Source organism: Leopardus geoffroyi, chromosome C1 (assembly GCF_018350155.1).
Source record: "Leopardus geoffroyi isolate Oge1 chromosome C1, O.geoffroyi_Oge1_pat1.0, whole genome shotgun sequence".
Lineage (NCBI taxonomy): Eukaryota > Metazoa > Chordata > Mammalia > Carnivora > Felidae > Leopardus > Leopardus geoffroyi.
In genome coordinates this window covers 93,777,546-93,919,108 of record NC_059328.1, presented here as the reverse complement: position 1 = coordinate 93,919,108, position 141,563 = coordinate 93,777,546, and the positions used below count along the sequence as shown (strand labels likewise).

Genomic DNA, 141,563 nt, shown 5'->3' with positions numbered 1-141,563 from the left:
GTCCCTTGGCTGGGTGGGCAAAGGCAGAAGTTGTGACCAGGCTGGCTTCTTTGCCAGCTAGGAACCAATGGCCCGAGAATGGGGTGTGGTGGGGATCCTGTGGCTCTTCTCTCTGAGCTGCTTCCGGGGTCACAAAGTGGTGGTGCAGGAATCTCCCAAGCTGTCCAAAACCACAGTGCATGCTCTCAAACTCCCTACCTAACTCCGCTGCCCCCACGGCCACCTCCCTGCGAGGACACAGCTGGAGAGAAGGGTGAAAGGGGTTCTGAGCGAGGAAGGAGTTTGGATCACATTTAGGGAGAAGTTTCTGATATGAGGCTCAGATGCTGCTTCCTGCAAACTTTGAGCAATAAAGAAAATGAGCTCTGTTTAACTGAATCAAGTCAGATGCAGAGTTAGCCAGAAGCGGGGGGGGGGTGGGGGGGGGGAGCGGATTGGCAACATGACTTTGATAAGCAGATGACCTTCACCAGCCTTTGTAGTGAACTCAGGCGGGGTGCCTGGACAGAAAGAGCCCTGTCCTCTTGTCCACCGGGCCTCACATCGATGCAACAGGAAATGGCCAAGTGATGAGTAATGGTGTTTTGACCAACAGAAGAGGTGACCGTTGGCCTTGCCGTGGCCTAGCCTGGGACCCCTGGGTTGTAGAATCACAGACTGTCAGAGGGAAAGGGGAGCCAAAAGAGCAAGCCCTGCCACCTCCATCAAGAAACCGGGGCCCAGAGGTAACTTGCTAATTTCAGCCCTATTTCCAAGGGGTTTCCATACCCATGGTCCCGTGGGGAGAATACCTTCCAGGAAAGGAGCCAAGCCCAAGGAAGTGAGGCAGGATAGCCTGGGGAGCCGTGTGTGGGGAGTGGTCCCCAAGGCCCCAGCCAAGTTTCTGGGCCCCAGATGAGGAGTGAATCGCTGGTTCCCCCTGGAGGGGAGTAGTCAGTCACCCCGTATAAGTTTATTTTTATACATGTCTGATCTATTTCACATCCGCTCAGATATTTTGACACATATACAGGAAATGTAACTCTCCCCCATATGGCAGTGTTTGGTTGGCCAGACCTGGGGAAACTCAATAGGGTCACAGAGGAGCAGAGGGGAGTTGTAGCGTCAGGGAAGAATGCCAGAGGCCCGAGGCCACGGTGGGCACTTCGGGCCAGCAGGCAGGGGACAGGGGTCATGGTAAGGTCGATGCAGGAATCCCCCTGCCCGGGTACAGAGTCCCAGGCCCCACGCCTAGGGGTGCTGAGTGTGCTCGGGCTACTGCTTCTGGAGGGAAAGTAGCCCAGGGCACAGGGCTGTCGGAAAGACAAAGACAAGTCCAGCCTGAGGGGCAAAGACTGAGATGCCTCAGGCATCCGCAAAGGGGAGATCAACATGCCGCCATCAGGCGGGAGGAGATCCAGACACCCACAGCTCACGTGAAACAAAGGACGCTACTGGCCTCATTTTCCTCTTATGTAAACTGGGGTGGACACTGCCCAGCTGGAAGGCTGGGAAGATTGAAGGAAAGAAGGCATACCCTGTTCCGCCAAAGGCTCTGGGAAACGACACCTTGGCAAATTCCCCCAAACAGAAAAATGGGGAGGATACTAGTGTCTGGCTCACAGGGAGGATGAAATTTGGCGACGTGTGTGAATCACCAGGCATATGGCCCAGCTCCAGAGTTGGTCAGTGACTTGGTTCCTTTGCTCTATGCAACAGGTACCCTGCTCAGAGCCTAGAGAGGGAGAGAGAGCCCACTGGGTCTTTAAATGATGCTGACAGGCCTTTCGAGTGTGTAAACACAGGAAACTGGGGAAGAACCGGGGGCTCCCTCCCTCCCCAACATGGGTCAGAGAAACTCCTTCTCAGCTGTCCCAGAGAGAAAAGTAAACTCATGCAGTCCATCATTCCAAGAGGGACAGTGGGCTGGAATAACACACTGATTTCGTGGAGCTTCTCAGGGTTTTGTAGGTTGTTTTTTTTTTTTAAGTTTAAATTCATGGTTATTGCCCATGGTTACATGCCCACGGTTATTGTCCCACGGAGGCAGGTTGATGGATGGGCACCCTAACTCATGGAGTTGAGACAGGTACAGATGCCCTGCTCTCTCCCTATGATCCCTTGGTGCTGGCATCGGACGTAGCGCATAGGCAAGACTGGCCGTGAAACAAGCTCTCCTAAATAAAGCCATTTGGATCATTCTGGTTCTTAAAAACTGCATAGGTAGCTGGCCTCTACCGCTTGAGAGTTCTGCCTCTGTCTCCAGGGGGAATGGACTCTGCTGGTCTGGAACAGGTCACTGCCTTGGTCAACCACTGCCCCGGGGGGCTGGGTTGGGATTGCAAAGGACCAAGGAGGAGCCTCACGGTCCATGCTTGGTAAACGGAGTGTGACAGCCAAGAAGTTGCTAAACTGTACTCTTCCTCCATTCTCCTCTGGGACCCAAAGAATTAGACCTCTGAAAAGCCCAAAGCCTGGGGAGTGTCAGAGGGCGGAGGCTGCATTTGGCCTTACCTCACCCCGTTCCCCCACCCACCTCCCTGTAAATCCTGGCAACACAACAGGAAGGCCCTTTACCTAGCACATAAAAGTGCTTTGGGCTTTCAAAGCCCCGCTCTGGTGTTTACGGGGAGCCCGAGACTTTTATGGGCCATTTCCAGTCTCCTTCCCCCTGACCTACTGATGCATCTTGGTTTCTAGCTGTGGTGTAGGGAACTATCACAGTCCAGGTAAGTGACCATGGGGCCGAGAAGGAGGATGGGAGACCCCTGAGCCTGGAAGGCGAGGATGCCAGGTTGGCCACCCACACACCCTCTATGGGTTGGGCAGCCGGCAGGACCTCCCTGGGATTCACCCGTTTGTCCTTCAGATAGGGCACAAAATGAGGACTCACAAAGTTCTTATTTACCCACTGACTGGTTTGCAGCTACAGTAACTGTAAGTCAGTCTTGGAAGGGGCCCAGCAAATGGGAAGGGGCCCATTACCCTTCATTGCCCTTGAAGGGTAATGAGGGCCCTGTCTCAATAGGTATTCTGGAGGTGGCCCATTCTGGAGGTGGCCAGGCAGATGAACTGTCTTAGGCTAGGATTCAAACGATGGACCTTTAAGATCTTGTTTAGCCCCAAAAGACTGTGAAGCTAGAGACTTCTGAGGATTTGGGGGAAGCATTATTAAGCATCTCTCCAATGCAGAGCTAGGATTTCCCCAGGCCAACAGCATCAGGAAGAGCCCAGGAGAGGTTTTCCCCAGCTGTGCCTCTGATCCTGGCAGGTCCAGAGATCTTCTGGCTCTAAGTACCTGTTAGCCAGGAGGCGAGGGTGGGGCACGTGGGGAGGGAAGCTCCCAGCTTGGGAGCTGACAGAAGCCTGGTGGTGGGGAAGCAGTGGCGGGAAGGATCTCTGCCTTTTCCTACCTTCTCCCACCCCACCCCCACCCGAGAGACCTCAGCCAGGAAGTCTTCCTAGCCCTACAGGCTCCCAAGGCAGATACCCAAGACCCGCATTGGGGTCTGCCAGCTGTCCCCTCTCCCTGGCCCCATCCCACCCTTCCCGACCCTCTTCTATGTCCTTGCTCCATTTGGGGGAACTATTTTTGCTCTCCCTCCTCATTCTTCCCTTTTCATATTCCTCAGACTCTCCCCTGTTCTCACTCTCTGAACCATTCCATTTGGTTTGTGCCTTTTTTTCCCCTCCCCTTTGCCTTTTCTCTCTTTTTGTATGATCTAACCATCTTCTTCCCTCCTCTCCTAGACAAGATGGTCTCTTAAGGTCTCATTTAACAATGAAATCACATAATTCTAAGACCCAATAAATATACATCACACACATGTAAATGTTAGGTTCTCGCCTGTCTATTACTACATTGGAAACTGACAACCATTCTCTGAGGCTGGGCTTCTTCCCATTTTACAGGGGCAAAGCTGAGGCTAGCAGACAGGCGTGACTTGCTTAGAACCACAGACCTATTAGATGACAGACTTACGACGACCTCCAGCTGCCTTCAACAACAGCAATGACAACCAAGACTTCCTAGAGTGGCAGTGCATAGTGTAGTATAATACATAACCCAGCACAGGGGTGCCTGGGTGGCTTAGTCGGTTGGGTGTCCGACTTCAGTTCAGGTCATGATCTCACAGCTCGTGAGTTTGAGCCCTGCGTCAGGCTCTGTGCTGACAGCTCAGAGCCTGGAGGCTGCTTCCGATTCTGTGTCTCCCTCTCTCTCTCTCTCCCCTCCTCCGCTCATGCTCCGTCTCTCTCATTGTCTCAAAAATAAATAAACGTTAAAAAAAAAATTTTTTTTTTAGGGGTGCCTGGGTGGCTCAGTCGGTTAAGCGTCCGACTTCGGCTCAGGTCACCATCTCGCGGTCCGTGAGTTCGAGCCCCGCGTGGGGTTCTGGGCTGACGGCTCAGAGCCTGGAGGCTGCTTCAGATTCTGTGTCTCCCTCTCTCTCTCTCTCCCCTCCTCAGCTCATGCTCCGTCTCTCTCATTGTCTCAAAAATAAATAAACATTTTTAAAAAAATGTTTTTTAGGGGCTCAGTCGGTTAAGCGTCCGACTTCAGCTCAGGTCACGATTTTGCGGTCTGGGAGTTCGAGCCCCGCGTCGGGCTCTGGGCTGATGGCTCACAGCCTGGAGCCTGCTTCCGATTCTGTGTCTCCCTCTCTCTCTCTGCCCCTCCGCCGTTCATGCTCTGTCTCTCTCTGTCTCAAAAATAAATAAACGTTAAAAAAAAAATTAAAAAAAAATTTTTTTTAATCTATAACAATGCATTCCAGACACAGTACAGGGTAGTGTGCAGGACAGTGCCAGATGCTGTTCTTAGTGTTTGTTATTCTAAGCACACACAGCTTCACAACAATCCTATGGGGTAGGTATACGCTACCCCCATTTTACAGATGATGAGACAGACCTACCCACAGTCACACAACCAATAAGTGGCAGAGCAAGATCCAACCCCAGGCACTCGCCTCCAGCCTCTGCCTGCACCGGCACTGGGTTCTCCCTCTCCCCCATGCTCTATGGCAGGTGGTCCCATCATTGGGAAATTCAGGGAAGTGGAGGCACGGCCTGTGGCTCAGACAGAGGCCTGTGGGTCTTGCCCACGAGAGAGGAAAGTGTCCAGAGCGTGGGTCTGGGTCTGTGTGTCCTGAGGAACTCCAAGGCCAAGTGTTGAGAAGGGATGTCAGAGGAAGGGGTCAGCTGAGACAAGCAGATCCTGTCTTGTTTCCAGACTAGAGAGAATAAAGGCCTCTATTCGGAGCCCCTGCCCTCCCCCTCCCCGGCTGGCTGCTCCCAGAAGGGCCTCTTGCCTCCTCCCCACTCCGGGAAGGCCCTGAAGAACTTGCCCTTCCTCCTGACCCTGCCCTGGGAACCACAGCTAAATCTTGCCCCACGATTGTCCAGCCGCACCCCGCTTGGGCCCATGGCCTCCCAGCCCCTGGGGACTTCTCGGCGGGTACCTGGTCTGGCTTTCCCCGCTGGCACAGGGAAGAATGTGCTTCTGTCATCCTATCCTCCCTCCCCGACCCTAGCCCAGTGCAGAATTGGATTAAGAACAAAAATATGAGCTGTGTTTGTTTTAATCAGCTTCAAGACATGGGGGCTTTTAAAGGGAAGGAGAGCAGGCCGGAGCTGGCCTCGGGGCAGGCAGGCCGGGCGGTGATGCCATCCCAGGGTCAGGAGCGCACCAAGCAGGAGTGCATCCGCAGGTCAGATCCTGGGGCAGATAAGGGCTGAGAGGAGGAGACCTGGGGGCCGAGGGCCGAGGGCCGGGGCTGAGGGAGGAAGAAAAAGATGGCAGGAGGGAGGGGAAACATAGGTTCCCACCCCCCCCCCCAGAGAGTGCTGGAGTGAGGTGGGAGAGGAGGGAAGGGGGAGGCCCCTGTGGAGAAGAGCAGCAGGGAGTAATTTTTTCCAGAGGAGGGGCTTCCTCAGGGTCTCTGGAATGAGGGATGATGGGAAGGAGGTGAGGGAGGGTCAGTGATGATCTCCACCACCCATTGCAGGAAGACCCCCCACCACAGTCTGCCACTGAGCCTGAGGAATGGTGTCTGGACTTGAACTCCATGCCCTGATGTGCCAGCACTAGGGGACACAGGTGCTAACCTTAAGTCAAACATGTGGAACCCAGTGGAAAACGGGAGGTGTCAGGGCCAGACTGAGGGAACAAAGGCCTGGTCTCTGGGCAGACGGCAGATTTGATGAAGACCTGGAGGCTGTGAGGTGTGGAGGAAGGGCTCTGAGGTGGGACCAGGAGCCTGGGTGCCCAGGGATCCTGGGATATTTAGCCTCTTCTTAAGAAGAAGCCCCTGTGACCATACAAACACTTGCTATATGAATGGCTATACTCACATTAGCTCTGTGAGCCAAGGAAAGGGGCCCAGAGAGGTTCAGGGACTGGTCCAAGATCACACAGCCAATGAGAGTAAAAGCTGGTATAGTTACCTAAGGTTCAGGATAACCGGCTGGCACTCTGACCCCTGTGGGTTGAACAGTCTCGACTTGTTCTGAGGTCGAAGCATCCAGATGGAAATAATGCTGTCTGATGTCAGACAGTTGAGGACAGAACTCTCAGAGGCCCTCCCCAGAACCCTCCTGCTCCCCAGCCACCAGGAGAAGGGTCTGGATGGGCCCTGCCCACACTCCAGTGCTTTGGGCCACCCTTGCCTAGAAGCAACTGTGAGGTGATGGCTGGAGTCTGGGCCAGCCTTTAGACCAGAGCATGGGCTCCTGGGGACAGATCTGGGTCTTCTAATCTGGGTTCACAGAAGGGACCTGGCCCATGATGATGCTATTGCCAGTTGGAGGTAAAGGAGAAAAACCAGTAGTGAATTCTTTATGCGGTTACATTCAGTTAGCTTCTAAGTTAGAAATGATATCATCCTTTTTTCTGATTTGAAATGCTCTTCCTTTCTTGTCACAAAACATAATGAAAGTAGGACTTCTAGAAAGTCTATTCTCAGTGAAATAAAAATTGTCAAACCTTTTCCTCTTTTCAGTTAAGAGCAATTTTTAACCAGCTGGTCCGTATAATCCCCAAGTTTGGGAACAGCTGTATTATTTATTTGGAGACGTTCTTACCTAGCCCGAGACACAGTCCAAAGCTCTGCATGCTACAAGTGCTTAATAAATGCAGCTCACAGGAATTCTCACAGTCTAGGTCAACAGGGCCATGGGTGGGGAGGTTTGGGGTCTAGAACCTCAGATGGCTGTGCAGGCCTGGGCAAATTACTGCATTTCAGCCTCAGTTTCCTCTTCTGCAAAGAGGAGGAGACAGGACCATCTGGCGACCCTGAGATGAATTTCGGTGGCAACATTCCACAAGCCAAGGAGGGGCAAGTCTGAACTCCTGGAAAACAGACAGGGCCGGTCCCAAGCACGGCACGTGCAGCTGTGGCCCAGGCAGAAGACTTGTGGGGGGACGACAAGGGGATGTACCTGTTCAGCTGGCCCGTGTGAGAGAATCTCCAGGATCAGCAACAGAGGGGCTGCTAGCCCCAAGAAAAGAGTATAATTGGACATTAGCCAGGACTCAGGCCCAAACCAAATGAACGGCCCCTTGCCCACTGTCCCGAGCCTCTGGCTGCATCTCCCCGCCCCTCCAGGCTGGGACCGGTCTCAGAGCCTCCCCTCTACCATGAGTCATGCCACCTTCTATAGGTCAAGTCCATCTGATCCGGTGCAGCAAACCTCAGCTTAGCCCCTGCTCTGATGCCAAGTGCGGGGGGCACACGCATTATCCGGGAAAACGACGCACACAGTAGTGTTCCCTCATTTTGATTTAGGATGTAAGTGTCCATGCGGATCGACTAGTAGTCAAGTCTGCTAAGAGGCAATTGGACTAAATAAAATATGACCAGTCTCTGCCCTTGAGGACCAGCTTTTGAAAAACACCCCTACCGACCTGAAAGGAATACACAGGAGAGAGGAAACCCATTCCACCCCCAGGGAGCATTCTGGCTAACGGAGAAGGTGAGTGTTCTGCACAGACCCAGTAACAAGGTAAAACCAGAGGCAGAAGGCATGGGCTGTTGGCCATCGAAGGGGCCGGACGAAGATGTCTCTCTGAGTGCTGGAGCTAGGTTAGAATCGGGAGGGGAAGGGCCGAGGCCGCTCTGCTCCTCCCTGAAGCAGGGCCCTCACACCAACCCGGGGAGGAAGGGCCTGGCCTGTCTGGGACAGACACTGTCTCCAGGGTGTGGGTGACATTTTCCAGCTTGGGTCTGGAAAGAAGCGTCTTGGCCAGGGTCCCTGGGTGCAGGGGAGAGGGCATGACTGCCTCCACAAAGTGTGGAAAGGACAGGGAGCTGTGGGGGGATGGGGGGGCAGTTCTGCCCCTCGGGCAGCTCAGCTCTGCACAGTCTCAGCCCCATTCCCCAGACACCAGGGGGCACCCGCTGCTGACGCCATGGCATTGGGTTTCCCCTGGGCTGGCTCAGGCTACTGTCACCAGGCCTGCCGGGAAATTGCTGCTGACACTGGGAAAGGGCCCGGGGAGTGGGGGACCTGGTCTGCGCAGTCAGCGAGCTCTGAGCAGACACGAGATGGGCTGGAGCAGGGGGACAGCTGTGGGCTGAGGGGGTTCTAGCAGCACGGAGCTGGGCCCTGCGTCTCCATCCTGGTTCTGCTCCTCTTAACCTGTCCCCAGGGAGGCTGGGGAGCTTTGGAGCTCGTGGCCAACCTGGCTGCATGGGGTGAGAAAGGGAGAGGAAGAGGCAAGGACAAGAGGGTCACAGGACCGCCTCCACTTCCCCCCCTCCCCAAGGTTGTACAAACTGGCGCCTCAGCATCCCTCCAGGAAGAAAGCCACAGCTGTCCCACTCTCACCGGACCCATGCCTGCTGCCTCAAGGTATCCCCCTACCAGCTTTAATCTGGATGGGGATCATGTCCCCCTCCTCGTGGGTTGTCCCCTGTGCTGCTGTCCCACTGGGTCCTAGACAGCCTGCTCTGCACCCTCCCCCCCCCCCGTGCCATCCCTCTCTCTCTCCCTCCCCTGCTACCTCTCTCTTCTCTGCTGTTTATTAAAATAAAAACATGCATTAGCTCCCAGGTACTCCTAAGTATTTCAAAGACCTGGGCAGAAACTGAGGAGGGCTGGGGGTAAGCGGCAGGAGGGAGCCTCAGACTGGGAGTTGAGGTCCCCCAACTGTTACTGCCCCTCCGGGTTCTCCACCACAAAGTGTGTGGTTGTTGGGGACGGAATGACCAGGGACACACAGCACTCTGGGCTCTCAGGGGCAATACTTACAGGAGGCCGGGCCCAATCCCCACCTGCAAAGAAACATCCGTGGACTTCTCTCCCCTTTGAACTGCACCGTCCCCCACCCCACCGGAGATGAAAGCGCTCCGTCCTCGACCGTGATACCCCCCCGTAGCTTTGGTCCTGGACTGCCCCGGCCTGGCCTAGCCGCAGCCCCAGGAGGGAGGAAGCAGAGGATGCAGAGTAGAAGTAGGCCCAGTGGAAGTTCAGGAAGGGGCAAGTCTGTTGGGAGAAAGCCACCAGGATGCCAGGGTAAGTGTGGGGACAGAGATGGGGCTGGGGGGAGGGTGGTGAGCATCCACTGTGAATACAGGGACCCCCAGGAGGCAACGGACAGTTGATGGTACCAGTCCGGCAGCCTGAGGCACTTGATCTCATGACCCCCGACTGGGCAGGCCTCTCCCCAGGAACTTCACAAGGGCAGGGATGGACCATTCACAGAGATGATCCATCCATCCACGTATCCACCAACAGGTGTAGGTTCATGCATACCCACCACAGACCCGACACTGTGACAAACGTGCAGAAGGCCCCAAAGGCCTACTTCTTCCTCGGTCTAGGAGACTCAGGAAGGCACTTCAGAACGGGGTGGGGTTGTTGGGGTAGGGAGACACCACTAACTTGTTGGTTCCCAAATTTGGTATGAATAGACTGTCAAATTATAATGTTCTTACTTTTCGTTTAATCACAAAAGAAAAGGATTTTAACATTTGTTTTGAAAGAAGTAAAGAGGATAGAATGAGAAACAGTCCTTCTCAATATCAACTAGAGATAAAGATTCAGCTAGGGGTAGCTTTGGGGGGAAACGACTGAAAGGGACACCAGGTGGCCTGGGAGGCACGGGTCAAGTGCAAGTCCCAGATCCGGGCAGCCATCACAGAGCTATGGTACACAGAGATGTTCACCGAGCTGTCCATCTGGGAGTAGTGCACGTGACCATGTAAGTCACCCCTAAATGAAGAAAGTAAATAAGGCACAAGTCAGACATTGAGCCCAAGGAAGCTTGTGCACTTGGGGCCACACTTCACAAATTCAAATTCCAGCTCTAACCCTTGGTATCTTTGTGACTTTGAACAAACTAGCCTCTCCGTACCTCGGTTTCCTCATCTCTGAAATGGGAATCATGATTACACTGACCTCAAAGAGTTCCTGTGAAGATTTAATGAGTTAATGCGTGTGAAACCCATCAAATGGTATTTGCCCTGTAGTAATTACTCAGTGGTATTTGTTATTATTCCAAGAAAGTGCAGCTGCCAACTTTATGCTGAAATATAAAAATAGATTGGACAACTTTGCATCAAGGAAAGAAAACATAGTGACATTTTATAGGGTGAATCACATTCTATGATATTGCTCTCTTACACAAACTTATTAGAGGCTCTCTATATGATTACTCATTCATTATTCAACAAATATTTACTGAATGTCACTAGCTTCTGAGACTGTTCCAGAGAGTGGGAATAAAGCAGTGAATCAGACAAAGTCTCTGCCCTCATGAATTTACATTCTCCCGTGGGAGATAGTCAGTAAACAAATAAGCAAATAAATGTATAATGTTAACAGAGAATACCAGTCAGGATAAATCCCCCCAAAATCTACATGTAGATGTACCACATTCAAACTGCAGGAAATCAGTACAAAGAGCAAATCTTGAAAGAAGCCAGAAGGAAAAATGTGTTTTGCCTATGAAGAACAACAGTAAGAGTACATTGGACTTGTCTTCAGACGTCATGCAAGCAAGATCAAAGCGGAATGCAATATTTAAAATGTTGAAATTAAAAAAAAAAAAAAACCCACCTAGAATTCCCGAGCAAGTGAAATTATCCTTCCGAAGTGAAAGAGAAATAAAGACTTTCTCAGACAAGCCATGTCAACAGTGGTAAGTGCTGTGAGGAAAAATAAAGCAGGGTAGGGGCGCCTGGCTGGCCCAGTGGGTAGAGCATCCGACTCTTGATCTTGGGGTCATGAGTTTGAGGCCCATGTTGGATGTAGAGATTACTTAATGAAAAAATAAATAAATAAATAAAGCAGGGTGAAGGGTTAGAGAATGGTGGGGGGAGATGCTCTCTTGGGGAGGCCAGGAGACCTCTCCAAGGGGGTGCCATTTCTGTGGAGACCTGAATGAAGTGAAGGTTTGAAGCAGGAGCCATGTGAGGATCAGGGAGAGAGAGCCTCTGGCACAGGGCACTGTAGGGGCAAAGGCCCTGAGGTGGGAGGGAGTGTTGGTGCAACACGAGGAAGCCATCACGGCAGGAGCATGGCCAGCCCAGGGCAGAGGGTGTGAAGAAGGAAAGGCACAGGGCCCATGTCATGGAAGGAGTCTGGAGTTTGTTCTGCGTGCCATGAGAAGCCATTGAAGAAATTTGAACTGAGAGGTGACACAACCTGATTTATATCTTCAAAAGCTCACTCTTGGCTTTGGCGTGTAGAGAACAGAGAGGAGCTGTAAAGCATTGTCCAGGCCAGAGATGGCGGGGCACGGACCAGGACAGTGTCAGAAGGCGGGAGGGGTGGGGTGTGACTGGATTCTGGATATTTTTGGAAGGTGGAGCCAATCAAACAATGAATGGACTGGATAAAGGGGCCAAGTGGAGATTTTGGCCTTAGCAACTGGAGAGTAGCACTGCCTGTGGCAGACATGGGGGACTTGGAACAGAAGCAGGTCTGGGGGCGGGGGGGTGGGGGTGGCAATCAAGAGTCCTGCCCTGTTCGGCCATGTTAAGTTTAAGATGTCTCTGAGGCCCGCAACTGGGCAGAACAACTGGACAGCTAGATGCACAAGTCTAGACCTCAAGGGAGCAGGCAGAGCTGAAAATATCATTTGGGAATTGTCATCAGCCGGGAGTGTAGCTCAAATGCCCTGCTGGTTCTCATGCTTGGGGTTTTCTCATAAGCATTACAAAAATTCCCTGTAGCTCTGCTAAGGAAAGTGCAAACAGTCTTTCTAGGGTCGTCTCATTAAAGTGGGGATGTTCTGGGCAACATCAGAGGTGGCGAGACCAGCACCCCTTGTCTCCAGCAACTCTGTGGGTCCTCTCGCTGAGGCCTGAAGAACATGGCTCAGTGGAAAAGATGTCTGTGGTGGAGCTCTCTCGAAGGTGTGGTCCGAAACTAGCTGAGAGGGAGGCTTTAGGCCAATGGCCAGGGGACAATTTCTCCAGGGCAGGCCCACTCAGTGCCCCGGGTGGAACCTGCGATAATCCTAGATGGTGCTTGGAAGAAAGAGTGAGACCATCATCACTCTCCAATTCCCTTTCATATCGGCTTACAATGTGCCCTCTAAGTAGCAGGGGTATCTGGTCACCAACAATGTGGCCAACGGAGCTCTGATGCCCTCTAACACTTGCTAACATTTCTGCTATAGGAAAGAAAGCAAACCTTGGATTCAAAGCCTTCTATAGGCAACAATGGAATCTAGCCACAATGGAATCACACCGCTATGCTTCTGTTTTATTTGTTTTTATGGCTACTCCCTGTTTATAACAAGTGCTACCAGTGTTCCATTTATGATACGGATGTAAAATTTCCTTTTAAAAGATACTCTCATGTGTGCCTACGTACACATATGTGTGTAGTGAGTTAATTTAAAGAAAAATGCTAATGGCCCAAGTGGCATTCAAATGTGGCCAAAATCACGAAGGTGCTACTTACATAACTAAAGTCTGAAGAAAACACAGCTATGTAAGATGCAGAAATGGAAACAGCAGCCCTGAGCCTCATATTCATATACAAGGTTATAATCACCCAAGTCACCCCAAGATCAAGGGTGAGAACATTTTCCTTTCCCTCCATAGTCCCTGCAGGCCAGAAGTGGATAAGAGTCCCTCTTCCGTGTGGCTTTTGGTATTCTGCCACGAATGGATTTCGCCAAAGGGGAAAATTCTCTAAACATACAATTTCACCATCTCAAGGCCATAAAATGATGTTGTTATCAATGAGAGCTCCCCCAAGTGCTGCAAATTCATGAAATGGCCTTTGAATCAGCAAAGATTATGACATGCCCTTTAAGTAATGGCTGCATCTGATCATACTTCTAACCCATGGAGACAGAAGTTCTGGACAATCACTTCTGTAAACAGTGCACTCTTGAAATTAAGAAGTGGGTCTGGGCACGATTCAGGGCCTTCCAGAGCCTGGCCCCGAGCAGACCTAAGGGCTCTCTGTGCCGTGTCAGATGATAGCAAATGTGTGGGGTCCACAGACCCAGGCAGAGAACAAGCTCAGAACGTGGATAGAAGATGCTCAGAAGCCAGTCCTGCTGACCTCTTGGGACCCTGTGGAAGCCGCCACGCCCCTTTCCTGGAGCCTTTTTGGTCCAGTGATATTATCCCGTAAGTAGGAAGCGTGGGTCCTGGGTTCTCAGTACCTCCAGCTGCGGCTGGGCTGAGGGAGGCACAGCTGTCTGGCCTGAGGCTGTGTCTCTTGTGAAGGAGAAACATCCGGCCAATTCCATCAAGAATGTCAGTCAAAATGCAGGGGAGTAATGGGTCAGTTCAGCCATCCTGTCCAACAGCACTTGCATTCAGAAAGCAGGCGCCTGGACGGTCCTCGGCCAGGGAGAGGCCCACCTCCTGAGGACCGTGGCCTGAGCAGCACCCTCGTCCCAACAGTCTGCTCCCACGTGGAGCCTCGGGCTGGTGGCCTACAGCCTGGGGGTGGCACAGGGACCCTCGGGTGTGACCCAGGATGTGGGGACCCAAAGACTCAGGGAAAGCTATGCAGAGGTGAAAGGGCAAACCTGTTTCCAGTCTCCTTATCAGGAACAGCCGAGTGAAGGGAAGTGGGCGGCCCTGGAGGTCAGGCTGGGGGCCATGGCGGGGGCAGGGCCGGGCCCAGGAGACCTGAGAGAGACCCGATGGGTGGGGGAGAAAGAGAAAGGCAGGACCAGGGAAGGACTGACTGCAAACCCTTTGCCAAGGGGAGGAGCAGCTAGGAGCATCCCGTTTTGCCTGGGGCTGAAGGGCTTCCTGTAATACAGGGCTTCCAGGTTTAAGACCAGATGGATGGTCACCCCAGGAGCAGCCCTGGCTGGGGGACTGTCAGAATCCCCCACACTGTCCCAGGCTCACCTCCCTCCCCCCCCCCCCCCCCCCCCCCCCCCCCCCCCCCCCCCGTCCCAACCACCTTTACTCATCCAATACTAAGGGATGCCTCCTCTATGCCAGGCCTGCTGCGAAGCACTGGGGGGCCATCAGTGAAAGGACAGACTTGCCCCCTGCTGTCCAGAACTTGTCTCTTATGCCTCTCTCAAAGCCCAGGCAGATGGCTCACACCCACCGCCACCACTGCCCAGTCGGCCCACAGCATCATGGCTCCAGGGCATGCTTCTGGGAAGCTCTTTTCTATCTACCCAACCCCCAGGGTGGGGACTACATCTAGTTCATGGCTCTACCTCCCACTGTGCCCGACACAGGCCCCTGTGCGGGACAGGTGCTTAATACATGTCTTTGGATGGAGCGGCTAAAGTACTGAGGACGGCTGGAAGTGGGAACACCTCAGCGACCTGTGAATGCCCGCAGCCCACCACCAGCCCACCCCACAAGCACACACACATGTGCACACGGGGCGCACTTAGTCTATGAGGACATTCTCCCCAACCCAGCACAGTGGGGCACCCACACTTCTCAGCTGGGGAGTGAGAGGGGGAAACACAGCAAGCCTGAGGGCAGACCCAGCCCAGGTTGGGGGAGGGTGGGCCCCGAGATGAAAGGCGGGAGGACCAAAGCTGGTTTTGCCCTTAGCTGAGAGGTGTTCCTCTTGGGCTCTGCCATCCTGTTCCCTTAGGGGTCCCACCTACAGGGAGCCCACAAGAGTCAACATGCCCCGTGTGTGTCCAGGGGCATCATGGGGAGGCAGAGCCCAAGAACCTATCCTTTTTGGGCCTTGGGCCTTGCGGCTGGAGAAGCCAGCAGGAACCCAGAGGGGAGGCTAGGCAGCTGGGGCTAGGACATCCAGGACTGCTGGGGGCGGGGGCGTGGGTGGTGGTGCTGGAAGAGGTTAGGAGTTCCAGCTACAACTCCAACAGACTCAGCTGCCCACCTAAGGAGTAGGGAATTGAATCACTGAAGTCACCATGGGACTGTAAGCCTCTTGCAGGAAGGGGCTGTATGCATTCATCTTAGTCTTCCCGATAGGGCAGTGTTTAGAGCAGGCTCTCCACACTTTCTCTGCACTGTGCCAAAAACAAGCCTGGCCCTGGAGAACAGGACCCCACGTTTCTGTTCTGCCCCCTGGTGGCAGTTTGTTGTATTGCAACTCACAGGATCCAACAAGCTCCCAGAAGTGGGGGTTCTGACTGCCGCTGAGCTCAGCCCCCTGAGATGGTCTTGGGGTATCATTAGGATAGGGTCCCTGGGTGTTCTGGGAACAGCTGGAACTCAGTCACTACCAACCAGCTGAGGAGTGGGAGAAAAGAACAGGATGTGGGAAGACAAGGCTGGAGAAAACAGCAGCCTGGGACCTGATGTGTGCTCTATCCACAGGCCACAGACAGGGACTGTACAGAAGGGACTTTGCAATTATTGTCACCGAAACTCAGGTGTCCAGGATTGGATTATGGCTTAATCACCGTCTTTGGTTCCTGATGCACTCTTATGCTTTCATTATTCAATTAGCTATTTTTTCATAACGCCCAAGAACCTATGAACCAGGCGTTTTCTTTCTTTTAAAGCAGCAGAGCTCCCCCGCCTTTTATCCCAAAGGAAATTTCACATAGAACCCCAGTACGTAAAAAGTGGAACTGCTCTGGTTGCAGCGGGGGTGGGGACTGGCCACTAACACCTTGGCTTCCCCCTTTCTCTGCCCAGCAGCCCCAAGTAGCCCCTTGGAATTCTGTAGACCGTGATCTATACTAACAACGTCCAGGAAGGCAGGAACCTGTCTCCTCCATCACTGTGCCCCACTGTACAGCAGGTATCCAATTTGGTGCCCCGTTTCAACACCAAGTGGGTGAAATGAATTGAATGAGATACATTTGTTCCAAAGGTTATCCAAGTCTGGTCTGGGGAGGCAGCACCAAAAAATGCCTCTGTACCCCAAAGTCTCCCCCATTCACCTATCACAGTGGCTACCGTTCCCCATTACCACACAGTCTAGCCCTGCATGTCCTCCAGAACCTAGAACAGATGCTACCTCCTCCATGAAGCCTTCCCAGGATGCTGAATGCTGAAGCCACTTCGTTACACCTCTCTCCTGCATTCTTCACATGCACTCAGCCTTCAGCTCGAGTTATGTGCACGCCAGTCTCATTTCCCCAGCAATGCAGATGCGGCACCTCTTTTGCGGCACCTCAGACTGCTAGTGGGGGGGAGGGGCAGAGAGAGAAGGAGACACAGAATGTGAAGCAGGCTCCAGGCTCCGAGCTGTCAGCACAGAGCCCGATGCGGGGCTCCAAACCACGAACCGCGAGATCATGACCTGAGCCGAAATCGGACACCCAACCGACTGAGCCACCCGGGCGCCCTGCAGATGCTGCACCTCTTAAGGGCCAGACACATTTGATTGCCTTCCGCACCCATCTCAGCGCCTTCACACAGTAATATTTAATAAATCTGCGGAAGAAGGAACGTCTCCTCATGCTCCTAAGGGTACCAGGTCTCCAGAAAGCCCTGTTAAAATTCTCCAGGAGGGGCACCTGGAATCAATTTGACCTACTGAGATATTAGCATGGAGTGCTTTATCCACTCCACAAACTGTCACCAAGCAGTGCGAGTAGAAGGGGATCTAGTATAGGGAAGTTTGGGTGGAAAAGAGGCATTTAGGGCCTCACTAGTGCCAGAGACGCGCACAGCGGATGTGTCCTTGGCCCCGAGAAGGATTCAGAGAGTTTGGCCAAGGAAGAGCTGGGGGTAGAGAAGAGGAGAGAAGGTCCCTGGTTCCCACACCAGAGTTTGCCTCCCCACGCCTGTCTCTGGGGCCTCGTAGGCTGGGACACAGGGGACTGGTTCCCTTTTTCTCCCGCAGAACATCTGGGGCTGCATCAGACATAACCGTCTGGTAAAGAAAATTGTTATGGAAATATGTAACCGTGAGACGTTATCAAAGGCGTCTTTAAAGTCCCTCTTCAACCCCCAGCCGGTGGAGGGGACTGGAAATTGGAAAACTGGGAGACAATCACAGGACCATCAAAGTGGCCGAAATTCAATCCAATCTGCAGGGTTGAGGATGGCTAGCAGACCCCTGCCCCAGCCCAGAAGGCTGCAAACCCACTGTTTAAAAACCAAATCAACAGCATCATCAGATCCGGGTCTGGAGCAAACAAACGGCGCCCACAAAGGCTTCCCTGGATTTCCCTTGCGTTGGGGAAATCTGAGAAGCGAGGCCCTGGGGAGGCTCCCAGCTTGCAGGGTTTTCTATCTTCTCCTCCCCACCCACCCCACCCCCAGTCTGGGCTCTGGCTCTTTGTCTCCATCCCTCTTGATATCTTTCTTCTTCACGTCTTTTTGTGCGTCTTTCTCCTCCCATCTGTCTCTCTTCTCTATATCTCTTTCCACATTTCTTTTTCTGATAGTGTTCTCTCTTCTCTCCACATTTTCCTCTCACCATCCATCTTTTTGTGACACTTCCACTTGTTTTTTGTGAATTTCCATCCCTTTCGTGTCTTTCAGCACCAGATCTGTCTCTTCTCTCTTTCCTTTTTTCTTTTTCTCTTTTTCTTTTTCTTTCTTTTCTTTCTCTTTCTTTCCTTTCTTTCTTCTCTCTTTCTTTCTCTTTCTTTTTTTTCTTTCTGTCTCTCTCTCTCCCTCTCTCCCCTTCCTTCCTTCCTTCCTTCCTTCCACAGCCACAACCTTGCTTCTTTGGCTTCTTTTTACTTTTTCTGCCCCTTTTTTCTGCTTATGAATTTCCTGCAATTTCAGACTATATATAAGATGAAATCCTCTTTAACTAGTTTGTTTAACAATGCGAGTCCTGGGTATCTCCCCCCAGCTCTGCAAACACAAATGGCCCTCCATGCATGCCCATCCCGGGACCCTTCTCCCAAAGTCCATCACCATGAACTGTCCATCCCTGCAATATAACTGTGCCAGCACACACAGGCACACCAAATAGACATGTGGTTTTACCTACGAGCTGGCTCTGCAGACATGGAAATTTATGTCTGGAGGGGTGGAATGCTACAGCACATAAAACTGATACACGCTGAGAACTTTCTTAATTTACAATTTTTTTTATGTGGGGTGAAAGAAAGAGACTGTAATTTTGCTACTAATAAAGTTCTCTATATTTATCATCAGGATGTGACAGTTTCTCTTCATTCACATTTCTCGCGGCCGTGACCTTAAAGGCTCTGTTGGATTGAAGGTTTGCGATTAGACAGGAGCCCAAGTCGCGCGCGTCTCACTGGAAACTCGGGAGTTTCACTCCTGCAAAATTTCCCAGTGACCACGAGAAGAAAGCTCCATTTTGAGTCACCCACCTTAGAAGAATCACTTCGGGAACGGAAAGGGAAACGCACACGTATGTTCATCGAAAGATGGAACTGAGAAAGGGCAGGAGAAAACGAAAGCAGAAGCCGGGCCTGACGCCGCGGGAGCCCCGGGAAGGCGCGGGAGCCCGCACCGCAGGGCGCGGACAACCGACGGAACACGACTATTCTCTGCCCGGCCGCTCACCGCGGGCGGCCCGGGAGCTGCAGCAGCGGGGTCGGAGCAGGCGACACCCGGCCGCCTGTCCGGCAGCCCGTCGGGCCATCTGTCAGTCGCAGACCCCAGGAGCCACGCTTTCGGCTAGCGCGTTTCCTGGGCCCGTCGCCTCCCGTTCGGCTCCGGGCTAGCCTGGCGGCACCGCGGACAAGCTGTGGGCTGCTGTCAAAGCACCAGGCCTCAAGTTCACGGGCACCGCGTCCGTTCGCCCGCGTGCGTGCCCCGGCCCCGCGCGGGCCCCGGTGCTGGAGTCCGAGGCCCCGGCTGGAGAGAAGACCTCGCCGGGCGGCCTCGGGCTCCACCTTCGGGACTCTCCGAGCCCCAAGGCCCCCCGGCCATCCATCCGGGAAGAAACCAAGCGCCTGTTCCCTTTGATCTGGTTTTATAGAGATTCGATGTTGACATTAAACTTTGAATGCTTTTATCTATTTCAATCTCTTATTCCCTTTTTGGGAGGGGACTCCTGGGCCCGAGCGGCAAACAATCTCCTCCCTCAAGCGAGCAGGACTCGCGGGCACCGGGATCGGCAGATCTGGAAGCTCGAGGGTGCGGGGGCGACGCTGGTCGCAGCACCCACCCACATGCACACGCAACTCGCCTGGCGTATCCCCCTTCCCCACCCGCTCGCCTGGCTACCCCCTTTCCCCCCTCGCGCGCCAGGCCGCTCTCCGCAAGGCCGGCGCGGGAGGCGGGTGCGCGGTGCAGGAGTGGCGGACAGACCAGGGCTCCGGGAGGCAGGCGCAAGGCGCGGAGCTGCACAGGAACTGGGCGCCGCCACCGCCGCGCCTGGGTCCTCCCTCCGCAGCCCCCATACCCATGCCGAGAGGCTGAATTACTTTCAGGTGTGGGCCACTTAATAAAATAAATCTTCTGGGGCAGGAGGCAAGTTTCCAGGGGCCCAACTCAAATCAGCAGACTTCACATTTAGAAAGAGGGGTTTCCCTAAAATCCCTTAGGGGTTTTGTGGAGCAGGGGGAAAGGGGGTTCAGGAGCAACAGGGTGTCTCTTCCCCGGGATGAGACTGTCCTGGCGGGGGAGCCGAGAGCCTCTTTGTCTTTTTTGGTCTCTCCTTGGGCTCTGGCTCTGTTCTCCGTAGTTCAGAATGGAATCAACCGCTTTGGGGACCAGATCACTAGGAAACCCACCAGAGCCCTCCAGCCCAGTCCGGAGACCCAGTGGAAACAGAAAGCTGTGTTTCCCTCCTCTCCCTCACTTCTTCTCTCTCTTTTTCTCCTTTGTCTCCATCATCCATTGCCCAACGTTCTCTTGATCTGAGATTTCCAAATCCAGTTTTGCAACACTCCAGGGAAACTCCAATTATCTCTGGGGCTTTGTGAAATGCTCAAGACGAAATAAGCTTCAATTAACTTTAATTATTTAACTGCAGGTTATGGACCTCTCGTTGGGCAGGAGAAAGCAGAGGACAATGTTGGTGAATCAGGCAAACCATCCCAGGGTGTCACAGCTCTCTGAAGGTGAGTAATGCCAGCTTCAGAAATTTCAGGGCTCGGGAAAGAATCCCGGACTCGGGCAAAGAAAATCAAGTCCCCGGGAGGTCAGGGCCTTAGTTTAGTAAGGTTTGGGGCCATGGAAGGCTCCCCACTCTCTTGCCAATCATCTCCAGCTAGGCGTTTGAAGGAGGAAGGGAGCGGGTTTCTCCCCCACTGCCCCATTCTACTTCCATATAAAATTCTTCACTACAATGCAATTTACACTGAACACAGCAGTTCCTTCACTGTTTGAATTCAGACCACAACAGAATTTTTTGCATGAACTCCCCGGGAATTTGGGCTGAATGTAAACATACTATCTGTCACGGTTCTGCTCTTGTACAAGAGTAACTCACCCAGAAGTCTTGGAGAGCCCCTCACTCCTCCTCACACCTCCAGATCCAGAAAACTGCCCTTCTCCTGAGCTCAGGGATGAGAGCCCCAAGAGGTGACCAGATGGCTGTGGCGGAGGGCAGCTCACTCTCGCGGCGTCTGACAGGAGCCCACATGTTTCCCGTACAGAGAACAAATCTGCCCCATTAAAGCGTTACTCCGTTGGGGAAAACACTGAGGCAATATTGGAAACATGCTGGGCCCACTGCGAGAGCCGGAAGGAGAGGCAGGTCTTCTATGGAAGGCAGTGAAGGCCAGTAGGCGAAACTAATCCCACTACGTCCACCCTCACTAGGCCAGGCAGATTGAGGGAGGGATTATTGACCAAAACATCTGCACGGGCGAGCCTGATGGGGCTGGTGGTACAGTTACAGAGAGCACATCAGGGGACAGACAGGGAAAGAAGGTGCTGGTGACTTGGGGGGCAGCTGAGGGAACCCAGCCCGGCTTCCTGGGCTTGGGGCCCAACTGGAGAGTCTACTTCCCAGAGCCTGAACTTTATGGCAAATAACTCCATGGTTGGAATAGCAACACTGCTGACCTAACTAGCTTATTAACAAATGGAAAATATATAAACACATAACAACTGCCTCTAAGAAAAAATGTATTAACCGCCCCCCCCATGTTATTTGCAAAATAAATAGCTGAGAACATATGGGTGAGGAGGGAAGTGGCTGTGTCCTAATTAGCTATATGCTCTTGGCAAAAGTTTCCTCTCTAGGCCACCCTTCCCTTATTTTAAAATGAAGATGACAGCCTAGATCAGCGGTGCTCAATCTTTAGACGGCATCGGTATCACCCAGAAAAAAAGTATTAAAGTTTTCTGGGCCCCACCCCCAAGACTTTCTGGCTTGGTAGGTCTGGGGTAGGGCCAGTGATCTGCCTTTCTAACAAGTTCCTTGATGCTGCCGCTGTTGCTGGCCTGAGGACCATCCTTTGAGAACCTTTGGACTAGATGATGTTTAGGTGATGCCCTTCCAGGTCTAGCATTCTATGCCCCTGTATTTCCCCCTCACCCCCTGAAGTGTTTGGAACCAAATATGAGAGGCTTGATGTTTCTATACTCAAGCTTGTAGCCCCTGTCATCAATACAGAATAAATCTTTCAACTGGCCAACATGGGCTGACCATCCTGCCCCCGAGGGATTCCTGACCCCTCAGTGCACGTATTCCAGTCTGAATTAACCCCAGCTGGCTGACTGCGGGGGCCTGAATCTCCAACAGTGGCTAACGCTGGTTTCCCTTTGTACCAAGCAAGGCTGGGCCTAATCCTAACTAAATCCCGAGCAGGCCTGTTGTGTAGAGGGCTGCCTTCAGAAGGATTGGCAGGAGCCCAGGGTACATCTCCAGGCCCCTCGATGTAGCCTAGTGTCTGCCAAACATTTGCCCCAACACACACACACGCACACGCACACACTTGGCCACACGCAGAACCCCCGGTCGTCAGGAGAACTAGTTTTACTTTGATGTACCTCTCGCTGCACATTTGTTTCAGCTCCTCTCCTGGAGCCACAGCCTTATTTATCTTCTTGGCATGGGTTCTTAGAATACTTCCATTCAGGCAGCAGCAAAATCACTCAGCTCCACTGTTTTATGAAGTTTATCAAACAGCAAAATATCCGGTCTCTTTGTCCAATGGATCTGGTGTGAATGTGCCTACAGAGCTGCTTTTCCCCAGACGTCCCGGGGTCTGTGTGTGGTTACGGATACCCTCCCCTGTATGCACCCCACCAAATCCAGGGCTTGCCTGCTTCGGCTGCAAGGCCCCCCACCCCGCCCCCCTGCAAAGCAGATGCAGGCTTTGAGGCTTCTCCCAAATCGGGAGACCCAGCTACACATACTCCACACATGCACACGCCATGTTCACACCCCGCTGACAGAGCCCGAGACTCCCACAGCAGACCGGCAACCCCTGATACCCCCACCGCAGAGCCCTGGCCTGGCGCAGCACCCCCACCCCCAAAGGCAAGAGCTGCTTCTGCGACCATCACTGTCCTCTCAATCCCAAGGTTTGGGACCTCTGTGGAGAGAGCCATCTTCCCTGCAGCTCAGGGCTCAGGCTCTGCCCACCCATTTAAAGGGACCAAGTGTTGGACAGTCTACACAGGTCGGCTCAGAACAGCTGCAGGCCTGGTCTTCTCCAGCGTTCCTCATCCAGCACCCAAAGCATCCTGCTTGTTTCCCAGGAATCATGCCAACCCCAGGGCTGGGCTCTCTAGCTCTCCGCCTCCACTCCCTCCGGAGGCTTCCCAGCCAGGCCCCATACTCCCTGAGGGGCAAGAGAGCCAGCTCTCAGCCCTGCTCTCACTCAGAACCTGGTATGCCCAGTGCTGGCACCAGAATGGCAGTGATCACAGGATTCCAGAGCCTGGCAAGTCCACTTGGAGCCTTCCTCCCTCTGCCCCAAAGTCCAGAGAGTAGCCCTGACTTCGCAGCTGGCAATGTATACTGAGTGAAGGACCCCTTTCTGGATGGACATCTGCCTCAGAGGTTCAAAATGTCCCCTGAAGGCATATCCCTGTGCCCTGTCTCTGCAGCGCCCATTCTCTGGGCTGCTGGTCATCCATACACCACAACCCACCCCCCCCACCATGGCAATCAGTCTGTCACTTCTTCCGAATAAATATCTCTTCCTTCCAACCATCCTTCATCATTCCCTCAGCCACACCCTAGGTTCAGGCTTTAGTCACGTCATCCAGGACCACTCTCTTATGCACTGACTGTGTCCCCTTCTTCCATATCCCCTGGCTACCTGGGGCAAGTGACTCTCTCTGTGCTCTAGTTTCCTTGTCTTTAAAATGGAGATAATGGCGGCGGGGGGCGGGGGGGCACCTGGGTAGCTCATCGGTTAAGCATCCTACTTCGACTCAGTCTGCTACAGTTTGCGATTTCGATCTTCGAGAGTTCAAGCCCCACATCAGGCTTGCTGCTGTCAGCATGGAGCCCGCTTCATATCCTCTGTCCCTCTCTCTCTCTCTCTGCCCTCCCTCGCTTGCATGCTCTCTCTCTCTCCCAAAAATAAATAAACATTAAAAAATTATATATATATATATATGTATATATATATATATATATATATATATATATATATATATATGCCTAGGCTCAGCCTTGGTCACTTGACCACTTGACCTAGGTAGGCTCAGCAACTACCCTCTTCTCCATCTGTCATATTTTGCTGGCCCTTCACATCTTCTCAGACCACAGCTCAGACATCTCCAAGGACTCTCTGCAAGGGGCAATGGCCCTCAGCTTTGGTCCCCACGGCTGTGCATCTGGGAGTCCAGCGATGGGTGCTGATATGCTCATGACCACCCGGCGGTTGTCTTCTCCACCTGGAGGGGACTTGGCATACACCATGCCTTCCTGCCTGTGTTTGTTCCTCAGCAACGGCGGCCTGTCTCACACTTAGCAAACATTCTCATTTCACTGGGCAATTGTTCACGTGTCCACATCTTGTCTCCCCAGGAGGAAACAAAGTCTAGTAAGAAGGATCCACCCAGAATTTGGAATGGGGACGCTAAAAATGCACCCCCACCCCAATTTCTGCCTAGCACCATCTCTGCCCCACCCAAGACTCAGATTCACTGAATGGCTGGGGCGAAAGCACAGCTCACATCCCCCAGGTCTGTCTGAAAAGACTCAAGGCGGCATGGTGCAAGCTGATCAGGCTGCCCGCCTGGAGGTCCATCCTGGTTCCATGTTTAGGAAGTATATGACACCCTGGACGACTTACTTCTCGGAGTTCTGTGTTATCATCTGTGAAGCAGAAATAATAACATCTACCTCCTGGGTGGGTTGTATGCCGTTTTAAAAAGTGGCGTGCCGGGGCGCCTGGGTGGCGCAGTCGGTTAAGCGTCCGACTTCAGCCAGGTCACGATCTCGCGGTCCGTGAGTTCGAGCCCCGCGTCGGGCTCTGGGCTGATGGCTCAGAGCCTGGAGCCTGTTTTGGATTCTGTGTCTCCCTCTCTCTCTGCCCCTCCCCCGTTCATGCTCTGTCTCTCTCTGTCCCAAAAATAAATAAACGCTGCAAAAAAAAAAAAAAAAAAAATTAAAAAAAAAAAAAAAAAGTGGCGTGCCTAGTTCAGGCTGAACTCAGAGTGGGCTCTCAACACAGCCCCGCTCCCGATCCCTGTCACTCAGTTCAAGGCCTAAGGCCAGGGTTCCCTTTGCTAAGCTGACAGCAATGCATATAGCGGACTGTAGTATCCTGCTCAGGGAAAAGGTGAGTCGGCTTCCTTCCTCCACCCACATGGGTGAAGAGCCCCCGTGGAGCCCCGAGATCAGCTCGCTGTACTAAGGGAGCCCCTAGGAGTTTGTGTGCTGCGACCGCTGAACACTCAGGGTACGGAAAAAAACAGGGCACACCTGTCCCCATTTCCGTACCTCCCCGGTCTTCCTCAAGACAGGCAGTGAGTGTGGCTCTCACCGGCCACCGGGCTTTGCCACTCACCTGCCAGCCTCCTCATCCTGCCCCTTCAGGGACTCTTCTGAACTCATCAGTACAGCCAGTCTTTCTGAGCCAACACTTGGCATTAGAGCCTCTGGAGTCAGGCGCCTTGAGTGTGAATAGCTGCAGTACTTTGCAGCAGTGGGATATGGGCAGATTTCTGAGCCCAGTCTGGGTAGCCGGTCTCCACAACGGCCCCATGCTTGTGAGATCCCCTCCCACACTAAATCGGAACCGAGAAGAACTGTGTGGCCGGCACAATATGGCCACAGTAATGGTGTGTAAGTTCAGAGGCCGGGTCATAAACGGCACTGCACCTTCCACCGTGGTCTCTTGGATCATTCGCTGCGGGGGAAGCCAGCCGCCCTGCCGTGAGGACACCCAAGCAGCCAGATGGAAAGGTCCACACGGGGAGGAACTGAGGCCTCCCATCAACAGCCAGCATCAACTATGTGAGCGAGCCGCCTTGGAAATCAACGCTCCAGCCCGCATCAAGCCTTCAGAGAACTGCAGCCCCCCAAGGCACACCACTCAGCCAAGCTGCTCCTGAATCCCTGGCCCACAGTCACTGACCATTGTTGCTTTAAGCCTACCAAGTGTTGGGATGATGGGTTACTCAGTACTGGATGACTGACTATGGGGATATTAACGCCAACTTTGTAACAAGGTAAAGACAAAATGAGATGTTGTTTGCTTGGTACATTGTAGGTGTTCTGTAACTGGGGGATATTATTATTATTATTATTATTATTATTATTATTATTATTACTATTACCTGGCCCACTACCTCTCCTGCCCTGGTGACCCCAGAGGAGGCCAGGCAGAGGCCCTTTTACCCTTGTCCACTTACTTTTCTCCCAGTCTCTCGTAAACTTCACTCTCTGCCCTCCTCCAGTGCAGGAGCAGGCAGCGGACTGGGGTGGATGTATATCTGTGGCAAGGTGGTGAGCGCCTTCTGGAACTCTGGGGTGCACCCCGCTCACAGGGCTGAGGGTGTTCGGTGGTGTGTGTTTGCATTTCCTTTGAAGGGCCCCAAATGTGATAATTACATACTTGTTAGCCCTATAAAACAACAAATCTGGAATCTACACTCTGGAACCAATGGATTTCCTGCTGGAATGAGTTCAAGAGGTGCCCCAGCCAGCATTCCCGGTAAGAGCCAAAACTCTGCTACGAAAGGCCTCCCAGATTGCCACACTTGGCCTGCATCACGCAGCCCCGCTGCCCCCTCCTCCAACCCTCCACCTCAGGGCGCCCAGCAAACAGATGCACTTGGTTCTTCTTCTTCTCCACTTTTTCTCTTCATGTTGTTTACTACCTGCCTGCTAGGTGTGGGTCCTTATGCCCCCTGAAAGTCAGGGGACCGCTGGGCCACGGGGCTTGCTCCTCCCCATCTCCCACTTGCAAATCCGGTGCTTGAAGCTGGGCTTGGCATGAATGGATGCCCGTGGAACCGTCCTGCCCTCCCCCTGGAGTCTCTCGATTCAGGTGGACGCCTCTGCCTTTGTCTCTCCTCCTCCCACTTCAGCAGGGACTCTTCCTGCCCTGGCCCCAGCAATTCAACAAATCCAAGTTCCCCAAACTTGGCTTCCTCTTTCCCCTCCTCTGAGCCGTTTTCTCTGGATGCCTTCTCTCCCTGCCCCCTCCATACCTCTTCCCCTCCTAAGCCCCACTCAGTTTTCTACCTGGAAGTGCTCCCTGACCAGCTGCCCCCAGCCCAAGGCCGGGACAGGTGCCTGTCTCACGGCCACCATGGCCCCTGTGATCTACACGCCCATCGCTCCGTGTCTCTCCTGCCAGCCCGGAAAAGCCGTGGGAGTAAGGGTTCTATTCCCTGACTCAGTCCTCACTGTGCAGCCTCAATGTCTGGCACATGGCAGGCATTCAATAAATGCTGGATGAGGGGTGCCCGGGTGGCTCAGTGGGTTAAGCGTCCGACTTTGGCTCAGGTCATGATCTCGTGGTTCATGAGTTCGAGCCCCATGTCGGGCTCTGTGCTTACAGCTCAGGGCCTGGACCCTGCTTCGGATTCTGTGTCTCCCTCCCTCTCTCTGCCCCTGCCCCTCTTCTCAAAAATAAATAAACATTAAAACAATTTTTAAATGCTGGATGAATACATGAATGCACGATATTAATTGATCAAAGTATTCGAACTGCCAAGAAGTCCAAACCTGCCTCCTTCTGTTTTACACCAAGAATGAGTTCATAGAAAACTCTCCCACAAAATCACTTCTCCTGGTCTGAGCTGGCCCTTGCCACAGAACTCATTTACCTTCACACAAAGGCAGTTAGGCAGACATCGGGCCACACCAGGCACTCAGGACACATCCCAGACCTAGCTCCGCCTCTCCGTTCACTGCCCCCATCCCGACCTGACCCCAGGGAGGCGGGCAGAGAGCAAAAGCAGGGAAATATAGGTTCAGGGTGGAGTCGGGCTCAAGAAACATCTGTATAAACACTGTTTTGTTCGTTCCGGTGAAGCTGGCCTACAAAATCCTATCCCTCTCCTTTTCCAGGAGACCAACGGAGGTACCGGCAGGTTAAGTGACTCTCCCAGCAAAACAGATCAAATGAACGGAAGAGAAAAAATAGTTCCGTAACTCCCCAGAAACTTCACCCCACAGCACAGACTACAGCCTGGATGGTCAGAATCACAGCCCAGGATTCTGGGTATATCCACAGCCCAAAGCTTCCCACCCCCTTCCTTCTTTCTTTTAAAAAATCATGGGTGAGGAGGAAGCACCGGATCTGAGGGTTTATTTACCATTCCTTAGCCTGACCTTCCAGGAAGAATGTCACTAATGAGAAACAATCTACTTAGGCTCCCAAACCCAGAATTTTCATAGGGATCAATTTAGGATTTCAGAGTCTAAACAAGACAAGGGTAATACCAACTATCTTCCCTTGGAAGAAAAAAATACAAAGCAACGGAGTTTTTCCTGTCTGGAAGGAAGTTTCATATGCGGCAGATCTGGGTTTACATCTTTCCTGCTGATCTGGCCCCTTTTGGATAGCCACTGGGGACAAAAGGAAGAGCGTTCGCCTTCATGTGGTGCAGGCTGAGGGTGGTCCAAAACCAAAGAAAGCAGTAGTTGGGACCGGCTCCCTAATTCAAGAACTGACCTTACAGGTGAGGCTGGAAGCTAGGAACTCTGCTCTCGAGACCAGATCCCGTTCTAATTCACATCCAAATGATGCTTGTGTCAGCTGTGGGGGAGACACTTCCATTCCAGCAAAGTGTGTGCCTCATGAAGGCGGGAGTCACGTCTGTATGGCAGGGCCAACAAATGCCCGTCACATAGTGAGTCCTCCTATTGAATGAATGAATGAATGAATGAAGGAAGGAAGGAAGGAAACAATTAGCTAATGTAAAACAGCTGCATAGACATAGCCAGTAAGCATCATTTTTATTTTACTTTTTTAATGTTTATTTATTTATTTGGAGGGTGGGGGACAGAGAGAGAGAGAGAGAGAATCCCAGGCAGGCCCCTTGCTGTCAGCGCAGAGCCCAACGCGGGGTTCAAACTCACGAACGGTGAGATCATGATCTGAGTCAAAATCAAGAGTCGGGTGCTTAACCGACTAGCCACCCAGGCGCCCCAAATGACTCATTTTGATTTCAAAAGCAGTTTTTCTCAGCAGGTGGAAAGTTTTAGTTTTGGGGTGGTGGTTTTTGTTGTTTTGAGTTTTTTCATGATAGGACCTAGAATGATCTGGATCATCCCATCAGCTCATCTCACTTAGTCCGTGGATAATACAGCAGGGACAAACACTATTGTAACGGAACTGGTTATTATTAAGCAGCACAAAGGGGAAACTCGCAAATTCTCTTAAACCTCTGCCCCACATCTGGCTGTGTCAGTGGGTCGTAAAAACCTCTCAGGTGTTAGCCGCTGTGTTTCATTTGGTATCAGCTTAGCAGAAAACACCCTCCACCTACTATCCCAGCCACCACAGCTGGGTGAGGCATGTCTCAATAAACTGCCACTAGGTGATCAGGAAGGCAGTAGTGTGGCTCCACCTTGGGCTAACTCTGTCCCTGATCCACTCTGGCCTCAACTTCCTTTTCAGGAAAAAGTCCCAACCTTCCTCCGGGAAAAGGAGGGTGTGCACTGAATCATTTCAGATTTGGCATGTTGGCTGAAGAAGGACTGATGGTCAGAGTCAGGTGGGAGACCGTGGATCTGGGCATAAGTTCTGGTTCTGCCACTAAGTGGCTGTGTCCACTCTGGGCAAATGGCTCCTTCTGTGGCCTCAGGCTCTTCTCTGTAAAATGGGGATAATAGTTGTGCCTACTTCACGGAGTTGTTGTGAGAATTAAACAAACCAGTGTCTACAGGATACGTCAGACAGTGCCTGGCATGCTGCAAGATATATTAGCTGTTGTTTTTATCTGTAAAATGAGGGCCCCTGTGGTACTCCAGGATCTCTCAGCCCTCCTAACAGAAAAACTAACCATCTCTAAGAGTGCCATTTTTTTGTGTTTTCTATGCACCTCTGCCCCATCAAACTCTTTCCAGACCTCATACAGATAAGCGTTTGCACTAGTGGTTTAAAAGGGGAACAGAAAAGCTGTACCCTGTCTTGCATGACCCTAGGAAAAAAGCCTCTCAGTAGGGCAACTCTATCTACGCACCCAATCTGAATGTCCACTGGGGCTTTCTGGTGCCTCAGTTCAACTGGCAGCATGGAAATTGGTTCTGTTCAGAGAGTGGAGAATGGCAGGAGGGGCTTCTGTGCTTGGGCTGAGGTGTGAGTCCCTAGGTCTCTGTGATCGGCCCCAGCCTGTAGCCCATGCAGCCTGGGGCCAGGAGTCTTCAGCCAATTCAGTGATGGAACTCAGAACCCTGGGCTGCTGTTTCTGGGTATTGTAATGGTAATAATGATCTCGTTAATTAACACAGTTCATCACGTCCATCAAAACAGAAGTGCTTCTCAAAAATCCTTCGTCCATCCTGCAAGCATGGCCCATTTTTATGACAAGACACCTGAGGCTGAGAAAGGTTACCACCTGAGGCAAAACACTTGGCATTTAAGCCAAGCTGCCTTGTTTAAATTGCTGGTGATATTTTTCTTGCGTCCTACTCGCATCGCTCACAATAAGCTGCTTGATGATTTGTTGAACAGAAGCAGTGTCCTGAGTTGATGCTGACATCCTCCTAAAAAGCCGACAGTATCCACAGCCCTAGCCCCATAACTATTGAAAACCTTATTAACGAGCAAAAGTGGTCAATGCAAATGGATTGCCCAGAGCTGCGATCCACTGGATCCTAGAGAATGGATCTTCCTGGTGAGGTCAGAGAGGAAGCTTAATTCTGAGCTGAGCCTCCCTCTTGGCTGGAAATACCAGCCCCAGGTGCTCCCATCCCACCGCCCCAGCCTGCAGTCTGTGATTAGGGGCCCTAATGGCCATAATGCCTCCAATGTGGTGTTTAAACCAATAAGGCTTCAGAGAAGTTACGGTATGTTTAATAATGGCTTAATGACTACTTGTGAGATGCAAGGCTTCTGGTTCCTGTTTGGCCTTGATTTACAGCCCAACTCTGGCTGAGGACAGCCAAGAAACCCCCTTTAAGCCCCCAGCGGAAGAGGGAGGTGTTCACACCAGACCTCTTGGATTCCTTTAAAAATTGAGAATTCAAATGAAATACAAATGATATTTGACTCCCCACCCCTCTCACTAGTCCCTGGAGGTACTGAAAAGAAAACGCAGTGTAACCCAGACTTAGGAACCCCTCAATCCACACAAGTGAGCAGGGTTCCAGGGTCCTCAGGACTTTCTTCCCAGGTCTTAGGGTGGGGGTTGTTTCTCTTCTCAGAAATTCTAAGCTGCTTCGCTAGTCCTATGCTTCCTTTTGGCTGGGAGGCTCAACTTCTAGGACATGCCACCCTACCCTCACCTCCCTGCAAAATGGCAGGCCGGGGGCAGCAGGGCTCTGAGGTCTGGGCTACCTACCATCAGCCTTTCCCCAGTGGATCCCCAGGCACTTCCAGATCATTTGAGAGGTATCCACTCCATGCCTCCTGTTCAAACCCCAAACCCTCTAGGTACACTCCTCCACCTGCTCCAAAGTCAACCTCTGCTGAACCCTGTCCCTTCTGGCCCTGTCTCCGCTTCTCAGACCCACCAGGAATACACAGAAAAGCTCTAAGGATTGACTCGATCCAGCCTCCAGAGTCAGATGAGGACACTAGTGACAGTTCAAGGTCCCAGAGCTAATTAATGATAGTGCCCAGGCCCAAGCTTCCCAGCCCCCTTTCCCGGAGTAGTGCTGTTTCCACACATCTCTCTCAAGGGCTCCCGTCCCCGTGAGGAACAAGGGATCCCCAAGAGAGGTGTTTTTGCTGGAGGCAACGTTTTTGCAGCTCCTAGCAAAGACTTGGGTTAAAAGTCCCAGCCCAGCCCCTCCCTCACCCCGCCCTGATCCCAGGTTTCTGTCAGGAGCCCAGGCCTAAAAGTGTTCGCTGGGAGCGGAGGCTCTCCCCCCAGGTGCCTCAAGCCCCTAGGGGCAAGAGCCTCCAGGCAGGGTATCAGGACCGGGGTTGCTGCTCTGAGCGAGGGACTCACCAAGATGTGCAGACAAAGCGGACCCTGCCGTCGAGAGAAGGTGGCTTCCTCCCTGTGCTCGAACTGCCTCCGAATACGGGGGCTGGGGTGAAGCAGGGGGCTCCCGGGCTCCGAGGGGTTAACCCGCGCGGGGCTGCACGTGACGTGGATGGTTCCAGCATTAAGTCAGAGGCGCGGCCCCCTCCCCTGTCCCCCGCCCCCCCGCGGCGCGCGCCGCTCCCGGGGGCTCCGCGCCCCCGAGCCCAGGTCCCTCCCCCTTGGCGGCCGCTCACAGGCCGCACGGGCAGCGCGAGGCCCGGAGCCCCGGCGGCCTGTGCGCCGGGAGCCGGCATGGACCCCGAGCGCTGCGCGCCTTTCGGCGTGGGGCCCGGGCCCGGCCCTTACGCGGCCTCGGGGGACGAGCCACCGGGCCCCCACGGGACCCCCGCCGGCGCGCCTCACCTGCACCCCGCGCCGCCCCGCGGCCCGCGCCTGACCCGTTTTCCGGCCTGCGGACCCCTGGAGCCCTACCTCCCAGAGCCGGCCAAGCCTCCCGCCAAGTACCTGCAGGACCTCGGGCCCGGCCCGGCGCTCAACGGCAGCCACTTCTACGAGGGCCCCGCGGAAGGTAACGCGCGGCGCGGGCGTAGCGCTCAGCCCCGACTCGCTCACCCACCCTTCCCCGGCCCTCCCGGGCCTCCCTGCTTCCCTCGCCCGCTCGCCCAGCTCTCCACTGTTTTGACCCTCTAGCCCGTCGTCGCCACGGGTCCCTCACAAGGCCCACCGGCGCTGGTCCAGGCCGGGCAAAGCCAGCGCGGTGCGGGAGGCAGAGCCGCTCAAGCCTCCGGTGGCGGGAAAGGGGAGGGGGAGGTCGCTCGAGGGTGGAGCTGCGACGGCCCCCGGCCCAGTCGGGCCCGAAGGCGACCGGAGGCGGGAAAGAGAAATCCTGCTTGGCCGGAGTTGGCCTGGAACTGCCACTGACCCAGAAGCCGGGACCGGGCCCAGGGCCTGGGCCCCGCACTGAGCCCGTGGTCCCGATGCGGGGAGAGAAGCTCGGTTTTTGGGTCTGGCGTCCGTTCAGGGTCCTGAGCTTGGGCCCTGACCTGGAGTGGCCAAGCAGGACACCAGGGGGCTGCGGCCTGGCCTCCACTGGCTTCTCCTCCCAGGCCCAGCCTCCGAAGGGAAGGCGCTGCCTGCGCGTTAGGCTTTGGGCGGCGCGGCCGCGGCTGTTCCCGGAGTGCCGGGGCCATTCTCGATACCGAATTAACTGTGTTCTTACTTCTCAGACCAACCTGGCCTCCCCGTCGTTAGGCACGGGGAGCGCCGCCCTTCTCGCAGTCTTGGCTTCCTCGCACTAGATCGCCACCGCTGGGGCCGTCGAGAGTAGCCCGTCGGGCCTGTCCCCTGGGCTCCTCGGGCCCCGGGCCGGTGCCCCATGCGCTGAGGCCAGATGGACGCAGAACGCGCCTGACCGCCGGGGCCTGCAACGCGGGCCCGCAGCCTCGCCGCCACCCGCGGCACCGACCTACCTGTAGGAGTCTGGGCGCCCGCCCATCTGCGCTGCGGCATCCTGCACCTTAGGCCCAGAGTTGAATCCTCTGAAGTCGGCCCCAATCCGCCTCCACCCCGCTGGCGCCTCGCGGGCCTCCACAGAGCGGTCAGGCAGCTCAGGCCTTCGCTCAGCCGGGGCAATGGGAATGTGTAGGGGAGGGCGGGGAGGTGTGTGGGGGTCAGCGGAGGAAATGAGCGAGTCCGCGGAGCTCCGTGTCTGTGCCCTTTGAAAGAGGCTCTCCTGATAAAAACCACAGTTGGGACTTAATGAGAAGCAGTTGGCCTGGCTCCTCTGATCCCAGCCAGACGGCGGCGGCCGCGCAGCTCCATGAGCACCGCCGGGGACAGGTACCCGGCCTGGCTGGGCGCGCGCGCGTCGGGCGAGACCCACCCCGCGGGCCCGCGTCCCTGCTGGGCGCACCGGGTCCCTCACGCACCGCGGGGAAGCCAGGACGGGCAAAGTGCGGAGAGCGCAGGAGCTGAATGAGCGACGGGGCGTGGAGGGACCGGCCCAGCGACGACGAGGGTGTCAACAACGAAATGCGTGGAAGTAAACCCGAAGAGTGTTAACAACAACCAAAAAGAGGGAACACTGAACAAAACAACGGAGGAGAGAGGCGAGAAGGAGAGGTCAACGAATGTCGGCAAGCAAGACAGAACGTTAGGAAATACACGGAGAGCGAACAGAAAAAGAAGAAAAAGCAAGCGGAGGATCCTAAGATCGAACGAAGCGGGTACATGGAGGAGGGAAAGGACAAAAAAGAGTAGAAGCAGGAAAAAAATGAAAGGAAAATAAAGGACATCCTAAAAGAGCAGCAAACAGCAAAATGAGATCAAGTGGGAGAAGAAAATTGACGATTCGAGTTGAGCGGACGACAGGCCAAACGAAAAACAGGCGCAGCGGGTGCGAGCCGAGCCTGGGACCTCGGCCGCCGCTCGCCTCCCGGGTGCCCAGGGCCAAAACTCGGCGGGCGCGGGCGGCTCGCGTCCCTGCGGGGGAGCGGGGCTGCTGGGGAGGGACAGCCGCGGGGGACTAGGGCCGCACGGTCTACGAGGTAGGAAGTGGTGGCAATGGGGGAACACACCTTATTTCCCGGCCTCTAAGTTGACGGGCTGCGAGCGTTTCCAGCTCAGTCCAGTGAGCGCGCAGCTGCGCCCCATCTGCGGCGCGATCTTTGCCGAGGCCGGGCAGTCGCGCGCTCCAGAGTCTGGCGCTTCTCTCCCGCTCTTTGCGGCACCCTTGGCGGAGAGCGCCCAGCCCTGCCCTAGACCCCGGCCGCGTACTGGCGGTGCCAGCCACCCTTGGAGTCCGGTGCGCGCGGCTGCTCACAGGGCCAAAGCAGTGCCCGGCCGTTCCTTCCTGCTCCGCCGGGGCCGCCCGGGCCGCCCCTGGCTCGGCTCTCTGACCTGGGAACCACCGCCTCGGAGGCCCCGAGCCGGGTAACTGGAGGGCCGCGCTCATCGGCCCGACTGCAGACCTCGAGGATTCCCAATCACTGGCCCTCGGCTGAGGCCCCTACGCCAAAGCTGGAAATTCTAGGGAGAGCGCCAAGGCCCCGCTAGAGTCCGGCGCACGGCGTTCTTGTCCATAACGGTTTCGGGTTATCAGCCGGAGCTTCGAGAGCCCAGGCCTTGGCGAGCTCTGCGGATCGCGTGGGAAACGGCGCGGGCGCCGGCTCGGAGGAAGGCTCCCACGGAAGCTGAAAGCCGGATGGTTGGCCGTGCGGCCTCAGGGGACGCTCTCTGAGAGGGCAGTGGGGCTCTCCCGGTTGGCGTCCCAAGCGGTACTGCTCCCGAGCTGCTGCCCTGGCTTTGAGACAGCCTCTAGCAGGGGCTCTGGCGGCCCCCGGGGTGGGGGAGAGCAGCGGGCGTGAGAGCAGAGTCAGGGACGCAGCACCGTCGCTGCCTCAGAGGTTTCCGTACGGGCTCCCGTCTTTCAGGCCCGACAGACTTCTGCTGTGGTGCTGTGGTCTTGCAGGCTGTGGACACCCTGGTGCTGAGCCCCAGGATGGATACCAGTCTCCACCATGAGCACTCCCCCTCAACCACATGGTGTCCCCACCAGGTGCAAGTGAATCCTATACACAGCCTGCACACACCTTGAAAGTGCTGGGCGCTGTGGGGTGCATGCACCCTTCTCTTTACAAGCTCAGATGCAAACTGCTGGCTTCCCTAACTACTCTGCCTTTCCTTCCTTTCCTCCACCGCTGCCCTTCATTGATCCCACCTGCACCAGAGCACTGGGCTTTGCTCTTCTATGAGGTGTGCCCCTGTTCCCCCAAAGAGGTAGGAATGCCTGCTTTTCCCTGGAGCCCTCCAGGCAGATGGAGGTTTCAGGGCAATGGCAACGGGGACGGGAGAAGTGCTCCCATCCCTTGGGAGGGCTGTAGAATGGGCAGGCATGGGAGGCCAGCAGAGGCCAGCAGGCTTGGCCCCCTCTTCTGGTGGCTATTCTGAAAAGTCCTGCTGCCCGTTGTCTCTCTTGCTCTGGCAGCTCAGAGCCCAGAGCTAGTCCCTTCCTCTGGGCAGATCCTGTTAGGACAGCCACCGAAGGCTCAAGAGCCGGATCAGCAGGCCTCAGAGCTTTGGGGAGCCCTCTACAGTGACATCGGTGCTCCCCTGACCCCCATCCCTGAGCCACTCTCAGCCTTTTTTGCCTGGAGTCCAGCAGTGCCTCCCTCAGAACCCAGGACTCCCAAGACTCTGCTTCTCAAAGCTGTTGTATGTGGGGTGCCCTCGAAAATTTTAGTCTCCCAGTCTCCCTGACCATTCAGTTATTTGGTTCCGTTCCCACGAGTCCTTATTCCTCAGCTGCTACCAGTGCACCTCCCTCTAGAACCAAAACATGTTGGCTAAGAATGGAAGTCAGTGGCTGGTGCCCTTTCTTCCCTATGCTCCACTTGAGTTGTGACCTGGCGCCTAGGCTGTTGCCGTGCACAGCCCCCGGGGGGCAGGCTCTCACAACATGGAGTTTACTGCCCAGCCTGGCTGGTCCAGGCAGGTCACCCACCACCTTCCAGCTGAGGGGGACCTTGCCCAACTTGTCCTCCGTAATGCAGCCAGGGAGCCAGAACCTGAAAATCCCATCTCTCTGGTCCCCTCCTGCCCTGGTGACAGCTGTGATCCCGACACCAAGTCCCAAGGAAGAAACTGCCTCTTGGTGCCAGCTTGCTGGGCCTGCTGGGGCCCAGGCCCCTGCCGGGGATGGGCCAGGGCCAGGGCAGGGCTGCGTGAGTCAGTGGGGCGTCTTTGTGGCGGGAGCTCCTGGGAGGACTGTCGAGGAGAGATTTCATGGCGGCGCTGCTGGGGGGCCTCTCCAGAGGAGAGGGCGGAGCATCAGCAGTGACCTATTTTTCATCATGCCCCAGGGTTGTGACAGAGCTCCAAGCTTCCTGAGGGCTAGCATGTCAGAGTGGGGCTGCTGGCAGCTGGGCCCAGCTGCAGCCAAGACCCCCCACCCCGCTGCTTGCTAATCAAGGGCAATGGGGGAGCCATCAGAAACTGCGCTGAGAAGGGAGGGGGCAGACAATAACCAGAATGATGGGGTTGGGGGCTGGATGCTGTTTTGACACTGGTCCGCTGTCTCTCCTTCTCTGAGCATAGCCTGTCTCCTGCCTCTCTAACGCTGCAGCTCGAGTCCTTGCCCAAACATCACAGTTTTCAGAGGCATGAGACACTCTTTTTGGAAGCATCTTTATCCCATCTTGCCCTTCATACCCCAGGGCCGGGGTTGTCCTGAGACTCGGGGTCCAGAGAATGAGGCACAGCCAGACCAGCCAACAGTGATCTGAGTGCCCCTGTCCATTGCCTGCCTGGACCTGGGACCCGATGCATGGGCGTGAGGACCTGGGAACCAAGGCCCACAGTCAGGGACAAGGAGGCACTTCCTGGCAGGGGCAGGAGATGTCGAACACCCCATCCTCGCCCCCTCCTCCCGCCCCTGCGCCTCTGTGCTGGGCCCTGCCACGGCGCCAATCCTGGCACCTCCACACCCTGTGGGATGCACCACCACAAAGCACTTCCCTGAAATGAACCCTCCTCCGGCCCCAGCAGATCCGCCCAGACCACAGAGCACATGGTTCCCTAGGGCCCCCTCCCCAGCTGGAGGCTCAGCAAGCAGGCCTCCGAATGCCAGGCTCCCATGGAGGGTGGCTGCTGGGACAAGGGAAGAGAAAGGAAGGGGGAGGCGGGGACTGAAGCGTCAACGTTCTTCCCCCTCCCCCAGTCCACCCACAAAACCTCCTGGTTCGGTTTCCATCCTCCTTTTTGTGTTTTCCATTGCAGCTGAGGAGAAGGCCTCCAAAGCTGCCAGCTTCCCCCAGCTGCCCTTGGACTGCCGAGGGGGCCCCAGGGACGGGCCCTCTAACTTGCAAGGCTCCCCAGGCCCTTGTCTGGCCAGCTTGCGTGTCCCTCTGTCCCCGGGACTCCCTGACTCCATGGAGTTGGCCAAGAACAAGAGCAAGAAACGCCGTAACCGCACGACCTTCAGCACATTCCAGCTGGAGGAGCTGGAGAAAGTCTTCCAGAAAACCCACTACCCTGATGTGTATGCCCGGGAGCAGCTGGCTCTGCGCACGGACCTAACCGAGGCCCGGGTACAGGTGAGGGCGCTCCGGACATGGGCCTCTCTGGCCGCCTCTACCACCCCGACCACGGGCCCGGCCACGGGAGAGGTGGGCACTAGTGCCACCCAGAGCTGCCTTTCCCAGGTGCCTGCCCCCAGCCTGCCTGCCCGCCCTGGGCTGCCCCTCCATGCCCAGCTCTGCTGCAGCCACAGGCTTGCAGTCCAAGTTGAGGCCTAGGCCTCATGGGAGTGGTAGCCTCTTGGAGCCCAAAGACCTGTCTGGGAGTCCTAGCTCTGCCATTTTCTAGCTGACCAGGTGACTGGGGGCATGCCATTGGATCGCTCAGCCCCACTCTCCCTACTTAGGGAGTCTTTGAGGACCACAGATGTGACAGCATTTTGGAAGCCACGAAATGCTGAACACACATCAGGGCTGCTCCTGAGGTAGCTGCTCAGAGTCGGAGGGTCCCCACTGGGCAGGGGGCGTCTCAGGCTCCATGATGCTCAAAGCCATCTTGAGCCGGCGACCGTCAGTCCTGCCAGCTCCCAGACCCTGGCCGGGACAGCCTGGCCAGGGACTCTTCCCCACCCCACAGACTCCCCAGCAGAGATCAGGTCCCATGGCTTCCCGGATGGGGCTGTGGCCAGCTTCAAGTGGGGGGGAGGGGGGCAGGGTGAGGAGATGGAGGGATGCTGGGAAGGGAACAGGGGAAAGGGAGAAGGGAAGCCCATGTCCAAGACATGTCAGAAGTGGGAAAGAACATGAAGGTGGACAGCAGGGGGTGGGAGTGGGAAAGGAGGCTTCAGTCGAAGCCTGGCCCAAGAGGAAGATGGTGGTTGTTGCCTTGTTTTGAACTGGCATGATGCATGACAGGCTCCCCGAAACGAAGCAGGAGGCACTGGGAGAGGAGTGGGACTCGGGCTTCTCGGGAGAGGTGAGGAGGTCACCTCTAGGCGGAGGACATTCTCTCTCCCACCACAGGGGAGACTCAATAGGGACAAAGCTCACGCCTAGCACACCCTGTATGGTGCCTCTCAGGACACTCTGTCTGAAGGTACTGGGGCAGGGGCCTGCTCTGGAAGAATGTGGGGGCCCGCAGGCCAGTCCACAGAGAGGCCAGCTGCCACCTGGCTGAGAAGGCCCTACAGCTGGATTCTGTGTAGGACCAGAGGGGCTTGGGCTGTTTCCCCTTCTCTGCTGGGTCCTCCTGCTTCCACTTTCCTCCCGAAACAGACTTTTAGGACAGTCCTCCCAGGGTTCCCCAGGCCCTGAGGCCGTCAGGATGAGAGACCAAACATTCACAAGAGCCCATGAGATTCCATGAGCCGGGGATGTCCAGGGCATTGAGTCTCGGGCGCCTCAGCGAGCCTCTAGGGTAGGGTCTGTATAGCTGTTGTTGTGGAACTGCCGTGGAGAAGTGGAGCGCACCCTTCTGCTCCTCTTCCAGGACTCTTCAGCCCTGAAGGGGTCGCATGGGTGGCCGCAGGCTCCCAGACCTAGTCCCAAAGAGTCCCGAGGGCTGAGGCCCTAGAGTAGGGCTCTTTTCTCTGACGGGAACGTGGCATCTACCCGTAGGCCCTGCCCCATGGACAGCAACAAACGACCACCCAGGACAATGCAGAAGGCACGGCTAGAGTGCAAGTGGACGTCTACAGTGGGGACTCTAGAGATAACGGCATGATGGGGAAGAGTTCCCAGTAAAGCAATCAGCTCACCAGCTCGACTCCTTCAGCTGCCTGCAGGGGAGGGAGAGTAGAGAAAGAGAGGCCGGGCAGCTGGGCGGCTGGGATGGTGTGTCCCTGACCTTGCCTCAGGTCTCCTCTGGGATCTCTGTATCTGGGGGTTAGGGGGCTGGGGGTATGCCGAGCTTTTGAACTGTCGTGGCTTCGCCCGCCTGCACGAATAGGAGTGTGAAGGGATCATGGGGGGAGTGTGAGGGGCTGGGGTGGGGTTGCATTCACACGTACACACACACACACACACACACACACACACACATACACACACAGCTTCTCTTGTTGTGGTTCCCAGCTAGATCCCTGAAAAGCAAGAGGATGGCTTGGTTTCGTTTTGATATTGCCGACATCTAGCCCGGGGCCCGATACACAAATGTTTAGTGATAGAAATACAAAATGTACGCACTGGTACACGTAAACGTAACGGTCACACGGCATATGCCCAACGGCAGCTTCGTCACAGATATGTACACAGATGTGCACAGCACACAGGCTCCCCTGACCTGCCAAGAGCTCGCAAATAAGCAGGAGACGCAGATTACAAAATGGATAATGGCAATAGGGTGTGGTAAGTACAAGAGAGATGCCAGAGCACCACACCACACAGGTCCAGGGGAGATGTACGCGGGTGTTTGTGGCAGAAGAGTGGCGGGGGGAGGGGATGGGCAGCCCCGGCAGGGGAAGCCCGAGTGAAGACAGGGAGTAGCAAGGTAGCAGACTGTCTCAAAGGCAAGCTGGGGTGGGAGGCAACTAGGAAGAACCAAGTGTTACTGCCCAGCCAGAGATGTGGCTGTGGAGAGGGGCCGGGCTCTGGGCTGAGGATGAGAGGTGGGCAGACGGAAAGAAGAGGCAGGGTGGGGCTAGAGCCTGGGCACCGGTACACCTCGGAAGTGCCCGGGCCTCTGAGGCCACACAGATCCCACAACACCCTGAGTGACACAACCCGGCTGGAGAACCAAGAGAGTGACTCAGCCTGGTGAGTGGGGGTGGGGGGTGGCCCAAGGGACCAGTAAGCCCCCTCTGAACTTGGGCCTGTTCTAGGCTCCATTCCAGGTTCTCCTGGCCCTGAGAACAACATGGATTTAGAAGTTCCCGCAGCTCAAGATCCCCCAGGCAGGAGCCAGCGCCCCACCCTGCAGGAGGACACACACCCTCAGCTCTCTCCCCAGCAGGCTCTGTTCCTTGGGGCTGCTTTGTCACTCTCTCCGCCTGGCCCCTCTGTCCCCCAGGTCTGGTTCCAGAACCGCAGAGCGAAGTGGCGGAAGCGAGAGCGATACGGGAAGATCCAGGAGGGACGGAACCCCTTCCCGTCTCCCTATGACATCTCTGTGTTGCCCCGAGCAGACAGCCACCCCCCGGTGAGACCCCTCTTCCCCTGAGGCAGGGCCTGGCCAAGTCCCGTGGGGGTAGCTCCGGGCCCCAGGGAGACCTGAAGCAGCATTAGGGTTTTGTGTGACCGTGGGTAAAGCACTTCTGCTCTGCAAAATGGGGCTCTTCTGTCTCGTGAGTGGGGCATGCAGAGCAGCTGGCACGAAGGAAGCACTGGAGAAAACCTCATCTGGAGGAGCCACGGCAGAGGTCTCCTGAGTATGCCATTTCGAGTGTTGGGGGTAGGAGGGAGCAGATTCTAGACCTGGGCCAAGTGGAGGTTTCCTGGTAGGTTTCTGGAGCCCCAGGAGCAAAGACAGAACCCTTAGGTGAGGGTGGCAGCCCCTGGGTTACTAACTCATGGGCCTCCTTCTCTTTTCAGCTGCAGAACTCCCTGTGGCCCAGTCCAGGGTCTGGGAGCCCCGCGGGACCCTGCCTCGTGTCTCCGGAGGGCATGCCCTCCCCGTGCATGTCTCCATACTCCCACACTCATGGGAATGTGGCCGGCTTCATGGGGGTGCCGGCCTCCCCCGGAGCCCATCCTGGCATCTACTCCATCCACGGCTTTTCCCCTGCCCTGGGGGCCCACAGCTTTGAGTCTTCCCCAGATGGCGACTATAAGTCTCCAAGCCTCATCTCGCTCAGGGTGAAATCCAAGGAGCCACCCAGCCTACTGAACTGGACCACGTGATCGGTTGCATGGACATACAGACTAAGCTGCCCATCCCCTTTTCTGTTCCCAGCTGCTCCCATCCCACCCCAGCCTGGATGTCAGAGAGGACACACCTCTGCCTCCAAACCCCAGATGGTTCTCGGAGGCCCAGGCAGAGCAGCTGGGATCCTCAGCCTCCCGCAGGGAATAAGCTAGAGTTTTTGTTTTTTTTTTTCTCTTAGAATAAGATGGAGCTGCCCAGGAGAAAGTGGGGTTCAAAGCAGGTAGGATTCTTCCTATTATACATTAGGTCCCTTCATCCAACTCTGGGCTGGAGGAAGACACTGCCCTGCTTCCTTCAGATGTTGTCCAAGTTTAACTGTCATCCCTCCAGCTGAAATGGCTGAATTGGCTCCTCATTCAGGGAACCCCGTAAAATAAAAGGAGGAGGATGCTGGTAGAACCAGAAGAAGCTCTTTGTGACTTAGGGGAAACCAGTCTTGCAGGACCATCTAGGGCCAGCCTTACTTCCCCCTCCCGCCACCAGGGGGCGAGCGCTCAGCGTCTGGAGCTCACGAGGGCCTAGAAGCCAGCAGTCCAGTTGGTGTAAACGGTGTAAACGGTGCCCGCAGCCTCTGCTCTAGCCATCCCTCATCCCTTGCTCTGGCCCTGTGCCCCTCCCCCAACATGCCATGGAGTCCTCTTCCCCTCCAAGGGGATGGAAATTTGGATTCTCTTCTATGGAATCAGGCCAGAGCAGGCTTCCTTGGTTTACTCATTGGATGTTGGTAAGAATAAAACAAATTTCCACAGATTTGAAGCCCTTGAGATCTCAACCCAGACTTTGGTTAAAAAAAAAAAAAAAAAAAAAAAAAAAAGGGCGTGCTGCCCAACATGATAATAAAGATGGCAAGTGTTTCCTAGACCAGGCGATTGTGCATCCTCAGGGTTTGGCACTCGGTTACGCTAGAGCTGGTCGGTGCCCAGGGTTCAGGCTCAGCCAGGCCCTCCTGAGGGGCCAGCAGGGATCCTGGGGGCTAGGGGAAGGTAGGCTGCAGCAGAGCCCCCAAGGCTGATACATGCCATGCCTGGCCCCGTCACCTACCCAGGACCTCTGTGGCTTCAGCTAGTGCGTGCGGGTGGTAGGAAGAGCCCCACTCTAGAGTCAAAAGGGAAAGGGGCAATCGGGGCCTGAGGGTCGGAAGGCCAGTGGGAAAGTGGAGATAAGCTTGTGGCTGAACTGGCAGCGGAAGGGAGGTGGAATGAAAGATGGGGGCCCACTGAGAGCTCTGAGCTCCCCTGGGCCAGAACCCCAGAGCAATGGGGGTGGGGCAGCCTCTTGCTCCCAGATGCCCCAGGAGCGAGTCTGAGCTGTGGGGCAGAGACGAAAGCCAGGACTCTTTCTTGTGGTTTCAGAGTATTAGCCATTCTATCCTTCACCCCCACTTTCTGCCTTATCTCCACAGCCGGGAAAGCAGGAAAAAAGCAGGCCTGGCCTCCCACCCTCCCAGTAAACACAACCACATTGCTCAGAGGAGCTCAGCCTCAGCCAGCAGCCCAGCCACCCCGCCCTGTGCCTCCTCTTCCAGGCACAGAGAAGCCCAAACACACAAAGACACCAGGGCTGTGCTTATTCCCAAAGAGGGAGCACGTCCCCCAGCAGGTCAGATTTTCCTGCCAAGACTGTCACTGTGACTAGGCTCAAGCATCGCCCAGAAGAAACGAGTCTTCCTTCCCCTCCCTTGAGGGCCTGGCTTCTGGTGATTTCTCTCTGTACTGACACTGGCTCTGAGGTCCAGGTGTGAGCCCTGAGAGCCCGAGCAGTAGGGAGAGGCAGCCCCGGCACCTCGGATGAACACAACCCCCTTCGTGCTGCTGGCCAATAGTGAACTGGGGCTCAAATCCAAATTTCTAACTCAGGGCTAAGAGCCCTGAACTAGAAGTTTCTTCACCCAAGGAGCGACCAGCAAGATTTCGAGTTCTGTTGTCAAAAAGTCAGAGATGCAGAAAGACTAGTTTGTGCTACAGATATTTATTGAAGGCCCACTCTGTGCCAGGCATCGTGCTGGGTGTCAGGGACAGAACGACGGTCAAGAAAAACACAATTCCCTCTCTCACACAGCTTGGGGGCGGTGGGGGGTGGGGGAGAGAGGAAATGATCTATGAAAGCAAAGGAAGCAGAAGTGGGAAAGAGACAGACTAGAGAAGACAGTAAAGCCAAGCCAGAGATCCATGCAGCAAGAGTGGGAGAGGCAGGCAGAGGCTGGGAGCGAACCGTGAGGGAGGGAGGCCCTGGTGGGGGAGGGCACAGGGAGGCCAGAGACCAGCTACTGGCTCTCATCCAGGGGCATCTGCCCACAGCTCATATTTTTCTGTCCAGTGACAGCTAAATGAAGAGAAAGCGAACTTTACAACCGCCCACTTCACACATAATGAATATGAATGGGCATCCCGGAGCCTGTTCCCTGGGATTATCTGTGAGCTGATGGTTTCTCCCACTGACTGGGCCATCCCAGCCAGCCTGTCCCCTGGCTGGGACACAGGCAGCCCTTCCACCTGCTTCCCATTAGCCGTCCTCCCGTCCTCCCCTCCTCCTCCACACCCTAGGCGTCTCACCCCTAAGACACAGTGCCCAGGTCTTCAGGCGCCCCTGCCCCCAGCCTCACTCCAAAGGTGACCTCAGCCCTCAGCCTAGGTCCCAGGTTTCCCCAAAGCCAGGTTGGGGCGATGCTCACCCCTTCTGGAAAAGAAAATGGTTAGTGGCCCCACCTGCAATCCCAAATTTAAGAGATGCTAGGCTCAGTGTCCCTTTGCTAGGGCTCCTCTGCCCCAGTGAGGCCCACCCAGAGAAGCCCTAAATCTTCATCCCGGCCAGGGCACAGACCCCAGGCCCAGAGTGGAGAGCCCTAGCTGCTAGCAGGCCCTTCAGTCCAGGTTTCTGGTCTCAGGCCGGCATGGGGAAATGCTTCTCATTAGAGGCATTCAATCTTCCTTCCCCACCTCCCCCAAGCATTTACACATCAACCTGAATTACAACCCTGAAGTGCAGACCTTCTGCAGCCCCAGACAGGAACAGAGCCCAGCATTGCCAGAACTGGGCATTTCCTGTCTCAGGCAGAGGGAGCACATACCTCCCTCCCGCCCCAGGCTCATCCCAGCCATTTCAGCAGGGGCAATGAGCATAAAGTACCTGCTCTCAGAGCCCAGATGCCCGAGCCCCCTCCCTTCCCCATCGACAATGGCAGGCATCCCACCCAGGCTCTTCTCCAGGAGGGCACCGGCTGGGACCAGTGGGACCCATGTGGCCCTGCAGACGGCCTCCTCGGTGCCGACCACATTACTGCTCTCACTTGCTGTTGTAGCCATCTGTCCATCAACTGAGAGCTTGTCAAGGAAAGTGAGAGTGTGGTACTCTGTTTAGCTGGATGCCCAGGGCACCCGGAATGGGGCCTGGTCCAGAAGAGGCCTTCAAAGGATGACGGCAGAGTTGCTAGGTGAGTGGCTGACTTTGAAAGCCGCCTCGATCTAGAGCAGTGAGCTCAGGATGAGGGATATAAGGAGGCCTAAGACATGGTTCTGGTCCTCGAAGGGGGTCTCCTTTCCAGGGGCCTCGGGAAATGGATGCAAATTCTCATCAGCTGGAGGGGGAAGGGCCATTAGCAGGACTAATAGCTGCCATTAGTTAGCAGTGCTCTTCCTCATCAGCCAGGTATGTAGGTCTCCGTTACCCATCGTCTTATTCGTGACCACCGTGCTATTTTTACACTGATTTTAATAGATAAGCCAACTGAGGCTTGGAGCTGGAGGAGCTCAAGGGCCTTTAGTGTGTAAATGGGAGAGCCTGCAGCCTGACGCTGACCGTGCCAAGTGCCAAATGAATGGCACAGCTACTGCATCCCCGAGCAGGCAGTTCAGTAGGGGACAGACGGGAAGCCGGCCTCCTGGGAGAGAAGCCTAGCGGGTCTGGTGGGGCAGCCACATGAGTCCTCTGGGGCCCAGGAGAGAAAGACATTTAATTAAGCTCAGGCTGAAAAGGAAAGTAGCAGCGACAGCCCCCAAATTACCTTGACGGGGGCACATGTGGGACATACCAGAGGCCGGGCCAAGGCCTCACTGACGTTTGCCCAGAATCTTCTTGCCAAGGACTGTATTTGAGCAAATACTAAGTACCGACTAAAGTGACTAAAAGAGCAAATGAATGCACTGGTGGTAGGTGCTTGGGAATAAAAATGATTCATTAGAGAAAGGGCACGGTGGAAGGGGTGGGGAACGGGGCATACACACTTTGCAAACGGAGCCCTGGGTTGGCATCCAGGCTCTGGCTCTCGTTATTTTGTGTCCTTGGGCAAGTTCTTTATCCTTTCTGTGCCAGTTTCTCATGTGCAAAATAAGCACTATAATGGTACTACTTTTCAGGGTTATTATAAGCAAGAAGCTATTACATACAAAGTGCTCAGAGTAGTGACTGGCACATAGTAAGCACTAAACATTTGCTCGCTCCTGTGTGGAAAATGAACTTTCAAGAAGCATCAATATTGGTCCTGGTACCTAACTGGCCCTCAGTAAGTGGTAACTCTTGATTAACAGGGGACAGTTCCCTCAGGTGATAAAGCCACGGGGTAACTCATCCCTCAGTGGATTGAAGGAGCACTGGACCTCGAGCCTGGTTGGCAATAATCAACATTTTATATAACTCAGCCATTTACAAAGGGTCTTCACATACCTTGCCCGTCTCAGGACCCATATGAGAAACGAAGCCAGAGATTGTGGGTGGCCACTTGCTCCAAAAGACATTTCTGTACAAAAGCTTGGATTGGAAAGGCCAATCTACCACTAGCACATTCTGCAGCTATGATAAGGCTCTTACTCTCCTAGGCCAGGCCCTGGGCCTACAGATGTGTGGATCCTCCCACGCACCCGGGCTTTATGGCCCTTGCAGCTTTGATATCCCATGTTCTTTTCTGCACAAATTTTTATATAGACATTTATAGACCTTTGCAACCCAAGAGGAAAAAATGGCAACTCTGGTTAAGGGAAGCTTCAGAAGAGAATGGGGAAGTCAAAAAAGGGGAAGGAAGCAAAGCTGTCAGACAAGCTGGCTCAGTGAGCCAGGCTGCCTGGTGGAGTATGAATGTGAAAATCTATCTTACCCAAACTAAAATCTCACGATGCATACTTCCTATTGGTCCTGGCATGAAACAGCAGAAAATGCATCACGCACACACGAATTGTGTCAAACTCCCTTGTCCTGGGCAAGTTGCTTAGGGGCAAAAAGTCAATCAGTCACAGGGAATTCCTACCTCAGAGGCTGTGTGACTTACAGAAAAAATACAGTGCTCGCTTCCCCTCTGCTGCTCCTAACCACGCTGGCACATCAGGCTTCTCTTGGAAGCCCAGCTTGGGGCCTGCACTGAGGCTCAGTCAAAACCCAGGCCAAGCAGGCAATGAACAGAAGAACCCACGAGAGGGAGATTTTCCCCAGAGTACATTTCCTATATAAGTCAAGAGACTTAAGATCCCGTACACATGGCCTAAAGGTAAGACAAGGGACCTTTTAAGTCATTCTGGAAAGGAAACAGTACTTTCATAAGCATCAGAAACAAAGCCTCAAGATCAAACTAGGTGGAAGCAGACGTGCCCAGGATCGCAAGGCCAGGTACAGGCTCCAGGGTCTGCAAACCGACACCTCCCAGAGATCGTCCTTGCCTCTTCCCCCAGTGAGGCGGGCTCCTGGGCCCTCGGACACACTCCTTCCCACTGTGAGGCTGACTCCAGATGGTCTGCTTCCCCAGGCTCTGGGCAAAGAAGTTTCCTCTCAGTCCCAAACACCTACCCTTGCGAGGGCCCAGAGCAGCTGACCTAGCCCCTCCCCCTCCCTAGCACTGAAACTGGTTTGGCTGAGGCCCCCTCAGGAGAGCGATCCGGAGATGCCTGGGGCTCCTACTGCAACTCTATCAAACACAGGGGTACAGGACAACTTATCACCTCAGCAGCCCAGAGCCCTGAGCTGGGCTGGAACAATCCTGGACTGACTCTGGATAAATGCCAACTCCCCCAGTACCTCCCCCTCAGGTGGCAAAGGCAGGCAGCCTGGCAGGGAACAAGCGGGTGACCTATCAATGCTGGCAGGAAAACCCATTTTCTAGACTTATAGATACTCAGGGACTGTATTTCCTGCAGACAAGGCAATGGGGGTCATTTTTGCTTCCTTTTAATGTAAACAGAATACACAAACACGTTAAAAACCCCAACGTGACACAAGAGAATACACAGAGATTTATATATAGGTATTTACAGACCCCTGCAAGCCAAGAGGAAAAATGGCACCTCTGGTTAAGGGCAGCTTCCGTTCCTACCCCCCAACCCTGTCCAAAACCAAAGTACTGAGGCAGCTGTAGGAGCCTCTGCAATTGCCTTGGGACAAAAGCAGGAGGCTGGAGTGACATCAGAAACTCCCCAAAGCAAAACCAAGATTCCCACTTTCTGACCGTGGCCTAATGCTAAGCCCTCCTCCTCGGCCGGCTGAGACTCCAAGGATGTGTGTGTCTCAGGAAGAGCCTCAGTGTGGCCCCTGCAACTCAGATGCAATGGCGTCCCAGCCCATCTAGGCTTTTCCCAGCCTTGGGCTGACTGAGAAATGAGCTGCAACCGACCACGTCCAAGAGAAGAGGGTGGGGATGAGTGAAGAAGAGAGGATCCCACGCAGAGAGCTCGCTGCTCTGAGCAGGATGCTGGGAATGAATGAAGGGCCAAATCTGACTCACCCACAAGCCCAGCGGGGGCCTAGGGAGGGCACAGTGGGGCTGTGCTGCCACCTGGAGGGAGGTGGGAGCACTGCGGCAATGAACTGGGACAGCCCCTGGGGCACCTCCAGATCACCCCTTCTTTCCTTTACAGTCAGTCCCCTGCCCAGGAGCCTCACTGCAGCAGCTCCTCCCAGGAAATGGGCTTGGAGAAGACCTCCCTTTCTAACCAGAGGTCGTAGTTCATCTGGAAGTCCTCAGGGAGGTCCACCCGCTGGCCCAGGACACTCTGCAGGCAGTTGTCCACAGGTAGGAAGTCCGGGTTGCTATGGGCTCGGTCATACCGCCGGGCGTTGAAGCGTTCGATATTGGCACGGAGGGCGCATTCCTCTGCCTGGAAGTCCCAGGGCCGTGCATCAAGATCTGAGACAAAGCAGGAAGACACGTTCAGGGGCCAAGCCCTCGTGGCAGCTCCCCCTGGGTTCACTAGAGCTTGGGGCCAGGCTGGCCCTGGCCTGAAATGTTGATTGTCAACTGGGAGCCAGAGACCTCCAATCTCTATTCTCAGGAAGACTGACAGGGCTTTTTCCTTAGACACAAAGGAAACTCAGGTAAAAAGAGAAAAGCCAGATCTACAGGGAAAGGGGCCACACTGCAGTTTAGGGGGACCCAGCCAGGGAGAGCCATGGAATGACATACTTCTCTGAAAGTTACACTCTCCTGGCTCTCTGAGATCAATGGCAGGAAACTGCAGATTCCCTCATTTGCTCATTCCCTCAGTTCCCTGACCAGGGACTGGGGGCCACGCTGGGTCTACACAAATTCAGGGCATCGGAGTACAGATGTGGTCACCTGGCCATGGGGCTTTGGGCTAGAATGGTATGGTGCGGCAGCACACTCAGAAAAGCCCGGGAAGAGCCCGCTCTGCCTGGAGGCTGAGCGAGCCCCCCAGATGGGAGGGACGCATACAGATACTGAACAGTGAGGCGTATGAGGGAGGCTTCCTGCCAGGGGCAAGAAAAGTGGGGGACAACGTGGTTAATGTGCCAAGATCCCTGTGTGTGACAGAGGCTGGGCTGGAGAGAAGCTGGATCAGATTATGAAGGAGGGGAAGGGAGGCTGGGCAAGCCTCACATGCTTTAAGAGTGTGGCTCAAATTCTAAGGGAAATCAGAAGCTGACAAAGGATTTCACTCGGGGAGTTAGCCCCACAGGATATGCTTTTTAAAAAGATCACTGGGGCAGGGCGTCTTGGTGGCTCAGTCAGTTGAACATCCGACTTCAGCTCAGGTCATGCATGACCTCACAATTTGTGAGTTCAGGCCCTGCATGGGGCTCTGTGCTGACAGCTCGAAGCCTGGAGCCTGCTTGAGATTCTGTGTCTCCGTTTCTCTCTGCCCCTCCCCAACTCTTGCTCTGTCTCTCTCTGCCTCTCAAAAATAAAGAAAAAAACATTTTAAAAGATCACTGGGGCACACTTTGAGGCACCGATGAAGAAACTGGGGGCAAGGAAGCCATCAGGCTCTGTGGGAATTTCAGTGGCCAGAACTAAGGCAGTTGTAGTGAGGAGAGAAAAGATGGGAGAGCGTCTTGTGAGAGTTTCTGGAAAAGGAACTAGTTCAGGGGGAGGAAGGAGGACTGGGGGATAATCACAGGCACCAAGTCAAGGCAGCTTCTCAAAGTCCTTCCTGGAGCTCCTATCCTGAGGCCACAAAAGCAGGAACTAGATTCTTCGGGGTTCTGGAAAGCTGTCACCCCTACCCCCCCCCCCCCACCCCCCTGGCCCGGCCCAGCCTGTGCCAGAGCCTTACCGTTGCCGTACGCCCAGTCGTCATTCAGCCGATGCCGCACCTTCTGGTAGATGGCGGACATGGTCTTCATGTTGCTCTTCCGCCACTGCCGTCCCAGATACTTGGTTTGCACCTTGAGCAGCTTCAGCACGTAGAGCTGCATCATGGCCTGTTTCACCTTCAAGGCCCGCTTCAAGATGGGGGCCGACTTGAACACCACTAGCATCTGGGAAGAGGCACGAGGACCAGGCTGAGGGCAGAGAAAAACTCCTGCACTACCACCTTCTAGGGTTAAGGGTAACCAACCATCCCAGTTTTCCCCAGACTGAGAGGGCTTCCCAGGCATGGACGCCCCACTGCCCAAATCACAGGTCAGTGTGAAATCTGAGGAAAGCCGTGAAGTCTCTCACTGTGAATGTTCCTATGTGCATGTACGTAAAATCTCCGAGGATTCATGGACCTCCCTACCTCAAAGGCGTCCTCAGACTCAAGGTTAAGGGAAACTCCTAGAACCCTGGTTGTGTTACTGATGGAGATTAAGAGAATGTAGTGAAATCCCTTCTCTAAGTGTCGATTCGTTTCAGGCCATGACCGAGCCTCTTCTAGCTTCTAGTTCAACTCAGCAAGGGGCCAGGCATCAGCCATTAACATGCAAGGATGTGGCTACAGGAAGAGTCCAGTGAGAAGGGTATAGGGCAGCAGCAAGCCTGCTCCACGGACGTCCTGGGAGGGGACAGCACGAAGTGTGGCCCTCTGCCTTGAGCTCCGAGTTGCGTGCCTGCTGACTGTACTAGCTCACCATCGTCCTCGAATGCTTCCATTTTGTCAGCTTGTTCAAGATCCGAAGCAGATTGATGCAAGAAAAGAGGTTCCTCCAGCAAAACTGGTTATTGTCACCTGCTTCCTGCAGGGAAAACCCAGGAATGCCTGTAACTCTCACAGCTGCAGGGTGCTCAGTGGTTTCCAAGGCCCTCACACCTCTCTCGGAACTGCCAGCTCTCTCCTTGTCTATAGCGGCAGCCCTCTCCTCTCCTCAGCCCAGGGTACTTCCACCCCAGAGCTTGGCAGGGATAAGGGAGTCCCCTAGAATTTTTCTGCAGGAAACACGGAGCATGATTTGAGGGGGCTGTGCCATCAGCCTCCACACCCGGGGCACCCACACCCAGGCTCCCTCAGAGCTGTGCCGTACAGAGATCCAGTGTGGGAGAGGGAAACCACTCGACCAGGTGAGCTCTGGGTCGGCAGCCCCTGAACACCACACTCCTGATGAACTACTCCCTGTATCCAAATCTTTCCACTCTGCGAGGTCCCTCCTCCGGCCCTTCTGTGCAATTACAGTGCTTTAAAAGCCAGCACCCAACGGGTGACCTCATCTGTGAGCCCCTCCATCTCTGTATCGGGGGAGGCAGGCCCTCCAACACCCCCCTCACGCCAAAGGAACAGCGTGACTCACCAGACTCTCAGCAGTCAGTTCCGGCAGCTCATGTACCACGCAGTGAGGGTAATCCAGGACAGAGATGCTGCAGGGAGAAAGAGAAGCCGGGCGACCACCGTGAGCAAAGCTAGGGGCTGGAGAGACAGCTGGGACGTGGCTGGCTCCCGGCCTTCCTCCTTACTTGTTGGGAGTGGAAGCAGGACCGCCTAGCCTGCACTTCCCTCATTTCCCCAGCTAGAGGATGATGAAATCCCCGTTTCAAGAGAACTTATACGGTCCCTCTATCACCAGAGACCAGCCTGTCATCTTATAAGGTTCAGAGAGACTGCTTTCCCAACAGCAACGAGTCTGGGGCTGGGGCAGAAGATTTCTCTAGGCAATTAATGCATGCCAAGCCCCTAAAGGAGACAGCGTCTGGCCCACAGCTCACTCTGCGGTGTACCGTCAAATACAGCTGGTACCAGGCGACGGGGACAGGGGTAGAGTCAGCAGATGGGTCCTTATGGTGCACATGGCAGAGCTCCGTAGAGAACAGAAGGCCCGGCCAGTGTCCTCGAAGAAGCACACAACAGTGAGGGCCCAGGATGAGAACCCTCCCACCCAGGCACAGACTGAGTCACCTGTCACGAGACTAGCTGGACTCAGACCTGACACACTGGCATTCTCCACAGCAGAGACCATGACTCGTCCATCTTTGTGTCCTGACGCCTGGCAGAGTGCTGGCTTGTAGGTGCTGAATGAGCTCAGGAGAGGCCAGCCGGGCCTCTGGCCATCCCTACCCCTTCCTGATCCCTCATCCTTATCACCTGTTCTTGGCGGTGATGTAGGACATGATGTTTTGATTGAAGAACTTTAGGATCAAAGGGATGCAATTGGCAAACACCAGGTGCTGGGCCATGTATTCAAACTGAAACCAACAGAAAAAAAATAAGCATGCCCTTTAGGACCTCACCCTCCTCCCTCCAGTGATAAAAGGCCTTAGTTGGAGGACTGGATCTTAAAACATTCATGCAGAGCTCAAGGGGGTTTGAAGGGCAAGGCCTCCTTCAGGGCTGGAGGAGGAGGGCTGCCTGAGGCCCTGGCCCAGCGAACAGAAAGGAAGGCCCCGCAGGTACCTGGTAGACGTGGTTCAACTTAAAATGCTTGAGCAGCAACAGCAGGACAGCAGAAATGGCCTTAACAATGACCTCTTTGTGGCGGTTCACATCCACCCCCAGCTTCATGCTCTGCAACACGGTGGTGCTGGAAACACAATTTCCGGGTGAGCCACCAGCATGGGCAGCGCTACCCTTTGGGCACTCGCAGGAGAGATGGGATTCCTGAGCCTTCCCCAGGCAAAGGCTTCCACCTCACCACCCACCCTGTGGACATCTCTGCGATCAGGGCCAGGGCTCCTCCCACCCACGTCAACAAGCAATCCAGCTCAGCACAATTTGCTTCCTGGGGGGCCTCAAACACGTTCTTAGCCTATTGCCCTGCTTTTCCTCCCAAAATGAACTTCTCCCTTTCAAGATCTTCCTACACTTTTGCCATGAGATGAACTTGGGTTCCTCAAAGTGTATTCTGGGGAATGCTAGCACACTGAGATGCTTCAGGCTATGGAGAAAAAAGGGCTTTGGAGTCAGATAAATGGAAGAAGCACTGAGTTAAATCGGTTTCTTAATTCAGGACTTCTCACTGTAAATCTAAGAGGAGATTTAATATTTGACTCTGGGACTCTTCTTCCAAGGACCGTCATGATGGCCTAGTGTTCTGGGACACTCCCTTTGGTAGTAGCCAATCCCTGCCTCCTCCCTCACGCAGCTATCACTGCCAGACTCAAGGGGCCCAGCCCCCAAGCCCCCAGGGAGCCGGGCTCAGAGCTGGCACGCAGGAAGGAGGTCAGATCAAAGCCCAGGTCCTTCTCAAAGCAGAAAATGATCTTGTTTTGTACTCTTACATGAAAGCGATGAGGTCAGTGCCTCAGGGAAAAAGAACCCCCAAGGATTTCACTATCAGCCAGAGATATCCGCAAATACTCCACATGCCAAATCACCAGCCAATAGGAAAGAATCCTACACCCAGCTCAGGTTCAGCTGCTGGCTGGTAAACGGTCCAGAAGCTAAACCTACAGGTCCTGGGTGTGTTGCTCAGACAGCTTTCGAGGGAAGGTTTCAGGAAATGTCGAACACAGCCTGATTCATTTTATAGAGGAGAAAACGACTTTTCCCTAGTTCACTCAGCGGCAAAGTCTACACTAGAATCCAGGCCGACCACACTAAGCCACTTCCCCAACCAGTAAAACCAAATATTTAATCCGATAGATACATTTTCTTTCTTCTGAGTCAGGAACACCCTAAACTTAACCTACAGAGAAGTTGAGCCAAAAAAAGAAAACAACCGAGCAAGAGTGGGACCGAGGAAAACGCTTCCCCTGGCTCCTCTACTTGGCGGCCCCTAGCCTGCTCCATTCACAGGAATACTACTCACGGCATCTCCTCAGGCAGGACGTCTGCTAAGATGTTGATTGAGTCTGTTTTGGCTTTCGAGGTGGGGGCGGCAGCCAGCAGGATCTTCAGCAGCGCGATCTGGGGAGCAGCAGACCAAAGCCTGAGAAGTGGTCCTTCGGGAGGTGTTCGGGTGGGCGGCAGGAGGGGCTGACACCGGCAGGGCATCCTCTCAAGGCCAGTGTAGCAGGGAGGGCGGTCCCATGGCAGGTACTGATGGGCACCGGAGGGGTCCCAGACCCAGAGCACTCACGAAGAGGAGGCGACACCTCAAGAGCAGGAGCACTCACCATGTACTGGGGCAGGCTGGGAAGCAAGCCTTGGTAAAGGGTTTCCGCGGGTACCTGCTCCACTTCCTCTTCTCCCTTGTAACACAACAGGTACAAATACGAAACCCAGTCCCGACTCTGCTCTCCTGAGCCAGCTTGCTAGCTGGCTGGAGGAGAATCTGTTAAGTATTGATGTAAATGATGATGTCGGTAACAATGGCAAACCTTGAAGAATACACGTGCTACACGTGCCAGGCACCATACTTGTAATAACTCACTTCAACTTTACTGCAGCTCTATGGAGGAGGGACTATCATCATTCCCATTCTACAGGGAAGGAAACTAAAGCACAGAGAGATTTGGTAACTTGCCTAAGTTGCCACCTACTGAGTGGTGGAGCCGGGAGTCAGAGGCAGGTGACTGTGCTCTTGACCCCCACCCTAGACATACGCCAGCCCTGGTGTGGGATCGAGACTGGGAGTTTTTTGAAGACGGGGCCTGGAGCAGCTCTGTAGTCTGGGACCAGCAGTGCCTGGGAGCTGCTGGCAGTCCAGTGGCTGAAGAAGGCCTCAGACTCACCCCCGAGAGAGGAGAGCGAAGGTACTCCTCCTCCATCTGCGCCTGTACCTCTGCAATCGACGTGTACTTGTGCTGGAGAGAAAGAGGGAACGCCTCTCAGTCTCTGGCCAGAGCCCCGCACCCTGGCAAAGACCCCAGGCAACTTTCCTCAAACCCGAGCTTCTCAAAGAGGGCTAAGTCACCACAAAGATCCCCAACTCAAATCCTGAAATATTTTCTAAGTGGGCACATACTTAAAACCAGTCTAAAAGCACACATTAGACACAAACTAAGGTAAAGGGGTTTTTTCGGATAGCTATAAAGACAGAAGAAAAAACTATTAAAGGGAGAATCAAGTACTTACTCAGGAGCAAGTACTCAAGTACTCAGAAGCTAGTACTCAAAAGCCTAGCCGCACAAGGCCCACTTCGTACTACAAATCTCAAACACACACTTCAAAAACATACCGACATTCACACGCCGACATGCTGTCAGGGAAGACATCCTTTCCCCACTCTTGATGCCTCCTCCCATGTGGAGAGACGTGTGCGTAAAAACTCCTGGCCTCCCTGCTTCTTCCCACACGCTCTTTCCTCACTTTACTGAGTGGCAGGTATGGGAGGAGGAATAGGACTTTCTGAGCCCAACCTCCTCCTCTCTTCTCTTTAGAAAAAAAAAAAAAGCCTGGGCTCTCTTCTGCTCCTCAACCAGGCTTAGCGTAGTTCCAGCCCTGCCTGGCCCTGGCTGCCTAATTCTGGAAGTAAAAGCATTGGGATGCATATCATTACCATGTTCTTATGGCTCACTCTCCAGTAGCTCTATCAGCAGTAAAGCTGGTGTTTTGTTCTCCATCTGCCCACTTCTCGATCTCGAATACTTTAGAACTAAGGCTAGGAAAACTCAGGCCCCTTAAAACTCCCAACTATCAAACATATCTTTTTTTTTTTTTTAAATGTTTATTTATTATTGAGAGACAGAGAGAGACAGAGCATGAGCATGGGAGGGGCAGAGAGAGGCGGAGACACAGAATCCGAAGCAGGCTCCAGACTGAGCTGTCAGCACAGAGCCTGATGCGGGGTTGAACTCACAAACTGCGAGATCATGACCTGAGTCGAAGTTGGACGCTTAACCGACTGAGCCACCCAGGCGCCCCTCAAGTATATCTTTAATAACGGCCCAGTTAAGTCCCCAACAAGAACTCAGCTAAAATAAGTAAAACTTACAAAGAGCTGTGTTAAAGGTATGGCTGTGGTCCACCCATTCCCCTGCCCCAGGCTCCTTCAGGCAGACAACCATCTCAAAAGGTTTATCCCAACAGGCTGCTCTCACTTTACTCACTTGGGACCAAAGTAGGCCAAAAGCTCAACCAAGGCCACCTACCTGTTTCAGAGTCTTGATGCTTTCGTGGATTGGCCTGGGCAGCCCCACCACTGTGTTCGTGTCACTGCAGAATAAAGAAAGCCCTGTGTTGAGCCCGGACATCAACTCGCCTTGATCCACAAACACCAGAGGCCAGGAGAGTGCACTCCCACTACCTTCCTTCAAAAGGAACTCAGATCACACTCACCTGCCTAGAGTGTAACCAATAAACTTGCTACGGCTGGACTCGAGGAACATCTCAATGTCTTTCTCTCTGCCAAAGAGAACAAAGTTTTTATTAAAAGTTATTTCAAGGTGTCATGGTTAATAAAACATAGAAGCTTCAGAAACTGCAAAGCCAGAAGAAAAGGTCTCCCACCCCCTTTTTTTTTTTTTTTAAGTTTTCATTTTTCAGAGATAGAGAGACAGAACATGAGCAGGGGAGGGGCAGAGAGAGAGAGGGAGGGAGACACAGAATCCGAAGCAGGCTCCAGACTCTGAGCTGTCAGCACAGAGTCCGATGTGGGGCTTGAACCCATGAACCAAAAGATCATGACTTGAGCCGAAGTCAGACACTTAACCGACTGAGCCACCCAGGCGCCCCCACTGTTTTTCTTTTTAGTAAAAAAAAGAAAAAAGAAAATCTTCACACTGTCTTAATGTCCTTCATAACGTTGTTGGGTCAATAACCTGAAAGTGTATTATGTGTATGTAACCAGTTTACCTGTAAAATTAAGGTGACACATCAAACTTAAAGCACATGTCATTCAGATACCAATAACAAGTTTGTCAAAAGAATTTCTCAAATATGTAAAGTTTTTACAACTGGATCTATACGCTTCTGATATTTTCATATGAGTCCTGTTCTCCTGCCTCAGACAAGCAGCACATGTCACGTTTTCTGAAGACTTGTGTTGTAATCCCATCCACAGATCACTGAAAACTGGGGTTTCAGATGGAAAAAGTGACTTCTGCATTGCCCTTTCACATACTCACCTATTTCTTAAGTTGGTGACTTTTTAAACAGAAACCACTCATATCCAGGTACCTTTCCACCTGATTTATGCATACATATCTCAAACACCTTACCTAGGATTCTAAAGCTCTTCCCTAATCTTTAATTTTTCTGTTAAAAACCACATACAACCCCAGGGTGAGTGGAGATGGGTTCAGTTAAGTGTCCTTGTTCTCATTTTTCCCTATTCCCCCTTCATTAGTATGGCTAACCAAGAGCTAATTCATATTACTCATTCAAGAGCCATACACGGGTCTCTCTGTCCAAGGCCGGCACCCTGAGGCCTCTGGCCAACAAAGGGTACTTTAAGAGAGCTTTATCCCAGAGCCAAGGTCAGCCTGGCCCTGCAGAGGACCTCATGTGGTGACTCAGGCCTGGGGCAGGCTTAGGGGTGGAAGGCCTCTGGTTTCAAGAGCCAGGAGTGTTCCAGGTGTCTGAGGCTCACCTGACCTTGGGAGCCCACGGAAGCCCCTTTGGGCAGGTAAGCCTGTCAGTCTGAGGGTGTTGCAGTGGGGGAGGCATCACTTCATCCCGCTCAAGGGGGAATGTCTCCCCCTCCAGGCTGTTGTCATCGTCATTCTCCTCTTCCTCTTCTCGAGAGTCATCAGCCTTGTAAGGATCCCGCTCGTTGAAGGCATCCAAGTTGTCCTGTTTTATCAGTGCCTGAAAACAGAGGGAAGGGGAATCAGAAAAGTGCCAAGCAAAGAACCATAAGAGAGCAAGGAGGCTAGACAAGCCATAACACACAAAGGTGGAAGGCAGAGTCAAGGGCAGTGGAAAAACCAGAGAGGAAGTCAAGGTTGGGCCCAGAGGACAAATCCTTTCTTGTCGCAGTGCCTCAAGAGTGCCATGTGGTGAGTGTCCACTCAGAGACATAGCGTCCCCCAGCCTGGAGGCCTTCATTTGGATTAGCTGCTCAGAGAGGACTTCCAACAACCCCGCTCACCCGGGGATCAGGCTGCCACGCGATGTGCCCCTTCAGACCCTCCGGAGTCACCGGGGACACCGGTCACCCTCACCTTGTGCTCCCGACGGCCCCGCTTCTGCTGCTGCTCAATCAGGTCTGAGGCAGACGCCGGCGGGGAGGCGGCCCTCATGTTGCGGATCACCTTGATGCTGTCCTCAGGCAGTGGGGGAAGGCCCAGAACGGTGCGCTTCTCGGCCTTCATGCTCTGCAGCTCCTCGAAGCCACCCAGTGTGCACTGCATCGCAGACGAGGGGCGGGGCCAGGTCACACATCTACAAATGTGTCCCTCAGCCCCGCGTCAGGCTTGAAAGCATGCGTGACACCATGACCTGCATCAATCTCTGAACCAGGGACTAAACCCACTCACACGAGAATTCAGCAACACCAACGTGGGAGTGGAGAAAACAGACCAAGGGAAGGAGATATGCAGGCTGACTGAACAGGCACACACAGGTTTAGCTCTGCACGTAGGATATATACTCTTCGTGCCAAAAAAGCAAACTCAGGAGCCTATCCTTTCAGGTTTCTAGAAAAGCCTGTGACTCACATGCTTCCAAAGCTGTACCTACCAGTCTTTCAAATTCAAATTGGGAATACATCATTAGATACTCCAACATCCCCCCAGAAGCCAAAACCCCAGTGGTATTCAGCTTTTGTCTCTGGCTTCAGAGAGGCTTTGTGAGGAACCAAGAGGATGTCTCACCAAAATATAATGTGCACACCACTCTAAAGAGATCCTAAACTCACGAGCCTGGCTCTGCAGAGTTGGCCTGCTCTGGAAAGAGGGAGGTGAGCCCCAGGGGGAGGAGGAGTCCCGACGGCAGCTCCACTCTCTGCTGAGGTCTCTCATCCAGGTGGGAAAGGCGGCGAGCTCGGCTGCTGACAATGGCCCCAAGCCGAGGGTGCTGGCCATTCTTTCCCTAGCCAGAAACAGGCTCCACACCACACCCCGAGGAAGATGGCGCTAGCCCAGGGCTCGCTCTTGCTTCCTTCAAGTGACCTCTGACTGAGGGGACCCAGTTACACCACCTCTAATTCTGCTTCCAATCACTTTACTGACTCCAGGTTCAGAAGCAGCATGTCTGGCGGGGGGGGAAGGTGTTTTATGACTCCAGGAGTCAGGGAGCCAACAATCTATTTTGACTCAAGGGCCAAGTCCTCTTTGCCTGCAGTGAGTCAAGCGTGCTATTTTGTTTTAAACCAAAGCAGTTAATTACATGTTAATTTATATAGAGATTTTCATACAATTCAACATTTAAAAGGATATACAGTGAAGTCTCTCTCCCGCCCCAAGCCCTAGCAGCTGAGTTCCCCTTCAAGGGGGTACTCACCAACACTGTCTTCCAGAGAAGTAAGAGAACTTTCTTCATGGGGAAGTGAGGGGCATGACCGCTGCAAAATTTGGTCACCATCCCAAACAGCATGATGGCAAATGGTTCGTTGTTGTACAGGGGGGAACCTAGAGGCAACACAAAGTGATCAGGGCCACCAGCAGGAACAGGACCCTCCCACAGGCCAGCAGTCTCAGCTCCCGGGCAGAGCCTCAAGACGCCAGGATCTTCAGGGCCCTACCCAGCTCAGCCCTGAAGGTCTGTCGCATGGTCCTCCACTCAGCCTTATCGCCCTCACACTCCTGGTGAACGGTCTCCACAATCAGGTACATGATGTTGAGCAGTACCCTGGGAACAAGAGCCAGTCATAATGGTGAAGAATGGGGAATCAAGGGGCGTCCTGGCTTCCTCACATTCCAGCTGACATGAGGAAAACTTGTGCACAAAGGCTAGTTGGTGGCAGACGGCTGTGACACGGGGAGAACTGAGAGTCTCACAGGGCCCTTCTTGGTGTGCCCTTCTCACCCAAGTGCTAAGGTTACAACCAGATCTTACCCTGCTTTGTATTCTGGCACTGAGCTAAGTGCTCACTCAAAGCAGGTGCTTAATAAATAAATGGTTGCTGAAAGCATTAATATGAACAAGAACGGCCATAAGCATTTACTGCCCTAAGCTTCCTGGAGCAGGAAAAACACAGAGTTGGGCACGAGCTGTGGAAGTAGCTGCCAGATCAGAAGAAGCAACGCAGGGTCAAGGCAACAAGAAGCAAGGGTTACCACGCTGGCGCGGGAATCGGGAGTGAGCGGGCGGTGCCCCAACCACCGTGGGGAACACCACAAACAGCCAGTCTGAAAACTCCCAAACAGAGACAGATTCTAAGCCTCACGGAAATGGGAAGGTGATCTTACTGTTTAGCAGCCACTATTACTTCCCGTGCGGCCACAAAACGCCACAAAGGAGGTGGGGGTTGAGCTACCCACGGAAGGCGGAGCCCAAGGAACCACGTCGTGTGTTTCACCAAACACAAAATACCACACCGCCAAGGTCTCAGCAGCAGCGTGGGCAGGAGGCCGCCCCTTGCCACGGCTCTAGTAAGCAGCTTCACCCGACGTTTCCTTTAGGAGTCTCCTCCGAGCCCCCCCTAGGGACGGCCCTCAGCAGGGCCGCCACGGCCCACACTGAGTCAGCATGTGCAGAAGGAGTGCACACGTGGCGAGGACACCTGAGGATGCCCTCCTGCCCCTGCTCCGATCTCATCCTCGGGGAGTCCAGGCTCGCTGCCTGCTCACCTCAGGTCTGTGCTGTCAGCCAGGGAGATGGCCGGCTTCCTCACCGCACTGCTGCAGGCGGCACTGTTGCTGCAGGAGAGATTGGGGAGTCAGGCCCTCCTCCAGGAAGGAAGATGAAAAGTTCCCCTGACAAGTGCTGGGGAACAAAACGTTTTATCGTGTGTTACGACTGCCCAAGAGGCCACAGTTCAACGTGACCAGAATGGAGCTGGGACCGCCCCGCCCCATGTGGCCCACTCGCCCTTCTCAAAAGCAGTTGGTTCTGCAAGCTCTGTCCCCTCATCCCCTGCCTCCCCTTCCCTACTCAAGCTCCCCAGAACTCACTCTATCTCCATATTCAGAAGCTCCACCAAAGCATTGAACGTGCCCACCTCCAGGAGCAGAAAGATATTGTAGCGCATCCAGGACTGCACCTCTGCCTCTGAGCTACACTCCCCAAAGGTGCCTGCGAACACGGGGCACAGCTGAGTCCCTCCCTGTATCCGACAGGGCAGTGCCGGGGTGCCTGGGGACCCACTCGGTACCTTGGGCAACGTAGAGGATTGCTCGAGCCACCTTGAGTCTTTTCTCCCTGGCAGTGACTTCCAAGCCATCCAGGAGCCTCATGGCATGCGTACGGTGCTGGTTGGTGTCCAGCTCGGTCCATTTCTTGTCTGTTACTGCAGGGCAAGAGACCACTTACACAGGAGCCCAGAAAAATCCTCGCAATGGAATGGGTACAATGTTAACTTCCTGAATTCAGGCCTGCCACAAGATCAGAAAACTCAGAAAGATAAGTTACTCTCTTACAGCAGCGTAAGGCCACACTGCTGCTCTATGCATCTGAGTTTTCAGACTGAAACACTGCTATTTTTGGTGCAATTTCAATCACATAAAAAGTTATTTCCCCCCAATACTCACACTCTGAAAAGCCACCACCAGAGCACCAGCAGGCCCACCCTGAAGGTCACATGTGGCTTTGAACAACCGTGGTTCAGCAGGTTTCTTAGGTCAGTCCAGGGTGACTCCAGTCACTCAGATGACTAAGAGAAACCCTGCGGCCCTCATGGTGCTGGGTCAAAGGAACCAAGAAGTGAGGGGAATCCTCTCACCATGGATCCGGAAGTCTTCCTCAAAGCATTTTCGATTCATCAGGAATTCCGGCCCTTCGGTGTAGCTGTAAAGCTCTGTCAAGAACAAAGCCCCATCAGCTCCATGTCCACGTTCTGTAGGGGCCTCATATGTAGCAGAGAACGTAAGGCATTTGCTTCTAAGCCCCATTCTGTCCCTCGGTCACAGTGACTCCGGGCCTGTCCAGTTACTAAGGGGGTCTTAGTGCTCTGACGGGCCCGACAGAGAGAGTGCTGACTTCCCCTGTAGCAGATAATCAGAGTGCCAGTTACGGACAAATCCAGGCATTTCCAGTCCAGTGCACATAGATCCTGCCACCCCACAGGCTGACTGCCACCATGGACACGTGTCTCTCCAGTGGCTACTATGGAGCAGCTCAGGCTAGCTCATGTTACACATGAGTGGCAGCGACAGATGTGCACAGATGCAGGCACGCTTGTCGGCACGCCCCATGACCTGCCGCCCTAGGAGACACCACCGCCAGGCAGGCAGCGGATGGCCAAGGAGCATCACCATCTGTGATTGGGCCATGGTCAACCGACCTGACCGCACAGAGGTGCTTTGCCAAAGTAAGGGGAAAGCCAAAGTTATGAGCTATACAAGGCTTGAATCCCATAATTAACATGTTTTATCTATCTATCTATCTATCTATCTATCTCATTACTAGGCTAGCCAGGGGGGAAAATGAACTCCAAAATGACATTCACTCTTAATTGTATTAAAGACCAATATGGGAAAAAACACCCCCAAATAACATGAAGGTCTATGCTTTACCTGAGAGCTCTGCAGCCCACTTGTCCGTGTCAGCATATTCAAACTCGAGATCTGGAGACTCGGAGTAGCCCTTTTCAGAAAAGGAGAGAGAGTAACGCAAAAAGTATTTTCCAAAGGAAGAAACACATATGCGTCCAGAGACACTGCTGGGTTACAAGGCACCACCGGCTCCACTCCTTTGAGGTTTTATCACATTTCGCCTCCTGGGCTAGCTCAGGCCTCCCGATTAAGACCTTACACAGCACCTTCCACTTTTCCTTAGAGCGCTTACAACTGACCATTATATACCGGCACATGTATTTGTTTTGTGTCTGCCCCTCCACGAGAGTGCAAGTTCCCTGAGAGCGAGAACTCTGTCCACCAGTCTGCTCACCAATGACTCCACAATGCCCAGCACAATACCTGGCCTGAATGAGGGCATGAATGACGAGTTTATAGCCAAATAAATTCTCATTAGATGAATGAACACAAAGCTTCTATGTGTTCTGTGCAGTGAATGTACCATTCCACATGGTGCTAAGATTCCGGAAGCCTCACTTCTTTCTGGCTAGTAGGCCATCAACAGCTCAGGACAAAATGCGTATTGACGCTCTCAGCTTTTCTGCCCTTCTCTCAAATTTCAGTGAGAACTGACAGACAGAGAAGGTAGCAGCCTAACAGAATGGTCTCCCTCCCACACACAGGAGAGAATCTGACAAAGAGAATCTTTTCACTGACAGGGATAGGTGATCACCGAGGAGGAGAAACACCATCTGGGAAGCCTGGTGCTCGAAAGATAGAAGAGGTGATAAACAGGTAGAGCCCTCAGGCTTAATTACAAGCTACTTGGGAAGACAAAGACCACCCACAAAGTGACATAACAAACCCACAGAAACTGGAAAAAAAAAAAAAAATGAAGAACTCTACTCCATCAGAGGCAACAGAAGGTACACTTTCACAAGTTACTGAGCTTCAGTTTCTTCATTTATGGAATGGGAATGACAAAAATCTATCTTCAATGTGTTTTTTGTTTTTTTTTTTTATGTTTATTTTTGAAGGAGACAGACAGAGCATGAGTCAGGGAGGGGCAGAGAGAGAGAGGGAGACACAGAGTCCAAAGCAGGCTCCAGGCTCTGAGCTGTTAGCACAGAGCCCGACGCGGGGCTCGAACCCACGAACCACGAGATCATGACCTGAGCCGAAGTCAGACGCTTAATTGACTGAGCCACCCAGGCGCCCCAATCTTCAAAGTTTTTAAGGCCGAATCAAAATTATGTAGCACACAGTGGGCGCTCATCAGGTGTGGGCCTCCCTGTCCTCCAGGCATTGCTCAGGCTCCCAGCCCACGGATTCCAGCTGTGCCCCAAAGAGCTGAGTACAGCACCAGGATCTCTAAGAAAACGAACTGAAACAGGCCTCTCAGCCTGAACGTGTTCACTGACTGGCCTTTCATGTGTTTAGCCTCTACAAAAATGAAAGGGTAGAAAGAGACATTTAAATGCATCGAAGGGTATTTATCTGATCATTTGTGGCTACTTAGGAAAATTTATCACTAGTTTTATTTATTTATTTTTATTTTTGAGAGCGAGCAAGGGAGAGGGGCAGAGAGAGAGAAAGAAAGAGAATCTTAAGCAGGCTCCACACTCACCATGGAGCCGGACATGGGGCTCAATCCCACAACCCTGGGATCATGACCTGAGCCAAAACCAAGAGTCATTGCTCAACCAACAGTCACCCAGGCACCTCCACGGCTAGTTTTAAACTAAAACTCCTCTTCTTGGGACGCCTGGGTGGCTCTGTCGGTTAAGCGTCGACTTGGTCTCATGTCATGATCTTGCGGTTCGTGAGTTCGAGCCCGGCTTCAGGCTCTGTGCTGACAGCTCAGAGCCTGGAGCCTGCTTCCGATTCTGTGTCTCCCTCTCTCTCTGATCCTTCCCCATTCGTGCTCTCTCAAAAATAAACAAACATTGGGGCGCCTGGGTGGCGCAGTCGGTTAAGCGTCCGACTTCAGCCAGGTCACGATCTCGCCGTCCGTGAGTTCGAGCCCCGTGTCGGGCTCTGGGCTGATGGCTCAGAGCCTGGAGCCTGTTTCCGATTCTGTGTCTCCCTCTCTCTCTGCCCCTCCCCCATTCATGCTCTGTCTCTCTCTGTTCCAAAAATAAATAAACGTTGAAAAAAAAAATTTAAAAAAAAAAAAAATAAATAAACAAACATTAAACTAAAACTCCTCTTCTGATGAAGGCAGGTTCACCCCCACCACTTTCATAATCCTCTATCACCCCACAATGCAAAGGCTTCTAAAAAGTCAGATTCATTGCTTTTTCAAATAATTCGCTTCAAACTTAAAGTACCTCTATCTTGGACTTGGCAAATTCTGACACGTTTTACCAGAGGTTTGCACTTGCCAACAAAATACAAAAGCTTGAGAGGAACTGATTTCACCTATCTAAAGATGGTATCCTCGGCCTATGGTAGGACCTGGGACACTGCGCTTGGACAAGGAGGAATTCCCCATCATTAATAAGCGCCTCACTGCTGACCAGCCCCTGAGTTATCTCAGGTGGAGACCTCACGGTAAAAACTCTGGGAACGTGCTGATTAAGAAGCCCTAAAGTGCTGTGACGCGTGTGTCTTCATTCATGAAATCTACAATGGGAGGCAGTGGGAGGAATTCTTTAACTCCGGGTGAGGTGACTAGTCAGCTCCAGACTACGGTGTCTCTGGAACCAGAAGAACAGCCCACTAGCAAGAGAGGGAATGCTGAGCCCTAATGCATGTTTACAATGTATATTTATGACTGTTAACAGTTCAGCATCGGACGCATCAGGCACTGTCAAACTAGAGCCAGGACCTGTACTAGCTAAGGTCAGAGTGAATAGGCAATGTTACCCCCTCCTATACTCGAAAACGCCGGGCGCGTAGTACCATTAGTGATAATTGGCTCCGTCCGGTTTTGAGCTCCCTTCCCAGCCCACACACGCCGCCCACCGCGCGCTGCAAAGCCCACAGGTCCAGCGAACAGAGATGATTAGGGGTCGGGATGCAGCCGCCCGCCCCCTGGAGCGCACGCAGACCACTGACTCCTCATCTCCGAACTGGGACCGGGAGCGGCTTCCCCAGGGGCTGGGGCCCCGAGGCCGCACCCTCAGCCCCCGCCCCAGAGGAACAAACGAGCAGTCGCCGGCTTCGGGAGGTTCTCCCGAGCGGCGGAGCTCGGGGATGGGACCCCGGCTTCACGCCCCCGGCTCCGGGGGTGCCAGCCTTGCTTCCTGCTCCTTTCTCTGTAAAATGACAACTCCTCCGCCGGGCCATGTCCAACCCTCTGGGAAGCCCAGCTGGAACCCGAAAGCAGCCCCGGGCCCCTCGCAACCGCCCGCCCGGTGCCGTCCTCGCCCCCCGAAGCTCCTGACCTCCGAGTCTTTGCGCTGGTTGCGGTTGAACTCCCGGGCTTTGCCCCCGGGCAGGAGGCCTCCGCCGGCCCGCGGGGCTCCGGGTGGAGGCTGCGCGGTTGCCGGTGGCGGAGGTGGTGGCGGCTGGGGCTGTTTGTTGTTCATGATCAGCGGGCCGGGGCCACCGGCTGCCGGCTCCATCTTGGCTGCTCCACACCCCCGGCTCAATTCACGGACTGTAGGCGTGCTACAACTCTCGCGTGATTTCCCCCAGGAACCTTCCCCGATCGCCATATTAAGTGTGGCGGCAAGTGCTGGAAGCCATCTTGGCTGCCCAACATCTCGCGAGATTGCCTCTGTAGCGACTCTTCTCTCTCTCCAGTCTTTTTGGTTCTCACCTCTTTCAGTCCCGGTTTAGGTGCAGTTTTATCTGTGAGTACTCCCGTAGCTCCCTCGGTCAGTTTAGTTGCCCCTGCCCTTCTTTAACATAGCTTTGCACTTGTCACTGCTATAGCTCTGTTCCAAACGTTAGGAGATATAATAGTGAACAAAATGGACACGATCCCAGTTTTCACGGAGTTTACATTCACTTGGGGGGAAATACGGGGAACAAATGAATAAGTCAATAAAACAGATTTGTGATCAACATGCATTCATCATCATTCAATAAACACTAAATGCTTCCTGCACTTTCAGGCAGTGCTATAGAATGGGGAACAAATCAAGTTCCTGCTCGAATGGTACGTAACTTAGTACCTAGTGGGAGAGGTAAACAATGAGCACACCAATACGACATTAGAGAAGTAAGTGCTGAGAAGAAACAAAAAGAAGTGTAACAGATTAGGAAGTGGCAGTGATGATGGGACGCATGGCTATATTAGGTTGGATGCCCAGGGAAAACAAGCCTGAGGGTGTGATTTTAAATGAGTTCTGAAGAAGCGCCATGGAGACAATTCAAGTGGAGGGACCGGCCAGTTACAGAGCCCCTGAGGTCAGTGTGGCAGGTGAGGGGATTAGGGAGAGGATAGGAGGAGATGAGGGCCAGATACATTCAGAGCCATGAAGGGCGTGAAAATTTTTTGAATTTTATTCTAAGTGAAAAGGAAAACCATCAGAGGATGTCAACCACGGAGGTGTATGGTCTGATGTTTAAAAGACCAGTCTGGCTGCTTTTTTGGAGAAGGGATTAGAGAGTTGAGAGTGGATGAGGGTAAGCAGATTAGGAGATTATATAGATGAAAATGGGTAGGAGATTATATAGATGAAAATGATGGTGCTTGCACCAGAGTAGTTATGATATTTCTACATCGTGTGGGTAGATTGGACAGGATTTAGTGAAAGGCTGGAATCCTATCAGCAGGATACAGAGGAATAAAGGATGGGTCCTAGATTTTTGGTTTGAGAAACTAGGTGAGTGGTTGTATTGCTTATTAAAATAGGTAAGTCTGGGAGAAAGAAAAACAGGTTTAGGAGGAAGATCAAGATTTCAGTTTTGGACATGTCACATTTGAGATGCCCATTAAACATCTTAGAGGTGATGTGTCATAATTACCTGTTACTGTGTGGTAAAGTCCTTAAAGGCATTTTCTCCATCTCTCTCTCTCCAGAGTGCCACTTTTGCTGCTCCAGCTCGATTCCCAGAAAGTCCCTGTGATGCAGCTTTGGCGAAATTTCCACCAGGGTCCCAACTAGTAGGTGCTTTAGAAGTCTTTGCTGTAAAATAATGAATGAATCTAAAGCCACTCTGTTGCTACTTCTTCCTGCTGACCTTCCTGTCCTTTGTCCCTGTTTCTTTTCATATCCAGTAACACACTTGGTAAATTAGCATTTCATCCAAGCTGGGCTGGGCCAAGGTGACAGGAAAAATGAAGGAATTTGCAGGAAAGGGACCCATGCGGTTCTTGGATAAAATCAGCAGATCCCACAAAACCCAACACATAACTGCTTTCTAGTTTTAGTAACTGGTTGGGCCAACGTCTAAGACCGGCCTACCACAAGCTCTATCTCCTTGGGGGGAAAAATAGGCCTTTAAACACCCTATATTGCTTCAGCTACATCCAGGACAGGGAAGGTTTAAGGTTTTAGTTCAGTTATTCCCCTTGTAGTAATAGGTCCTAAGGACACAAAGATTTAGACAAAGATATATGTATGATGAGATGTTCCAGCCAGTGGTATTTTCAGCTGTGCAAAATTGGGGCCAACCTAATTTGAGAAATAGCCAATAAGAAAATGGGTAACTAAATAATGGAGCACTGACAAAACAGAATATACAGAAACCATTGATATTTGTGTTTAATAATTAAGAATTTTTAGAGACCCTTAGGAAAATGGTTCCTTCTCTCCTCATCTGTAAAATGATGATCATCCCCTGTTTTATGAGACTATGGATCAAATGAGCTAATTTATGTGAAATCATTTTGATCACTATAAAGCATTTTTTAAAAAAGAATTATTGGGGCGCCTGGGTGGCTCAGTCGGTTGAGCGTCCGACTTCGGTTCAGGTCATGATCTCATGGTTCGTGAGTTCGAGCCCCGCGTCGGGCTCTGTGCTGGCAGCTCAGAGCCTGGAGCCTGCTTCAAATTCTATGTCTTCCTCTCTCTCTCTCTGCTCCTCCCTGGCTCATGCTCTCTCTCTCCTTCGAAAATAAATAAAAACATTAAAAAAAAAAAAAAAGAATTATTGCCAAAAGGTGAAGCCTAGGTGAGAAGGCCCTTCCTCTACCATAAGTGGTTATGGTTCAAGAGACCGGAGGAAGTTAAATTTCATATCTGAGTCATTACAGCATGGCCGGGGCTGTACCAAGAAGACGGTGGTTGTCCCAGTTAGGCTCTGGAGTAGGAAGTTGACACATACTGTGTGTCTCCAGGGTGTCATCTACTGAGCAAGATGCTTTACCTCCGTCTGTACCTAACTGCATGCTGGGAGGCAAAGTGAGCCTCTTTCTGGCAATTTCTGTCTTAGCCCTGGCCAGGTTATTACCAGTCCATGAAATGCTGTATATTAAAGTCATGACTTGTGGGGCATCTATGGGCCAGGTCTTAACCTCTATCTAGTTGCAATGCCATATGGCGTTTTCTCCATTAATGGCTATGAGAAGAAGAAAATCTGGATAATGTGTTAGTTAGTTAGTTAGTTAGTGAATAGGGCAAAGGAATCTTGTCTCCCAAAGGAATCAGCTGTCTGTCCCGGGACATATTAATTTATAACTTCCTAGCCTTCTTACATGCAGTATGGCTTAGTCAAAAGAGGACACAGATACATCCAGGGGAGCCTGGGTGGCTCAGTCTGTTAAGGGTCCGACTCTTGATTTCGGCTCAGGTCATGATCTCACGGTTGAGTTTGTGCGATTAAGTCCCACATCAGGGCTGACAGTTCAGAGCCCACTTGGGATTCTGTCTCTCCCTCTCCTTCTGCCCCTTCCTTGCTCAGTCTCTTTCCCTCTCTCTCTCTTAAAATAGATAAATAAACTTAAAGAAAATTAAAACACACACACACACACACACACACACACACACACACACACATCCAATGACTGCTTTGACATCTCACTTGGATAGCTAATAGGCATTTCAAACTTAACATGTTACAAACAGAACTCCCAATTGTCCCTCCCTTTGCCCAAACCTGCTCTTCTCTTGCTTTTCCTCATCTGAATAGATGATATTACCAACCGCCCATTTTTCTCAAGCCAAAACCTAGGACACATCCTTAATTTCTCTCTCCTTCCCCCTTCCATCTAGTGGGGCAGTGACTTTCCCATCAAAACCTGTCCTGGCGCCTTCCCTGCCCTTCACGAACATCATTACTCGTCTTCCCTGCTTCCCTCGCTGCTGTTGTTTTCCTGCTTCTCCCCACAGCCAGACTGAGCTTTTAGAACCACATATCAACTGGTGTAATTTCTTTGCTCTCACTCTGCCATGGCTTCCCACCTCACTTAGATTTAAGTTGTAACTCTCTACAAGGCCCACATGGGCCCAGCAGGGCCCTGCCTGCTTCTCTGACCTCAGCCCCTACCACGCTCCTCCTTTAGCCTCGGGGCCCTCCGCACTCTCTCTCTCTCTCTCTCTCTCTCTCTCTCTCTAGCCTGCCAAGTTTGCAGCCATCTCAAGGCCTTTGCACTAGCTGGTTTTTTGCAGTGAGGGGAGCAGGGAACTTGGGATGTTCTTTTCGTAGATAGTAACAATAACAACAGCAACTCTCTATATGTGTTTACTATATATATATGGCGGGCACCATGCCAAGGACTTAAACTCATTTAATCATGGTATTTCTCCCATTTTGCAGATGGAGAAGCCAAGAATTTGAAAGGTAAAGGGTTTGCTCAAGGTCACATAGTGTCTTAGGTCAGGTTCCCTGGAAAACAGGCCCTGAGGCAGAGATTTAGGAGGTATGTTGGAGACTGATCCTGGTAATAACACCTGTACAAAGGTGGGAGAAACAGGACTTGGGGGCTGGAGGAGGGAGAAGTTCAACTGTGACACAGTTGTCACAGAGATCTCAGTGGATCCTTCAGGGTTATCCCATATTGGAGGCCAAGGGGCCAGGCCTTTATACTCCTGCATGGACAAATCCTTGGGCGGCAGACTGCCTGGGAAGGGGGTATATCCTTGGGCAAAGTAGCTCTCTTTACCAAAAGCAACAGCTGGAGAAGGACTTAGCTGCAAACTGCTAGCAGCCAACACTCTGTGCAATAGAAGCAGGAGAGCCCAGTCCTGGAAGGAGAATTTGAGCCATGCATCACAGCATCCAGGCCACATCAGGCATTAGTTTCTAGCTCTGTGCAGCAAATTACCCTAACATTTTTTTTTTTTTCAACGTTTATTCATTTTTGGGACAGAGAGAGACAGAGCATGAACGGGGGAGGGGCAGAGAGAGAGGGAGACACAGAATCAGAAACAGGCTCCAGGCTCTGAGCCATCAGCCCAGAGCCCGACGCGGGGCTCGAACTCACGGACCGCGAGATCGTGACCTGGCTGAAGTCGGACGCTTAACCGACTGCGCCACCCAGGTGCCCCAATGACCCTAACATTTAAGGATCGAGACAGCAAACATTTATTATCTCATAGCTTCTATTGGTCAAAAATCTGGGGATGGCTTTGCTGAGTGCATTTCGCTCAAGGATGTTAAAGAAAAAAATATTCTGACACTTTGTTAACATAGTAAGGAAGAATTTAGTCAGTACCCTTGCAATAGGTGTCAAGGCTATCGGTAGGTGAGAAGGATTGGGCTCAACTCCAAATCCAGCAAAGATAGCTGGGGATTTGTAGCCAACAAGTGGAATGAGGGGGTCAGTGGATGAAAAAAAGTTACCAAGAGGAGACAGCTAGGGCAGGGGGATTCTTGCTAAACTGACTCAAAAGGAATTCTTGCTGAAGGCAGGCCAAGGTGATCAGATATCAAGGATAGAGAATGAATATGATCAGATATCAAGAGTGAGGAGATTCTTGCTAAACTGACTTAGTGGGATTCTTGTTACATTTTGGCTATGCAGGCCTGGCAAGGATCCCCCCTTACTCTCCCTCTCCCTCTGCACCTCTCCCTGCTCTTTCTCTCTCTTAAGAAAGAAAAGGAAAGGGAAGGGAAGGGAAGGGAAGGGAAGGGAAGGGAAGGGAAGGAAAAGAAAAGAAAAGAAAAGAAAAGAAAAGAAAAGAAAAGAAAAGAAAAGAAAAAAGGGCTCAGAGGAGCCTGACTCCAGTTTGGACAAGCAGAGCATCTTTGTCAAGGTCTGTCATGAGGTTACAGTCAAGCGATTGTCCAGGGCTGTGGTCTTATCTGACAGCTTGACCTGGGGAGGGGAGAGATGATGGGACATATTCAAATGATAGGCAAGTGTTAAAATCATAGGGGGTGCAGGGAGAGGCTTCTAGGAAGATGGAGTAGGAAGCACCAGGACTCGGTCTCCCCACCTAGAGCAGAGTTGCACTGGCAGAAATCTGTCTGATGTAACTATTTTGGAACCCTGAAGTTTGTTGAAGGCTTTGCAACTTCCATGGGAAGGGCTGGAGAGTAATTTATGATTAACTTTGATCAATTTCAACTTTTAGTACACAATTCACCCATCCCCAGTAGCTTGTTACTATTCTCTCTTTTTTTTTTTTTTTCTATATGAGACTAATACATTTAAAAAATAATTGGAGGTGCCTACGTGGCTCAGTGGGTTGAGTGTCTGCCTGGCTCTTGATTTCGGCTCAGGTCATGATCCCAGGGGCATGGGATTGAGGCTTGTGGCCAGCTCGCGCTGCTTAAGATTCTCTCTCTCCCTCCCTCTCCCCCTCTTGCAAGGGCTCCCTCTCTCTCTCAAAAAAATTAAAAATAATAATAATAAAGAAAAAAATTGTTAGCGTGAAAACCAGTATTACTGTATCTTTGGTTTGTAACTCCACACTTTGTGTTTTACATAACTTAGAAGAATAATGAATTTTAAAAAATTATTAGTCTGTTTTGGGGTATACAATGTATAAAGATGATATTTTGTAACATCAACAACCAAAAGGGGTGAGAACAGAGTGAAGGAGCAGAGTTTTTGTATATTATTGAAGGTATATGTTCAAATTAGAGCATTGTAAGTTTAGAATCTTCAGTGTAACCCCATGGTAACCACAAAGAAAATAGCTATATAATACACACAAAAGGAAATGAGAAAGGAATTTAAACAATTCACTACGAAAAAAAAAATCAACTAAACACAAAAGAAGACCATAATGCAGGAAATGAGGGACTGTAAAGCATATAGAATACAAATAGCACAGTGACAGAAGTAAGTCCCCCTTAATACGTAATTACTTTAAGTGTACATAGATTTAACTCCCCAGTCAAAAGGCAGAGATTGGCAGAGTGGACAAACACATGACCTAACTATATGCTGTCTATAAGAGACTCACTTGAGGGGCGCCTGGGTGGCGCAGTCGGTTGGGCGTCCGACTTCAGCCAGGTCACGATCTCGAGGTCCATGAGTTCGAGCCCGGCGTCTGGGCTCAGAGCCTGGAGCCTGTTTCCGATTCTGTGTCTCCCTCTCTCTCTGCCCCTCCCCCATTCATGCTCTGTCTCTCTCTGTCCCAAAAATAAATAAACGTTGAAAAAAAAAAAATTTAAGAGACTCACTTGAGATCCAAAGGCACATCTGCAGATGATGAAAGGAGTTGAAAGGAGAGGATGGAAAAAGATATTCCATATAAATAGTCACCAAAAGAGAGCAGGGATGGCCATACTAATATCAGACAGAATCGATTTTAAATCAAAAAAAAATTAGAAGAGACAAAGAAGGACATTATGTCTTAATAAAAGCCTCAATACAGCACGAAGCTATGATAATTACATTTATGCACCTGATGAAGACCATCAAGATATATAAAGCAAACACTGATAGAATTGAAGGGGGAAACAGACAGTTCTACGGTGACGGTTGGAGACTCCGATACCCCACTCACAATAATGGTTAGAACAACCAGACAGAAGATAATCAAGGAAACAGAGGGCTCAAACAACACAATAAGCCAACTAGATCTAACAGGCACACAGAACACTCTATCCAAGAAAGGGGAACCCTCTTGCACTGTTGGTGGGAATGCAAACTGGTACAGCCGCTCTGGAAAACAATGTGGAACTTCCTCAAATAATTAAAACCAGAACTACCCTACAACCCAGCAATAGCACTATTAGGAATTTATCCCCAGGATACAGGAGTGCTGATTCATAGGGGCACATGTACCCCAATGTTTATTAGCAGCACTATCAACAATAGCAAAATTATGGAAAGAGCCCAAATGTCCATCAACTGATAAATGGATAAAAAAGATATGGTTTATATATACAATGGAATACTACTTGGCAATGAGAAAGAATGAAATCTTGTCATTTGCAACAATGTGGATGGAACTGGAGGGTATTATGCTATGTGAAATAAGTCAGTCAGAGAAAGATGTCATATGTTTTCACTCATATGTGGAATTTGAGAGGTTTAACAGAAGACCAAAGGGGAAGGGAAGGAAAATTAAGTTTCAAACAGAGAGGGAGGCAAACCATAAGAGACTCATAAATATAGAGAACAAACTGAGGGTTGATGGGGGTGGGGGATTGGGGGGGAACGGGGAAAATGGGAGATGGGCATTGAGGGCACGTGTTGGGATGAGCACTGGGTGTTGTGTGTAAGTGATGAATCATGGGAATCTACTCCTGAAGCCAAGAGTGCACTGTATATACACTGTATGTTAGCTAACTTAACAACAAACTATTAAAAAAAAAAAAGAACACTCTGTCCAACAACAAAAGCATACACTTTAGTAAGCCCACAGCACAGATAGGAAAAAGCCACAGGCGGTGGTTTTGCTCCCCATTGTATGTGTGACAGAGAATGACAGTTCCCTTCTTACTATGCCTATTAGATTTGAGATAAAGTCACCTTTGCTTAAAAGAAAGTTCACACTCAGCTATCCCCTCTGTCGACAGATTTGCATGAAAGCAAGCTGTAGGAGCGAGTGCACCTCAGAGAAGGCTGTTCTCACTTAACCTTCAGTAGAGCAGTATGCTCTTATTTATCCAGTTCAAGCTCTTTCTCCTTTCCCTGATGAGAAAACACCTCTAAGTGGCCCTGTGGAAGTAATTTGCCCAGATAGAAACCCAAAGGCCAGAGAATCATTGAAGAGAATGGACCTTTCGTTTGGTGTTTATGCGCTGAAATAGTGGCGTCAGTAATGAACATGAGTGTGAATTTCTGTGGTTTAAAAACAACCAAATCCAGAGCACAAGGGCCCCATGGGTCATCAGTAAATCTTTGGGGCCCCAAGAGAGGAAACCTTGACCTGGTTTGGTTCTGGCTTTGGGAAGCAGAATTCTTTACGCCAGGAGGCAGCAGGTTCCCTGGGCTGTCAGGGCCGTTAGCAAAGTCATGGCATCTGCAGTTTGGGTCTTCATGCCCATGCTCTTTCCTCTGCTGAAAGGATCTTCGCTAAGAAATAAGAACCATAGGGAAACTGCCTGAAAGAACCCTTGGGGAGTTTCCAGGTGACTCAGAAGAAAGGCCACAAGGGAGCCAGAAAGACTGGAGGTCAAATCCTAGGTCTGCCTGTCAGTGGCACTGTGACCGGAGATACGTGGTTTCCTCATGGCTCTGAGTTTGTTTCAGCAGGTCTGGGGCAGGATCCTGGGATCCCTATTTTTCAAACCAAACATTCAAACCAAACCTGGTTGGAGGCTGTTTCTTAGAAGCAATATTGCCTGGTGTTAAGCGTAGACCCTGAAGCCGGACTGTCTGGGTCAATTCCAGCTTCACCAACTTGGGAGTTGTATACCCTCGGGCAAGTTACTCCACCTCCCTGTCTCAATTTCCCCATCTGTACTATGGAGATAATAGTAATATCTGTCTTATGGGGTTATTGTGAAGATCCAGTATGCTTATTGTGTAAAGCATTTAGAATGGAGCCAGTTAGAGCAAACACTATGTGTTACTATTCCATAGCCACAAACCTCATCCACAACTCCAAAATTTAAAAAATTTTAAAAATCAGAAATTCCCCTCGAAGCTTGTCACAAATCAGTTTAGCAGCAAAACCTGATCTAAACGAATGGGAGGCTTTTGATAGTCTTTATCCCTTATTCTATGAATATTAAAACATAATTGAGAAAATATCAACACATTTGATTATGGAATGTCACCCCCCTCCCCATAGGTATTACATAATATACTGAGTATTTGTGTATTTCCTAAAAATATGAAATATTCTCAACTTCAAAACACAAGGTTTCAGAGAAGGGACTGTGGAGCTAGATTTTATTATCATTTGTTGGCAGGAGACCATGTGTGACCACCAGAGAATGTGAGAAAAGTCGCCATCTGGTGGTTGCAATGGAGAACCACGTCACACGGAGGGCAGGATGGGCGGGGGAAAGCCTGAACATCAGAGACAAATAGACCCTCTGGCCCGCAATCTAGAACAATTCTTTCTAGAGGACGTTTTAAAATATGTTCAAGGGCTGCGGTACGGGCAGAGAAGACACCACTGCCAAGAAAATGAATATTCAATTTATTAAAGCAACAAAAACATTACTTCAGCTTTTTCAAGTACACTTATAGATCTTATTTATAAATCTAGCAAATGTTAATTACTTTTAATTGAGAGAAATTTGAATACCCAATTTATTTATAAATTTAAACTCCTTTAAACATTTCCAATTTGATTTCCTTCTTTTTGTTCGGTTTTGAGAGACAGTGCACACACACGCCGTTACACACCCTAATTGGAATCACAAATTACTTTCCCAGGTAATTTTTAAGTTGCTTTATCAGTCTGCTGAGATTTCCTAATACCATAGTGAATCCTGGCCAGGATGCAGGTGGATTTAGCATACGCTACCTAGACTAGAATACTTTGTTCAATACCCTTTTTTTTCTAAGTTTATTTTTGAGAGAGAGACAGAGCATGAGCAGGGGAGGGGCAGAGAGAGGGAGGAATAGAATCTAAAGCAGGCTCCAGGCTCTGAGGTGTCAGCACAGAGCCCTACATGGGGCTCGAACTCAAACCATGGGATCATGACTTGAGCTGAAACCAAGAGTTGGACGCTTAACCAACTGAGTCACCCAGGTGCCCCTCTCATTTTTTAAGCCATTCATTCATATCAGTATACAGACTCATAGTTTCCTATTTATTCAATGGTTTATAAGCCATTATTTTGGTGTCAGATTGTCTCAGATTTGCCCAGTGTGAATCCCTTAAAGCTGGCCTCTGTCTTTTTGACATGCCCCCATCATTTTTTTGAGTACTTCCTTTCTCTCTGGCTCACCTTGTACTTTTCCTGCCCAGCCATGGAATCAGCCCTTTCTCCAGTCAGTCCTGGCTCCTTTACGTGGAATATGTAGTACCTGAATCTGGATGCTAGATGTGTGCACCACAATGGGGGAAGGAGACAGCTGCCAGGTTCACGTATTAGACAGAGCTAGGGAATGTTTGTACACACACACACCTATATTTATTTTGGAATTCATGAATTCACAGCAATACCTCCTATTCAAACACACTAGAGTTCATCCTAGTCTTCTCTCTTTCCGATTGGTAACACCTTCTCCAAAAATGAGAAAAATTGGCTTCTATTATTCTTACTATTTTTGCTTATTTGATCAAGTCCCATGTTCCTATCCTACCTGCCACTGTCATCCCTCCCCTGTGTCAACGTCCCCCTCATCCCACTTAGGATAACTCCCTGCACTGGGCCTCACCCCAGCTCCCACATCCACATACCTGGCTACAAATCCATGTAGGTGCCTAGCTTGCTCTGCCCTACCGAATGGCAGAATTGTGGGTAAAGGAAAAAGGAAAGAGGAATCTGAGACTTATTGGAATTTTATGTAAACTCCACAAAAGAAGAAATCTGATTCTCACTGATGTATCTCAAGTATCTAAAACAGACTTTTGGCACATAGTAGGCGATAAGAAAACTTTGAAGAATCAGTTTTATGAAACTATAAGGTCAACAGTTCATTTAAATTCCTTATATTCAAATATTTAAGATATTTTCCCATCTATAAATCCCATCTATAAATTTTCCCATCTATAAATAGATGACTTTTTATAATCTCAAGAGTTATCAAATAGATTCACAAGACAGTTAAAAGTTTCTATCACTAATTAGGCAATATGAAGTTTATCTTAAATTCGGATTTATGTGTATGGATAAAGCTTCCAGAATTAAAAACACGTCATTTTACTAGTCTGCATAGAAATCATCAACATTGTTTGGGGTCAATTTAACAAAACATAAAAGGTTTTGTTTTAATTTTTTTTAATGTTTATTTTTGAGAGACAGAGCATGAGCGGGGGAGGGGCAGAGAGAGTGGGAGACACAGAATACGGAGCTGGCTTCAGCTTCTGAGCTGTCACCACAGAGCCCAATGCGGGGCTCGAACCCACGAACTGTGAGATCATGACCTGAGCTGAAGTCTGACACTTAACTGAGTGAGCCACCCAGGCACCCCGGTATTATTTTTTTTTCAAAAAATTGTTTTAACGTTTATTTTTGAGAGACAGAACACAAGCAGGGGAGGGGCAGAGAGAGAGAGAGGGAAACACAGAATCCAAAGCAGGCTCCAGGCTCTGAGCTGTCAGCACAGAGCCCGACTTGGGACTTGGAACTCACAAACTGTGAGATCATGACCTGAGCTGAAGTCTGACGCTTAACTGAGTGAGCCACCCAGGCACCCTAGAAAAGGGATTACTTTTGAAAGATATTAATACATAGTCACATCAGAAGCCACAGAGATAACTCTAGAGATGGCTACAGGTGTGGGAGGGGCTGAAGCTTTCCTAACTTTAGAGACTTTAAGGAAAAAAAAAAGGTACAGGGTCTTAAAGGGGAACTGCACAAATGAGGAACCCTGAAGCATAAGCAGATTTGTCTTTTTTTTTTTTTAACTTTTTAAAGATTTTGTTTTTAAGTAATCTCCACACCCAATGTGGGGCTCAAACTCACAACCCTGAGATCAAGAGTTGCACACTCCACTGACTGAGTCAGCCAGGTGCCCCGCAGATTTGCTTCTTGATGGAGTTTACAATTTAAGTGCTTTGGCACAGAGCAGGCAAACAAAACTTATCACTACAGGGGTGTCTGGGTGGCTCAGTCGGTTGAGCTCTTGACTTTGGCTCAGGTTGTGATTCTGGGGTTGCGGGATTGAGCCCTGCGCCAGCCTCCATGTTGAGGGCGGAGCCTGAATGAGATTTTCTCTCTCTCTCTCATCTCTCTCTCTCTATACACATATATATATGGAGATACTACTGCAGAACTCTGCACCCAGCCTGCTCCTCTCCATATTAGGTCCTCAGCAAATCTCTATCAGAGACTGCTGACTGGCCCATGACTCATCCCACCCTCGAAAACAAATTCTTAATGACGTTCTGTTGTTCAGTCAAGAATGACACAGAATTCCAATAAGGTCTTATCATTTTAATTGACTTTAATGATTATTGCTCATCTGCAAGGATTAATATTGCATTCATTAAAAATCATTCAATACAAAATAAACTTGTTCCTCCCAAGTTGCTCTCCACACGCTCCCTCTGATGCCAGACATTTTCCCACAGTGTCCTTTGTTACATGGCTTGACAGAGATGGAACCCTTACCTATTATTCCTATGGACACAGAAATAGATGGGGAGCAGGGGGCAGGCCAGAGGGCTGCGGGACCTGGGCCCCTTCCCTCCAGCAGAGCTGATGCGATGGATACCACTGTTGGCCAGGTTACCTCCCCTAAAGGATGGGGTGTTCTGATTGGCTGGTTCAATGCCCTGGGGAAAAAGGGCTTGAACCATTAGCATCTACAGAAAAGAAAGCATGGTCACACTGAAAAGGAGTGGGAAGGGGCTGGGTGGTGGAGAACTAGGAGAGGAAAAGGAAAAACGTTTTGGCAAGACTCTGCTAGAAGGCTGCAGAGTGAAAGCTTTCCTTTCGTATGTTACTGTTTTTTAATGTCTGTCTCTCTGATCAATGGCAACAGAGAAATGAACATTTCTAGTACCTAGCACTAATGCCTGACCCAACTTTGAAGGATCACCAGCTAGAACAAGTTGAGGATTTGGAATCCTGGATAATTATATACTTAAAGCTCATGAGCATAAAGCTCATTGGACCATGCAGAAATGCTGGTAAGCAGGGTGCATGGCATGGGAACACACCTCTCTAATCTTTGAGGGCCTCTCTAGGGATTCTTTCCAAGTATGGGCCAGGACAGACGGATTACCTTCTCTGTGCACAAACTGCCCTTTAAGATCTTGGTTCAAAAACTCTTTGTGAAATGTGTCAATTAAAAGTGGTACCACTTCCATGAAACTAACATTATACATGGGGCCTAAAGTCCCGGACCAGTTATAGGAACTATATTTCCCTCACCCTGGCCCAATTTATCCTTCTTCCTCCCATCCACATCTACCTCCCTTTAAATATTTTAGGTTGCAAAAGCACAGCTGACCAGAAATTTGCTCTTAAAGGATAAATCCTAAAGATAGAGCTCAGTGTTTTAGACTGAGTAATGGCTCAAGAAATTCGCCATCAGCACAAGCTGTATGGGGCAGAGCTGATAGAATTTGCCGTTATGGCCCCAGTTCACTGATGCTATAAACTATGGGCTTAGAAACAGAGGGACTTATCAAGAGTTTGAGATCAGCACTTCTCTAGACTCAACTGTGTACTCTCAGCTCCAAAGGTTCAAAAGAGAAACTGGTAACAACTAATCACCCAAGCAGTTCCTCAGTGTTAACACTAAACATTTTTTTTTTTTTTTGTACAACAGAAATCAATGCTAAGGGACAAAATTCAACTGAATAGAGTGCAGTCTGGTTAAAAACCTGAAAAATGAGAAGGTCTGGTGGGAGTGGAGGAAGGGCTGTACTAAATCCAAGTGGACCAACTGGATCTTAACAATACACATCTCTGAACCAGACACACCACCTTCACACAGGAAACAGGGCTTGGAACATCTGGGGAAATGAGCATGCGCCACCTACATCTAACCTACCTGGCTGGTGGGTACCATCCCTGCTCCTCTGAAGAAGTGAAAGAGCACTGATTTCAGCAGCTAAGAAATGGGCTCTTTTAAGGCAATTTAGACATTGCAGATTGTTCAACATGGAAGGTACCTTAGCACTTCCTGTTAATAAGGTACCCAATTAAGACTAAAGTCCCCAGAAATGGGAAAGGAAGAATCACCTTTCGGGGCTGGGAGAGTAAAATCCTTCTTTAGTGACTAGGGTGAGGAACCTTGAACCTCAGTTTCATCTAAAGAGCCATGAAGCAAGTTCCTGTGTGGTCTGCAGAACTTGGATAATGAGATGAAAAAACAAAAATGAAATTATAGAAAAAAAAAAAAATCAACAGGAAAGGAATAAGAAGAAAATAAAAGTTATCTTAAAAAATATTTCTTTTAGAGTTGTGTGGTTCATGTGGACTGGTCCTTGGGAATATGGTCCATTAGTATCTGTAAATAAAGAGATTGTTTGGTTAGCACTTGTGTCTTCCACATTGAGAGATCCAAGAGAAAAATCTGAAACAGGGGACACTCCCCAGGGTCCTTCCCCAGCCCCAGCTGGGATCCCTAAAGCCGTTCCCCAGGGATCATTCTTCCCTGTGCTTCCACAGGGCTTATGACAGTGCCACCTCTGGTTTCATTTCCTGCTCCCTGAAAACATAAGCCAGTGGTTTTCAACCCCGACTGTATATTAGATTAATCTAGGGAGTTTTTATCAAATAAGTCTGGGCCCCAAGCCAGACCAAATGTATCAGACTGTCAGGGAGTGAGGCCCAAGCTTCCCAACTCTAGAAAACCCTTACTCCTTATATCTACCACTAGATAACACAATTTCTCAGCCTATATTGTTAGGTTGGAGCAGAGTTCTTATACTCTTCAAAATCAGGCACAACACTTTATTTAAGAAAGCCAGCTAACCTGCTTGGTTTAATACTGCGTAAAAGAGCTTTTCACTTGTTTTCCCCAAGTTACCTGTAGTAATTGGGTTTGAATGGCCCATTTTTGTTGAGTCCCAGATATTTTGCTTGGTCATCTGTCAGCTCTGTCAGGTGGGCATCAAATGATGGCAGGTGCAAGCTGGCAACATACTCATCTAGGAAGAACACAGTGATGGGGGAGCAGACCCCATTTCAACCTGCCTCTCAGAACATAACCTCCCCCTATTTTCATCTGAAGCTTTTTGAGAAAGAGGACAAGGAATGGAATAACTGCAAGCATCTACAACTCAAAATATTTGCTTAAAGAGCCCTCAAAGTTGCCTTTTTTGGCAGGGTACTCCCCCCTGCACATCCAGAGTGTGTTCAGAAAGGCATTTGCCAGGGTAACAAAATGGGGTGGGCTTGTACCTCTGCATCCTTCTCTGGCAAAGCTTCTGGCTTTACCCCAGTGGCCAACATGCTATGTATCACTCTCATCTTCCTGCAACAACTTCTTTAACTGAATTACACTCAAACTACAGAACAAAGTAGACACCGGTAGCTCAAAAGACCTTTGTGTCATTAAGATTTATTTAGAATAACATCCATAAGGGCCTTGAATTTTAGGATCATGGATTTCTAAGGCAGCTGGTGCAAATTTATTACTCTTCCCTGGATAAACTTTCTGGGCTTTTATGAATATGAATTAAAGAAAAAAACTCAGTCTGTTGGAGGAGATGAGAATGAGAGGTCTTTCAGCTTTAATCAAGGGAATAGGGGCTGATCAATTATAGATGGGAGGTGGGCATCACTATTCAAGAAGGGAAAGAATCAGAGAGGACATGTTTTCCATATGAACGCAACACAGCTGTCCCCTAGAATCTCAGAGGTTGCATTATTTACACAGAGGATGGACAATAAAACCTAGATTTGTTTCTGTTTCTCTCATCTTGGTCCCAGGCTGAAGTCACTAGTGGTAGGAATTTTACTGAACTTCATAAGGCTACTCAGACTAAGAGCATCTACCCTAAACCACCGTGCTAAACACTTAGGCTCGTTAGTTGTAATTCTTACTACAATTCTGCACTGTATGTATTACTCTCACTTTATTGATGAAGAAACTGAGGCCCGTAGAGATTAGAACTTGTCCTGAGGTCCAGAGACCATGAGAGGTTAGGATGGGGATTACAACTCTGACTCTAAATCTAATACTTTTCATGATAATCATTTCACCAAACCATTCAAGAGTCTGAAGATCGGTACAGGTTCCTACTGTTTCTCACTCACCCATCTTCTTTTTATTTATTTATTTATTTATTTTTTTTAACGTTTATTTATTTTTGAGACAGAGGGAGACAGAGCATGAATGGGGGAGGGTCAGAGAGAGGGAGACACAGAATCTGAAACAGGCTCCAGGCTCTGAGCTGTCAGCACAGAGCCCGACGCGGGGCTCGAACTCACGGACCGTGAGATCATGACCTGAGCTGAAGTCGGCCGCTTAACCGACTGAGACACCCAGGCGCCCCATCACTCACCCATCTTCTTAGGAAGCAGGTATACGTCTTGTTTGTATCGTCCCTCAGGTGCATTATAGAGTTCTATCAGTGCCAAAGCCTAGGTTGAGAGAAGAGGGTGAAAAAACACAGAAACACTTCTTAGGGACACAAAAACAAAACTAGATGTAACAGGGTCTTGGGGTAAGTACTACAGTGATGTATCATAGTGACAGCACCCAGGACTTGGCCTGTAATAACCACCACCACACATCGTAAAAGGATTTGCTGCTGTTTTTGTTTAGTTCCTAATAAAAGAACAGACTAAATACAACGAAGCCAGAACACTACATTCTCAGCTAACACAGCCAACTTAAAGGGACACAAGCTCCAAGTCTGCCTGACTGAAGACTCTTTTCTACACTCGAGAAAGCCTGTCTTGCCCACCCACGACCTGAAACGTGTTGAAAAGAACATAGCAGGGCACACTCTCATCGGAACTATGCCCGAGGCCCCGTCCCACTAATCCCAGGGCAGGAGAAGCAGGCATTTAGTCACATACCTGTGTCGTAGCTGTGATGGACAGAACAAAGGTGGGAACTGTGGAGCAGCTCAAATTGAGCAGACGACCCTGGAAAGGTAAGAGAGCCCTGGGATGAGTTTTGCTCCCCTTCGGGTTTCAGATTCCAGGGTCATCCAAGTTAAGCAAATGCAACTCAGATGGTAGAGAAAGCATTACAGTTCCAGATCAGGACTCGAGATTTTATCTTATTTTCTTAAGTCCATCGGAGTATGACAAATGAAGAATGAGCTGTGGTCAGGAAAGAGTATGTTACTTGGGAAAAGGTAGGTATTTTTTTGAGTGGTTCTATGTTAGGGACCAGAAAATGTACGAAGGAGATCTGTATCCAACGACAAAGTTCAGGGAAATATGGCATAACATTTCCTCCCTGCCACTCCTCCTGCCGCAGATCTAACTACGGTGCCTGTGCCGCACTGCCAAAGCCCTTCCGAATGCGTACCTCTGCCAGGAGGACGACGCGTTTGCCATCTGGCCAAATGACATGGTCCACCTGAGAACGCACTCGCTCCCATGTCAGCTCTGGAGTGCGGAGGCTGGTCTGAAAGGAAGACAGCACAGTTGACTGTGGCTCTAATGGGAGGAAGGGGAAAAAGGCCTTGCGGTCAATGAATGAGAGAAACCATACCACATCAATTTCCGTGTTGGAGTGGCCCATATTGCACACGATACAACTGTTTTTCATGCGGTCCAAGTGCTCCCGTGTCACTACATTCTTATTTCCTAAAAATAAAGGGAGAGCGGCTGAAGGAGATGTTGAGCAACAAAGGTACCAACCGGCTTTCAGTAGAAGATGGGAAAGAGGAGTTTCGCTGCATGAAAGGGCATGTATACTCTGTGAGAAAAGTGTATGCTGCATAACTGCTCTTCAGGCTCACTGATTTGGTTTTAAGATTCAACTGTATAAAAAGCCATCAGGGAAAAAGTCTCTTTGTTCTGGAAAACACTGAGGTTCTGATCGCTTACGCTAGTTCTGAGACTTCTACTCCGAGCACAGGCCTCCCCTACTTTATGTGACGGTCAGACCATTTTCACGATCTGGCCTCAGAGTTACCACTCCTCCACGCACCTCGGAGCACGGACACTTACCCGTGCAAGTTATTACGACATCAACTTGCCGGATGACTTCATTTAGCTTTACAACCCTGAACCCATCCATGCTGGAAGAAAAGGAAGGAACATTATGAGCAAAGCAAGGAAGCAGTGGGACAGAGGCTGGTCACAAAATGAGACTGCTAAATTCCCTTGCAAAGTCAGGTCCAGGGCTACCTCACAGGGATGATAAGTGACAAGCTGTGCTAAACTACAGACTGGCCTCTTCAGACTCCCCAAGACTCCATTCAGGAAGGGAAAATGCCAAGAAGCTCCCGGAGTGCCCTGGGATTACAATGGAGGGAACAGAGCCATCCTAGCCTTCTCTTCCTCTGAGAGATTTCTGCAAGGAATGGTTAATACGATCCATCATGAACTCTCAGAAGCACGAAGTACTGGGGTCAATCTAATCGTATCACCACTCTGTTCTTACCAGGCCTGCAGAGCACAGATGGGGTCGATTTCTGTGATGTAGACAATCGCTCCAAGGGCCTTGAGAGCAGCACAGCAGCCCTTTCCCACCTGCAGCACGTAAGAAAGAAGTCGGGGTGACAGGTCCATCACGGCATGGGTACTGGGGCAGGTAGGCTCTTCGGGAGATGGGGATGAACCTCCCTAAAATCACCATCTAGTGAGCCCTTGCGGGGATGCTCCAATCCAAGCAGAGCAGAAACAGATCCAGATTATGCTGTGACCCTTAGTCAAAGAGGTGATTTAGCGGACACTCACATTTCATAGCAAGGGCTGGGGCTTGGGATGGTAAAAGAAATCAGGAGATCAAATAGATGTTACCATTAGGAAAACAAGACCAAGGAAGAGCAACTGAACCTCTCCTATCTTAGTCCAGAAAAACTTGATTAACTCTCATCTAAGATGCATCTAACTCAAGGAAAGCCCAGCAGCTCGGGAACTTCCGTGGGTCACAGATGACAACAAAATCTCCTTCACCTTTTCTAGTTTACAGATAATCAACTATGTATCACTTGGGTCCCACCCTTCACTCCAATACCAGGGCACTTGTGTGGCTAAAATGCTACATATTCACTCGAATTAAGTCTCATAAAAAGTAACTGTTATGGGGGGGAGGGGGCGGGTGATGCCCACATTCCATTCTACAAGACAACGCGGTGAGATCTGAAGATTCGATTCATTTTGTGCATCTCTATTCCTAAGTCTGAATAAAACACTTTTGCTATTATTTTGAGATACGTTATCTAAAAGCATGTTTTAACTTCACAGCAGTGACCATCCTGACAGCACAAATCTCCTGCACTCAACATTTCTGGTAAGTCTATGAAAAGACACACTGAGGCCCAGCTATTTACCTCACCATAGCCACACACCACCACTTGTTTCCCACCAAACATCACATCTGTGGTCCTCTTCAGGCTGTGGAAAACAGACAAGGGCTCAACTTAAACATTATTAGCCCAAACACAGTCCCTCTGCACACAATTAAAAGAACTCTGGCTGGAAGCTGCCTGGGCTCGGTATGAAATGGACCCCTCTGACAAACCTTTAAAGCCAAAGGAAGACCACGGGACAAGACTGGAGTGGTATCAGATTAACACTGCAACCCAACCCAGATCTGTCCCCTGTAAGTCTGAGTATCTCTACATTTCAACTCACCCATCCAAAATGGACTCTCGGCAGCAGTACAAGTTATCAAACTTCTGTTTGGTAACAGAATCATTGACATTCATGGCCGGAACACAGAGCTTCCCAGCTTTGGAGAGCTGATATAGCCTAAAGGGAGAAGAAGCCACAAAAACAAACAAAAACAAAGTTAGCTGATGAAACAATATGCAGCAAAATCTGCCTAATTCTCTTCAAGCTTCATGCTGCCCTCCCCAAGGACATTAGTAACCAAGATCATTTCCTTGTCATCCCTCCTCGCACTTCTTTTCATTTTCTCTCCCCCTTAGCCTTCCCCCCCACTTTTTTTGGAAGGGAAAAAACCCCTTTCCATTGAAGAAATTTACTTCTCTTCCATAAAAGGGGATGTATTTCCTTAGACCAGCATTTTCTCAATATATATAAAAAAACATGCCCACCCCTGATAAACAAAGATTATCAATGACTCTGCTTTGGTTCCCTCCGTGTGTGTGTGTGAGCATGTGCGATGTGCTCCCAACTGAGAAACACTCTTTTAGACAGAGATCTTTTAGATTTTCCGACAAGCCAAGAATATTTTGCCCAGTTTTGCTTTTTGTAGTGTGTATAATGTATACTTTTACAATAGGATTTTTTTTTATATTTCAAATATAAAATTATAATACAATATTGAATACAGTTTTTCCAGATATATTCACTCCCTACACCTCCCAGCGTTGGCTGAGACTCACAGTGGGTTAAGTGGGAAAGAAAAATGTGTGAACGAGAACCTGAGATAACTTCCTCTTAGGGCCTCCTGGATTCTTCAAAAGGAAAAACTCAGAAGTTTTATCTAATGAAGATACTCCCAATTTAGTTACAAGTCTGAAACACAGCCCTAAAGCCTGACAGAGACCAGAAGAATTTGCTGAGGCAAGAACACAAGGGGCAGCTACTCCAGAATCTGTTACCTGTGAACACCAGTCACGCTCTCTTCCACAATGCCTCGGATCTTCTTAAACACGTTTGGATACTTCTTATAAACCCAGTGGGTTAAGTCTCCCCCATCATCCAGGATCTATAGAACAGCCAGAAGACTTCTATGGGCATTCAGGCTGCTAGAGCTGGGGGGAACTTTGAACCCACTTTCTGTACTAGTAAGAGAGCCCTGTATGTTTTGGAAGAGCACTCCTCAGAGCTCCTTAGAGCAGGTTTAGACAGTGGAAACACAGTCAAATTTGTCGGTGTAAATGGTTAAAAGGATTCCTAAGTTTGTTCTTGGCTAGAGGGAAGAGTATTAGGCTAATCATAGACTCGTTTTTAGTCTAGAGTCTTGAAATATATAACTCCTTGGAATGCAAAAGGAGAGCTGGGGCAGGAAGGAAAGAAACCAGAATCCTATTCCAAAGAGGTACCACATTACTTCTTTCTATTTCTTTCTGCTGTGTTTGAGCCACACGTGTTCACTTTAGTCTTACCCTTCCCCCACCTTTCCATTCAGTACTCCGACCCATTCTGAATAGGTTATCAAGCAACAAAGTAAGTGCATGAAGAACAAACATCCAAAACATATTTAGGGAACCATGCTTTGAGGGAAAAAAGGAAACAAATCTGTGGTCAAAGTGTAGGATGAATATGTATCATTACCATGTTAGCTTGCCAACCATCCATGTTCACACAGCGGTCAATACACCACCAGAAGTCATCTTCCGACTCGCCCTTCCAAGCAAACACTGCAACTCCTGTAGGGATGGGAACAAATCAGCTGACTCCTCCTTCCGGGAGTTCCCTATACCAATACCACTTTCTGAGATCCACGTGAAGAGAAAAAGGCTACAGAACCTATGTTGGAAAGGAAACAACTTCGAAGGGGCAAAAAGTCAAAAGAGCACCTTTAGTTGAGGAATCAGTAATGAATTTAAGAGATTTTTGTTTTAAAAATATTTTAGAACCTTAAAATGTTATTCTCTTTGGCCAATTTCACACTTGGAACTCTGTCCTAAGGAGATAAAATGAAGTGGGAATTAAAATAAAGTTGTTCACTGGAACATTATTCGTATTAGCAAATATCTTAAAACAACCTAAATGTTTAACATGAGTATTGATAGTGAAGTAAAACCACGTGGCCATATGATTATTACAAATGATGCTGTCAAGTTTTCAGTGACATGGAAAACTACTTCTGAAAATGTTGTATTTTAGGTTATAAAATTGTATACGTACAGAGATTTATTTATCTCTGTAAAAAGTAAATTGAAAAAAGGAAAAAATGTGTCAAATATCCCTGTGTACTAGGATTATTATTATTATTATTATTTTGGAAACTCCTCTAAATTTTCTGCAATAAACACCAGAAAAAGGTAAACAAGAAAAACAGAACTATTATAAAATTGCTGAGGATCTCAAGGAGACGGGAGGTCCTTCAAGAAACTTCATGGTTCTGGAACACCTGGGTGGCTCAGTTGGTTAAGCCTCCAACTTTGGCTCAGGTCATGATCTCATAGTTTGTGGCTTCGAGTTCCACGTCGGGCCCTGTGCTGACAGCTCAGATCCTGGAGCCTGCTTTGCATTCTGTGTCTCCCTCTCTCTGCCCCTTCCCATTCATGCTCTGCCCTTCCCTCTCTCAAAAATAAATAAACATAAAAAAAAAAAAAATTTCATGGTGGTTTTCTTCTGAACATTTTAACAATAAAAATTGTTTTATGCTTAAGTGAACTTACAAGCAGTCGACAATTTTTCAATGAACTACTAATACAGAAGGCACTTCTTAACTTGTGTTCTCTCAAACACAAGCCTTTGGTGAAAAAAGACCAGCTGAACTTGTATACCTCACACAGTTGAATACTCTTCTTTGTTCACTTAACATTACAATTAAGCATTTCCCCATGTAATTAAGATTCTTTTCAAGGGTTGGTCATTCTTAATGACCATATGATATTTCATCACGGATATGGACCTTCATTATATTACCCATTTTCTTCCTGTTGATATTCTTAATACCCTCCAAATTTTACAGCCCCTGGACATACATGATACTGTAAGGACTATTTTAATACATAAATACTACATTTAGATAATTATTTTGAGGCAAAGGTGGTGAAAAAGCCGAACTTACCAGCCTCAGCCAGTGCTGCGGCCACTTCATTCTGAGTGGAGTAGATGTTGCAAGCAGACCAGCGGCACTGGGCCCCCAGGGCACAGAGTGTCTCAATCAACACCTATGCAGATAGGGAGCAAGAAAGGGTGAGAAAGAGGAGGGCCAGATAGGAGTGGCATGTGCGGGAACAGTACGGGCAACTCTGCAGCAACCTAGCCACACTGTGACATTACAGAAGGTATAATCCAGCGAGGCAGCACACTGGTATCTAACTTCACCCAAAAGATGTGCTCCTAAAAGTCATCACATTTTCCTAACAATCATATTTTTGCAACTCTAGATCTCCCGAAGTCAGGTTATGATTATACGTATGTATACAAAGAAGAAAACCCCATTATTGGGTAACAGGAGGCCACACCTGATGGTCATTTGCATTTGGAGACTGGATAGATAGGAAGGAAAAGCAAGTAAAAAGAGTTTGTTTTTTTCTCCTCATCATGAGTCCCTCCTTTTTCTCCCAGCAAACTCACCGCTGTCTGGGCTGTGATGTGTGTACAGCCCACTATTTTAGCACCAGCCAAGGGCTTCTCCCCCTGAGCACGTTTCCTGAGTGAAATCAGAGCAGACATGTCTGTGAAAGAACAGAGGATTTGAGCCAGGCCTGCACCAGCAATATCACCAATTCCTGCCCCAGCAACATCTAGGGCTGGTCTGTATCTGTTGAGATATCGCAAGATAAGGTAAAGAAACTCTAAGTATATTTCCTCGATGAACTGGCAGCTTCAACAGCAGAACAACAGTGGGGAGCTGCCAGCCAATCACCTGGAATTTCTTTTTCACTGTTTCAGCCTCGTATACAGAGGGCTGAATGGAGAATGAAGTAACTTCTCAAATCTGATCCAAATGGAGGGTGAGTCTCCTCATTCATTTGGGAGGAGGGGGAAATGGTTATGGCGGTGGCTAATGGGCTCCTATATATAATCATGAGACCAGGAAGGAAGACTTCACCCTCAGCAGACGAGCACTTGTTTCTCTCTGCTACCGAAGCCCATTCTGTCAGTCTGTCTGGTTTCTGTACTACCCCCTCCCAGTACAGAGCATGCCTGTAGTGGGAAAGCAACAAGAGTAAAAAGACTGTACCAGGAATGGGGTCGGTGAGGAAACCAAATTTAACTGTCAGTCACTTTTACTCTAGCTCCAGCAGAGGGTGCTCAGGACCAGAGACCGAAGGAGACCCTAGGCGACCACATCCTTAGCTGAAAACCCTCCCACATTTGCCGCTTCTGGGAAATGTGGGTCTCTGAGATTGGCAGCTATGGTAGGATCCCGCAGAACTAACCACCGTGTAGTGTTCTGGGACTTGCTGACTCCACAGGCAGATCTCCGAATATGGTGTCATGGGGGAGGAAAACAGAAACTACACTGTGTAATTACTATGTGCTGAGAACAGGAAGCAAGGAGAACAAGAACCCTGAGGCTCCGGCTCCAACAGAGAGATCTGCTTGTACAAGAATCCGGAACACTGAACGTTCCCAGAGGATTTTTCAAGTTAGTTTTCAAGTGTGAAGTTGTCTATGGATCCTGATGACCAGCAACTGGGTTGCTTCTGGTCCCCTACCACTCCCTTTCTTTACCTTGCTCAGCAATCTCAATCTCCCGGCGTCCAAATTCTGCCTGCTTGATGTTCTTCACGCAGAAATTGCTGCTGCCCTTGGAGTTGGTTTGCTGCTTCTCTCGGGGGGAAACCTCATCATCAGAGCTATCTGTGTAGGACGCAGCTGGAGCCAGAAGAGAAAGAAACAAGGACAGGAGAACCTCAACAGCCCCCAACTCCACAAAGCGCACTCCCCAAAGGACTCATTTAAGTGAAGTGAACTCTTAACTGCGGCCATCTTTTACGTCACTCTCAGCCCTACTCCTCCAGAATAACAGAGGAATGCGATTGTTGGGGATCTTTCAGTGTTGTGGCCCCTCTATCCACCCTGATGGTACTGTGCCATTACTGCTTGTAACAAGAAGCTACTGATGCCAATTCTGCACCGGCCCTCGTGAATCCCAAGATAACAGGGGCACCTGGTCCCAACCTGGACTGGAGTCAGACATGGCAAAAATGGAAGAATAACTTAGGGCATATAAGGAATGCAATTTCTGTAGATCACTGGTTTTCAAACTGAAGCATCTAAAGCACTCATCAGAATTACATGGAAGGTCAAAACACAAATGGCTAGGCCCCACCGCCAGAAATTCCCATTCAGTAGGTCTCAGATAGGACCCAAGAATTAGCATTTCTAACAAGTTCCCAGCTGTTGCTGACAGTGCTGTTCAGAAAACCACATTCACAGAACCACTAATACGGATGACAGCGACAAGAAAATCTTACAAGGGATTTTATACTAGGTTGTGCTCAAAGAATACAGAGATGGAAAGAAAGGACTCAGAAGGTGAGCAGCTCTGGTTCTACTGTCAGCCCTAAGATCCCTCAAGATGTTCAACATTAAAAAAGCAGCTTCATATAAAGGCTAAAAATGTCCTTTCAGACAGATATGCAGGAAGGCATATAATAATCACTCCCCGACTCTTAAATCACCTCTTTCTTCTCTGAATCGAGTATTTCCTGATCTCGATCTCAGCCAGTACGTCAGGTCTCTCACTGTCTCCTACATACTACTTGCTAACACAAATACTCCTAAAGGTATCTGTCCCACTAGAGCAGTTTAACTGTATCACAAAGCTTTTAAAAATGCTCTGACAGGTTCCTGTTAACACATGGCCGTCAAGATCTTTGAGGACTTCGTTAAAGCTTTCTTCACTCACTCCTTTCTTCCTCTTTTAACTCAGCCTTTCACAATTAATTCTTTCTTAGCTGTGATCAGCCCGTTTATGACCCCCAGTCTTTTGTACCTGTCACTCCAAGACACTTTTTGTTTATGACAGCCATTATATTTGGAACCTTTTCTTGTACACAGGCCCACAGCGACTCTGTATATTCATTTATTTCAGTACTTAACCCTGTGTACCACCCTTTGTTCTCATCTGCCTATCTTATTTACACTGGGTGATCAGCGGCACAGAACAAAAGGACAAGTTTTTAAAAATGTGTTTACTTGTTTGTTTTTTCACATTCCTTTTACCTTGAGCCCAGTCCTTAATGTTGATACCATAGGGGTGCCTGGGGGGCTCAGTCAGTTGAGCACTGGACTCTTTCAGCTCAGGTCACGCTTCTCACAGTTCCTGAGATCAAGCCCCACATCAGGCTCTGTGCTGACAGAGTGGAGCCTGCTTGGGATTCTCTCTCTCTTTCTCTTTCTCTCTGCCCCTCCCCTGTTCATGCTCACATGCTCTCTCTCAAAATAAATAAATAAGCTTAAAAAAAATAACAATACCATACAAATAGTATTCTGGCAAAAGTCAACAAATGGGTTTTGGTACAAATCCCTTTGTAGACACTAACGGCAATCTGTGACCTTGGGCAAGCCTCTGAACCTCTTGACGATGTTTCCTCAGTTGAAAAACGAGGTGGGCTTAGGTTGGATGTCCCTGTGGATCTTCCAGTACTCAAATCCTAAATTCTATATCTTTTTCCACATTAACTTTCTAGTAGCCCGTCTAAAGTTGAGGAGGGCACAATTAAAAAAAAAAAAAGGCTACGTACATAGGGTTAAAATAGGATACGGGAACTAGAAAGAAACAGAACTAGAGACACATTATAGTAGTTTGAACCTTTCCTATTCGAAAGGTTAACAGGGGAGGACACTTCAACATAAAGGGTAACCTAGTGAATGAAAGGAGCCAAAATACTAGTTTTTATTGTCACAATTCAAGCAGTCTTGGAGCCGAGAAAGAAAAAGTCAGGTGGCAGGGTATATCTTATACAACCAAATTAGAAATTATACTTCCAAAGTACACTTCTTTTTCAAGGCCAGTTCTGTCAGCCAAAATAGAATTGATTTTCTCCTTTTGTACGTGGGCAGATAAACGTGGGAATGGGAACTGGCCCAGTACTACCGACCAGGCACTGGCCACAGACCACACACAGACACGGCCACGCATGGGAAGAGAGTCTCCAGATGACAAAAGCCTCACAGGCTACAAGCCTGGCTGGGGACATTTCCAGTGCTCAACTGCTAATTATCAGCTTTTAGCACAAAGGTGGGAAGTCCTGACATGAGGTCCTTTCAGATTCTCGGTAAGTAAAGAGCAGGGGGTAGAGAACTAGCTTAAGACCGTGCAACAGAGAAGAAAGATCGGAGTGGACACAGAGCCCGCACTTACCTGAACTGTAGCTGTCGGTGGAGGACTGGGAGATGGAGCGAGACAAAGACCGGCGGCCTGTCTTGGTGGGGAACTTGGTGAACTCTTGCATGTCATCGGCAAACTGGATTTGCTGTAGGAGGAAGACACACACTTGAAAACTTACAACAACGATGCTATGAAATGCTCCATTTTTTAAGGCCATACATTTCCTTCCCTGAAACCTCAGGTGATCACGTGGCCCCTACCAAGCCAGCAACTCTCCCACCAGAATGAGGGCAGGCAGAGGCTACTTGCGGACTCCTCTCCAAATGCCAATTACTATCTCTTTCCAATTGTTTCAAAACCTTTTGTGGGGGGAGGGGGGCAGAGCTCAAGACCCAGCTTTATGTACCATCTGTCCAAAATTCACAAGTCCCTCTTCTCACAATCCGTAAAGTTTTATTTCTTCTTACAACCTTGACACATCAAACCCTTCACTCTTCCTCCCAACTCTACCAAAAAACAGGCACCATTTCATAGTGCTTCTGCTCTTTTTCATTTTCCAGAATATAGTCTTGTAGCACATTCTTATCCTGAAATTAGCAGAGGTCTTGTTGTTTGAAAAATTATGGGGATGCCTTGAAATGGTGATGGTGGGTGCCAAGTCAGAGTCCAATCATACCCGTACCTCACAAAGCCAATATAGTGTCCTTAGAACCTGCTACGTCCAGTAAAATGCTGGAATACACTAAAGAAAGCCAAATTAAAAAATATATGCACACCATAGTAAAATCCAACTAATCAGGACTAATTTAAAGGAATGAGAAAAGAAATGACTTGGTAAACTCTGTATTCAAAAGTTCCTTAAATGAAATACACCAGAACTACGTAACTGTCTCAAGGAGATTTGGAAAACTGGCTTTAATAAATAGCAAATACAATTAATATTTATTTATAGTCAAATTAGCGGATGTTTCTAAAGTATATGAAAACCTTTTCCTCCATTAAATGACTTAAACTTTCCTCCTAAACTCTTATTTAAACTCTGATAAACCCTTCAAGATATAAGAAATAAACTTTAGCCTCCTGAAAAACAGAATGGTTTGAGACTCTGAATTAAGATTCTCCTCTCCTCACAACCTGACTAAATCTGAAAGGTTCCCATGGAGAATCCAGTAAGCTAAGTCTTTAGCAGATATCTTTGGAAATGTAAAAGCTATTACAGATTAAAATCTTCTCTCCATAATGCTAGCAACATGGTTATAGCCACTTTGAAGCCAGGAATAGTAAACTCCCCATTTGTTACAGCTGCAAAACATTCCTCTCCTCTGTCACATGTACCTTTGAGATAGGGTAGCATCAGCTGGCAGTAGAAGAATCAGGCTTAAATGTGCAACACAGCAAAATAAATAAGTAAATAAAAGAGACTCGGGCTAAACAACATATATATGGCACTAGAACTTGACTAACAAATATCTTTGTACATCTGAAGCAGCTTTTTCAGTTTAGATGCTAAAACTTTATTGCTTAAATGCCAAAAGCACTAGTTCCTTTCGGGAAGGGCGGGGGGAACCACCTACTCCGTTGAAGTGGCCACAGGTCAGCATCTGCCCTTCTCGATAGGATTTTCCACTGCATGTTCACATGACTTCTGCAGTCAGCAAAGCTAGTTTTACTGAAGAGATTAATCCAAGACCAAGGTAATGACTTTCAACCCAATATGCAGTTCTTTTGGTGGCAGAAAAAATAGAGCCAAGATACCATCAATGGCTTTTAACACTCTCCAAAGGCAGCCCTTCCTCCAACAGCCTTCTTGTTCCTGGCATGGGCAGTCTAGTCGGAAGCTAGTCTTCTCTCTTGGCTGTTATGATTCCCTCCTCTGTTCATCTTTTTTCAAAAGGCTCTGGGCATATTCCCAAACACCACCTACCTGGAGGTGGAGGAGGGAAATGCAGTAACATTTGCAGTTTCTTAAATAAAAAAATAGAGAGGTGGCTGTGGTAAGATAGAACTGTGTTTCTTCAGCAACCTAAGAAGTGACTTAACAGTCATAATCCCACCTTGTATTAATGAAGCTCGTCAGTAGCCTAAAGCTTAGCAAAATCTTTCCCATCTAAAAATATTAGACTGTGTTGCAAGCAGCTTACCAATCAGTGCTGTGCCCCATCTCTCAAATCATTAATATGGTGCCTATTTGAAGTGGGCAGCATGTTAATTCAAGCCATGACATGGATGGATGGCTGTCTAGTCTCACAACTCTTTGACACTTTCACTGCTTGTAAATAAGGTAGTCCAGCTCTACAAAGATGCGTGATAACCTGTCTTCTCTCCCACCACCAAACTGCGCAAAGAGATCTGCCCTGCCAGTTCCCACCAGGCCTGCTTGCCCCCCTGGATGTCTTTACAGCTAGTACCCGTCTTCCTTCTGAAGTACTTCCTGGAGTGCCGCTCACCTTCACATTATAAACAAAGGCACTGCTGTCAAAAGCAATTTTGGGTATCACAGTTTTCCCTCTAATGAAACCAGATCTCTGTAACAGCCTTCTAATTGGGGATGGATTCACTGCATTTACACCCAATACGATCACTTAAGTAAAAACAAAATCCAAAGATGGATTGTTCTGTTTACATTATTTCCTATTGTCATGATTTCTTCCAAACATAATTTTTAGTTGGTATACTTCAGTGTTTCTTCAAAGCTGTATCTATAAGGAAGGCTAGGTCTAAATATGATGCAGAATGGGAAAGAGGGGAGGGGGAGAAAGAGATACAGTAATTGGAAATCCAAAAAGTATCTGATCATCAAAAAGTCCTACGTTAAAGACCTATCTGTGTTTGAAGGCTCACCACCCTGTAAACAGCCTTACCCACAACAAGCATGCCAGTATTTCATTCTTGAACTAATATTACATCTGAGAAAGGTTAGAAGGTCAGATTGACCCATTCTCCAAATAGCACATCCAAATACAGAAGTCTACTTGCTGTGCCTTAAAAACTCAATTAAATATCAGGCCAATTTAGTGTGCTATTTCAGAGCACCTTTTCAAAGGGCTCAGTGGGTGCAATGGCTGACTCCCTTCAACATGACACTGAAAATGATAAAGAGAAGCTCTACCAAAGAAACAATTTGGGATATGGTACATCCACCACCTAGTGGTTAAGTATGGTGACAAAGTGAGCTGAAAGAATTGCTATATGTAATTTACCAAGAAAAAGGGATCACAGGCAATCCAAAAGTTATAAGCCTCCAAGGAAGAAAAATTGTTGTATACTACTCAATTTATCCCAACTGATATTTCTTACCATAAGAAGCCGAAAAGCTTCTTTCCATAAACATTTCTTCCATCTATTCAAATGTCAAATAGCTTAGCCACACTTTTGTCTCCGGTCCAACCCAATTTTGCTGTCTAGCTCCTGAATCACAGGAAATTAAAAGCCATAGGAATTCCACTATGACACTACGGCCAATGGATGGTGATCAGGAGAATAATCATTATTATATCCTTTTAATCAACACATTGGGCAGGCACCAACTAAGTACCCAGTGGTATTTCAGGAAAGATCTATGAGATGAAATATGCACAATCTATAGATGTGTTTTGACCGACAGGGTAATGATAACACAAATGGCTGTGAGAGAATTTTACTGCTTCTTAAGAAAGATACTAGATATTGTGGTCTTAACAGCCTTATCTGGATATTGTTTAGCTTAGGCCTCCAAAAATCAGAGGTTAGACGAGACATCTTATTAAACGTATTATTTCACATGCTTATCTAACAGCTTGTCATTTCCTCAGAAAGGTTTCCTCCTAGGGGTGAAGGACTAGACTCAAAGGTAAACAGCAATTATTAGGAAAACAAATCATTAAGAAAGCATAGCTTAGAAGTGAGTAAAGGGATCAGTCTGTCTCAACTGCTGAGGAATATCTGAAGAAGGGCCAGTCAGTACCCCTCCTCCTGGTACACTACTGATTTTCTGAGACATCCCCAAATTTATATAATCTGTTCCAGTGTCTCTTCTAGCATGTTGTGTGTGCAGATTTTTCTGTTTTGAAGTTATGGTCAGCATATTTCTTAGCAACTGAGCAAAAAGATGACTATTAATGAAGCTAGCAATTTTAACAAGTCAATTACCAAGCAATGTATTATGACACCTTCCAGGATTCCTACATCTCTTCCAATCCCTCTTTCACACATCTCCTGGATAATGTATTCCTTCTCCTACAGATTCTACCCTCATCTGCTCTTTATTCAGAGGAAAGGAAGAGGGTATGGCTGTCAGCCTAAACTAAATAGGTACAAGACTTTTCTCCTTGATACTTACCACTGATCAGTCTGATTCCATTTCAGATGAATCAAAGAAACAGTTATCAATAAACACCAGCTTTTAAGTACAAGAACTACAGAAGTCTGCACATCTTTCAAACCTTCAATTAGGTAAAAGAAATTTCCCAAAGAAGAAGGGTATCCTCTTCCCAACACTTTGCTCTCAGGTACACCACCAGAAAACAATTTATCTCAAGGGAATCAATCTCAGGCCACAGAGTCAAATCCACAGCCACCTTCAGTCACTTCCATTCCCAAGCGCAGAAACCAGTCTTCTGAGACTCAGCAGGTTTTGGCTGCTCCCTGTCCTCCTTCCCTGTCTCAAGTTTCTTAAGTTCTCAGTTTCCCCAGATGGGGCCTGAGCTTCTGGAGGGGGAGGGAATGGCAAGCTGACTAATCACAGCACGTATCTCCCTCCACCACTCCACTCCTCTCTGGGTAACAGGAGGGTAACAGGATATAATGTGAGTGTGTGCATGCACGCACACACACGCACACTGCTAGAATCCAATTCCAGAAGAAATACTCCTTTCAAAAATGGGAATCAAGTTCATCTTTCATCAATGTTGGTGGGAGGAAGGGGTGAGGCAATACCAGGGTTCATAATGCCAAGTCACTTAGCTGGTGAGGAAGGAACATAAAGTTTGAATACCTCTGCAAAGAGCAGTTTTATCCTTATCAGCTACTCTCTACCCCACCTCCCACCCTTCATATGAGACAACATACCTCACTGGCTTTGCTAATTATCTCCTGAGGTGCTCTAATGAAAATAAGTGATCTAGGCCTCCAACTGCCAACTAGAGGTAAAATTAAGAGGTTAAAAAGTGGCAACAAATAGGACAGGGAAGGACTTCCTAATCTTTTGAAAACTGCAATTTACACTAGATACACATCCCGACTATGTTTCAATGCCTATTTAGCTATCTGCCCGTCCAACTGCCTGGCCTGTCCATACTTTCCTCATCCTCAATCTGCTACAAATAGTATATGAAAACATGCTTGTTGTTCTTTTTCTCTTAACATTCAATTATCATCATCTCTAGCATATTTTTATTTTAATTTTTAAAATATTTATTTTTAACATTTATTTTTGAGAGATAGGCAGACACAGAATCCAAAGCAGGCTCAAGGCTCTGAGCTGTCAGCACAGGGCCTGATGCGGGGCTCGAAACCATGGACCATGAGATCATGACCTGAGCCAAAGTCGGACGCTTAACTGACTGAGCCATCCAGGCGCACCAGTGTTTATTTTTGAGACAGACAGCGTGCATGTGTGTGTGTTGGGGGGGGAGGGGGCAGGCAGAGAGAGAGAGGGAGACAGAGAATCTGAAGCAGATTTCATGCTGTCAGCTCAAAGCCCAACCTGGGGCTGGAATCCCCAAACCATGAGTTCATGACCTGAGCCAAAGTCGGATGCTCAACTAACTGAGCCACCCAGGTCCCCCATTTATTTCTGTAGAGGTGACTGAAGAAATCTAGGTTCCTGGAACATACCCATGACTTTAGTGATACACCAAAGTTCCCTTCCAACTCCCTCTGCACCCCCACTGTTTCATTTTCCCAACTTTATTATGATCATTTTCTACATACAAAAACTTAACAAGAGTAGTATAATGAATACCTTTATACCCTCCATCTACACTGAATCTATTTTCCACATTAGGTTTCTTTCTCTGCATATATACACATGTATACATGCACACTTTCAAGTGGTCCTGCCAAAAAAAAAGGTTGCAAATATGAAAATTCACCAATAAATTGTACAGAATGAATTTTCTAAGGATATTCCCCTACAGAACCACAATATCATACTTAAGAATATTAACAATAATCCTGTATCATCCAGTCTGTATTCAAACTCCTCTAATCATCTCAAGAATTTCTTTCAAAAAGATGTAGTATATGCACAATGGAATATTACATGGCCATAAAAAATGAAATGACATTTGCAGCAACCAAAGGCTATAATGCTAAGTGAAGTAAGTCCATCAGAGAAAGACAAATATCATATGATATCCTTGTATGTGGAATTTAAAAAACAAGCAAAGAGAAAAAAGAAACAAAAAACAGACTCCTAAGGACAGAGAACAAACCTAGTGGTTACCAGAATGGAGGTGGTGGGGGATGGGTGAAGCAGATATAGGAGATTAAGAGTAGACTTATCTTGATGAGCATTGAGTAATGTGTAGAATTGTTTAATCACTATATTGTACATCTGAAACTAATGTAACACTGTGTTAATTATACTTGAGTAATTTTTAAAAAAGAGTGTCTTTCATAGTTATAGACCTAAATGCCTCCCCAATTCTTCCAACCCGGGACAGAACCAAGGTTCACTAAATGCATTTGGTTGTTAGGTTCCTTCAGTGCCTGGTTATCTATCTAGAATAGTTCTCCTATGTTTTCCCCCCCCCTGCAATATTGACGTTTCCTGGACAAGTCCAGGCCAGTTGCCTTTTGGAATCTCCCACTTTTCAGATTACTTTTTCCTATAAATTGGAAGTTCAGCTTTGAGGTTTGATTAGAAAGAGATTAAGATTTTCGCAAGAATACTTCATAGATAATGTTGTATACTTTACTTTGCATTGTATTAGGTAGCATATCATGTTAGGTCATTCCATTGTTAGTGACACTAAACTGAACCCTGGGTTAAAGTGAGATCATCAGTCTCTGAAAGGTGTATTTTCTCCTTTGCAAGTAAAGGTTAAATTGTGGGGTGATATCTGTCAGCTTGTGAATATCCTGTTCCCTAGTGACTTTACCATCTGTTCATAATCCTTGCCTGAACCAATTATATTGTGGTGGGGGTGGGGGGATGTTATAGAATCATGTTTTTTTCCCTTACCATTCTTATCACATATATTAGCTGGCATTACTTTTTGTAAGGAGAAACTTTTCTTCTCCGTCTTTCATTTTTTTTCCTTACTTGTCTTTCATATTTGTATTTATTCAATCTGTTACACTCAATAACACAATGAGTACACTGAATGCTCCAATTGTCTCAAACTGGGCCAGTGGGAGTCTCCTTCAAGCTGATTCTTCTGTTTAAGTGCTTCCTTCCTTTCTGGTATAAGAAGATATACCAGGCTCACCTTGTTCTTTCTCTGCTTCAGATCTGGAATCAACGATTTCTCCATTTCTCCAAGCTCTGGTTTCTTTCAGTGGGGAATGGTATTTAGAAAATAATATCTGAGTATAAAATGTGCTAATTGTTAATAGAAGTGTCAGTGCTCCTAAGTTCTTGCAGGGGATAGAGAAATAAATCTTTTTGTTTACTCATGAGTTTATATTGATATTTCCATTTCAAATTTAAGATTTTTTAAACTTTTAATTTTCCTATTTGTATTTCTTTTCTCTTATTATTGTTTTTTTTTTTTTTTTTTTTTTTTTTTTTTTAAGTTTATTTAGTAAGAGAAAGAGGGAAGGAGCAGATAGGGAGAGAGACAGAGAATCCCAGGCAGGCTCTGTGCTGACAGCGCAGAGCCTGATGCAGGATCCCATGAACCAGGAGATCACAACCTGAACCAAAATCAAGAGTCAGACATTCAACCTACTGAGCCACCCAAGCACCCTCTGTCTTAGGTTGACAATGCTGGTCTCTAATAGCAATGACACGCTTACTTGTTTTATTCTAGAATACAAATAAAACAATTTCAAAATTACAAGACTAATGTTACTAACAATATTCTACGTAGTGAAGTGTCAATATTTCACTGAAGTTCCTTTTGTCCTTAGAAAATATCTCACGAAGGATATATAGGTGAAGTATGGTTTTCTGAGTGGTTAATATCAATTTGATATGTAGCTAGATTCATTTGTTTTTGTTTACAAGCAATTTTAAGGTTTCCTTTCTCTTTAATTTTTTGACACATAAGGCACATGTCTCAAAAGTTTTAAAGGTATATTCAGAGAAGTCTCACTGCCATTTCTATCTCCCCGACCTTCTTCCCTCCTCACCATTTTCATTCATTTCTGGTTTATGTTCATTAATACAGGTTAAAAAAAAATAGCAAGTATATACTTATACTTGTATTTTCCCTGTCTTTCTTACTCAAAAAATAGACTGCTAAAATATTCTGCACCTTGTTTTTTTCACTTAGCAATCACTTTGTATTGGTTCAGAGTGTAAAAATCAGTAATTCTTAAGTGCTGGGAAAGACTGAGCCAGGTTACTACTGTTCACCTTACATGTTTGTCATAAAAAGTCATTAGACTTAATTCACAGTCCTCTCTAAAGCCTATCTTGACTTTAAATAAAACTCACAAGAAGTTAAACTGGCAAACCTCACTGCAAGGTATGCTGGGATGTTCTTTAAGATGAAAATTTGCCAACTGCTTACAAATAGGCAAATGTGTATTCTTCAAATTAATTTCTATCAGAGAAAAGTTAACAGTGAAAGCAAGCAATCGATCATTGGACAGGTGTAGAAGATGGAGTTTCTGACATTTTGGAAGGTGGCCACACAGACTGAATAAATGCCATCTGTATAATTTCTTAGCCTGCCAAGAAGAAACAAGATTGGAGACGTATAAAAACAATCTTTCCTTCCTCCCCTCAATTTGGAAGTTTAGCTTAAATGAAGTTGAAAGCCAATTACATCTTAGAAATTCAAACCCTCTACACATATTTGCTTGAGTGAATGGGAAGGCTATATCCACTGAGGGGTGAAAGACATGAAAATCTTTGCCAAATAGTTCATGGCAAAAGAGCTACAAGCAGCTCCAAAAAAGTGGCAGCTGAGTTGACCTAGGTGTGCTTTCTAAACCCTAGGTTAATACCCAACAAAGGTTAATGAGACAGAAACCGTATCAGTTGTTTTTTGTTACCATCTACTGCTTCCCATAAAGTATAGGCTCAAGGGAGGAAAACGCCATCAAAACTCAACACCAAATAAAATAATAATCAGACTTTAAAGACCGAATATTGAATAGTTAAGTATGTAGTAACAGGTATTGTTTCCAAATGTGGGTGGGTCAATGGGATCCTTCAGAATCTGCTCTGTAGACAGATGGAATAGTTTCGATTTCAAAAAACAAGGTAAAAATCACTTTAAAGATCAGCTGTAGGCGGTTTTAGTTTCCACAGCTCTTAAAAACACAAAATAGCAAACATCTAGGAGATTAGAAACATAATTCAAGGACAAGAATCTGACAATCAGTCACATCAAATACAATCACACTGTATTTTCCATTCTAGAAAGGTAATATTTGCCATCCCTTCCTGACTTTCTAATTTGAGATGTATATATTCAATTTTAGATAAAAGTCTCAGCATGAAATCACGACCTTAGATAGTCTGTGAGAAAAAAGGTAGTTGATGGGGCATCTGGGTGTCTCAGTTGGTTAAGTGTCTGACTCTGGGTTTTGGCTCAGGTCATGATCTCACAACTTGTGAGTTGGAGCCCCACTGGAGGCTCTGTGCTGACTGCACAGAACCTGCTTGGGATTCTGTCTCCCTCTCTGCCCCACCGGCAGTCTGTCTCTCTCAAAAGTAAACATTTAAAAAAAAAAAAAAAGAAAGAAAGAAAGAAACAAGGTAGTTGAAAGGAATTGGTGGTTGCAACGTGCCTGGGGCTATTTAACAATAAGAACCACCTATTGCTCCAGGATGAACACAGTGCAATTCCCCAAACTCTCTAGCTCCCCAACCAGAACACAGAAGTGAGTTTTCCTGACCTGTGACTTTCGGAACAGCCATTTTCTAATGAGGAAAAGTGGACAGATGCACAAGGATAAAGATCTCTTCCTTTAGGCTGTATTGCAAACCAAAAGTCAAAATCAAATTTGGTATAGGAAGAGTTATTCTTCAAATGTGATCAATAAGCAACACTGTGAGAACATCACTGATCTAAATATTTTTCAAACCATTCTTGTTTAAATTCTGGCATATAAAGAACAAGTAAAACCACTGCAAGCATTACATCAGGACTTTTACCTAAAGCTGATTATAGATTTGAAATCTACACTTACTGGTATCAAAAAACCAAGGTCCTGAATGCCTAAATTTCTATGACATTCTAGTTTTGCACTCTGCTTCAACATCAGTGGCCCACAGATATGATTTCTTTACAGAAGATTTGTATTTTCAGAACATGTTGGAATCTTTCAAGTGAGAGATCTACTCTTCACAGATGAAAAAACAGAACAGGGGTTGGGGTTAAGTGACTTGCTGAAGGCAAATGTGTTAACAAATTGAGATTTAGAAAAAGCAAAAAAAAAAAAAAAAAAAATCCCCACAAGCCCAGAACCTTTATATTATCCTTCCTCCAGAATAGGCTGGGGGAAACAGCAGCTCTCCCCTTTATTTTCAAGAGGTCAGTTAAAGGATAGTCCACTATTGCACTGAAGCTTTCTGAGCTTCCATATGAAGACTTGTGAGCTCTAGGGAAGCAAGAGAATTCTCTCCATTCCAAAATCTACATTGATTTTGGGAAAAGTGAAATGATGCAGAGAAATGTAGTATTTCAAAGCTGCCAATGAATTGCTTTAAGAGGTGCTGCTCCTTGGACGTGGAAAGGGTGAGGAGAGAGTAAGAGCCCAAACGTGGAGGCAAAAAGCTCCGGTCTAGCATACACTTCCACCATCTTCTGAGGATGGAATGGGGAGGAGGAGAACGTACAGGCAATCTAATCCAGACCACTAGGATGAAGGAAATGACCCCAGAACTTCCTACTGTAGGCATCAAAAGCAACTTAGAAATTCCACCTGTTATTTATTTATTCAACAGGTTTTCAATCTGGTATGATTAAAACTGATCAATGATTTGGTTTTTTTCATCATCTGGGAAACCTATTATTATTATTTTTTTTTTTAACATTTATTTATTTTTGAGAGACAGAGAGAGCGGGGAGGGGCAGAAAGAGAGGGAGACACAGAATCTGAAGCAGGCTCCAGGCTCTGATCTGTTAGCACAGAGCTAACATGGGGCTCCAACCCACGAACCGTGAAATCATGATCTGAGCCGAAGTCTGATGCTTAACCAACTGAGCCACCCAGGTGCCCTGAAACCTGCTATTTTCATTTAAAATGACCATATTTTAAACCATACAACAAAGAATATATTTTAAATGTGCTTTTTAAGGTAACTTATTTATGTTGTACACAACGGTAATGGGGGAACTTTTCTTTCACACAACAGTACAATCTATATAACTAACTGTATAGCTTTGTATGGTGAATAGAACCTTAAAACAGACCTAAACAGTCCCAGGAAGTGAGGCCTGAAATTCCTTTGATCACTCAAAGGGCTTCTTTAAAAATAGAAAGTAAACATAATTGGTGGTATGATTATATTCCCCCTAGATTAGGGAGTTTTGGGTTTAATGCATCACTGAGCAAACAATGAGATGTCCTTATATTAATAGCAGGTTAGAAACTTTAATAGCAGAACAGTTTTTCCATATGCTGGACAACTGGAGCAGTTACAACTGGATCATCTAGAGCCTCCAGGCTCCTTTGGGGAGGACTATGGGCTCTGAGTGTATAGAAGTTTGGCCTGGGTGGCTCATTTGGTTAAGCATCCAACTCTTGATTTCACCTCAGATTATGATCTCACATTCCTGAGACTGATCCCCATGTTGGGCTCTGCACTGAGTGTGGAGCCTGCTTAAAATTCTCTCTCCTTCTCTCTCCCTCTGTCCCTCTCCTCAGCTCACATTCTCTCTCTAAAAAAAAAAAAAAAAAAAAAAAAAGTTTGGCCTGGAAGACCTTGAATACAGCATAATTTCAGCATCCCTCAGTGTGGGTCTGGAAAGTTCCCCTTAGACATCAGGCAGAGTGACAAGAATTCCCCGTAAAGACCACCCTTAAAGAGGTCTTGATCTGTAGTTACACTAAAGGTCAGATTTTAGGGAGGTAAAGGCAGAATTGGCACAGGACTCAGTGTGTTCATTGTGCTCCAATCTCTATTATCTGGCCGGGTTATTTCTATGTAATTCTTTCTCCCAGTGTCCCAAACAAAATTTCACTCATGTTTCTGCAGTACATGTTGTACTATACATTATACTAACCCTGAAGCACAGTTTAGCCATTCGCTCAAGTCAAACACCAACTTTTCCAAGGATAGAGACATATTAATATTGGTACACATGAAGCAAAGCCTTATCTGCCCTCTCCTTTTATCTTGAGTTCTGTTTGATAATAAAACAATAGTGACAGACCTTTTAGAACTAAAATGTAATCTTTTTTTTTTTCTTTCTTGGTCTGGGTCTCAAATCCACTCTCTTTGGTTTCAGGCTATCTGGCTTACCAGCTCAGTCAATTGTCTTTCTGAGTTCTGCCCTCTTTTTTTTTCCTATCATCTTTCTCCAGTCTTTACTCCTTGGGTATTTCCTCAGCCCCTCATTTATCAACTCCTTCTGTGATGTTGTGTTTTGAAGCCAGGATTTCACTATAATGCCCTCTCATGATCTTTATAATTTTACTGTCACTCTTAGTCTAGGAATTGATAGTATAAATCACGTTAAGGAAATTCTCATATTCTGACCTGATTTTTAACCTATTGAGTCCAACAAGCTCAGCCAACCAGAAACTAGGGGTGGGAATGGGAACAGAGAGTCAAAATCATTCTTAACATTCAAAGAGAGCACAGACTAAGAAATGTGACTGGTGTAGTGGAGGCCTAGCAATTCTTATTCTTTTTTTGAGATGCTCTCAAGTTCTTTGCAAAGGACCTTGGCTGTACAGATGAAGAAACTACAACCCAATGTGGCTAGGAGATAATAGTCCCAAATACACAACTCATGGCCTGGCTTTACCCCAATCACCACATTCTCAATTCTGGACAAGGATTCTAGGTTTTTAGCCTGGGTTCACGGACGGGCCTCAGGCTGCCAACTCTCCTTATATGCAAATTGGTGTGTGTGTGTGTGTGTGTGTGTGTGTGTGTCTGTGTGTTTCAGGAACATGAACACAACTCTGATAGGGCTCCAAACTCCAAATGACTAAGAACCACTGTACAAGACTTATATGACCCAAATAATAACCTCACAAGAATGTAAACTCCACAGGATATGGATCTTTGTCTTGTTCACTGATTAATCCTAAGTGCCCAGTACAGGTCCCGGGAGACAGTAGTAGGTGCTTAACCCTGAGCTAATAGAGCTACATAATTTCTGGTCATAGCTTACTCTGAATACTTTGGAAAAGAAGAGTAACCATAGGCTATTTTCAGGACCTCTCACATGGGGCACAAGATTTTTTCTTATGGCCAAAGTCGTCCGAGATAGATGGTAGCTACATTACCATTCCAATATCAGATATCATAACAATTTTGGCCAGCCTTGTTAGATAACCTAAGTGGTTCTAAATATGGGATCTTTTAGGCTTCAGCAGTTTCGAAAAGCACATACTATCCTATTCTCCACTTGCCCTTTACCATCAACCCTTCCCCATTCTGACTAAGTAGGTCTAGGTTAGGGCCCTGAAATGAATGTTTTAAAAAAGTTCCCTAGGTGACTGATTCCTTCCATTCTTTCTATTCCATGAGAAGTACTCATCTGAGACAATCTAAGCAGGATCTGAAAAAGTAAACACAAGCACACGGAGTTTACCAGGCTCTTGATAAAGCAACTGAAGGCACACAGGGAACAAATGGGTTAGACACATCGTGTTCAGAGAGAAAACAAATAAGGCAAAGAAAGTAGAAAATCTGCCTTTGTAATACCAACTCCATCTGTCAGGTACAGCCAATCCATCAAATGGATCCACAGGGTTTAGGAGCACATGACAAAGAGCTCGTCTCAGGAAAAGAGACTATATTTTTACAATGGCTTGGTCCAAAATCAGTAAAAATTGGCAAGGTGCTCTCATTCCAAACATGCCCAGCGTTCAGCTAATCCTCTCCCTGTGGAGTCAGAAAAGAATGTGCAGAATTCTGAACCCTCTATTTCTCAAATAGGAGGGGTTCCTTCTTCTGAATGCAAGGGTTGAAACTAATCCCATCAACTCTCCACTCCGAATTACAAACTGGGTAGAGGAATGAGATGCCTCCCTACACGGGTGCTCTCCTTCTAACCTTTATGATCTGTAAATATCCTATACCCCATCTCACAGAAGCCATGCCTTTGCTGACCTCAATTCATTCTCAACTGGCAAATAAGAACAGAAACCACCCCCAGAGTAATGTTTCCCTCTGGGAAATCCTGGGGAAGGGTGCAGTAGGGTCAGTGCCTCCAGCATGCATTTTCCCTGGACTTACAATACAGCTTATTACATTTGGAACATCATGTTCTCAACCAGCTTGGTCTCTTTTCTGTTACAAACCTGAAGTAAACAGATTCTACAGCAGCTACAAGTCTGTTACCAAGGCCACTGTATTGATCAGTGTAATTAACATTCACAATTCATCTAGTCCAGCATGACAAGCCAGCTGGGCTACTCTCCGTAAGAACTCAACATTGGGAATCTTCCTGTCTTGCTTGCTAAGGAGTCTGGTGCTCCCGAAGCTGGGCACTAAAAACTTAAGTACTGAATTAGAAGCAGGATACTACCTGGCTACCCACAGGAAACTGAATTAGTTACCAGAATAACTGAACACATCTGCCATCTCTACAAAGCACCTACTTCTACTTCCAAAACTACAAAATTCTGAAGGTCTCCCTTTCCCCTGAATTCTGCTTATATCACATACTTAGGGAAACAAAACACAAAATCCTCAATGCCAACTAGGGCCTGATTCCTGGTTAGGACAAGCATTGGCCCAGTTCCCAGAAGCCTGTAACTCTAAAGGAGGTGAATTTCAAAGACAAGGGCATATATAGTTTTTGAACATGGAGCTTAGCTTTTGGTTCAGAAGGGGCAGCTAGGGTTGCAGAATGAGAAGAATCAGAAGTTTGCCCATCATTGCTGGGCAGCACTGTTGTTTATTACTTTCAGGACTCCAACAGCAATTCCAAAATGAAACTGTTCGACTCACTGCTGGCCCTCAAATCTCAAACACCCTAAAGGTGAGCCTCTGTTCCTTAAATCAAGAGCATGTGTAAACCAGAACACCACTTTCAACTTAGGGTAGTGTCCCTACTGCTAAGGGTTTAAAACCGGGTAGGACAGCAAATTGCCTTCCCATTACAAGTAAGAATATCCCTAGGCTTCTAACCTACTGCCTTGTGATTCTCAAGCAACTGGGCCAAGAAGCTAGAGGCCTTGTATCTCAACAGTCTCCTCCCTTAGTTCCTGATTCTAGCATTATAAAGGGATCTACTAAGCTGTTGGAAATTCTTATCAACGTCTCACCTGCAGTTCTCTGTATTCCCATTATCACCCATGTGAGAGGGATCTAAGTTAGAAAAACAACCCTTGCCAACTGAAGGGGATGGTGAGCCAAAGCCACGAAGTGAGTCCAACTCACCTTCTCCTAGAGAAATCATCTCACGATATTTTACTCACTAAACAACTGGCAGTACTTATACGCCAAGCACATGGTCCTTGCCCTCAATGTTTGGTCTAGAGAAATCAAATGAAAAGTATAATTCAGATATCAAGCCAGTTCTGAAAATAGTTTTGAGAAGTACTACACTGAAGTCAAGCCTGTTTTTGAGACATACAGGGGAGCCAGTTATTTTATTTAGTTTTGATAGTGCAGCATGTGAGTTCCCTACTCTGAACACTTCAGCTCTGAAGCTTTACAGGCACTCACAGCTCATATGAAGGGCAGTGGGTATGAGGTAGTACAAGAATCCCCAAAAGTTGCTGACATGCTGGTTTCAGTATGCCTAAGTTCTTGAGTTGAACCCTCAAGGCATTGATAATGAGGCTCTTGGGAAGCCAAGGAGCATCCCAAAGAGGCGGATGACAAAGAACACCAACAACCTCAGTTTCGTTCCAAGGACAAACTGCAAGCTGGAAACAATTGGCAGTTTCTGGATCTGTAAAGGAAAGAGATACTATGGCTTAGAGACCTCCTCCTCTAAATCAGGGTTTTTAACCCAGGATCCATGGATGAGTTTCAGGGAGTACCACAAGCCCTCTGAAAAGTATAACAAGTTTTTGTGCCCCTGAATTTTCCTAAAGAACTATAATTTTCATAAGATTCTTAAAGGGATCTGTGACTCAAAAGATTAAGAACCATTGTTCCAGAGTCTCTAATCCAGTGAATATCTCAGGAGCATCCCTCAAACAGGCAAAATAGAAACCTATTTCAGTTCTCTATCTTCTACAGACTTGTCTACTTACTGACCTCTCTTCTAAAATTAGAAACAGAGATGAGAGTGTGTACTTTAAAAATTCAAGGCAAAGAGCTCTTTTCTACATCTCCAAAATAAAGCTAACCATCATGAGAGCCCAAATGAATCTTCCTTAAGACCTATGAGGAAGAGGACAGGGTGGAGGTGGTCCAAAAGGGCTGAGCAGAACCACTGTCCACTACTTACTTTCCTGATAAGTCCCTTTTTTAAAATTTCAGGATCCTATGATCATAATGAAAACAAGTCACAGCCCAAAAGCCTGGACTCGAGGTCAAGCCAGTCCTGGGAGAAGGGAATAAAGTAATTCCCCTTATGATCATGGAAACCTGTGTCCCAAAAGTTCATCTTAATTGATAAGTACTGTAAGAGCTGAAAACACTTATTAAAAACAGAACTTCCAAAATCCTGACATTACTCAAAACACGGTAATATGGACAGCTTCATTCAGGAGGCCAAAATGAAACATGGTTACAGTCCTCTCCTCCAGGCCTTTCGCCCCTTCACTCTGTCACTCACCAATCCACCATCTGGCTCACAGAGCCGCGCACCAGTGCAGATCAGCACATTAGCATTCTCCTTGGCACCCTGAGCGCATAGCATGTTCAGGGGGATTCCACGGATGGCACCGTGCACACACTCTTCAGGAAAGAAGAGAAAAATATATAAACAGGGCTCGCAGTTCTTCAGATTGTAAAGAACTAGGCCTGAGGCAGGGCCAAGACCAACGCATGCAGCAGTGAGCAGTCCCAAGCCCCTCCCGTTTAAGCCTCACTCTAGCATACAACTGCGCACAGGGTGTCCATTTTAGAAGTGAACTGGTTTGGGCTGGTAAAGAACATTTTAAGCCCATTAAGCCCTACAGGCTAAGTACAGAGGCATATCAGCTGAGGCACTGGGACTTCTGTGGCAAGAAAGCAGGAGCATGCAGGGCCAGTCCTAGATTTGTGTTTCTTCAAAGTCTTTTCCTCATCTCCACTACGGTATTCCATATACTACCTTTTACCCGTAGCTCATTATATTTTTTCTCTTTGTGGCCAGTTTGGGTAGTAAATGATTAAGCCCCATTGTATATTGCTAAGTAGTACCAGCCATTATACACGTTGTGAGATTAAGGCACCGGACTGAAGCCTTTAGAAAAACTGAACAGAGATAGGAAAAAAATGAAACCAGTCTGAGTGTCAACAAAGGCATGAGGGTTCCACCCTAGTTCTGTAATTGCCTTGGAGCAAAGGCCACACACTTCTGCCGGAGAAAATCAGTTAAATGTAATTAGGAGCAGGCTGTTTAGGGCAAAGAGAAACAGTACCTGGGGGAAGGAGGTGGAATACACTGGGGAGTGATCTGAAGATGACCACATAAAAAGATAGGCATACCTCAAAAGAGTCTTTGGAATTGTTTCATGTAATTCAAGGATTCTAGTTTGGGAAGACTCCCAGATAATTACAGTTTGAGGATATAAACTCGTGGACTCAGCTGGCCCACTGTCTGATAGGTGCCCACCTTCTACAGGTACATCGTGTGATGTGGGGGGGTGGGTAAGGGAGGGGTGGTGGTCAGGCAGAGCACATCCATCCCATTTCCAGTACGAACTCGAAGTTCTCCCATTGTCTACGTCCTTCTTGGAAATCAAATATTTTAGTGTTCAGCAGGTTTAAGCTCTACATTTTTCTCAGGGAAAATTTCTTTCCTGGTGAGAAGCCATTCCAATAGAAACATCTTTGTTTTGGCTCCTTAAGACTATTTCAAAATTCCAAATAAACCAGGGTACTTTTCAGAGTTTATGGAGGTAGTCACTGAACAGCATGTTGGGATAATACATAAACTGGAACTGCAAGAAGCAAACCAGAAATATGGTCACTCTAGTTATAAAGGAACAAAAACACTAAGTAAATTTAGTAAATTTACTAAATGCTAATCCCCTCAACAATCTTGTAGTACTATCATTACTTCTCATTTTACAGACAAGAAAACGGAGGCTCAGATGGGTTAAGTCACTTGTCCAAAAATCACAGTTATCAGATGAGAGGAACTGAAGGTAAACCTGACTCCAAAAATCAAGTGCCTAATGTACACGGTACTACTCAGTTAGCCAAGCAACAGCGGGGATAGCTAGTGAAATACCTGAACGGGTCAAAGGGAAATACAGAATCGGAAGAGAAAAGGTGAACACACCTCAAAGTGAAGTTTAAACTACTTATCATATGCAAGATACTGACACTATTGACAAGGGTCGGAAGGAAAATTTGTGGTAAGAATCAGTCTTTAACTTTGGGTTCTTAGATTTCAGGTTGGAAAAAACTCTGGCCTATGCAAATGTATTGTTCCTCATACCTGATGAGGATGCTTCTGACCTACCACAACATGACGTGTTCTGAATTCTTCTACGCAGCATAATGAGGGTAGCCTTTCTTTATAAAATTTTAATATTCAAATTCCCAAACTTGAGAAACTGGTAAGTATACATGATTCTCCTTTACTGGCCAGTTCCTTTAATTAACAGTCCCAAGAGAGCATTAAAGTACTTGTTTACAGATCATAATTACTTGAGGTGGAAGAATAAATTTATCAAGAGTCATAGGCAACTAGAAATCTACATGATTCTATATCAAAATATCCTTTATGAATAACCTTACAAGAATACATTGGGCAACATACACTGGATCCAAATAATATCCTCCTGATAAGACACACAATTGTAATCTTGCCAGCAAGGGATCTAGACAATGAACAAATTTCTCTCTGTTACAACATAAAAGTGCAAAAGAACTAGAACAAAGTAATATGGCAACTAGTGTCTAATTAAACAAATAAGAAAAAGAGAGATAATCAGTAATTGTGGAGAAATCCAAACTAGAACTTCTTATATACATCCCTGACTCCTGTTTGAAGACCGCCACTAAAACAGCTGTTCTAAAGAGAACTGAGAGATACTTAAAAAAAAATTTTTTTTTAATGTTTATTTATTTTTGAGAGAAAGAGAGAGAGAGACACACAGAGTATGAGCAGGGGAGGGGCAGAGAGAGAGGGAGACACAGCATCCGAAGCGGACTCCAGGCTCCGAGCTGTCAGCGCAGAGCCCGGTGCGGGGCTCCGACCCGCAAACTGTGAGATCATGACCTGAGCCAAAGTCAGACGCTTAACGGACTGAGCTACCCAGTCCGAGAACTGAGAGATGCTAACGACGTAGAAAAGATAAGAAACATCCACCTATCAAACCTCAGTGAATCTAAGAAGTATCGGTGCAAATTCTATAAAACTGCACCAAGAATTAGTCATAACATAATCCTTCCTGATGAGAAGAGGGGCATCCTGCTGCATTCCACCCAACACATGAACAGCTAAGCAGTACTCACTAAAGCTCTACTCGGTGTGCTTTCCTAAGTCTTAGCCCACCCTTTTGATGAACTGGTGCTATACACGCCTGATTCAAATAAAGAATATCCTACGAGCAAAAGTAGCTGTTTTGTCTCTCTTTTCCTCTACTGTGCTGGCGGTAAAAGTCTGTCTGCATAGATCTTAGGTACAACACCTAAGTACCACTCTGGAGAGACCCCCGGTCCCGCGCGCCCCCCCCCCCAGTAATAAATATTCAGAAGTGCAGAGAACAGCAAATGCTCTGATAAGGCCTTCCAGAGAAACTTATCTATCTTACAAAGTTTCATCAACAAGCTGGAGATCTGAGTTCACTCTAAGAAAAAAAAAAAAAAGTCAACTTGACACAATGTTAATTTCCAAAGGTCCAAGGACAGCCATCACCCCTGCAACACAAAGTAGCAGAAAGAGGGAAAAATACCCAGTGACTATGGGGAACTAGCTGACTTACCTGGGTGGACTGATAACCACCAACATTAAAGAAGAATCCTCTTTAGCTGTGGTACAATGTACACTACCCTTACAACTCAGGGACCCCTTTTATCACCCAAATATTCCTGGCAGTACAATCTGAAATCAACAGTAACAGTTGTGAACAAGCCTTACTATAGCTGTTAATACCATCCCATGAAAGTTTCCTTTAGAACTTTATGTGTCAGCAAAAGCTGTCTTCCCAAGAAAATGGTATGTATTATTTCCCATGTCTGCTAGCATGATTCCCTCTATCCTCTGGCTCCTAGGAAGCTTGGAGTTGCCTGTGATCATCAGGTTCATCAACGGTCTTAGCCCTCAGGGTTAAAGGTATTTTTTTTTTCCTTTGTATAGTTTTGATTTTCTATCTAAATTGTGTATGTCTTGCATTATAAGTCATCTCAAATGCTCACTAAAAACAGGCAGCATAAGAATACTAATAGACTTCCTTAAAACCACTTTTGCTATCTTAGCTCCTAACATGCACCTATCTCCACCTGTTCCAAATAAAAAGCACTTATTGGTAGATGAGGAAACTGAGGCACAGAAGCTCACTTACTTAAGGTGGTAGCCACTTAGTTGACTTTTTGACACCCAGATCAAGCCTTGAATCAAACCAACAAGTCCTATTAACTTCACAGTACTGTGCTAGACCTTAGGGCACACAAAACTAAGTTACGATTACAGTTGAAGAATTTCAATTTATCTATGCTTTGAATTGACGGACAATTTGTCCCCAAAGTGAACAAACTTTCACCAGTTACACTGGAATCTGATCTGAGGACCATCAAGGTCACCCTAACGTAACCTGTAGCCTGACTAGCACCTCACTTCCTGAGGGGCCTCAGGGCTTGGAATGACCTAAGGATTACTTGGTCTAGAGCCACGCTGGAGTCCTCACAGGCTAAGGACGGCACCTTTTGAAGAGGCCTTTTTCTTGTACCATTCAGTACACGGCTGAGCTACATTCTTCCCCCTCTCTTCTCATGCTTTCTCACATTATCAATACATGGCAGAGGTACAAAAGTGACTTAAGTCATAACGTCCAATTCAGTAGTTGTGAAAAAACATCACCTGGGACTTGCTGTGTGACCTTGACTAGTCCTCAACCAACTCATTAACTAAATAAATGCCTTCTATTATCACTAGGGAAAGGGTAATTAGTCATCATAAATCACTTTAATACAAAGTGCTGTGTAAATGCTAAACAATAAAGCTCAGAAAGAGCAAGATTAATAAGAAACATGGGGTACATTTACTAGCAAATGGAAACTTCTAACAGGGTCTTCCCACATTCCTGGCAGAGACTGCTTCTTTCAGCTAACGGAATATGAGTCTTTAAAATCATTAGCATTTGTCCTGACTAGAATATACATTTAACAGTATTTCTCCTGGGAAGCAAAGAGGAAAAGGGATATTTATTCCTGGTAGGCGGTCATACAGACATCTCAATTGCTAGTTGGCAGGTGGGCAATTAATACTTGAGTACCTACTATGTGCTAGGTACAGAGCTGGGTACAGTAGGTACAATGGTGAACAAGAGTCCCTCCCTGCCTTTATGGAGTTTACAACCCACAAAACAAACTTTGTCTTATTAATAGTGGCACTCGCAAGGATACCGGCTTACTAAAATTAAGGCAAGAAAGAATAAAAACGCTTAATCTCTGAAGCAATTAGACCAAAGAGGATAGGCTAATGGGGAGAGGAAGAGTTCAGGGAATTAGGGTACGAGGGCTTTCCCCTAACCCATCATAGGTACTACCCTCAAGCATTCTTAGAAAAGCTGTGACTGTCTCCTCAAATAGTGCAGATTAGAGTTACTGCCCCCAACAAAGCAGTCAGCTGAAGTGACAGCACGAAAAGTAAGGTTAATCAGACTTCACAGAATCAAAGGACCTTCTACCACCTTTTTAAGGCATCTATTGGTAAGTTTCTGAATTTTACGGGAAAACAGACCCACATGGCACACAACGGCGAACTGTCTTTTCAATCCTGCATTTGCCTCTTGGAGTGGTAGATTGATCTCCTTTAAAAACAAAGTCATCTTGCCCACTATGACAACTTGACTAATCCAGGTGTAGGAGCCTCAAGGACTCTTATCTAGTCCTGCAAACCCTGCTGTATTCAGCTTACACAAGCACTGCACCCCGTCAAACGCTGCAGGCCCGGACAGCCTTGAAATACCGTCTTTAAAGGAGGGCAATATGTATCCAGCTTCTCACTGGTTTCAAGAAAGGTCACCTCTCTGCAAAGGTTCTCCGGTCTGTTAACTGGGTGCCAGGTATGTGGAAAGTCAAGATGTGGGTGGCAGCAAACGCTCACAAGGCACTCGGGATCCCAATTCCACCGTTCGGAGAGCTAGTGAGACTAAAATCTCCAAAGCCTGCTATTTAATCTTTCAGGACAAGAGAATTAGAAGGGTGTCCTCTGAGCTCAACCCCGCAGCACAATAGACTAAACTTGTTCTGCCTTAGTTGAGTGCAGAACAGAATGAGCAATCCTTCCTTACCACCCACCCCTCCAACCCACCCAAGCTCCCTTCCCAAGGGATGCCTAAGTGATCTATTCACATGACTACCATCAACCTGTATCCATGGCAGTGTCTGCTGTCACCAACCCCCAAACGTTAGTATCTTACATACGTCCAAGCAACCGGATGACCACAGAAGGTGAAAACCACAGTGTCCTTTCCAATCTCACACTGCCCTCGCTGCTTTCACCTGCATAAACGAGCTAGCCCCACGTATTTCTTCCTCTTGCCTCCGAGCTAGCACGCAGTTGTCGGATAAACCAGCCGCTGCTCCCAAAGATGTGCCCAAGGCGGCTCTGCCAGATTTATCCACTCACCTGAGGGGAGAGGTTCCGTTCAGCCCCAGCCCCTGGGGCTGGTCACAGGGGTCGTGAGTTGGCTCACCCCAATCCCGGCCCCCACGCCCGTCTTCGAAAGGCCCTGCCTGCATCCCGGAAAAGTCAGCCTCAAATTTAAGGCCCGGCCCTGGCGGATTTCAGAAAGATCCCGGAGGACTAGGGCCGAGGGACAAAGGAAAGTGAGGTCAGGGGCGGCCTTTCCAGCTCGGGATAGGCCTGGGGCCACTCACTCACCACCCTTCACACCGCCTCAGTCGTCCCGGACCTCCTCAAACCTGGCCCCTGAAGTCCCGAACTCGCTGGATCCCGGGCCCCGGGCAAGCTCGCGCCCCTTCCGCGAGGCCCCAGCCCAGGCCCCCACCGCCACCCAGAACCCCCGCACCTTCTTGGGCGCCTTGGTGACGGTGGCCATGAAGGAGTACTTCTCAGCGTCCTCAATCTCCTTGGCCTGCTTCAGCTCCTCCCCGACCCCGGGCAGCGGCATCGCGTCAGGCATCGACATCCCCCGGCCGGCCCGGCCCGCGGCCGACCCGCCGCCCCCGCCTCTTTCCCTCACGGGCGCCCGCCCGCCCGCCCGCGCGGCGCCCTCCAACACGCGTTCGCCCACCCTCCCGCCCGGGCCGCGCGGAGCTGCGTCCGGTGCTAAAGTGCTGTGGCCAGCGCCTCGTCCGCTCGGCAGTCTATACCAGCCGGACAGCAACGGCAGCGACAGGAGCACCAGGAGCAGCAGCGCCGAGCTCCGACCGGCCCGCGCCGCCACCTCCGCCGCACGCAAACACGCACGCAAAGTAAGGGTAGAGGGTGGTGACGCCACGTCAAGTACTGGCAGCTCCGAGTTGGGGAGAGAAGAGGCGGGGAAAAACGGCGTCCTGTCATGACGTCACCACGCTGGACCCGGCCGCAGAAGCCACGCCTTCTTCTTTCTGCCTTGCCGAAGTTCCCAGAGGGAGTCAGACCCTTTCCGCCGCCAGGTGGCGACATCACTCCTGTAAGACGCGCGTGGTTTCCGCAAGAATGCCTCGGACCTGGGAGGGAGTCTCTGGGCTGTGGGGTTCCCCCCAAGGCCTCACTCAGGAAGGTGTAAGGGGGATGTTTGGAAGCAAAGCCCAGAGCCCCACACGACACGTCCTACAGCCAGTACTAGGAAATATGCGGGGCCCGAGACAGCCCACCCACGGCCCCAGGCCCTTTGGACCAGCAGCCCCTTCCCCTGCTGCTCACCGCCTCCCCGCACAGACTCAGAGAGCAGTGTGGTTTCCGCACAACCTTTTGTGACCTCTTCCACCACCGTCTCCGTTGGGTCTTGCCTGTTTACAAGACCTTCAGGTCGCGGAGCTGATGTTATCCGGCCCCTGGGATAGGGGTAAGGGAGCCGAGAGAAGGAGGGGGGATTTGGGGGTGGGACAGATAAGTCCCTGGCTTGAATGGTTTTCCTGCTCATCCCTAGAAGCATTAGATTTTGCCAGTTTCCAGTGGCACCCAGGGCATTCGCACGCTGTTACTGGTCCCTACCATGTGCTCTGTGCTAAGGCCCTGGATGGAAAAGGTGTGCGCCATACATTTTATGTTTTGCAAGTCTTATTAGACCAGCTGGAGAGGCAAAGCCTGTTTGTAACCTAATGTCAGCTGAGGTAGCATGTCTTTTGAGAGTGAAATGACACTGGCTAAAGGCCCGCCCGTGTCCTGTGGAAAGTCCAGTGCCCTCCCCAGGATTTCTGTGAATTAGTAAGGGGACTTAGATTTTCATGGTTACCTCTGGCTCTAGTTTTCTGCCTCATCTGAAGTGTTACTCACTATTCTGGTGTTGTGACTGTTTCTTCAGTTCCTGCTGTCAATTCAAATACGGAACACGGCCCCTTCTCCTTTCAACCCCCACCCCTATTCCAAAACAACTGCAAAAATAATGCTGTAACATGTAGCAGAACTTTTAATGAAGGTTTGTGGGCCACAGGGGAGAGATTACATCACCTAGCAAACAATTTAAAATCACATTTCTGAAATGTTCTGTAAAGTTATTTTGGCGATCTCGTCACCTGGGGTTTCTCACTGGCCACACCGCCCCACAGAGCTGCCCTAGCCCACTGCTGCCTAATGTGGCTTCCTTGTTACTCCCTTCCATCCCCCCACCTCTCTCTCTCCTCCTTGATTGACTCTGGAAGGCCAGATTCCTCTCTACTGTGATGAGTAATTCAGGTCCCCCCCCAGTGCCCTTTTCTGAAATTTCCCCTGCCCCACCAAGCCCACCTTTTTCTATCCAGAAGCCCACCAGGTCTCTGACAGGTTCAACTCTTTTAAGAAAGAAGTTGTGGTTTGGAATGACATCTTTTCCACTGGTTTGTGTTCAGGAGTGGGAAGAGTGTAAAATACTTGCCTCTGGGGCCCCAGAAGTCTTAGTCAGAGAAGCCCATGTTCCAACCACCCCGCCCCATGGGGCCATCTGTTTGAATGAGGCCGTGGAAGTGCCTGAAAGGATGCATACTTCTGCATATCCTCATCTTAACTGCCCACTTTTTCAATCCCCCAACTTCCTTCTCGGGGGTATTCCTGTATCAGAAGGGACAGAGAGTAGGGGACCACGATACCAGATTTATCCACAGCGTGCCAGACTGGTATCTTTCTCCGTATCTCCCAGCTGGGGCCAGGAGCCATACCTGCCCACCCAGGAGTCTTTGGATATATGGCCTAAAGTAGCTTTCATCCTGTGGCTTTGCCCAAACTGTTGTCAGAGTCCAGGGATCAGAGCTGCCTGCTCAGAGAACAGAGGGAGAGCCAGTTGGAACAGAGGTGAAAACTCCACATCCCCAGAATAGGAAAACATGTGACTTAGGATAGCTTATTAAAAAAAAAAACAAAAAACCAGAAAAACATAGATGTGCCTTTTGGATTTGATGTGTAAAAAACCCCCATTGTCTGAGAGCTTTGTCTCTCAGATCCCAAGTTCTGCCATACATGTTAGCAACCAAACTGCCAACTTCCTGGAGACGGGAGTTCAGCCCTTCTTTGAGTCCTCCTGAATCAGGGTAACAGGTGTCAACACCTCGCTCACAGAATTGGCCATTGCTGCTGCTGAGGATGCTGAAGACAGGAACAGGCCTAGAAGAAGCAGCTCCTTTGCCATTTGAACGAGGAAGGAGGCTGACTCCACTTACCTGAGTGCCTGGCCCAAGGGGGGTGTGGGGTGGTCCACCTACGGGAATTGGGTGCTTAGGCTAGAAGGCAGGATGGACAGTACTCCTTGCCCTGGAAAAGGCAGCAGGCCTATGTGGTTCATGTCAGGCCAGGGTCCAGGGCCTTCCTGGAAATTAGCCTGCTGCAGAGGACATGATTGGCTGCCACTGCCCCCACCATATGTGGGCTGGAACCCAGAGGACTCACCCAGCCAGAGAGTGTGATGACATAACATGGGTGAGAGCTGTTGTGTGCTGCCCGCCCCCCCCCCCCCCAGATGGCCTCACATGGCCCAGCTAGGGAGGTTGCCTCTTATGGATGTCAAGAAATGACCTGTCCTGGGGGCACCTGTGTGGCTCTGTCAGTTATGCTTCGGACTTCGACTCAGGTCATGATCTTGTGGTCCATGAGTTTGAACCCCGCGTCGGGCTCTGTGCTGACAGCTCAGAGCCTGGAGCCTACTTTGGATGCCGTGTCTCCCTCTCTGTCTCTGCCCCTCTCCCTCTTGTTCTCTCTCTCTCTCTCTTTCAAAAATAAGTAAACATTAAATTTTTTTTAATTAAAAAAAAAAAAACTGACCTGTCCTCAGCCCACCCAGCCACCTAGCTGACTCAGCAGCTCTGAGCAAGGTCAGGTGGGTAGGTCAGGGCTCACTCCCCTGAACGGCACAACCCACACCCAATGAGCAGGTGCCAACATTTGAGAACAGCAGAGACCCAAGGATGGGTGCACCTGTTGTGTGTGGTGGAGGGAAGCTGCCAAAGAGCCTAAGGACCAGAAGGGACCCTGCCCTAGAAAGGAGTAGCCTGGGGGTAGAGATGAATTAGGGGATGCCATCACCAGAAATGTGGTGGCATTGGGGTGTCACACATGGGCTGAGTCTTGTCAGTCAAATTCACTCTTCTGTCTACCCCAAAACTTCCTCTCCACATTCATTCATTTTTTTTTTAAATTCATAAAATATACACTGAATGAGAAAGATGTGTCAGGAGCCACACTAGATATTGGGGCTACAGAGACAAAAGAAGTACTGATCTCTACCAGGGGACAGATGGCGGGGGTGTGTGGGGGAGTATGGGGGGGTAGGGGTGGGGACAAGCAGGAATGGTTTTGTAGAGGCAGCTGCTACTTGAGCTGACTCTTGACATATAAGCAGCCGGACAAGGTAGGGAAGGGATAGCATGAGAAGAGGCAGGGCAATGAAGTAACTTGGTATGTATTACGGGAACTGTAACTATTTCAGCACAGGTGGGGCACAGGGTGCAAAATGGGGCAGAGTGACAGCTGAAGTTGGAGCCAGATGGTGCAGAGCCTGGCAAGCTGTGGGTGGATGGCAGGGATGTCCACCAGGATGGGGAACATGGGAGGAAAAGCAGGTCTGGGTGGAGGGGCTGCTGACATAAGGAGTCTGCTTCAGACATACCGGCTTTGATATGTCTGTGCAGCGCACTGTCCCCGAGTCCCAGGGGAGCCTAGGCTGGTGCTTTTCACACCTGCCTGTTCCCCGCCAGGCTGGCATCCCCACCAAAAAAAGGCCAGGCTCCCCCTGGAAGCCTCTCATCTTCTATAGGCCAGGCGGCGCTTTAACCCTCCTAAATGAAAGGTGCAGAAAAATTGCAGGAGATCTCAGATGACAACAGAAGCAGGTAAGCAAGGCTCAGTGGCTCCACGTTCAACAGATCCGCTCCAACTTCTTTCTGTCCCAAGGCCTCCATGTTGCACAACTCTGGGAGGCGCCATTAAATGTTGTAATTGACGTGAAGGGGGCCCCTGGAGCAGGACTCCAGATTGCTTACGTGTCCTCCTGGCCCTGAGGGACTCCCAGAGACGAGGCTCCCAGGTGCACCTCTATATCTCTGAGCACTGGCTCCCACCCAGCTCCTTCACCCCACATGGCCAGTCTCCTCCCCCTGCCACCCTCTTTAACTCTAGCCTTTTGGGGAAGATGGATAGTCCCCTGGGGGCCTTCTGCTTCTCTGCCTCCTCCTCTGCTTATTATGATCCTATTTTTTTTTTTAATTTTTTTTCAACGTTTATTTTTGGGACAGAGAGAGACAGAGCATGAACGGGGGAGGGGCAGAGAGAGAGGGAGACACAGAATCGGAAACAGGCTCCAGGCTCTGAGCCATCAGCCCAGAGCCTGACGCGGGGCTCGAACTCACGGACCGCGAGATCGTGACCTGGCTGAAGTCGGACGCTTAACCGACTGCGCCACCCAGGCGCCCCTTAATTATTTTTTTTAAGTAGGCTCCATGCCTAACGTGGGGCTCGAACCCATGACCCTGAGATTAAGTCGTATGCTCTACCAGCTGAGCCAGCCAGGCACCCCTGTTACGATCCTATTCATTATTTATTATTGTTTTGAACATTGTAGGAAAGAAAAACCTGTGAAGATAAAAAATCTCTTCACGTCTTTCTAAGTTCACTTCTGGTTCTTGGCAATTCACAGAAGCTCGACTCTTAACATACCTGTGCTCAGTAGATGCATGTTGCTTTGTGTCCTCCTGCTCTCATCAGATTACAGTATTTCGAAAACACATTACCACATACGCAGACTGCTTACACGCTTGTCCTTGTCAGTGTTTCCCAAGCGTTCCCTCATCTTGCCATAAAAGTTGTCTCCGTCGTTCTCCCAGCGCTGGGCACTGGTTTCCAGTTTAGTGCAACCTGAATATAGCATGTGTCGGGGTAGGAGGCACAGTGGGATAGGCTTTCAAGCAAAACAGACAAGGTTGGTTCATGGCACCAGGTCCTGCCAGAGGGAAGGAGCAAAAATGTAAACAGTGGGGCCAATTGTCCTGGCTGTGAATAGGACCCAGGGAAAGGCACCTTTCGGCCACAGGGGATGTGAGGCCCAGTGCTTGGAACTCGTGACGGCTGACTCATGGGGAGGCTGCGTGTCTAGCGTGGAGCAGAGCAGGGCATCTGGGAAGACAGAGATGTGGCCTCAAGTCTTGACTCTGCTACCAACTTGGCTGCTGGAATCCTGGGACTTTCAGGGGCCTTCTGGGCCTCTGTTTCCTCATGCAAAACCGGGTGATAGCTCTCCATCTGGGGTTTGTGATGATCCAATCTAGTAAGATAATAAATATAAAAGAGCTTTGAACAAGTTACAAGTATTGTGCAAATGTAAGGCACTGAAATGTGGCTCCAGCTAAAAATCTGGAGGGGAACGCGTTATTGTTGAGGATTTGGAATTCTCTGTGTGCCCTGCTTTCCAGAATGAGGAGCAGCGGCAGAAACCTGCTTGCTTCGGGAAAGGTTGTCACTGCTGGTGCTGAGTACGTGTTTACGTGGGGATTACTGCCTCCAGCACTGGGGCTGGAGCTGCGGGAGTCGCCAGCTCGCGCCACTCCCCTGGCCCAGCCTGGCCGGGGGGTCTGGCTTCTGTGTATCCAGCAGCCCCTCCAAACTCCCTCAGACTTGGACCTGAAATCCTGATGTATCTTTCTTCAGTTTTCAGCTTTCAAAGCTACAGCCCATTAAAGTTAAGGCTGAGCAAGCTTCCAGTAATGGTAAACAATGTTCAAAGAATCTGTTTTGATGGTTCTTTGTGCTACTTTGTGTACTTTCCTGCCCCTATGAGTGTGTGTGTGTGTGGGTGTGTGTGTGTGTGTGTGTGTGTGTGTGTGTGTGTGGTAAGGCGTTTACCAAAAAAAGCAGACTCCAGAAATTGTGAAACTGGCCTTGGGCACCAGCTTGTGCCCAGGTCTCTGCCAGTCAGTTATTTATTAAGCACAGGCTTTGTGTCAGGAGCCATGCTGGCTGCCAGGGAGCCCGCGGTCAACAAGACAGACCCTGTTCCTGTCCTCATGGGGCTTGGAGTCAACAGCTGAACTTTGTCACAAAATCTGGGCCTCTGGATACCTTCTCCTCCCTCTCTCCATGTGCCCCACCCTGCAAAGTCCTTCTGAGAAGCAAACTTGCCTTTACCACGCCAGACCCCGGCGTGGGGAGGAGGGCAGCACTCCGTCTCCAGAGTTCACATCAACGTACCCACTCTTGGATTTGTCCTGAGTCTTTTAGAAGTTTCTGAAATATTGTCTCCCTGGCAGGTAGCCTGTCTCAAGACAATGGAGAGTGGGCTGGTGAGCGGAGGTGCCAGTTTGCTGGGATCAGGGACTGCATTGTGCGTCTACGCCTCTCACAGGCCCAGGTTCCCCACCTGCTACCTGCTACCTGCCACCGGCCCCTAGGACTGGAAATGGTCTTGGATTTGGAAGAGACAGGAGGTTGGCCAGGTTGGTTAGGTCTGTCGTTGGGTGCCAGGAGAGGGATTTGCCTTGGCTGGAAGGGCACTGGGGCCGGATGCAGTGGGACAGGCAGGCGCTGCAACTCCCGAATTTTCTGGTGGCCAGTCACCTGCCCCCTTTGCCCCAAAGGCCCTGCCCTGTGGTTGGCTTGTTGGAGCCGGAGGAGAGTGGTCAGCTGTTGGTGTGGAGGCTGCTGCTGGGTGGGAGCTCGCCTTCCTCACCCTCTCTGGTGTGCAGGGCGGGCCCCATTGCATCACCCTTGGAGCCTCTGCTCCTGGCTTTGCAGCCAGCTGGGCCCCTGGAGGAGGGACTCTCCCTGTTTTTCAACAAACCATTAACCATTTCACCCTCCCAGCTCTTCCTATTGCTGGCCCAGATTGCCAGCGCTGCCCCTCATACCTGTCTGTCTTAATCCCGCAAGCCTCCCTTCTACTCCGCCGTGTGCAGGAGTTCTGCCGGGGAGGCCTTCTGAGGGTCAGGGGCTCCACCTTTACCCATTGCGAGCCTGGCCTCTTCCCCAGGAAAAGAGTTAACCCCCCTCTTCCCCGCCCTCAACATTTGTCCCATTCTGCAGCAGTGAGGAAAGACTCCTCAGCCTCTTGCATGAGCTCATGCCACTTCCACACTCCAAACAGAGCCTGGACAAAGGGTCAACACAACGTTTTAGACCAAGGGCAACAGTGGGGCCCAAGCAGAGCCCGGGAGCTAGGACATTAACCTTTTCCCACAGCCCCCCCTCCAGCCATTTCCTGCAGACCTGGTTGGGCCCTTGCCCCCCCCCCCCCATAAGGACTCAGGGACAGAGTGGGCGGGACGAAGGTCCTAAGGGGCCCACAAGGGTCTGATGGAAAAGTCTCTAGTACACAGTGTTTCCCTGCTCCTGCTTGGGTGGTGGGGAGAGGAGGGAGGCAGAGAGGCCCTTCCAGGCAGTGAAGCCCAGGCCACATTCCCGCTCAGGCCTTTTATCTTGCAGCCCCAGCATTCCCCTCATCACCCCACCCATCCCAGGGCCTGAAATAGCCTGAAACTTGAGCCAAGCCTAGGCCCAGGTCCCAATTCTAGTTCCACAAACATTTGGCTGCACCATAACTCGTAACATCCTGGGCTGAGTCCTGTGGGGCACGCAGAGATGAGTGAGGCCCAGCCCCTGCCCTCAGGGAGCTTGCAAATTGTACCCTGATGACTGTAGTCACAGGCCTAAGATACCAGTGGATGAAGAAAGAAAGAAGTCCACCCTCTGGGGGTGGCCTCGTGGAGAGTGGATGTTGTTGAATTTTAAAGGACCAGTCGGATTGTCACAGGCAAGAATGAGGGCCCCCCATTCCAGGGGAACAGCAAGAGCAAAACCATGGAGGTGTAAAACCCAGAGTATGTTCTGGAACATGGCCCACAATCTGGTTTGACCGGAGCACATGGGAGAATATTGAGCTGCTTATGGTTTCCATGGCTATGTCATTTAATTTATCGGTGAGTGGCCTAGACTTCCTAGAGGCTGAGGGCTCCCAAGAGGCAAGGGCTTATGGGTCCACAGAACTTTACAGACTGGGAAGTCAAAGCACAGAGAGGTAAAGAAACTTGCTCAGAGGTAGAAAACACATTAGTGACAACGTGGGGACTGGAACCAGTTTCCCCCACCTTGTCTGTCTTTGCCCGGTTCTGATCTATCAACCCAAGGAGCTTAATCCATTGAGCTGACTGGCCCAGCAGACATTGCCACCCCTTAGGGGGCCAAGATGCTTGAAATGAACAGCCTGTATGATCAAGGATGAATAGAGAGATTCAGCCACATGAATGTTCCTCATGTTGTTGTGCATAAGAAAGGAATAAATAGCTCCATGACACTCGATGGGGAATAAATACCGATATTCCTTATTTTGCCAGCTTTATTTGTTTAGAAAGAGCACGCAGGGGAGGAGCAGAGGCAGAGAGAGAGAGGGAGAAAGACAGAGAATCTTACTCCGGCTCCACACCCAGTGCAAAGCCCAATGCAGGGCTTGATCTCACAGCAGTGAGATCATGACCTAAGCCAGAACCAAGAGTCAGGTGCTTAACCGACTGAGCCACCCAGGCACCCTGCCAGGTTTATTTAAATCTGATCCCAAGCAGGGCACCTGGGTGGCTCAGTTGGTTAAGTGTGCAACTTCAGCTCAGGTCATGATCTCGCGGTCCGTGAGTTCGAGCTCTGTGGCAGGCTCTGTGCTGACAAGCTCAGACACTGAAGGCTGCTTTGGATTCTGTGTCTCCCTCTCTCTCTGCCCCTCCCATGCTTGCACTGTCTGTCTGTCTGTCTGTTTCTCAAAAATAAACATTAAAAAACATTAAAATAAATAAATAAAATAAATAAATCTGACCCCAAATCCCATCCACAGTTGGTGGGAAGTTTAAAGTCATTATTAGGGCCTCATCCCCTGGCCCATTGGATTAAAAAAAAAACCAAAAAACAAAAAACAAAAAAAAAACACCAAAACCCCAAAAATCTCCAAATAAGCAAACAAAGGATTTGATCTTATACAACTGGGACAGCTGGTCCTTATTCAGTGAAAAAGGCCACAGTTGCATCTGCTTCTTGTAGTACATGCTGAATGTTGCTCCTTCCTGTCTGAATGCTCCTTCCTCCTCGTAACCAGACATCCCATACCAGGTTTTTGCCACCTGGGAGGCACAGGGGGGTGGGAATGTATGTTCCAGCTGGATCTCAGCTTCTGTCACCTGTGGACACTCGTGACCTTGCACCTTCTTCTCAGATACAGGAAGTCACTGTCCCGCAGGTAAGGCTCACCCTCCCCCGCTGGAAAACTAGCTCCAATCCTCTCCAGCCTCCAGGACTGGAAGCTCTGGCCGCCCTCCTGGGAGGATGTGGGGAAAATACTTCACATTTTTTCCTGAAGAGTCCACAGCCAAGAAAACCACATATAGCTGATTTCTCAATCACGTTATTCCACCACATTAAGTGTTCAATTAATCACCCTCTCCCATTTCCAATGGCAGAAGCAAAGTACGGCGGTAGGCGACCAAAAATACGGTCAAAGCCATGCCGTGCGAGAATGCTTAAAGAAATGAAAGATGCCCATGACAAAATTGCTAGCCGGAAAGGGTAACTTTTAAAACCGTGTTACGGTGTTGTGTACAGAAAGGCTCTGCTTTCCCCTCCCCACCGTTGTGTCTCTCCTGCGTGTCTCCTCTACTGGACACAGAACACTTTGCTTCTGGTCACCAAATGTGGAGAGGTTTTTCCCCACGAAGAAGCAATTCTCTCTGACACCAGCTGGGCTCCCACAATTCAACCCAACTCCAACACCATGGACCAGGAGACAGTGTCAGATGCCCCAGGTTAAGGGCTCAGTCCCACAAGACGGACACCCCCACACCCCTCCCCAGTCCCAGTTCAGACGCCAGTCGCAGGCTCAGGCTGTCCCTTGTGCTTCTGGCCGGCCAGCTGTAGACCAGAGATTCTGATGACCCCCTCCTTGGGTTTGATTCATCTGCCAGAGCTGCTCATAGAACTAAGGGGAAAACTGACTTCTTTTTGCCAGCTTCTTATAAAAGGATATGAGAAAGGATATGGTGCTGCTCTTCCCACACCTCCATGTGCTTTCTGAGCTCTCCAAGTGCTTGTGCGAATTGATGGACTTTTTATCATGATCCATCATTAACTCCATTTTCAGCCATTCTCCCTTCTCGGAGAGCCTTAGAATTCCAAGCTTCTAATCTTGGTCTTTCCAGTGACCAGCCCCCACCCAGGAGCCCACCGATAGTCACCTCATTAGAACGAGAGATGTCCTAGGGCTCTGCACTTGGGAACTTACAATGGTTTTAGGAGCTCTGTGCCAGGAAATGAGGGGGAAGAGGCCAATATATATTTTCTATTATCCCCAAGTGTCAACCAATTTTTTGATAAACGTAAAATCATATATTTATACCAAAAAAAAACTGAAAATGTAAACACCAAAATGTTAATTTCCTCTCTGAGGTGAGATTGCAGGTCATTTCTATTTTCTCATTTGTGCTTGTTTTTCTTCTCTAAAAACTTGAGGGGTGCCTGGGTGACTCAGATTGACTTCAGTTCAGGTCACGATCTCGTGGTTTGTGGGTTTGAGCCCGGAGCCAGGCTCTGTGCTGACAGCTCAGAGCCTGGAGCCTGCTTCGGATTCTGGGTCTCCCTCTCTGTCTGCCCCTCCCCCACTCACGTGTGCTCTCTCTCTCTCCTCTCTCAAAAATAAATAAACATTAAAGAAAAAGTAAAAAAAAATCGACAATAAGTGCATACTACCTCTGGTGAATAATTTGAAGAAAAATATAATTTTGTTTAATGTTTTGTTTATTTATTTTAATTTTTAATGTTTATTTATTTTTGAGAGAGAGAGAGAGACAGGGCATGAGCGAGGGAGGGGCAGAAAGACAGAGGGAGACACGGAATCCGAAGCAGGCTCCAGGCTAACCCATGGACCGTGAGATCATGACCTAGGCCGAAGTCAAATGCTTAACTGACTGAGCCACCCAGGCACCCCTATTTATTTATTTATTAAAGTTTATTTATTTATTTTGAGAAAGAGATAGCATGAGTGGGGGAGGGGGAGAGAGAGAGAGAGGGAGAGAGAGAGAGAGAGAGAGAGAGAATGAATCCCAAGCAGGCTCCTCATTGTTAGCACAGAGCCTGATATGGGGCTCAAACTCATGAAACCATGAGATCATGACCTGAGCTGAAATCAAGAGCTGGATACTTAACCGAACTGAGCCACCCAGGCGCCCCATGTTTTATTTATTTTTGAGAGAGAAAGTGCACGAGGTGGGGTGGCAGAGAGAGAGGGAGACGGGATCCAAAGGAGACTCTGCGCAGACAGCAGTGGGCCCGACGCGGGGCTCGAACTCATGAACCATGAGATTATGACCTGAGCCGAAGTCGGACACTCAACCGACTGAGCCACCCAGGCACTCCTGAAGAAAAACATAATTTTAAAGGATCTATGTAATACAAACTCAGAAAAAGAAATCTAAGCAAATGTTAGTATGTGCAACAAAAGTGAAAATCTTTCCCTGTACGTGCACACAACTCTAGGCTTAGAGTGGGGAAACTTACCTCCACATAATATTTTTTTGCATTTTCATAGGTGGATTTTTTTTTATTGTATACATAAGGTTATTCATAGTATTCTACAACCCCTCTTGTGACAGTTACTTAGTAAAGTTGAGATTACAATAATGCCTACCTTATTGGGGGTTTTGTCACAATCAAATGAGTTACTATATGTAAAAAGCTTAGGTAGTGCCTGACATATAAAAAGCACTACGGGGGGGCGCCTGGGTGGCTCAGCCGGTTGAGTGTCTGACTTCCGTTCAGGTCATGATCTCGCGGTTTGTAAGTTCGAGCCCCGAGTCAGGCTCTGTGCTGACAGCTCAGAGCCTGGAGCCTGTTTCAGATTCTGTGTCTCCCTCTCTCTCTGCCCCTCCCCTGTTCATGCTCTGTCTCTCTCTGTCTCAAAAATAAATAAATGTTTAAAAAAAATTTTTTTTTTTTTAAAAAAAGCACTACCGGAATTTCCACAATTTTCATGTATTTATTATTTAATTTCCCACTCTATTTTATGGACATCCCTCCACATTAAGACTATATCAACTTAATACTTAGGACAAAATACAAATTAAAAAAAAATTTTTTAATGTTTATTTATTTTTGAGAGACACAGAGAGACAGAGCTCGAGAGGGAAGGGCCAGAGAGAGAGGGAGACACAGAATCCCAAGCAGGCTCCAGGCTCTGAGCTGTCAGCACAGAGCCTGACGGGGCTCAAACTTACAAACCGCGAGATCATGACCTGAACGGAAGTCAGGCACTCAACCGGCTGAGCCACCCAGGCGCCCCACAAATTTTTTTTTTAACTAAACAGATGAATAGCTGACTCATCTCTTCCCCTCATGGCTTGGAGAAGGGCTGCCTGTGGAAAGGTCCCCCTTTATCTACTTTCCCATTGATGACCCTTCACCTGAATGACCATGAGCCCCCGATGGGCAATCTATTCAGCCAAATAAATGTCTGCCACTTAGAGGCCCTGGGGTATCTGAACTATTTGTACCTTTCTGGAGAGAAGGAAGCAGAAATGCCCTAAGCCCTCTTCAAATCAATATATGCATCTTCTTCTGCTTACGATGAGGTTCCATTTTGATAAACCCATAGTAAGTTAAAAATATCTTTAAGTTGAAAATGCATTTAATACACGTAAACCACTGAACATCATAGCTTATCCTAGCCTATCTTAAACGTGCTCAGAACACTTACATTAGCCTACAGTTGGGCAAACTCATCTAACACAAATGCCTTTTATAACATAGCATTTCATATTAAAGTGTCAAATATTTCATTTAGCTTCTTGAATAAAGTACTGAAGGTGAGAAACAGAATGGCCATATGGGCACAGAATGGTTGTAAGCATAGGGGTTGTTAGCACAGGGGTTTCATGATCATGTGGCTGACCAGGAGGGAGCTGCAGCCGGCTAGCAGCACCCAGCATCACGAGGGAGGATTGTAAGGTGCATAGGCAGCCCTGGAAATGATCCAAATTCAACGTACGGTTTCTACTGAATACTGCCTCTGCGCCTTTATAAAGTCGAAACGTGTTAAGTCAAACCATGCAGTCAGGGACTGCCTGTAGTTGTGAACTGCACAGAGGTCTGGGCTTACCTGGCCGGTAGATTTTGTGCTGCTCTAGGTGTGGCTGCAAAACAAAAGCAAAAAAAAAAGAGATCAGGTTGATAGTGCAGCTGTAGGAAAATTTACATTTTACCTCAATCACTGAAACTGTGTCAGCAGGGAAGACTAGTTTTAATAATTGGCAATGAGATATTGAGATTACAAAAGTCAGTTATCACTGCAGCCAGCATGACAACCATCTGTATTTTGGATTCAGGAGCAAAACATAAAAGAAACTATATGCAATTCACAGCCCAGCAAATGGCACTGGTTCAAGAATCCAGGAATTGTCTTCAATGGGATGTTTGCAGAATCCTTGTCATTTCTTAGTTTTGATCCTTTTTAAAATAAAGGATTGGTCCATTCATAGAATAGAACTATACCCAAATCAGAAAACGACATCACAATAAAAGAAAATTAAAAACAAATAACTCTCATGAACAGAGACACAAATCCTCAACAGAATATTAGAAAATCAAATCCAATAACATAATAAAAAAAGGAATAATACACCATTGTCCAAGTGAGGTTTATCCAACGAATGCAGGGATTGTTCATTATTTGAAAACCAATCAATGTAATTCCCACATTTGCCACTTGAAGGAAAAAAAAAAAAAAAACAGGGTTAAAGCAATAACCAGGTGCATAAAAAGCACCTGACAAAATTCACATCTATTTATGATTTTGGTTTTTTTTAATGTTTTTATTTATTTTTGAGACAGAGAGAGACAGAGCATGAGCAGGGGAGGGGCAGAGAGAGAGGGAGACACAGAATCCGAAGCAGGCTCCAGGCTCTGAGCTGTCAGCACAGAGCCCGGCACTCGCAAACCGTGAGATCATGACCTGAGCTGAAGTCGGACACTCAACCGACTGAGCCACCCAGGCGCCCCTCTATTTATGATTTTAGAAAAAAGAACTAAAAGCTATCTGGATTGTAAAGGAAGAAACGAAACTATCTCTATTCACAGACAACGCTAAAGAATTCATGTGCACGCACGAGACATCATCTAGCACTAATACTTGAGTTTAGCAAGATTGCAGAATGTAAGATCAACACATAAAAATCATATATCTGTATACTAGCAATAAAAATTGGAAACCAGGGGCGCCTGGGTGGCTCAGTCGGTTAAGCGTCCGACTTCAGCTCAGGTCATGATCTCACACTCCGTGAGTTCGAGCCTTTCATCAGACTCTGTGCTGACAGCTCAGAGCCTGGAACCTGCTTCGGATTCTGTGTCTCCTTCGCTCTCTGCCCCTCCCCCACTCATGCTCTGTCTCTCTCACTCTCAAACATGAATAAATGTTAAATTTAAAAAATTGGAAATCAAAATTAAAAAAAAAAAAACATTATCACTTGGCAATAGCTGAGAAAATCGTATGTTTAGATATGAATCTCCTAAAACATATACAGGATCTATATGCTTAAAACTATAAAACACTGATGAAAGAAATCAAAGAAGACCTTAAAAAAATGGAAAATCATGCCATGTTCAGGGACTGGAAGACTCAATAGAGCATAGATTTGATACTCTCCAACTTGATAAACAAATTTAACTCAGTTCCTATCAAAATCTCAGATTTTTGGTAGATATAGATGAACTGATTCTAAAATTTATACATAAAGGTGAAGGAACTAGGATAGCTAAAACAATTTTTTAATGTTTGTTTATTTTTGAGAGAGCACAAGCAGGGGAGGGGCAGAGAGAAGGGGACAGAGGATCCGAAGAGGGCTCTGCACTGACAGCATGGAGTCCTACGTGGGGCTCGAACTCACCAACTGTGAGATCATGACCTGAGCTGAAGTCGGCTGCTCAACTGACTGAGCCACCCACGGGCTCCTAGGATAGCTAAAACAATTAAAACAAAACAAAACAAAACAAAGCTGGGAGAATCACACTATCCTCCGATTTTAAGACTTAGTACAAAGATATAGTAATCAAAACAATGTGGTACTAGCAACAAGAGAGACACATACATCAATGAAACAGAATACAGCATCTAGAAACAGATACACGCGTCTATGGCTGACTGATAGCTCACAAAGGCTCAAAAGCAATCCACTGAAGGAAGGACGGGATTTTTCCCCCCAGCAAATTGCTCTGAAACAGTTAGATATCCACAAGTAGAAAAACAAACCTCACACCGTGTGCAGATTTGAACTCAGAATGGATGTTTAATCCATGTAATTCTCAACGTAAAACATCAAACTATAAAACTTTTAGAAGAAAACAAGAGAAAATGTTTACAACCTGAGGGTTAGGCAAAGTCTGAGACTTGACAGGAAAAGCCTGATTCATGAAAGAAGAATATAAATACATTGGACTTCATCAAAATTAAAAGCTTTTGGTAATAAGGGAAGCCGAATGAAAAGACAAGCCACAGACTGGGAGAAAATATCTATATGTCATATGTCCAACAAAGGATTTGTAACAAAAATATGCAAAGAGCTCTAAAAACTGGACAGTAAGAAAGCAAAGAATTTAATCGAAACTGAGTTAGAGCCTTAAACATTTAACTAAAGAGGATAAAACAAGTAAGTACGTGAAAAGATGTGCAACATCATCAGCCATTAGGAAAATACCTATTAAAACCTTAATGAGATAGCACCACACGTGTTAGTTAGAACGGCTAAAATAAACACCCCGACAACACCAAGCAATGAAGAGGAATGCTCTCATGCATTGGAACATGGTTCTGATACATTGCTGGCGAGAATGAAAACAGGTGCAGCCACACTGGGAAACAATTGGATAAAGTCTTAAAAAATGAAACATAAGTTGCCATATAATCCAGCAGTTGCACTCATAGCTAGAGAAATGAAAATTTATGTTTACCCAAAAACCTATACAGGAACATTGCTAGAAGCTTTATTCATAATTGCCAAAAAAAATCGAGATAGTACAATTGTCCTTCAATAAATTAATGGATTAAAAAAACCGCTGTGGTTCATCTATACAATGGATTAAAAAGGAACAAACTATTGATACATGAAACAACGTTAGTGACCCTTAAATGTATTATGTGGAATAAAAGAAGTTGCTCTCTCTCTCTTTTGGTTCATATTGGCATATCTTTCCCCATCCCTTTACTTTTAATCATATTTCTTTTTGCATATTATCTATGTTATATTTAAAATGGGTTTCTTGTAGACAACATTTAATTGGGACTTGGTTTTGTTTTGTTTTGTTTTTGAGAGAGAGACAGAGAGATCAAGCAGGAGAAGAAAAAGAGAGGGAGAGAGAGAATTCCAAGTAGGCTCCACGTGAGTTCAGTGCAGGGATCCAACTCACGAACTGTGAGATCGTGAGATCACGACCTGAGCTGAACCAAGAGTTGGTTGTTTAACTGACTGAGCCACCCAGGCACCTAAATTGGGTCTTGTTTTTTGGTCCACTCTGACATCTCTGTCTTTTAATTGGCAAAGTAGATTATTGACATTTAAAGGGAGTCTAGCTAGGGGCTCCTTGATGGCTCAGTCAGTTAAGGGTCTGACTTTGTCTCAGGTCACGATCTTGCGGTTTGTGGGTTTGAGCCCCACGTCGGGCTCTGTGCTGACAGCTCAGAGCCTGGAACCAGCTTCAGATTCTGTGTCTCCCCCCTCTCTCTGCCCCTCCCCCATTTGTGCTCTGTCTCTCAAAAATAAACAAACATTAAAAAAAATTTCCAAAGTCATTATGGCTATAGTTGTTTTAGTGTCTACCATATTTGTTGCTATTTTCCATTTATTCGCATTTCTGTCTCCCACTCTTTTTTCTGGCTTTCAGAGTTTTAACTGAGTATTTTATAGGATTCCATTTTCATTCTTTTCCTACCCTATCAATTATGCTTCCATTTTAAACCTTTATTTTTAAATTTATTTATTTATTTTGAGAGAGACAGAGACAGCATAAGTGGGGGAGGGGCAGAGAGAGAGGGAGAGAGAATCCCAAGCAGCCTCTGTGCTGCCAGTGCAGAGCCTAACATGGGACTCGAACTCATGAAACCGTGAGATCATGACCTGTGCCGAAACCAAGAGTTGGACGCTTAACTGACTGAGTCACCCAGGTGCCCCCTTTTTAAACCTTTTTTAATGGTTGCCCTAGAATTTGCAATATACAATTTATAGCCAATCCAAGTTCATTTTCAAACAACACTGTACCACTTTGTGGTTAGTGCAAGTGTCTTGTCATAACAAAATATTCCAAATTCCTCCCTCCAAACAATTATCTGTTAGATTAATTAAGAGTAAGAAAAAGGGAGGCGCCTGGGTGGCTCAGTTGGTTGAATCCAACTCTTGATGTCAACTCAGGTCATGATCCCAGGGTCGTGGCATTGAGCCCCATGTCCAGCTCCATGTTGAGCATGGAGACTGCTTGAGATTCTCTCTCTCTCTCTCTCTCTCTCTCTCTCTGTCTCCCCCCACCCCTCTGCCGCTTCCCTGCTCACTCTTGTGCACGCTCTCTCTCTCTCTCTAAAATAAAAAAGAAAGAAGAAAAAAAAAAGATTTTTTTAAAGTTTTTTTAATGTTTATTTATTTTTAAGAGAGACAGAGACAGAGACAGAGCATGAACATGAGCAGGGGAGGGACAGAGAGAGAGGGAGACACAGAATCCGAAGCAGGCTCCAGGCTCCGAGCCATCAGCCCAGAGCCTGACGTGGGGCTTGAACCCACAAACCAAGAGATCATGACCTGAGCCGAAGTCGGAGGCCTCACCGACTGAGCCACCCAGGCCCCCCAAGAAAAGTTTGTGTTTTATTTTAACCTATTCCTTTTCTAACACTCTTCCTTTTTAAAAAAAAATGTAAATCTTAATTTCTTGCTGACATAATTTCCCTTGTCTCTGAAGGACTTCTCACGTTTCTTGCACATCAAGACCTACTGGCAACCAATTCCCTCAATTTTTGTTTGTCTGAGAAAGTCTTTATTTCTCCTTAACTTTTGGAGGATAATTTCACAGGGCACAGAATTCTAGGTTGGTAGGTTTTTTTTTTTTTTTCTCAACACTTTAAATATTTCACTCCATTCTCTTCTTGCTTGCATGCTTTCTGAGAAGCCAAATTAGTTCTTATCTTTCTTCCTCTGTAGGTAGGGTGTCGGCCCCCCCCCCCTCAACTCCCTAGCTTCTTTCAAGATTTTTCCTTTAATTTTATGCACTTTCAGTATGATATGGTTGGGTGTCATTTTTTGTTTTGTTTGTCTATCTGTTTTTTTAAATTTTTATCCTGCCCTGTGTTCTGAGCTTTCTGGGTTGTAGTTTGGTGTCTGACATTAACTTGGGGGGAAATTTTCAGTTATAATTGCTCTAAATATTTCTTCTATTCTTTTCTCTTTTTCTTCTTGTGGTATTCCCATTATATCCCAGAGTTCTTGGATATTCTGTTCTTCTCTCTCTCTCTCTCTCTCTCTCTTTTTTTTTTTTCAGTCTTTTTTCCCCTTTGATTTTTAGTTTTGGAAATTTCTATTGACATGTTCTCAAGCTCAGAGATTCTTTTCTCAGCTGTGTCCAGTCTACTAATGAGCCCATCAAAGGCGTCCTTTTTTTTTTTTTTTTAAACATTTATTTATTTTTGAGACAGAGAGAGACAGAGCATGAACGGGGGAGGGGCAGAGAGAGAGGGAGACACAGAATCCGAAGCAGGCTGCAGGCTCTGAGCTGTCAGCCCAGAGCCCGATGCGGGGCTCGAACTCATGGACCGCGAGATCGTGACCTGAGCTGAAGTTGGACGCTCAACCGACTGAGCCACCCAGGCGCCCCCAAAGGCGTCCTTTATTTCTGTTTCTGTGTTTGTTTGTTTTTATCTCTAGCATTTCTTCGCGATTCCTTCCAAGACTTTTCCATCTCTCTGCTTACATTACCCATCTGCTCTTGTGTGTTGTCTATGTTTTCCATTGGAGCCCTTGGCTTATTAATCATAGTTGTTTTAAGTCCCCAGTCTGATAATCCAAGATCCCTGCCATTTCTGAATCTGGTCCTGATATTTCCTCTACCTCTTCAAACTGTTGGTGGGGGGTGGGGGGGGGGTGCGGTTCTTGCCTTTTGTTATGGCTTGCAAATTTTTTTGGTTGTTGAAACCCTGACATGATGTACTGGATAAGAGGAAATCTGGTAGGGGTGCCTAGTGGCTCAGTCGGTTAAGCGTCCGACTTCAGCTCAGGTCATGATCTCACAATTCGTGAGTTTGAGCCCCTGTATTGGGTTCTGTGCTGACAGCTCAGAGCCTGGAGCCTGCTTGGGATTCTGTGTCTCCCTCTCTCTCTGCCCTTCCCCTGCTTGCACTCCGTCTCTCTCTGTATCTCAAAAAGAAATGAAACATTAAAAGAAACATTTTTTTAAGGAAATTTGGCAAATAGGCCTTTAGTGGTATGGTGGTCAGGCATGGAAGGAGGGAAGCGTTCTGTAGTCTAATGATAGGTCTTAGTCTTAATTTTTTTTTAACATTTATTTATTTTTGAGAGACAGAGAGAGCATAGCAGGGGAGGGACAGAGAGCGAGGGAGACACAGAATCCGAAGCAGACTCCAGGCTCTGAGCTGTCAGCACAGAGCAGGTCGTGGGGCTCAAACTCACGAACCTCGAGGTCATGACCTGAGCCGAAGTCGGCAGCTTAACTGACTGAGACACCCAGGCGCCACAGGTCTTAGTCTTTTAGTGAGGCCGTGGCCCTGGGCTGTGAGCTTCACATAGGCTCCTCCATTTTCTCTCCCCTTAGGTGGAATAAGAGGCTAGAGTTTAGCATGTCCCTTCTCCTAATTAAGGATTAAGTTCTGATAAAACCCCAATAGGTTAGGCTCTGGTAAAATAGTTTCTCTTGGGGGAAGCCTTCGTTAAGAAGAATGGAACACTCTGGCATATTTCAAAATGGTCACTCTCCCCCTTCCTCTGCCACAAAGAGTTACAGGGGGATTTTTCTCTGATACTCTCCAGAAGCTGATACAGCTTCTAGAGCTAAAAGTGACAAAAGCGTGGGCCTCCCCCAGGATTGCCTCCCCCCACGCCCAGAGGTTTTAACTCTCAGATGTGTCCACACTGAGCCTCCAGCAATTTGGCAGCTACAGTTTAGATTTTCCTATCCTAATACTGGCTCCCACGGAGGTTTCTGCTACATGAAGTCGCGATTCTTTGCATGTACCTGTCTATTTCTCCATTTGGGGGGCAGTAGTTTGTTCTGTGAGCTCACTTTTCTGATGGATGTAAGAAAAGTTGATTTTTCAGTGTGTTCAGCTTTTCACTTGTTGGTTGGTTGGATGGACCGATGACTTCCAAGTTCCTTCCGTGCTGGACCAGAAACCAGAAGTCAGCCTTGCGTTAATTTAAAAAATAAGACTCTTAAGATGGTTAAAAGGTAAATTTTATGTTAGGTGTATTTTAGCACAATAAAATTTTTTAAAAATAACAATAATGGGGTGCCTGGGTGCTCAGTCAGTTGAGCGTCCAACTTTGGCTCATGATCTCATGGTCCATGAGTTCGAGCCCTGCGTCGGGCTCTGTGCTGACAGCTCGGAGCCTGGAGCCTGCTTCGGATTCTGTGTGTGTGTGTCTCTCTCTCTGCCCCTTCTCTGTTCCTGCTCTGTCTCTCCTGCTCTCAAAAATAAATAATAAAAATTAAAAAAAAAAAAAAAGTTAAGGGATGCCTGGGTGGTTCAGTTGGTTAAGCATCTGACTTTGGCTTAGGTCATGATCTCATGGCTTGTGAGTTCAAGCCCTGTGACGGGCTTTGTGCTGACAGCTCGAAGCCTGGAGCCTGCTTCGGATTCTGTGTCTCCCTCTCTCTGTCTGTGTCCCTCCCCGGCTTGCCCTCTGTCTCTGTCTCCGTCTGCCCCTCCCCTGCTCATGCTCTCTCTTTCTCTCTCTGTCTCTCTCAAAAATAAACATTTAAAAGTAACATTAAATAAAAGAAAAGAATGAGACATTTAAGAATAAGACATTATAAGTGAAGAACAAGGCATAAGGAATAAGGTGGATTTTCAAATGCTTGCAAGATAATCTCTACTGGCTAATGCCATGAACTCATCAAACTCAACATAGTTTGAATTCTTTTAACTTACTTTACCTCCTGTATTCTTGACTTTCACCATAGTGCCACCTTCTGTTGGTCGCCCATGCTCAGGACCTTGGGCCAACCTTAACCACTCTGTCCTTCCAACTGTCAATCAATTGCTACATCATGTCTGTTATGTCTCCATAATTCGGGTGTACATCCATTTTCTTTTTCTTCCCTCCTGCCTCTCTTCTAGTTCATCACCATCAATAGGATTTTGCAATTACTTCCTAACATCTCCCTCCCTTAAGAGTCTGCTTTAGAGTCAGACCAACCCGAGTTTAAACCCTGGCTCTGCCACTTAACACTATTGACCTTGGGTATAACATGCTTAACCTCTTTGGAACATAGGCGTCATCTGTAAGATTGAGGTAATGATAATAGTCAACTCACAGGGTGATTGTGAAGATTAGAAAATACTATGAGCCAGGCACTGAGTCTTAAATCTATTATTCATTACTTTTATGGAACAAGATAATGTGTATAAAGGGATTGGCATGGTGTTAGGTGCATAGTAAATACCCAGTCATTGGCTGCTTTATATGATTATTCTTCATCTCGGTCCATTTTAGGCACTACCGTCAGATTAATTTTCCTAATGAGCAGTTTTGATTACAATCCATCTTGCTCAGAATCTTTCTTTGACTCCCTCTTGCCTGTTGAAATAAGCCCAAACTCCTCTGCCAAGCATTCAAAGCTCTTGATCAGTTCCTTCCTACCTTTCAAATGTTCCCTCCTGAATTTCACTACTCACTAGACCCCATGCATCCCCCTGGTTTCCCCTCTCTTTAGCTTTGTTCAAACTGTTCTCTCTCCCTGGAATGCCCTTCCTCCTCCCGTCTCGCTCAGTAAATATTTGCTGAGTAAACAGATAGTGTCCTTTGGAAAATCTCCCCCCAGAGAAGATGGTTCTTATCTGTGCTGTATACCCCTCCTGTGGTGGAGACACACAGGGCAGGCTATGTTTATTTTCAGCAGGACTCTCTGTGGGAGAGACATATATACAAACGAAGAGGTTTTAAAGGAGTCCATCCTGCTCCGCATTGCCTCAACCCCTCCAGAGTACCGATGCCACATAAAACTGATGCCAAGAAGCGATATTGCTCAACTCTTCTTGCTCTGTTAACCTCTCCATTCAGGGCATATTTATTGAATACCTATGAAGATGATGGGGTCAGAGCACATTTAAGACTATCCAACTGTTGGAGAGAAGGCTTGCACAACAATGGCAAACAGTGCCCGGGGAATTCAGAATCAGATTCTAAGCTCTGTGATGCTGAAGAAAAGTCTGACCAGGATGAGCCTGTGCACTAGAGAACGGGTTAAAGAGGCTGCAGCCAGATGAAGCTTTGTGACAGCCGTGCCTGGGGTGAGTCTTCATGTTCCCCGTGCTTGGAGAATGTATGGCATGCTAAGGCAAACATCTGATGCGTGCTGGGGAAATGCAAACCAATGACATTCTCCATTATGTGATGAGCCAGGCCCAGGGAAGTTGCCTAAAAGGCTGCTCTCCTAAAACCACTGGTAACTTGCTGCTGCTAAAGGAATGGGTGCAGGTGAAGATTTGTTTCCCCCAAAGTCCACCTCCCTATACCCAGTGCAGTCCATTTGGTTCAGCGTAAGCTCAGTTGTTTAAAATACTAAGACGCTGTTAATGACAGCAGGCGTGATAAGCATGGGTTCATGAAAAAATGGGTGTAAATGGCCTTGTAATTTTACTTTAGACCTTAGTCCAGCTTAACTCAATATCTAGGTTCTTAGAAGGTATCTAACCGAGATTTTATTCCCAGAATATTCTCAGCTCCTGGGTTACTTGGAATAGGCTTAAAGCTTTCACGATGGATTTGGGTTGAACCCAGCCCAACCATCAACTACCTCTCTGACCTTGAACCTCAGAGAAGAGCTTTGTGGTTCAGCTTCCTCATTTTGACAAGTGGGGTGATAGCACCAATGTTAAGGTTTGTTGTGAGGATTTGAAGAAATGATGTGTGTGGAATGCCTGACAGAGTCAACGCTCAGTATCTGATGCTTATCATCACAGCAATTATCGGTCACCCCATACCCCACACCTCATCCCCTCCCGAAACCATCTCCTCCAAAGCTACCTAAACTACAAATTTTAACAGCCTCCTCTGTATTGCCCTCACACCTCTTAATAACAGTAACAGTAAATAATAAGAATAAGAATACGAATACGAATAAGAATAGCATAACACAGCTGCTATAGAGGGCCTATTCTATGCCATGCTCTGTGGGGGGACTTTTCAAACTTTATCTCCAATTCTAATTATTTCTACTTTACAGTACAAGAGACTGAAGCTCAGAAAAGAGAAGTGACTTGTCCAAAGTAAGTGGCAGAGTTGGCATCAAAATTCAGGTGTTCTGTCTCCAAAGCATATGCTTTTTCTGCTCAACCATTTTCTGTCTTCTGGGAAGATAGGCTCCTTTCTGGACATGAAGACCACAGACACAGCTACCCCGTAACAACTTTCAGACCTTTTCTAACAGTCTCCCTACAGACCATTCATTCATTCATTCATTCACTCCACAAATGTTTATTGAGAGTTTACTAGGTGCTATGGATA

At 48.6% G+C, this 141,563-nt stretch overlaps 3 protein-coding genes and 2 long non-coding RNA genes across 8 annotated transcripts; 3 read left to right on the top strand and 2 right to left on the bottom strand.

Moving 5' to 3' along the window:
* Positions 1-2,538: 2,538 nt before the first annotated feature.
* LOC123598413 lies at positions 2,539-9,026 on the top strand. The gene is made up of 3 exons (XR_006712588.1): positions 2,539-2,708; positions 7,764-7,950; positions 8,744-9,026. It is a non-coding gene; the product is annotated as an uncharacterized LOC123598413 (long non-coding RNA).
* A 23,032-nt stretch (positions 9,027-32,058) lies between these two features.
* ALX3 (ALX homeobox 3) lies at positions 32,059-42,446 on the top strand. Its single transcript, XM_045478586.1, has 4 exons — positions 32,059-32,388; positions 37,596-37,912; positions 40,842-40,970; positions 41,363-42,446. The coding sequence occupies exons 1-4, from the start codon at positions 32,112-32,114 to the stop codon at positions 41,669-41,671; spliced, it is 1,032 nt and encodes a 343-aa protein (XP_045334542.1). The 5' UTR covers positions 32,059-32,111; the 3' UTR covers positions 41,672-42,446.
* A 5,381-nt stretch (positions 42,447-47,827) lies between these two features.
* On the bottom strand, positions 47,828-66,360 carry STRIP1 (striatin interacting protein 1). Of its 2 annotated transcripts, XM_045478583.1 has the most exons (21): positions 66,147-66,360; positions 62,758-62,827; positions 61,965-62,039; positions 61,398-61,532; positions 61,198-61,318; positions 60,874-60,942; positions 59,826-59,932; positions 59,585-59,712; positions 58,306-58,488; positions 57,732-57,949; positions 56,480-56,545; positions 56,293-56,356; positions 54,934-55,005; positions 54,376-54,450; positions 54,069-54,166; positions 52,715-52,841; positions 52,406-52,506; positions 51,618-51,684; positions 50,964-51,068; positions 50,186-50,390; positions 47,828-48,798 (listed from the first exon to the last, which is right to left on the bottom strand). In XM_045478583.1, exons 1-21 carry the CDS (start codon positions 66,324-66,326, stop codon positions 48,551-48,553), a joined length of 2,514 nt encoding a protein of 837 aa, XP_045334539.1. In that variant the 5' UTR covers positions 66,327-66,360; the 3' UTR covers positions 47,828-48,550. The 2 variants fall into 2 exon arrangements, with proteins under 2 accessions (XP_045334539.1, XP_045334540.1); XM_045478584.1 differs by lacking the exons at positions 47,828-48,798; positions 50,186-50,390; positions 50,964-51,068 and adding an exon at positions 51,103-51,258.
* Positions 66,361-66,467: 107 nt separating this feature from the next.
* LOC123598408 lies at positions 66,468-67,867 on the top strand. 2 transcript variants are annotated; one of them, XR_006712586.1, is made up of 2 exons: positions 66,468-66,557; positions 67,733-67,867. It is a non-coding gene; the product is annotated as an uncharacterized LOC123598408 (long non-coding RNA). The 2 variants fall into 2 exon arrangements; XR_006712585.1 differs by having other exon boundaries at positions 66,475-67,116.
* An 11,174-nt stretch (positions 67,868-79,041) lies between these two features.
* On the bottom strand, positions 79,042-117,684 carry AHCYL1 (adenosylhomocysteinase like 1). 2 transcript variants are annotated; one of them, XM_045478582.1, is made up of 17 exons: positions 117,239-117,684; positions 93,677-93,788; positions 91,039-91,182; positions 89,935-90,035; positions 89,423-89,525; positions 87,955-88,049; positions 87,279-87,385; positions 86,344-86,460; positions 86,040-86,103; positions 85,148-85,236; positions 84,712-84,782; positions 84,251-84,345; positions 84,065-84,163; positions 83,605-83,673; positions 83,085-83,163; positions 81,605-81,725; positions 79,042-81,082 (listed from the first exon to the last, which is right to left on the bottom strand). In XM_045478582.1, the coding sequence occupies exons 1-17, from the start codon at positions 117,356-117,358 to the stop codon at positions 81,076-81,078; spliced, it is 1,593 nt and encodes a 530-aa protein (XP_045334538.1). In that variant the 5' UTR covers positions 117,359-117,684; the 3' UTR covers positions 79,042-81,075. The 2 variants fall into 2 exon arrangements, with proteins under 2 accessions (XP_045334538.1, XP_045334537.1); XM_045478581.1 differs by lacking the exon at positions 79,042-81,082 and having other exon boundaries at positions 81,601-81,725; positions 117,239-117,459.
* Between the last annotated feature and the right edge of the window lie 23,879 nt (positions 117,685-141,563).

Excerpts from the sequence above, each read along its gene's own strand:
- ALX3 (XM_045478586.1), top strand. The coding sequence starts at position 32,112 with ATGGACCCCGAGCGCTGCGCGCCTTTCGGCGTGGGGCCCGGGCCCGGC. Across the intron at positions 37,913-40,841 it reads TAACCGAGGCCCGGGTACAG|GTCTGGTTCCAGAACCGCAG; the intron begins GTGAGGGCGCTC and ends TCTGTCCCCCAG. Across the intron at positions 40,971-41,362 it reads GAGCAGACAGCCACCCCCCG|CTGCAGAACTCCCTGTGGCC; the intron begins GTGAGACCCCTC and ends TTCTCTTTTCAG.
- STRIP1 (XM_045478583.1), bottom strand. The coding sequence starts at position 66,326 with ATGGAGCCGGCAGCCGGTGGCCCCGGCCCGCTGATCATGAACAACAAA. Across the intron at positions 62,040-62,757 it reads GTGGGCTGCAGAGCTCTCAG|AGCTTTACAGCTACACCGAA; the intron begins GTAAAGCATAGA and ends TGTTCTTGACAG. Across the intron at positions 51,069-51,617 it reads AACTGACTGCTGAGAGTCTG|GAAGCAGGTGACAATAACCA; the intron begins GTGAGTCACGCT and ends TTTTCCCTGCAG.
- AHCYL1 (XM_045478582.1), bottom strand. The coding sequence starts at position 117,358 with ATGTCGATGCCTGACGCGATGCCGCTGCCCGGGGTCGGGGAGGAGCTG. Across the intron at positions 86,104-86,343 it reads CGAGAGTCCATTTTGGATGG|CCTGAAGAGGACCACAGATG; the intron begins GTGAGTTGAAAT and ends TGTTTTCCACAG. Across the intron at positions 85,237-86,039 it reads TGGTGTGTGGCTATGGTGAG|GTGGGAAAGGGCTGCTGTGC; the intron begins GTAAATAGCTGG and ends TACGTGCTGCAG.